Below are 112,344 nucleotides of genomic sequence, written 5' to 3' on the forward strand. Positions count from 1 at the left end.
ATGAGAATAGCTGATCAGGGAGAGAGTCAAAGTAAATTGGCTTCAAACTGATGGGGAATAATACGTCCTTATCTTTCCCTCCCAGATTATCAGCCTTTCAACTTGCTCGCCTTTTTTTTTGGTTGGAACCGATAATTCATCGCATCTAAACGCATCAACGCCCAATTTGATGCGAATTTTTGATAGACCAGAAGCAGGTAAAACATTTTTTTTTACCATTTTCCATCACCCACTTTTTTTTTTATTTTTAAACTATGATATATTTTTTAAACGTGTTAAATCCTCCCCCCAGCCACCAAAAAATAAAGATCAGCCCAATATTTTTCAAGTCGATCAACGACACACATATTTCTTCTTCCACTCATTAAACGTTAAATATCGAAACTAAATTGGAAATTAAATTGCTTAAAGAGGGGGTTGGGGGGGAAGGCTGTGAAGTGAGTTTTATTTTGCTTTCTTGGTGATAAAATGGAGTTCATTGTAACCTGTTAATCTCATCTGAGTTCAGATTCGTGTAGTTTTTTTAAAAAAAAATTCAGGGAATTATTTTTCTTGAATTGTTTTTCATTTTGTTCTTTACTGGATTCGAAGAGCAACTTATGTGGATAACAGATTTTAAAAAAAGATACTTCTGGGACTGATGGGGTGAGTGAGTGAGTGAGTGACAGTTTTGAGGTGACACAATCACAGACACTTTTGTAAGTGGTCACGTCAGGAGTTTGGATAAACGTCTGAACATCACAAACATTTACTACCGACTCCCGGACTCACGGACACGTTTGCAAAGGGCTTTCAAGACAGGGAATAAATAGCGTTATTTAATATAAAAGTAGTTTCTTTGAAGGCTCCTTTGAATTTAACAACGAATTTTACTTTTAAAACTCGAAAGTCTCTTTCTCTCTGTATACAGAATTCTGCCCTAATCTACAGATGAATCAAAATAAAAGTATATCTTATCGAAGCATAGATAGATAGATAGATAGATAGATAGATAGATAGATAGATAGATAGATAGATAGATAGATAGATAGATAGATAGATAGATAGATAGATAGATAGATAGATAGATAGATAGATAGATAGATAGATAGATAGATAGATAGATAGATAGATAGATAGATAGATAGATAGATAGATAGATAGATAGCCAGAAACCTATATTAGATAAAGATTACATCATTCAGATAAATTAATCCTCACACTATTTACATTTTGAGAATCACTTGGATTTGAGGGGGAAAAAAAGGAAAATAATTTGGGTATTTTTCTTTCAGTTCAGTTACCATCGGTGGTGGGGGGAAAAAAATAGGATCTTTATTATTTTGTTCTTCAGGAAGGAAGGATCGTTAACAGTTGCGAGATCCCCGAGATTATAAATGTTGCCTGGAGTTGGATGGTTCAGTGAAACAAGTGAGTTCGATCCACGGGCAATCCTGACAGCTATTTAAACCTCCCCCATGTAAGTACAGCACAGTCCTGCATATCGAGTGATTATAAAGTATCAGATCACAGTGGCACACATGTAGGTTTCAACAATGTCAGCCCACAAAATCCATTTCAAGATATTTACACTGGCAGAAACATCTGTGAATTTAACTTGAAACACACACACACACATATATCTCTCTCTCTATATATATATATATAAAAGAGAAGTAATAGCTCTTCAAATGACTGCAATCATAAGTGTCAAAGACACATGCACAAGTGACAGGGGGGGGGACTATTATTTTTTTTTCCCTTGCAATATAGCCTCACTCACACTTTTAATAAAGCAACAATCCCAGCTCTGCTGCAGGAGATGGTATCCTTGGAAACTCTGATAAAAAGCTCGCCATTTGCAGGGCTGTGTGAAGTGCATTATCCCGAAGGTTTAGTCCTCCTGCTATAAAGGTCAAGGCAAAGTCGTATGGAACACACGATCCGGCTGCAACCCGCAAACCCCACCCCCCACAAGAAAAATATTCTCCTTAATTTCATCTCAATCCATTGATGAGCATTTCCCCTGTTAATTTACTCTGTTGTAGGGGTTGTTGTTGTTGTTGTTTTTTTTTGGGGGTGAGATGCAAAAAAAAAAGCAAGCAAGCAAGCACAGGACGGTTATATTGAAATCAACCGCCGTGTGTGTAAAGGGGAGATGTGTAAATTATTTCAAATTAAAATTGATGGCTCTGTGTGAGTGTGTTTTTATTGCTGTGGATTTGGCTGCAAAGCTGCTGCTGATTTGCGGATGGCGAGCGCCATCTAGCGGGGGCGCTGTGCCACCGCAGGCGCAAAGTCCACGGGCTCCCGTTTCACGGTGAGTGAACTCGAGCAGAGAGGGGAGAGAGGCTTTTTGTCGATGGTTAATTAGTTCGTTTCAGGCCCATTTCTCTTTGCAAACGGTGCGTACAGAAAGCGTTTAGATGATCGTATTGCAGCCCCAGTGATGGAGAGAGTCTCTCAGGGGCGAGAGATGGTACCAGACTACTGCTGCTCTCTCTCTCTCTCTCTCTCTCCCCCCTCTCTCTCTCTCTCTGTTTCATTCAAATGCTGTCAGACAACAAGGACTGTGTCAATGCAGAACAGGACAAATATATGCATATATATATATATATGTGTGTGTATATATATTTTTTTTAAGTTCAGGGTGAATTTGTAGCTTAACCTGTTTGTAAAAGGACACCCAATGGCTTTGTTTGGCCAAAGCCACGCGTTTAAAACGCTGCTCATTCCGACACTCGCTGTCAAACACAGCACATTGGATGGGAAATAGAATACAGTATAACATTATTCCCTAACAAATAGACAAGCTGATCAATAGGCATAATATTATAATATAATATAATAATATATAATAATATATAATATATAATAATATATAATAATATAATATAATATAATATAATATAATATAATATAATATAATATAATAATATAATATAATATAATATAATATAATATAATATAATATAACATAATATAACATAATATAATATATATAATATATAATATAATATAATAATATATATTATATTATTATTATATTATATATGTGTGTGTGGCGTGTACAGATTGGAGGCGTAATGTGTTGCAGGGAACCTTATTAATGTAGATTATACCTTATTAGCTTTGATGCCATCATAACGATGGTGTTATGGGTTTATTGATACAGGTTCACCGTTAACGCAAACATCCCATCTCTAACCGGAATCTTGTTACATGTTAGAGGTCTGAGCAGACACAACAATTTGGTTTAACCAGACTCTCTCTCTCTCTCTCTCTCTCTCTCTCTCTCTCTCTACTGCAAAAGGCACTGTAGTTTATATGGACACTTCCAAAAATGTATTTAATATTGCATTCATATAGTCGTTTTATGGGATGGGCTCATTGTGAAAAGAGCAAGAAATGGAAACTGCAGTTTTTTTTCCGTCGTCTTCTGATGGAAACACAACCACCAGAAGACTGACAGCTCTCCATTGATTTCTTTTAAAAATATATAGACAGCTAAATAATTAGAAAACCAATCTTTCAAAACTCTGAAGTGACCCACAAAGGCGGAAAGAAAACATTTTAGCGGATCAATTCAGCTTTAAAAAAAGACACATGGTTTGTTTAATGTGGACAGTCACTACACTGTCGATGCAAATTCGACGCCTGTATTTAAAAATATATTGTATATCTAATGGAAATTCCTCGCTCGTCCTCCTCTCTTTCGCTTTTTTTTATATAAAAAGAGGAAAATAAGTTGAATGCAAATGACTAATATTAGCATTGCTGACCTTTCTCCCACTGAAGTCACATCAGCTGTCTGTAGAATTTAAAATTATTGTTCAATCCGACTTTATAGTCACCGCTGGAAATCTTCGAGAGACTGAATCCACCCAAAAGTTACCCAAATTTCGCTGTGATCGGGAGAGAAAGGAATTGTCATTCTTTGCGACCATTTACGTGCAACTTGTGTCTGAGTTCTGAGGAGCGCAGAGTACAGATTTCAAACGGGAATAAAAATAATAAAAATAATAATAATAATAATGATGATATAATCAATCTCGATTTTACACCTATTTCTCGTCCCTCAAACCCTGGAGTTAGTCAGTCACTCCATCCCTCAGTCAACCAGCGACACACTACGAAATGCTGCAGTTTATTTTATTTCAAAAAACACATAGAAATAAAAGCATATTTTGCTAACTTATTGCTAAAAATCTGCCTCTGTGAGATGCTATGACTTTTAAGTAATAAATACATGGCTTAAGCCATCGATACTCACTTTGCAAGTGAATGGTAAAGCAACTTCATGTTCATAACCCCAGAAATAGAGTGATTTTCTTACCTCTCTCTCTCTTACTCTCTCTCTCTCTCTCTCTCTCTGGCTCCTCGATTTTCCAATCAATAATTAATTGTTATCGTATTATTAAACATATATATATATATGTATGTGTGTGTGCATATTTATCTTTAATGGTCAGACTTTTACTCCATGCAAATTCACAGAGATGTGGTGGAACAAATCCTCACCATTCCCCAAAAAAGCCTGGCACAAAAATTGTCCAATAACTTTTATTTAACTTGACCAACTTTACAGAAGGACTGAGTTTCCCACACTGGGTTGAGAAGCGCCGACAGGGGGGGTGCCTTTCCTGTGTCACATCAGGAAAATACTTTAAACTGAGACACACACAGTCACAAGTTACAATGATCAAAATAACTTTACCAATTGTAATCATTGCATCCTTTTACCTTTTCAATGTGATTCCTTTTTTTTGTGTGTGTGTGTGTGTATTCATCTGTAGCCACACCTGACACCTGGCTCCCAGTCACTGCTGGATTGGGAATGACTGGGGGTGGGTGAGGGTGGGTGGGTCCAGTTGCTCTCTAGTTGCTCTCCAGACAACTAGACCTGTGATGCCAGTTGCTTTAGTCACTTTTTTTTGAGAGATTGACTGACTCTGACTGACTGTCCTCCTTTATGGGATACAACAACACGCACAGGTCGTTGGAAAACAGTGAAGCTTTTTACTAGAAAAGCCTTTTAATGAATGCATCACGTTTATTGCAATAATCCTTGCATTTGATGAGCGCGGTTCGCATTGAAAGGAATAAACCAGTCGCCTTTATTCTCCTCCTGTTCATTTCCTGTGGAAAGTTTGGATTGCAACTGAAGTGACAGGTGAAGTCGGGCAGTCTGGATTTATTCCACGCTTTTATTTCCACAAAAGTGCAATAATAATATTATAATAATAACAATCCTTGCATTTGATATAGTGCCTTATCATGTCGTCGAGATGTGTCAAACCGGTTCACAGTATTTTGTGAATCTTAATATTCTCCCCCACCCACCCCACCCCCGAGGTGCAGTGTGAGTGTTTCACAAGGCCAGTGTGTTAGCAGAATGGTCAAACCTGCTCTCAAGGAATAACCTCTGGTAGCATTGCTTTGATTCTCAACATCGCACATTACACATTAGTGAGACATCCCAAAGCTTGACCGAATGTATTGTAAAGTGGAGTAACTGTATATTTTGTGGGCAACACACGCTATACAAACTCTCCATGCAAGCACCTTCTAGCACTGGATAATGTCAGGAGCAGGAAACTCTGTCTGATTTTTCTCTCTCTCTCTCTCTCTCTCTCTCTAACCCACGCACTGAATTTGTTTCTTGTGCTCCTGAGCTCAGGGTTGCAGCACCACCTGGGCATTGAACCTGGGACCTTCCTTGTCTGTGTGTGTCTCAGGGTTACACTCACTCAGCCACAGGTGGATAAAATGCGTGCGGGTGTGGAGGATATTCCAAGAAAAGAGAAATACAGAATTTTACGATATATATCTTTAGTATAAAATATATACTAGATTTAAAAAGAAACCTTGGTTCTCAGTTACTCGTTATTTATTCCCGTACAAACAAACAGTCACTACACTTTGCAGCAATTTCTTGCAAAGAGGATTTTGAGACGTTTCCACATTGTAGGTCCGTATCACTATTACGCTTACTATTTCGTGGAATACAAATGGATTTTTGTTTAAAGGACAGGATTGGGAAGTAAGAGTATTTTGTAGGCTTTTGCAGTCCCTACACCTTACATCCTGTGAAGTGCTTTGAGACATCTTCCTGGAGTGAAAGGTGCTGTATCAAATGCAAGGATTGTTATTATTATTATTAAGGAGAATTAATTTGGGTGTAGGAGGGAGACAGATATATAATTGGGAAAGTAAGGGAATAAAAATGGGGTTAAAAGATATGCCGTGATCTAATAAACTAGCAAAACCATACCTCCTACAGTTCCTAACATTTCAAACACTGACTACATTCACTGTACCTCACAGTATAGCCCATCTCAACGACGTGATAAGGTTATATATCAAATGCAAGGATTATTATTATTATATTACATTATACAAAGCAAGTGAAACAGGCACTTTGTGGGGAGGGGGAGAGGGGGGAGAGAATTAATGCTTTGCTCCTCTTGATGAGTGATATTAGTGAATGGGGTTGGGAAGAGAGAGAGAGAGAGAGAGCAGTCATTCACTTTGTGTCTGCAATAACATTGCCAGAGAGAGCTGGTATAATGCTGGTTAGATGCACAGTAAAGCTCTCTGCGTTTCTTAAATTGTGAAGAGCGCCCTCTGGTCGCTTAAGTGTAGCATTTCATAAGTCTTCACCAGCTCTGGACATCCTGTGCTCTCTGATCCAGAATGCCATTTGTTTATCTAAATTATGGGCTTTAATCCCTAAGGACAGGGTTGAGGCATGACTAGTACTGAGCACAGGTTGTCCAGTAATTTAAGACTGGTCCCAGGAATAGGTACCAATAAATCTAGACATATTGGCTCTCGCAATCTCTGCCATTTAAGAGTAGGAAGTTCTCCAGGAAGTCTGTCTAAGGTGGCAGGAAGTAATGATATAGAGCAAAGGAGCAGAGGTGATAAGTGTGTGATGTTTGGACAGGGCAGGACATGCCAGAGGTTTCCTGTGAGATCCTTAAAAGGGCTTAATGTTTTTTACTGAAATCTGCAGCTTGACCTTTTCGAACATTAAGTGAACTTGGAGGGCAGGAGCAGGGCTGGCAACCTGAATACTCCGACGCTTTAGGTTCATCGTAAGAGACAAGGTGTACATTGTGAGAGCCTGATACCCACTACCCTCCTCTCTCCCTTTAACAATCTTATTTAGTGTCTTGTACAGAGTGTCCACAAAGTCATGTTACCTCCCTGCCCCCACCCCCAGGTTGTCTTTTCTACATTGCGCTGATCAACAACTGAAACATGCGGAAGAACAATGATAATTGTGTTTAGAAGTACTTAATTGTGTTTGGTACAAGTGCTTAACTGTATTCAGACGTCCAGAGGATTGGTGTGTGTGAGCGGCATCATTTTTGAGGTAGATTTTTTGATCTGTCGCCCTGTTTGGTGCAACATCTTTCGTAATATGGATGGAATGCCAAGGCAAAATACATTTCAGCTCCTCCATAGTCTCATATTGTGATTTTGTAACAGGGGGTAAAGAGGACTTTGTGGAGACCCTGTACTTACAAAATTAGATGATTGGACAACTAATTGTCCAGTCTCCTCTCATCTGTGAGTTTAAGTACTTGCAGACGTCTAATTTGCAGTATTTCTCAACAAGAAATTAATAATTTCCAAACTATTGAATGTGCTCGAGAATGTATTATAACCCAATATCCCATTGACGTCACTATTGTCGTCCCTCTCCATTGGTTGGTGTCCAACCCCGGCCCCTAAAGCCCTCTGAGATGTTACCCTCGTGAAGGCCACTATGCAAATGCAAATTGTTGTTGAATTAGAGTTCATCTCTTGTAACTCCGGAGCTCCTCATATCACCCACTTCCTGCTCGCCACATCCTTGCTGTATTGAAATCAAATGCATCACATAAGGATCTTTTTTTAACTCAGTCTTACCTGGGACCTCAAGACAGGATAAGCCCTCCCCTCCCTCAGTCTCCTTTCCCTCAGTCTCCCCTACCTAACCAGCCTTTAAGAACCAAGCCTGGCCAACGTTTCCTGATCTCACCATCTCTCCACCGCTCTGCCGGTGCCCGGGACATGGACCTTGACCTTTCACCTCATGTCTCATTTGAACAAAATAAATGGGGTTAGTTTTGCATTATTCCTTAATTATGAAATATCCCAGAATATGACATTTATTGACATTTATTGGTCAGTGTCCCCCAAAACTGAAGCTATGACACAAATTATTTCTATCTAAATTTCTTTGGAACTGGACAAACACCCTCAGATCCCAAGTCTGACACTCAATTCATTGAGTTGTTCAGGAAGCTCAGATACGATCGAATAATTCAGCAGAGTCCGTGAAAGGAATGTGGGATTTTCCTTATCGCAAAGGTTAATCACTGCATTGCACTGTCCATTTACCCACAGGATACCTGTTAATCGATGGCGGACTGCTTTCCAGGGCGTAATAATCCCCCCGAAAAAATATGTGGTCCCTCAATCCGCAACTGTTTGTGGGACACTGCTGTGCACGATTGGTTGCCACATTTCGCCCATAAAATACACGGTCAATCCACTTCACAAGATATTCTGTGAAGCTCTTTGATACGTCTCAACTATGTGATAAGGCTCTATATCAAATACAAGCAATATTATTATTATATCCAGTTCACCATAAGATTAAAGCAGAAGTTCCACAATGTGTGTGTGTGTATGTGTGTGTCTGTGTGTGTGTGTGTGCGCTTGTGAGGGGCGTACATGTGTTAAATTGAAACAAAACTCAAGACCAGCAGGAGTTAGGCTAATTATGTCAAAATCTATTTATGACTTTGTTAATCTCTTTTTTCCAAACGCTATTATAGTCACACAATAAATTCCATTGAACTCTTAGGTCACTGTTGGAATTAGTTCAACACCTCCCATCTCGCACTCAGATGGAAACTAAGGGAAATCAACCCCACTCACGTGATGTTAATCTCCGGTTCATTTCATTCTCATTCCACGTAATAATAATCCTTGCATTTGATATAACCCCTTATCGTTGAGACACCTCAAAGCCCTTCACAGAATATATTGTAAAGTGGATTGATTGTGTATTTTGTGGGCAAAAATGCGGCAGCCAATTGCGCACAGCAGTGTCCAAATACATTACAAATACAAATACAGTTGAGAATTAAGTGTTCAGATTTTACCCCCGGAAAGTGATCCGCCAATCGACAAACAGCTGGTTCCTACTTAGTGCGAGGTAAACAGAGGTGCGTGGAGAAAGGAAACTTACCTAAGGTTTCGTCTCGGCCAGGAATCGAACCCGGGTTGTCTCGCTTGTGAGCTGTGCATGCAAACCATTATTCTACTGAACTCCAGTTCCATTAACCTGTAACCTCTGTCCACAAGTGTATGTGTGAATCTCAGGCTAGACATTCAACCAAAGCCTTGTCTGCCTGTTCAGGTAGACGTTAAGGATCTGTCGGCACTGTTCGTAAAAGAGATGGGAATTTCTCCTGTTGTCCTGGCTGATAATCTTCCAAATAAAATTGGTCAGTAACTCCATGGCTAACCCGCATTCGCCTACAAAATGCACAGTCGCAACACTCCTCTGCAGTAAAATCCTGTGAAGTGCATTGAGTTGACCTCTTGACGTGAAAGGCACCACATCAACTTTAAGAATTAATAATGTTATTATAAGGCAAGAACCAGGCTGCCTGCAATCAAACAGCATTGCCCAGGCTCACCCATAAAACACAGGCACTTGGGTGAAGTGTGTGTGTGTGTGTGTCATTATTATTTATTATATATTATATATTATATTATATGTGTGTTGGCGTCAGGGCATCATTCTGTGGTTTTGAAATTGACACCATCTTCCCAACCCTGAGAGTGAAGTCTCAGGACTAAACGAAAGGTTTAACACTACATTAAATGAGGGCATGGGAGCAAATTAACATTGCATTAAACAAAGGCCTAGAGGGACATTAAAGGGTATTTGATCAAACTCGGTATTGGATGTTAATCTGGGGTTGGATATTAAGATATTAAGAGTTTAAGATTAAGCTGGGTGACAGCTCTGAGTGAAAACTGAATGAATGAGGGTTTTCAGAAGGAACTTAGGTTACATTGAAAAGGTCTCGAGGTTAAATTGGACTCAATTTTCAGCGATCTACAGGCCACCTCATCAGAGAGAAGACCAGCGAGGAGAAATTAACACTTGGAAACAGGATTCACGGAGGGAATCACAGATTGCAGTTTGTTGGTAACCCGAGAGGGATCGACCAACAATTTTACTCATTTCCAGTCAGCTGGAGTGGGAGCCCAGCTGCAGCAGAGCGAGCGAGAGAGAGGAGCGAAAAACAAACAATGAAACTGCCTCACACCAAGTGGCCAGCAGGAAACATTCCCAACAGCACCTGCTTCCTCAACGCTCCATTTATTTGATCCCCTGACACCATCTGTGTGGTGCCCTCTCTGTCGTGACAGAACCCAAAGAGAAGGAAAACAATTCGAGACGTGACTAATTGTTCTTTGAAGCTACCAGGACTGACCCTGGTCCCTTTCAAGCCAGGCCTACCACTGCTCCCTGTTGCCTCGGAAGAAATAAAGTGCGTTGTGGGAGTCCGAAAAATGTGTGAGCGCGAATGTGTGTGTGTGTGTGTGTGTGTTCACCTCCTCTCTCACCCTGGCTTGGCATCAGGCTCCGCCACTGTTAAGCAATCCGAGATACTGCCTCGCGTGGAGGGTGCTGTATAAATACAATTTGTTGTTGGTATACACGCTGCAAATACGCGCACACATGCGTGCATGCGCACTCATACGTAAACGGATATAAAACAATGAATTAAAGTCTGCTCTTTATCCATTTCGTTTCATTTCATTTCGTGCTGTGTTTTGACAAAGAAAAGATAAAAATCGAGGACTGAGACAATTTTTTATCGTTCTCCAACCCCAAGATTTGTGGAAATCCTCTTGTGGGAATTTACAGTTATACACGGGTTTGTTTATTTTTCAACGTATTTTAATGAGGACTTTATGAGGTCACCCACATGAGGGGTTGGAGACTACATAATGTCCTTATTAAAATACTTTCAATGTAAAGGGCGACAAATTTGTCACATCATCAGACACTTAATAATAATGTTAATCTTGCATTCGATATATCGCCTTATCACGGCATTGAGACGTCTCAAAGCGCTTTACAAAATATATTGTAAAGTGAATTGACTTATTTTGTAGGCAGAATGCAACAGCCAATTGTTCCACAAGCAGTTGTGGATTGAGTGACCAATTTTTTGGAGCAATTATTACCCCTGGAAAGCCATCCGCCAATTAACTAACAACTGGGATCCTACTCACTGCCAGGGAAGCATTTCATTTCTTTCTGCCAACTTCCCAGTCAATTATTCACCACAATAGAAGCCTACATTATATCTCCCCTATGCTCAAACTTTATGACAATGGTTGGATGCGAAAGCTCATTGAGTCTTTGACCCCACATTTCAGAGCTAGTCGTGGATTGCTGTCTTAACCGAAATTTGTTTCACAGCTTAGAATGCTAAAGGTTAGAGAGATGTCTTGGAAGGTTACTTTGGGAGTTGGGAGAAGTTTTCCCTGGGAGATCGAAGGGTTGAGGGAAATCTATTGTCTGTCGGAATTGGGTTTGGAGAAGAAAACTCCACTTGAAGAGTGAACACCACCATAATAAAATCTACCCTGAACGGCTTCCATGGAATTTCTATCAATGGTCTGGATTGATTTTTCTCCTCTGGGCTCCATTGTGTTTGCTACAAATATTCTCTGGTGCATGAAAGGGAAAGCATTAATCCATTTCAGTGAGAGAGCAGATTATGGAGAGAGAGGGTGGGGTGGTGGGGGTGTGAGATTAATTAAGTAGGAATTATTTGATCGATGAGGAGAAGTTATATGTAAAATGACGGGGACAGAGGCAAAGGAAAGAGAGACAGGGAGCTGGGACATTTAAAAAGGAAAATGGTTAGACCAGACCTTTCCCTTTCAAAGCATATTAAAGGAGCAATATCTCTTTTAGAAACTGCTCAACGGGGAGGTAATCAAAGTCACCCGTCACAAGCCTAAAAAATCTGCAGTTAAACCAAAAAAAAAGGCAGCCCTGACCTGCAACTGTGTAATGGAGAGTGTGGAAGTTCCTCAGTCAATAGAGATTGCCCCCAAAATATAACAGTGTTAGAAACAAATTCCAGTCTCCCGAGATTGCAGGAAAAAGCCTGGAATGAACTTTTCCTAAACGTTCTGCTTTTGAAGGCTTCTCTTATCAGATGAGGACATTTCCTTCATCAGCATAAGTATCCTATCGGCAAACAATGAAGGTTTCCTATAATCATTGAATAACACATAGAAAACACTCCACTGTGTGAGCAGAGGATACCAAACACACCAGTGGGAAGCATCTGTCACAGTGAAATGGGCCATTATGTACAAATGGCACATATAAAGAGAGATACAATCTTCTTGTTGGCCTGGTTAGTGGCGTATTAAAAGGCCCATAGTTGAAAGGAATAATTATGCAGCTCTTTTGTTTAAAAGTGTTTCACCTCTCAGCTGCTGAAGACTGTACCAGCCTGGCTCATTTGGTCTCACTCTCTGAGTCAGAAAGTGGTGGCTTCTAAGCCCCACATCAGGACTTTGAACACTTACAGTCTAGGCTGACGCTCAGTAAAGTGCTAGAGGGAGCACTACCTCTCGGATGAGACATTGAACCGAGGTCCCATCTGACTGGATGGAGACACTACCTCTCGGATGAGAATTGAACCGAGGTCCCATCTGACTGTTCAGGTGGACGTTAAAGTTCGCACGACGCTATTTGAAAAGAGAAGGGAGTTTTCTCCCAGTGTCCCGGCCAACAAGCGAATTGGTTAATGCCTGTTTGAGGTTCATTGCTGTGTGCAATTGGCTGCCACTTTGCCTACAAAATGCACAGTCACTGCACTTTACAGCAGCTCCTGTGAAGCCCTTTGCGATACTTTCCTGACACGAGAGGCTGTGTATCAAATGTAAGGATTATTATTAATAATAAGACTCTAAGTGTCGCTGCTGAGGCAGTGTCACTTTGAGCCCTTGTTGTAGGATTAAAGCTTCACTTGTTGATCACCTCAACGCTTGCATTTCTCCTCCGTCTACAATATGCTGCCATCAGACTGACCATCAAACTGACCAGTCTCTTGGTACACCTTTACGTCTCTTCTCCTCCAATGTCAATACTGGTCTGAGCTCAGTTCCTGACGATAAGTTAAGCTTTTAAAGTATTATACGTTTCATCCGCAGTGGTTTCAGCCAAAGAAGAATGATACAAGCAACACAACGCAGATTTAAATACACTTTCTGGGTGTGTCCATTCAATGCCCGTCAATCCTTGCCCTGTTCTGTAAGATGAGGGGGTGGGGGAGGGAGGGAGAGGGGTGGGGGGGGGCTTTTGCGATGAAAGGCGGGAGGAGATGTGAAAGAGCTGGATAAGCTCCAAGCCCGGTACAAAAGGCAAGTCTGTGTTCACACCTGGGCAGGCACAGAGCAGTGACTGACAGACGACTGCGGAAAGAGAATAAGCCCAGCTGAAAGAAGGGTGTCAGTGGGTGACACTGCCATGAGGGACTTCAAACAGAGACAAGCAGAGCCTGTGACAGGGCGCATTCTTTCAATAACAGGTACCAAGGCTGAGGTAAAGACCACAGCCGCCTGGTTCAGAGGCAGAGAGGCTGCTGAATTGTTGCCTTCTCCATCCAATTCGCTGTGAAATCTTGCCCTCTAGTGGAAGTGACTCCCATTCCTCCGCCAACGTAGTTTCATCCACAGTGGGACAGATCTAATCCTGGCATTTGATACAGCTTCTTAATTGAGCTGCCGCGTTCGCCTACAAATACACGCTTCACTCCACTTCACAGCAAATCCCGTGAAGCGCTTTGGGACGTCCTCTCGACGTAAAAGGTGCTGTAGCAAATCCAACGAGTATTATTATTTTCACAAAGTTTAAATGTCTCAAATCGCTTCGTATGGTTTTAATAGTGATTGTATAAACAGTTAAATATTTCTGTACATCCCCCGCCCCCTCACCTCTCTCTCTCTCTCGCTCTCAACGCTATTCTCCAGCCTGTTCCAGACACTATTAATGAGGTTTTAGTTGCAAGCGCATTGTAAGGAAATATGTCGGTTCAGAGTTTGTGAGAGTTTCTGTGTATGTGCTTAATAACTTTAATTGAATTTAAACCTTTGGTTCGAACATGTTACAAAACAATCACCATATTTTAGAAAAGTCACAAATTGCTTCGCCGGTAACTGCGATCAAGTGCAGTGACTGTGGGCTGAGCACTGCGGTTGATTTGGCCACAGGAATATCTCACAGATAGCGGTGTGTCAAATGACCAATTTATCTGGGGGATTATCGGCCAGGAGACTGGGAGAAATTACCTTCTCTTTTCCAATGGTGTCCAGGAACTTTAACGTTCTCCTGACAGGCAGACGGGACCTCAGTTTAACATCTCATCTAAATAATGGCATCCCTGACAATGCAGAGCCTTATTATTATTCCCTTTTATTGTGTCAGCCTAACCCGGGAGCTTACAGTCCCAGTAAAGTATCTAACTTGTGCCGTACCTGGGCAAGCTGGATGGACAGTATAGAGAGCGAAAGAGAGAGAGAGTTTTACTTTATCTCTAACCTGTACTGTCACTGACCTGGGAGTGACTCTGGGAGCCTACAAAGGTGAAAGTATTTATTTTCCAGCATCATTCTTGAAAAAATAAACAAATGAATAAAGCACCTTTCATTTCTACCTTTTATCACCGCATTAGGAAAGGCTGGGTTAGGGCACGGATCCAGGCACTGTTGGTTTGCTAGTGAGCAGAGCTGTAAATTAGGGCCATTTTCAAACTCTTAAATGTCCAATAAGTGCCATAAAGGAAGTGTTGAGGTTGAGCCAAAAGTAGAATTCTGGCTCTCAATCTCTCACCGGTGGGCAGAGAGAGACAGTGATTGCAGTTCACACCCACTCGTAACCTCAGATATTTGCTTGAAGCTGTTTAGGGTTTGAGCATTTATTGTTTTTCACCTTTAAAGAGTCTTCAGTGAATGATTTTAATATCGGTCCTGTGTGTGGGTGTGTGTGTTGGAATTGTATGTTTGTGAGTCATTGTATGTGTGTGGGTGTCATTGTGTCAGAGTGTTACCATGTCAGAGTGTGTATTTCAATGCCTCGAGACATCCTCCCGACGTGAAAGAATAAGATAAATGTAAGTTATGGTGGTTGTATCACTGTGTGTAAAAGTGAGTGTGTCAGTGTCAGGTATGTATTTGTCAGTGTGTAAGTGTATCGCTCTGTGTCTGTGTGTGTGTGTCACTGTGTCAGATATGAATAAAGCAATGTTTGTTGTGTGTGCACACGTGTGTGTCTTTGTGTGAGCCTATTACGTGCGTGTTCATGTGAACAAACTCAACTATTATAGACATTCCAGCGCTGAGTTGTCATCTCTAAGCGCATGTTTGCTTTCACATCCTCAGTCGACCTCACAGAGTGCAAGTGAGCAGGACAAACCTCTCACGCATCCCCAAAAAAACTTTCTTTTGAGACAATATTTTGAACAGTTTCACAATTGCCTGACTCTGGCTAAATAAAGCTCTGCCTGACCGCAACCATCCATTGACTCAGCACCGAGATGAGAACCACCTTCTGATCCAGAGATCCTGGGTTCCACCGTAAAGAGTTCCCGAATCCAGGAAGAATTGGTGAACTGACTGACTTCTTATTTAACCCCACTCTTCCTCCCCACTTTACAACCCTTCTCTCCTGAAGACGCCGCATCACATTGGGATACAGTGAGTTGAGGGAAGTGGGTTGATTCGGACACAATGTCCAGGAAAATGTAAAAGTGGTCGGGAACATTCCTTGCTGTCTCAGTCACAGACTCCAGTTTACTGATATCCTTGTCCTCACGGTCATGTTCCTCATTACCTCTGCAACCTCTAAACATCATACCAACCAGTCCACTCCCTCCACTCCACCTCAATGCCATATATATATAGCAAAATCGGTGCCATTATAATGGGAATCATTGGTCATTTCCATTTGAATCTTAGCACTTTGAACAGCAACAGAGCAGAAGATACGGTGACGATTCAGTTAGATACCAGTGTGAAAGCTTGCCTCTAATTCCCAGTGACAAATCAACAACGGAAATCTCAGGCACCAGTCTCTAACTGAATCATCACCATATCTCCTGCTCTGTTGCTGTTCAAAGTGCTTTGATTCATCCTCCCAACGTCAATTGGGCTGTATGAATGCAAATAGCATTGTATCTGACCTTGGGATGAGACGTTAAACCGAGGTCCCAACTGCCTGTTCAGGTGGACATTAAAGATCATTTGGCACTGTTCGAAAAGAAAAGGGAGTTCTCCCTCTTTTATTTGGGGGCTCTGGCCAACAATCACCCCAAATAGAATTGCTCACTCGCTCCAAGGCTGTCTGTGGGACACTGCTGCACTCAACTAGCTGCCACATTTTGCCCACAATTCACTTTACAGCGCAGGGTATCCTGTGAAGCGCTTTGAGACAGCTCAACAATGCAATAAGGCACTATATCAAACGCAAGGATTATTATTAATGTTGCCCCTATGATGAGACTGACTGCCCCTCCCTCCCTCCCCCCCACCCACCCAATGAGCACCCACAGGGGTGCAGTCAGTCTAGAACCAGGTCAAGCAAAGCACTGAAGTGTGAACGGGGTTCACTGAGTGCTTTTCGAAACCTTCATTATCGCTACCATGCTGCCGTCCGTTAAATGCCAAGCCCCAACACTTTATTGATGTGTTCTGCACCGTACTAATAATACCGAGGCCTGCGGTTGACCAGCGGTTGGGAGGATTCAGTTCAGAACGGAATTCAGGCTGGCTGTGGATATTGATGTGGTAACAATGCTTGCACGGAGGGAGGGTGTGCTGCTGTCAGAGGAGAGCAATAATATCCAGCCAGGCCCCGCTGGTTAGCATCAGGCTCCTCCGGAAAGCAGTGTATGACATGAAGGGAACTGTGATAAAAATGAACTTGACTAGGATGTGAGAGCAGAGAGATTAATGATGAAACTGTCAAAATAAGTTAATAAGCCTGTGGCCTGGAAACAAAAGGATTTCTTCTGAACAGTCCACGAATCTTCACCCCCACCCCAGCAGGAAAATGTCCGTATCGCTATATCTTTCTGATAACTTTCTCATAACTTTCTGGGGAGTAAGAGGCGCCGATACGTGTATGTAAAATAATGATAAGCAATAATAATCCTTGCATTTGATATAGCGCCTTATCACATCTTCGAGACGTCTCAAAGCACTTCACAGAATATACTGTAAAGTGAATTGACTGTATTTTGTGGGCAAAACGCGGCAGCCAATTGCGCACAGCAGCGTCCCACAAACTGTGGTGGATCGCTTTTCCCATGGGTAATAATCCCTTCAAAAACCCACCACTGTTTGTGAGACACTGCTGTGCGCTATTGGCTGCTGAGTTTGGTCCACACAATATACAGTCAACTCACTTTACATTATATTCTGTGAAGTGCTTTGATTTGTCTCGAACACGTGATAAGGCACTGTATCAAATGCAAGGATTATTATATTATTATATATATAGCAATCCGGCCCTAATAGAGCAATTGGATACTTACAAGTCACCGGGTAGAAACATATTGTACTTTACAGATCTTGAAAGTCCTGCTGATTAATGACGCGATTTGGTTCAATTAAAGAGTATTAACCTTGAGACCGGCTTTCTTCTTTCACAAAAGTTATTAGAGTAAATTGAAGGAACTCGACTTTTGTGGAAATAGGGCAATTTACCATTATTTTCTAACTAAAAAAAAAGCCTCAGCACAAAAAAAATCAAAGCAACGCCATTAAAATCTAAACTGTTTGTGCGTCCTTAAGCTTAATTTTTCTTTGATTGCGATCTCAGCCTCATAACTGCAGGCCGCAGAGTGTGGCCCCAGGGGCTCGAGCGACCCTTTGATATTTTCGTTAGACCTTCTTTCCCCTCCCTCAGAGCTGCTGTTCTTCACTGCTAATGACTCCGCGACAAGGGTGGCTCCTGGCGCCCACCTCGAAGCTGACCGAGGTCACAGGCATCTCCTGCCTCCGCACTGGCCTCTCGGTATCTGCTGATAACGGGAACACTTTGCAAGCTATTCTATGTACGTTCCGGTAACAATAATAATAATAATAATCCTTGTATTTGATACAGCGCCTCATCACGTCTTCAAGACGTCTCAAAGCGCTTCACAGAATATGCTGGAAAGCAAATTGACCAAAGGATTATTACCCACAGAAAAGCGATCTGCCAATCGACAACCGGGTTCTTACTTACTGCTAGGTAAACAGAAACTTGCGGAGTAAGGAAACTTGCCTAAGGTTTCACCCTGCCCGGGAATCAAATCCTGGTCCTCTCCATTGCAAGGCAAGTGCTCTGCTCTGACTAACCTACTGGACTCTACATAGTCACAGGGAGGCATTCAGGAATAGATTTGGCCTTCACAATATAATAGTGTTTATACATACATACAGCACCTTTCACAATGGGAGCTCATCTCAAAGCGCTTTACACAGCTACCTGAGCTAGTTGGGCTGGGTGGGGGGGGAAAGGATGACCAAATGCGCTGTCAAAGAGGTTGATTTAAAAGGTGAGGAGGGAGGGAGCAAGTCGGAGGGACTCCAAGATGGAGTTCCAGGGAACTTTCCTCTCTTGTTTATCTCAAGCTCCAAATGTCCTGCTGTGTACACTCTGCCTCCTCCCTGCTTCCTCACTGTGTTTGAGATCCAGGCTCATCGCGCTGTCTCCATTCTTTCCCTCCCAGCACCTCAAGACTCCTTCTCTTCCTTAGTTATCCCTCTTTCTCTTACAACCCACAGAGGGGGTTAAACCCCAAACCTTCAAAACACAGCTTCTTGATTTGCCTCCTTGTATCTCCTAACTCTTGATATTCACTATATTAACTTTCTAAAAGAGAATAGATAGATAAATAATAATAATAATAATAATCCTTGCATTTGATATAGCGCCCCATCATGTTGTTGAGACGTATTTTGTGAGAATAATAGATATCTAAAAATAAATAAACCACAGAGGAAAGGTCAGGTAAATGGGTTTGAAAGGATTGCTCTTTATAAAAGCCGGCACAGACACAATGGGCCAAGTGGCCTTCTTCTGTGTTGTAATTTTTTTTGGTTCTATGTATGATTCAGCTTTGATTGTGTTCCTCACTATTGCACTTATTCTGGGTTTCTCAATTTTTTAAAAAAATCCTATTTTTCCCCCATTTTTCCTAAGCGGTTTCCCTTACTTATAGCAACGTAGCTTTTTCCGTGTTTCTCTCGCCATTCCTTCTTTTCCCTGTTAATCGCTGTTTTGGTGGAAGGATGGCGCTGGGTTCTTTTCCTGACTTTTATTGGGCTGAATGATTTAGAACCAGTCAAACTGAATTCACCAACCAACCAGGGAGAATTACTTAACCTTCTGAACTGCAGCTTCCCTCAAGGCATTTTGACATTATTTTTTTACAAGAAACACAACATGGCCAACAAATAATTGTAGCACTCAGCACCCGCCCACCTTACAGTCTATAAACTTGGAATTGGAAAAAGAAAAGGCTTTGAAGTTAAATGCCGCAGCCTTGAGCATCGGTTTGGTCTTGAGCTGAGTTATAGAGGGAACATTTCCTTTCAATTAGACTCCTGTCTTGCATACAAAGGCCACTGTCCTAGTCTTGATCTCCCAGTGCTGGGGGGAGTGTTGCTTTTTCGGAGGTGACGTCCTTCAGATGAGACGTTGTACTGAACTAAAGGTTCCCTAGCAATAATTGAAGAGAAAATGGAGTTTCTCCTGGAGTCCTGGCCAACAATTCTATTGATAAAATTGGTGATTGATTTCATGGGGTGTTTGTGAGACAATGATGTGAGCAAATTATTTGCTACAAAACACAGTCAGTACACTGTATAGAAAACTCTGCGCGTGCTTTATCTGACTTTACAGCCGCTGCATCAAGTGCAAGGTTTATTATAATAATTCATTGCAGAGAGCGTGTTTCAGAGATTTTTTAAAATTCATTTCACTGTGACTCAGTCTAGCTGGAGTTTCTTTTTGAGACTGAAGGTATTTTTCTCCCAGTTTCCCATTGGCTCCGTTGCAAGATGTTCTGCCGTGCTGGGATACCTGGTGCCCTTCAGTAACCCCTCCCAAGAGGCTATTTTGTGAGGGTCAGCCGAGCCTCTGAAACATGCGGAAACACATTACATGCTTAAGAGTATCCAAAGCAGACTGAGAATTCCATACATCCCACCTACACATGGAAATCCCAGAGATACATTGTTGGGATGGAATGCGCACTCTTCTCCCTGGAGGGACACATCCTGCTTACCTAATTCCGGAAAGTATTAGGCACAGGTTGGCCAGAGCCAAGACTTGGTGGCCCCAGAGTGTGCATTGGGGTAACTGCTGAAATCTAACCATATAAAACCGCATAGCTTGCCATTGATAACGCAAGCTCATTCTTCACCTGCAAGCCTAGACAGAGAGTGTTGCTCTTCAAAAGAGTTGTCACAAACACAATGAGCTAAATGGCCTTCTTCTGCGCTTCGATTCCAGGGATATTTGACCCAGGACATTACAGAAAAGTCTGACCCCGTCCTCGCCCAGCATCGTCAACACCCAGTTTACGGTGGGGAGGGGGAGCGATCATTTAATCCCCCATGTGTTTCCCCAGAACTTTTTAGATGCCAACATGTATGGAGGTTGGAACTGAGATCAGAGTTTGAGCGGAGTGGCAAAGGGTGGATGTCAGCCGCCAACACACAGGGATTTGCTAGTTATTAAAATCCTTTTGCAATCTGCCAGTTCTGTCTGCAATGGCGTTGCTTATTCTTGTGTGGAGTGTGACACCTAGTGGCTTATAGGTTGTTGACAGTTGTTTGCCCGCAACCTCCCCCCCCCCCCTCCGCCCACCCCACCCCATCACTTGCCATTTGTAACGGTTGACATACCCAGTCTAAAGCTGTTCCATTGACCCTTGCTTGTTAAACAGGTTGTGTCTTTCACTGACTCGCACACAGTCCTAAACATACAACAGCCCAAATACCTGTATATTATCGTGAATGTCCAGCACCTTCTGTTTGTCATATCCACAGGATTTCCTTGTGGATTTTGAGTCTAAGGTAGGAAGAAAGGTGTGTTTGTGAGGGGAGAAGGTGTGGGTATAAGGGGAGGTGTATGGGGGCGGGGGAAGGACGTGGGCAGATTGTAGTTTGTTGTGATGGAAGGATTATTATTATTACCCGATGGCTCGGTGGGTGAGGGTAAACCCAGGCCAACACTGGAGTCCAAAAAAAGACCAGAAACTTACACTCAATGCTGGTCTGTGCTGAGTATAAAGTCAGATTTGGATGAGGAGGAATGTTTTCCAGGACACAAGAGACGTCACTACAATTCTTTGAAGTCTTGTTCTGGTGCCTTTCACCTCCCCATGAGAATCAGTCAGGACCTCAGTTGAACTCTCACCCCCAAACAATGCAGTGCTTCTCCGGCAGTGATCTGAAGAGTTAGCTTACATTATGGGCTCAAGTCCTTATGTGGGGCTCGAACCTACAAACAACTTGCATTTATATAGTGCCTTTCACCCAGGGCAGCGTCTCAGAGCGCTTAACAGTGGCGGAGTTTGACGCCGAGTCTGGGGGGAGGCAGGAGGTGACCGTAAGCACGGTTGAAAAGGAAGATCTTCAGTGATGATCTAAAAAAGGGGAAGGATGGGGTTAAGGCAGAAGGACTGGTCCAAAGCTTCATGGCGTAGTGGCTGAAAGCATGGCCGTTGATGGGGACGAGGGATAAGCAGGAGGCCAGAACTGGCTGAGCGGGTTGTGGAGTGGGAGAAAGCGAGTAGGAGAGGTAGGGAGGTGCCAGGGGGTGAAGGAATATTTGGACGAGTGAAAGAATCATGAAATCGATCCGTTCTGTGATAGGGAGCCAGTGGAGCCTGGCGAGGACTGGTGTGACAGTGACGGTGTTTAATGTGGGTGTGTATACGGACCGCAGAGTTCTGAATTGTGGGAAGTGGAGCTGGGGAGACCGGTGAGGAGGGCATTGAGGAGCGAATAGTCAAGGCAGGAGGTGATGCAGGCGTGGTCGAGGGTTTCGGCTTTGAGACCCTTCTCACCTGGCATCCAGTGCTGCCAATCCGGCTCTGTGAATGTATGAAAACAAGTCTCGGCTGGGCTTAGGTTTCAGGCAGATATTTCATCAACACTCTGCTGTTAACATTAACCGCCACTCACTGTTCAGGAAATGTATCTTTCACTTGAGACTCTTAAACAGAGAATTAGTATGACCCTTTGTTTTGGCTTTGCCACAATGACAGATTCCACGCCGGCCCCCCACCACCCCCCCCGGCCCCCACCACCCCCATTCCCCTCCCTTCCCGTAACAGGTTATGTGTAAAAATAGCAATTTGTCGTTTAGGCAGGGAACAGAGAAAATAAAGCGACTGAGTCACTTACAACCACAAAACCAAGTGTGTGAAGGTCCTCAGAATGGAATAGGGGAGAGAACACTGCACCTGGAGTTGTTGTGGTTCATTTGGATGAAATATACAACCTGTAACCATTGGCGGGTGGGCCTTCAGCCAACTCTGCCTCCACCCTCTGGAACTCCATCATGCAATCCGTCCACCTCGCCCCCTCTCTAGCCTCCTCCAAGTTCCGTCTCAAGACCCTCCTCTACGAACATGCCTTCGATCATCTACTTCTGGTTTCAGATGGAAGGTGATCGAACCTGCCCTCCGCCCTACGCGATCCCAACCCCCAGCTCGGGTCCGAAACACTGATTATCCAGCGCCTTGGGCCGTCCTCCCAATGTGAAAGGCACTATACAAATGTAATTTTGTTATTGGTGTAACCCCCAGCTATTCTGGCTCATTCAGGACATTACAATATGTCTCCCTCGTAGGCCTAGGAAATGAACTGTAAACCATGTTACAATGGAGCAGACGCCCCCAAATCTAACAGTGAAACTCAATACCGAGAGAAACCCAATAACTGGAGTCCCATGGCATAGTGGTTAGAGTGCTTGCCTCGCAAGCGAGAGGACCTGGGTTCGATTCCTAAGTGGGACAAAATCTTAGGCAAGTTTCCTTACTCCACACGCCTCTGTTTACCTAGCAGTAAGTAGGAACCCAGTTGTTAGTCGATTAGCGGATCGCTTTCTGAGGGTCAAAATCAGTCCCTCCAAAAACAAATGTTGCCACTCAGTCCACGACTATTTGTAGGACATCACTGTACACAATTACCCAAGTTTTGCCCACAGAATGCATAGTGAATCTATTTTACAGTATATTTTGTGAAATGCTTTGAGATGTCTCAATGATAATAATAATAATAATAATAATCCTTGCATTTGATATAGCACTTTTCACGTCGGGAGGACGTCCCAAAGCGCTTCACAGAACACACTGTAAAGTGAATTGACTGTATATTTGTGGGCGAACGCGGCAGCCAATTGCGCACAGCAATGTCCCATAGACAGTCATAGATTGAAAATGACCAAATTATTATTGTTTTTAGTTTTGGAGTGATAAGGCACTACTATTATTATATTATTATATCAATTCAAGGTTATAACTACACGATTGCTGGCTAATCACTGGAAATGAGGATGACACTGATCTCCTACCGGGTGCCAGGAACCCGCTTCGGCTACTTTCCAGCTTGACATCGTACAGTTCCAAGTCATTTACCGAGGGGTCTATGGGGTAAGGAGAGGAACATAAGAACCTTAAATGTAGAAGTTATCAGAGATGGTGAAGCAACGAGAGAACAAACATCCTCGTGAGCTGTGAGCAAAGAGGCTTGATAAGCCACATGGTCGTTTCCTGTCTCTATTCGTTTCCACTTGATGCATAAATTTTGGCCACCAAGCCACAAATGAAATTGTCATACTTGAGACAGATAAGAGATTCACCTTACCAAAGCTGGTGGCCAAAGTGCATTTGAACAATGCCCAAGGTTTGCCTGTTAGGCCTGGAGACATACAAAGAGCGAGCATTGCTCTGAACACACCCTGAATGATGTTATTGCTGAGCCAAATAGATACTAATCTATTACAACTACTGCTTGGGATATTGGTGGTGATCAAGGGTTACAATCTCCACTAATGCTCCTCTGTAGTCAGCTCCCGACTGGAAGCCAGGGAATTACCCACGGAGCAAGAAGTAAATATCATAGGAACAATTTGCCTCCTTATAGCATTTCCTTGTTCCTTGCTGGAAAAGCGCTATATCCAGCTTGTTCCTTGCTGGAAAACAAGGAATAGTACTGCATACTACCTTGGAATTCCAAGTCCCAAACATTTGGAGCTTAAGATCTCCTGAGGGAGTCGTATGAAAAGAAAGAGCTGTACTGTACAAAAATGCCGTTGCCTTTTGCCTTTGGTTGTCTATGGAATTAGGGATTGAACGTGTGGGGAATGCCACTTTGTGACAAAGAGTTTTGGTTAGGCTGAAATCAATGTTCAATACTATATCTCTGGTGTAAGTAGCTAACGGTGTGACAGCCAGGAGCAATGGAGCAAGCCTGCTCCAGGATGCTTGCACCTCATCATGAGAAGCAGGGACATGACTTGCCTCAAACAGGGCAGAGTAGAGTGAGGTACACTCTGCGTCATTCATTGAAACATTGGCTCATGGATAATGCAATCGGGGTCACCCTGTGAGAGTAGACATAAGGAAGCTCTGTCGAAAGGCATCTGACCTAATGAGTCTCCTTTCTGCCTCTGAAAGCAACTTCTCTGTAACTGCTGAATATGGACGCGCTCAGCCGCTTAATCCTCAGCGAGTTGCCCAGTCATCTCCTCCTCCTCCCCCATCTGCTCCTGCACAAACAACATGAGGAGAACTCCACACAAGGCTTCCTGTCTGAGATTCCGGTGGAAGGTCGGGTTGCCAATCCTCGGTTTCCGGTTAATAACTCGGCCGCTGCCAAGTTTGGGTTTTCAGCGCTATCAGTGAGGTGCCAGGTGCCACTCAGGATACTGTGGTAAAACTGTGGAGAAAAGAGCCATCAGTTGGGGTTTTCTTGGATGTCAACTTTAAGACAAATTAGACTTCTGACATGCAACCATGACAGTTCAGATTGCATGAGCTTGGTTGTTGCATCACTCCTCATGGCTTTAGTCAACACGTTCCTATCATTTCAAGGGTACTGTATTGCTAGTTGTTCAGCATCATGGAATTAAGAAGTCACAGGACCAAATGCCCCATCCAACAAGGCAAAAGGGTTGATATTGTGGTCATAGCTACCGTAGGCTTCTTCAGGCCAATGCTGGAGCTCAGTTGGGCAATATCATGTATATACATATAAGCTGAGAAGTCCAAGTGGCCAAATGAGGTGGGCAAAGCTGAAGACCGCCAAGGAAGAGGAGAATAGGACAGAAGGTAGATAGGTTGAGAAGCAGTGGTTAGATTATGTCAAGCTTGTAGGAGGAAGGTGTAGAGTTCCTCAGATGATAGGATGATTTGGGGAAAGGTAAACGGGATGAATGTTAGTTTCTATACCTGAAGACATGGGTGGGGTGGGGGAGAGAAGGTGGGTACAATGCTGACAACATAAGATGCTGTTGTATCAGGATACATTTCCTCACATAGAGACTGGTGAAGATGTGCAACTCCCCAGAAATCTGCAGAGGATGTTTGAAAGAGAGATAGGCCCATGGGTAGTAGAGGTACGAAGGGATATAGCGAAAAAAAGTGTTTGGATTAAGAGATCTGGTCAGATCCTAGTAACTTAGTGGAACCGGCTTAGATGGCTGGATAGCCTCCTACTATTCCTGTTTATTTACTTTCCCCATCAGTGAGACATATTAAACTGATCGATTACATTGCGCTATTTGCCCAATGCTTTCGATCAAAGAAAACTGAAACCAGTCTACATTTTTTACCTTTAATGGCCATCTGAGTGACAAGATCTTCCTCCATCTGCCTGGCTGGGATTGTGATTCCACTTTCTTTGCCAAAGATCCTTTTCCTGTAGCGTTCTAACAGACTTCAAATGCAGGATTCGTGGCATTTTTATTGAGGAATCTTGGTGAAGAGCCAGGAGCTATTGTGTATAACAGCACTATAGCTGAAAAGAGTAGAAGAGAAGACAAAATGACAAATTGGAATCGGTGGCACCAAGCTTTGGGTTTGAAAGCTTCATGTGATGGGTCCAATATTAGAGGAGGAAGGCAAAGAAAAATAATAATCCAACCATGTTGAGGACTACATCTGCATCTGGAATACCTTTTATGTCTGGACTAACCAGACACTTTAAAAATTGACAGCTGATCTGTAAGGAGTACTTGTTCATCAGAACTGTTTTAACAATAGGAAATGATATGTAGTTAAAGTTATAGGGAAGAGGATCAGAGGAACTCAATCGGTCATTAAATTTAATTAATCTTGGTTGAAGCACACTTATAATGCTGTGCCAGAAGGTTCATTAACCTTACCAACCAGTGAGTTTCAATCCTTAGATCTCACAATGGATTAGTGCCATATGGTTTCATCTCCAAACCTACTCAGCCCAGTAGAGTGAATCCCTTTTCTGTTTGTTGGACTTAAAAGTCCTAAGTGGCAAAAGTCCACTATTGGATGTCAGCCTGCCTCAGTTCATAGCACTCTCGCCTCTGGATCAAAAGGTTCTGGTTTCAAGTCCTGTGCCAGGGACTTTAAGATCATAGTCTAGGCTCGTGGTGGCACCCTGTTTAGTTGGCCAACAAAATAAATGGTTCTTGATTAAATATTTCTTGATTTATGGCATAAATATATGCTATGTTATTATTTCTACGATTATTTTGTTGGCCAAACAAAAAAGGTTGGCCACCATTGGTCTTGGCTGACACGCCAGTGTAGTATTGGGGTGTGCTGCAATGTCAGAGCTATTGTCTTCCAGGTGATAAACTGGGGTCCCACCTGCCAGATCGGGTGGAGGTTAAACATCCCATGGTGCTATTTGAAAAGAAAAATGAGTTTCTCCAGGTGTCCTGGCCAACAATCTTCCAGATAAAACCGGTCACTCACCTCTTCGCTGAGTGTGGGATATTGCCTTGTGCAAAATGGCTGCTGTGTTTGCCTACAAATACAGTCCCTACACTTAACAGTAATTGCTGTGAAGCGTTTTGAGATATTTCAATGCGATAAAGCTCTGAATCAAATACAAGTATTACTATTATTTGCCACTGTTGATGTTTTGGCAAATCAGTGGTCCTCAGTGTGTACTGCAAGCGTTAGTGGGACTGTTTGTCTTTGTGTCCACTGGGTTGCGCTATAAGATGGTTCAGCATCCCAGTGAACACCAGAGGGGAAAGGGGAAGAAAGAATGAATCGTTTATCGTTAAAGCTACTTGAAACTCATTTCACTTAAACCTCACGTTCCGTAAAAGAGGAGAGGCTTTCACCCCATCAGCCAGCAATTAAATCAAACCCAGATGCAAGGATCTCGCCCACAAAATACATAGTCAATCCACTTTGCGGTATTTTCTGTGAAGCGTTTTGAGATTCTCAACGACGTGATAAGGTGCTATATCAAATGGATAAGGATTATTATTATTATGCCCAGATTCACAGAGGGCAGATTGGGAAGGTGTTTTTAAGATGCGTACACCTGAATCTGTGTGCCCACGTTCTATGTATCTGTACAACTATTTGTGTGTGTGTGTGCTCGTAGACCTGGACCGTGCTGAGTTTCACCTGGGGTAGTGGTAGGAGACACAAAATAATAATAACAATAATCCATAATAATCCTTGCTGATAAACCGATAAAAAAAAAGATGAAATCTTGCAATAATGATTGCGGATCGCTTTCTGGGGTAATAATTCCTTCAATAATTTGGTCACTGTTTGTGGAACACTGCTGAGCGCAATTAGCTGTCGCGTTTCACCCACAAATTTAGTCAATCACTCTGCGAAACGCTTTGAGACATCTCAACGATTTGATAAGGCCACATATCAACTCAAGGATTATGATTATTATTCGATACACCACCTTGTCAGGTTGTCGAAATGTTCCACAGCGCTTCACAAGACTTGTTGTAAAGTGTAATGACTGTGTGTTTTCTAGACAAACGTAGCAGCCAACTTGGGCACAGCAACATCCCACAAACAGCCGTCGAATCAGCAACCAATTTTATTTGGGGGATTGTTGGCTGGAACACTCGGACAAACTCCCTTCTCTTTTCAAATAGTGCCATGAGTTCTTTAACATCCACCTGAACAGGCAGACAGGACCTCGTTTTAATATCTAATGAAGGACGGCACCTCCGATAATGCAACACCCCTCAGCAGTGCATTGGACTCAGCTCAAAAGGTCTAATGGGGGGCTTCAATTAGTCTAAAGGCACTTGGGTTTGGGAAGGGAAAATCAGGCATGATTTGCTCTCTTGCAGCCTGAGATTTGGCACAGCCACAGACTTTAGTTTTAAGAATACACTAAATTCTAAAATATTCTTAAATTCAATCTTAATACAGTGAAAGTAAAAGGGCTGGCAACCGCTCCCTGTTATAAGGTGGGTTGGCATTGGGGCTTGTCTGTATTTGTATTTGTGAGGGTCTCTGCTTGCTCTGCTCTGGACATGCAGAGGATGATGTCTTATGTGTTTCCAGTGGGCTCCTTTGGCCACTCCAATAGGTTGTTCTCACGGGATTTTGCCGAGATCCAGAAGCAAGGGATCCAGGAAAACGGGATTTACACCAACCTTCAGCATCAGCATTTGAGGTAGGTTACAAGAGGTCTCAATCAGCATTAGAACTCAACATCCAGAAAAATTTCCCAACTCAGTAACTCAAACCAAACCATCCATTCTAATTGATCGTGTCAGGCTGGTGTTAGTACTATTGCCTCTGAGTCAGAAGATCGTGAGTTCAAGCCCCATGTCCAGACTTGGAATCACATAGTCTAAGCTGACGTTCCAATGTTGTGCAGGGGCATGTTGCATTGTTAGAGGAGCTGTCCTTCGCTGAGATGTTAAACCAAGGTCCTGACTGCTTGTTCAGGTGGACTTTAAAGATCCCATTGTACTATTCGAAAAGAGAAGGGAGTTTCCCACAATGTCCTGGTCAACAATCCCCCAAATAAAATCAGTCATTCACTCCATGGCTCTTTGTAAGTCATTGTAGCTCAGTGGTTAGAGTATTCGTCTCACTGGGTTCTATTCCCAGGACAAAATGTTGGGCAAGTTTCCTTACTCCACACGCCTCTGTTTACCTTGCAGTCAGTAGGAACCCAGTTGTTGCTTGATTGGCAGATTGTTTTTCCGGGGTAATAATCCCTAAAGAAAATAATAATAATAATTTGTTCACTCAATCCGGGACTGTTTGTGGGACCCTGCTGTGCGCAATTGGTTGCTGCGTTTCGTCCACAAAATGCACAGTCAATTCACTTTACAGCATATCTTCTGAAGAGCTTTGAGATGTCTCGACAACGTGATGAGGCGCTGTATCAATGCAAGGATTATTATTATTACTATTGTTTGGTCAGGCTTATTGTGACATGGTGACCGATGGCGGGGGATGGACCGTCTTCCAGCGTCAGGAGGACGGCTCGGTGGATTTCAACCGGTACTTGGGAGGAGTACAAGCGAGGGGTCTGCAGCCTGGAGAGGGAGCACTGGCTGGTGAACGAGGCTGTGCACGGGCTGACAGGTGGCGGTGGGGGGGGGAGGCAACACGCGCTACGGATGGCGCTGGAGGACTGGCACGGGGTGCAGAGTCACACCGTATACAGGAGGTTCAGGCTGGCCGGGGAGCAGGGCAACTACAGGCTGACGGTCAGGGAGTACCGGGTCAACGCAGGCAACAGGCTGAGCTACAACCATGTCCGCAAGCCCTTCAGCATGGACGACCAACAACAACTACGCTGGCGGCAACTGTGGCTCCTATTACGGGGCCTGTCTCCTGTCAGCCTATCTCGAGGCCAATCTGAACGGCCGCTATTACACAGGCAAGTACAGCAGCCTGACTGACGGTATCTACTGGGGAGCCTGGTACGTCCTGACAGATAGGCGGACTCAGCAGAAATACTCCTTCAAACGGTTGGAAATGAAGACGAGACTGCTTGGCTTTTAACCCAGAGCTCGGGAATGGGGAGGGGGGTGGGGAGGGTGGGGGGGGAGTTTTTTTCCCCAATTCTGATGGGATTTTTTTCTGTGCGTTTGTCTTCTTTGTCTCGAAAGGGATTTTCTTTTATTGTTAAAACTAAAGGCTGTCTTGATGGTCCGGGGGTAAATGTTGGTGTGATGCCGATTTAGGCAGACTCAGCACTTAGCCTCTCAAACCACTTGTCTCTGGGTTGGGGAGAGGAATTTCAGCAAGTGTTGCTCACTCTTGCTCTAACGACCCCCCCCACCCCATTTCTCCCACACGCATGCACATTTCCTTCACTGAGGAGATATATGTGTGTGGATGTCATGTGAGAACTCGATTGGGCCTCTAAACCACTGGCAAGCCTCACACACAAAGAACAACCACTATTGGAGAGAGTCCAAGGAAAAGGACCCTGGCAGTCACTGGGGGCAGGGAATCCTCTCATTCAGCTCCTGTTCCCCCTGCAAGCCAGTTGGCTGGTCCTAGCTGGACAAGCAGCAGGAAGGCTTGCCAGACACTGCTCTCAATGGCAAGCTATGCATTTGTTGCTGGTTAGACTCCAGCAGTTACCCCAAGATACACTCTGGGGTCCCCAAGACTTGGCTCTTGCCGACGTGCGACTAATACTTTCCAGAACTAGGTAAGCAGGATGCATCCCTCCAGGGAGAATGCGCATTCCATTCCAACAATCTCTCTCTGGAACTCATAACTCTCATAAGTCTCAATTGAAAGCCGTTTTTTTTTCGCAGTTTCTAAAAAAGAAAGAAACTGGCTTCCAAACTCAGACTGGAGTTAAGAATTCTCCACAATTCTGCACCAAAAACAATGTAATGATTCAACAGGCGGTGGCAAGAGTATAGAGTTTATTGCATAAGATGAAGGTTTAACAATCTGTAATCAAATTAAATTACATATAACACAATAACAATACGACACATTATATAACATGTAACACAATAAAAATACAACACATCTTTGTGAGCAAAACATTTACCAAAGAGCACGGACGCCATTTGTATCGCGCCTTTCACATCGGGAGGATGTCCCAAGGCGCTGGACAGTCAGGGATTTCCACCTCAGTGTTGAGACTTAATGACCCCCCTGCTGTAAAATCTACACATGTGAGAAAGGTGAAGAAGAACGGGATGGAGTTCTGTGATACCTCTCTTCTGCCCACAGTCTGACATCTGGCTTTGTCATATCATTAAAGGACATCTCAAACCGATCTGTGTTACTGTGCGTCAATTACTGCATTTATAACATGTAACACTCCATCGCCCAGCGATAATAACGACACTTTCTATCACTGAAACTCACACTGCCGAGGCGGCCAGAGGCAGAAACCCACCAGTGTGGTACCTAATAATAATAATAATAATAATAATAATAATAATAAACCTTGCATTTGATATAGCACCTTATCACGTCTTAGAGATGTCTCAAAGCAGAAAATACTGCAAAGTGAATTGACTGTATATTTTGTGGGCAACATGCAGCAGCCAATTGCACACAGCAGCGTCCCATAAACAGTCGTGGATTGAGTGACCAAATTATTAGTATTATTTCGGGTGGACGTTAAAGGTCACATGGCACTGTTCAAAAAAGAAAAGGAGTCTCTCTCTCTCTCTCTCTCTCCTGGTGTCCTGACCAACAATCCCCCCAAATAAAAAAATTGATCACTCATGCATAAACTAGCTGCCAAGTTTTACCCACAAAATGCACAATCAATCCACGTTACAGTATATTCTGTGAAGTGCTTTGAGACATCTCAACGACGTGATAAGGCGCTATGCCAAATGCAAGGATTATTATTATTATGATGTTTTAGTTGGGTCTTTATAATGGATTATCCATTCCAAAATGTGCATTTTCCAGGAAGAATGTCGACTCAGTGATTAGCAGCAGCGACCAGGGCTGATATCCTACCCACACCACCCCTACCCACCCAGTTGCTTCAACCAACTGGATTGTCTCTGCAGCCTTGCTTCCCAGCTGAGATGGGCTACCTCAGCACAAACCAAGGATCAAGCCCGAGATGTGACGTGCGTGTGGGGATCAGTACAGTACCGCACTGAACAGTGTCTCCCCCACCTGAGCCCGGAGAGCACGGGCAAGAGAACAGGAGGGTAAGTTATCTTAGCCAAGCTCCTGCGATGGGCGAGATCTCTCTCGGCTGAGCTGCTGACGGCCATACAGGAGGTCACGTGACAGCTTCCAGGTGTTGCTCCTCCAGCTGTCACTTCCAGTATCTTTTCCTTTCCGCATCCGAGACACTTTCCTTTGATCTTGTTGGCATGAAAAGCCCCCTGGCTGGAGGACAGCCAGCGACTGACAAATCCTTTCCAACCCCTGTCATCTTCAACTGCGCCGAACAGCCAGCAAGGCTTTCAGGCTTTTGAAGAATCCCTTATCTTGTTATAAAGGAGGCATTTTTGATTATAGTAATCCACTGCAATCTGCGTATGTTTTAAGAGTATTCGTTCTGCTTCTCCCCGCCCCCCCTTCCCCCCACAACCGGTCGGCTATAGGGAAGGAAAACCGTTCAACTTGGTCTTGATCAGTATAGGTGTGTCAGTGTGGCTCAGTTGGTAGCACTCTCACCCCCGAGTCAGAAGTTTGTGGGTTCAAGCCCCACGCTAGCACTTTGAGCTCACTTTACACTTTACACTTCAATACTGCATTATCAGAAGAAAAAAATCATAATCCTTGGATATGATAAACGGTCTCATGATGTCTCAAAAGGCTTCATAGGATTTTACTGTAAAGTGTAGTGACTGTGTATATTTGTAGGTGAATGCGAGTGATAATATGCACACAGCAATGTCCCCAAAACAGACATGAAGTGAATGAGGTGCTATATTAAATGCAAGGATTTTTGTTTAAAATGTAATTTTTTTTGTTTAACAAAATCGAAATAACTTCAGAAGCAAAAACACAGTTCTTTTATTCAACTTTTCATTTTATGAAACGTCTTGAGATATTCTCACGACACAAAAGGAGCTGCATAATAATAATCATCTTTGCATTTTGATACAGAGCTTTTCACGTCTTCTCGACATCTCACAGAATATGCTGTAAAGTGAATTGACTGTATATTTGTGGGCGATACGCAGCAGCCAATTGCGCACAGCGGCGTCCCACAAACAGTGGTGGATTGAAAATGACCAATTTATTATTGTTTTATTTTGGAGGGATTATTATTAGGTGTGTGGTGTAAGGAAACTTGCCCAAAGTTTCGCCCCCTACCTGGAGCTGAACCCAGGTGTCTCACTTGCAAGGCGAGTGCTCTAACCACTGATCTACAGGACTCCACAAATGTAAATAGAACTGTAATTTTAAACCTATCTCATTATTTGCTTCTAAAACATCCCAGATCAGGTGTGGGGAGGTAAAGAGAAAATTATCTATTATTGCCACCTCAAGTATTGGTTCTGTGCTATTTGTAACATACCCTTGTGATTTGAAGACCGAACCGACACACAGGACCCCTCCAATATCAGTAGCTTTTAAAGCATGAATCTGTCACAGCTTGACCAATTAATTCAGTCACTGGTTAATGCTATATAAAGGGTCAGTAAAACAGTGCATTCCAGCAGTTATTTTTTCCCCCCTGAAATCTTATTGCGCCTGATTTAAGACCAGTTCATTTTGTTACTGGCAACAGTACCCTCTTGTGACAACTGAAGAAACCGCAGTTTAAAAAAAACTCACCAACTTAAAGTTATAAATAATAATCCTTGCATTTGACATAGTGCCAGGAACACGTCGGCAAGATATCACAAAGCTTTTCACAGGATATAATGTAAAGGGTAGTAACTGTTTATTTTACAGGCAAACCCAGAAGCCAGTTTGCGCACAGCAACAGCCCACAAAAAGGCATGAAGTGACCTGACTTTGGGGATTGTTGACCAGGACATCGGAAGAAATTTCTTTCTCTTTTCAAAAAGTAAACCCGCATGCAGGATGCTATATAACTGCAAGTTGTTGTTGGCCTAGACTTTAAGCTAAAACCCTTAACGCAGATCTTGAACACACAACAAGAATTTGCATTTACATAGCGCTCTTCACATCTCGGAGAGCTGTACCTTCTTACTCAGAGATGAAAGTGCTACCAACTGAGATAGTTTAGCACAACTTGCAGATGTATGCTGAAAACAGACAGTAAGCTTTTTTGTGAACTGCGGGTGAATGTCAGAGATGGTTCGGCAGAATTAGACTTATGAGATTTGCACTGATGTTCATACAGAGGCTGAAGGCAACTATTTGACCTGACTTTTAAATATTTCTTTCCTAGCGATGTGTTCTGTACATAGGCATTTGTGCTGTGTATATGGAAGTTGCTCTGTGAAATGGAGCTGTGTATATTATAAGTGTGCGCCCTGTGTATATTGAAGCTGTGTGTATGTAGGTAGTGTCTATAAGTTTAAGCTCACAGTCTAGGCTGACACTCCGGTGTTTGCTGGGGGAGCGCTGCATTGTCGGAAGTGCCCTGTGTGTATATTGGAGTTATTATTATTATGTGTACAAAAGTAGGTGCCATGTGTATATTGGAACTGTATGTGCACAGGTATTTGCCTGTACAAATTCAAGCTATGAGTAGACAGGTAGGTGTCTCCTGTGTGTGCAGAGGTACATGTCATGTCATACATAAAATACACGGACATGAGGGCGGGTGGGGGGGGAGGAGGGAGTTGTAGGTCTTTGTACACAGGTACAAAGTGATGGTTGGGGGGGGTGGTAGGGGGGCTGTATGTGCATCTGTGCACAGGTATGTGTGGGTTGGGGAATTATGAGCTTCTCTGTATTAATACAATAACAATAATCCTTGCATTTGATATAGTGCCTAAACGTTTCAAAGGTACTTCACAGAAGATACTGTATAGTGACTGTGTATTTTGTAGGCGGGCGAAACGCAGCAACCAATTGCACACAGCGGTGCCCCACAAAACAGGTATGTGTGGCTTGGGGGGAGTGTGTGGTTCTCTCTCTCTGTAAAGAGTCACTGCTGTGTGTTTGTGTCTCTGTCTGTACAGTCAGTGCTGTGTGTGTATGTCTGTCTGTACACAGTCAGTGCTGTGTGTGTATGTGTCTCTGTCTGTACAGTCAGTGCTGTGTGTGTCTGTCTGTCTGTACACAGTCAGTGCTGTGTGTGTGTATGTGTGTGTCTTTGTCTGTACATGCCATCGGGCAGCCCCCCTTCCCCTCTCCTCCCCCGACCCCAATTCGGGTCTGAAATGCTGTACAATGTCCAGCGCCTTGGGACGTCCTCCCGACGTAAAAGGCGCTGCACAAATGTAATCTTGTTGCTGTTGTTGTTCTGCATGTGTGTGTGTGTGTCTATACACAGTCAGTGCTGTGTATGTGTCTCTGTCTATACAGTCAGTGCTGTGTGTGTGTCTATACACAGTCAGTGCTGTGTGTATATGTGTCTATACAGTCAGTGCTGTGTGTATATGTCTATACAGTCAGTGCTGTGTGTGTGTTTGTGTCTATACACAGTCAGTGCTGTGTGTGTGTACAGTCAGTGCTGTGTGTGTGTGTACACAGTCAGTGCTGTGTGTGTGTGTACAGTCAGTGCTGTGTGTGTCTGTAGTCAGTGCTGTGTGTGTGTACACAGTCAGTGCTGTGTGTGTGTACACAGTCAGTGCTGTGTGTGTGTACACAGTCAGTGCTGTGTGTGTGTCTGTACAGTCAGTGCTGTGTGTGTGTCTGTACAGTCAGTGCTGTGTGTGTGTACAGTCAGTGCTGTGTGTGTACAATCAGTGCTGTGTGTGTCTGTAGTCAGTGCTGTGTGTGTGTGTACACAGTCAGTGCTGTCTGTGGGGGGAGTGACGTCACGACGATCAGCTATTTATACAGACCGGAGAGTGCCATAACCCTCCGAGGTGCCCAATAATAATCCTGACTGGAAAAAATGGACCCCTTTTCATTTTCAGATTTTCGTTACAATTCATATCAAACACCGGGAGGAACTGGGAAAAAAAACCCCGAAAGGATCGGAGAATTAATTGCCGTTCACTTCTTATTGTCGTCGTTGTCGTCGGCAAACAGGCAGCGCGCGGGGCACCCGCAGTGGCTGGGAGGGAGGTCCTGGGCGACAGGGGCGCCATTGGGGGGAAGAAGACGCTGACGGCCGCCCGGACCCGACCCTGGTATCCGCGGCCATCCGCCATATCCGCGCGATGACGGGCCTCCTCGGCGCCCTCTGCCTCCTGTGCGGGTTCTTGGCTGCCGTGCGGTCGGCGGATGGCAGTTCGCTGGTCAACGATGACGTGAGGCGGACCATAGATTTGGGGACGCACTTGGCCAAGATCAGCACCGACGTCACCCTGTCCAACAGCGGCCACTCGGCAGCCGCCTCCTTCCTGCTCGCCGTGCAGCCCGGCCTGGAGAGCCACCTGGCCTACCTGGGAGTCACCGTAAGCCGCTGTGGTTGATTTGACACCGTTTGCCCCCTGACTCGTCTCGCCCCCCCACTCCCCACTGCACCCCCCCCACCCCCCACTGCCCCCCCACTCCCCACTGCCCCCCCCACTCCCCACTGCCCCCCACTCCCCACTACTCCCCACTGCCCCCCCACTCCCCACTGCCCCCCCACTCCCCACTACTCCCCACTGCTCCCCACTCCCACTGCCCCCACTCCCACCCCCACTGCCCCCCACTTCCCACTGCACCCCCACTGCCCCCCCACTCCCCACTGCCCCCCACTCCCCACTGCCCCCCCACTCCCCACTGCCCCCCCACTCCCCACTGCCCCCACTCCCCACCCCACTTCCCACTGCCCCCCACTCCCCACTGCCCCCCCTCCCCACTGCCCCCTCCCACTTCCCCCCACTGCCCCCCACTCCCACTGCACCCCCCACTCCCCCCCCCCCCACTGCCCCCCCACTCCCACTGCCCCCCACTCCCCCCCCACTCCCCACTGCCCCCCACTCCCCACTGTCCCCCACTCCCCACCCCCACTGCCCCCCACTTCCCACTGCACCCCCACTTCCCACTGCACCCCCCACTTCCCACTGCACCCCCCATTCCCCACTGCGCCCCCACTCCCCACTGCGCCCCACTCCCCACTGTCCCCACTCCCACTGTCCCCCCCCCCCCTCCCCCCACTCTCCCCTCCTCTCCCCTCCTCTCCCCCCCCCCCCGGGCTCGGGCTCAGCTCGTTGCACAAAACCGCAGAAACTTGATATCATTTATTTATATTTATTTATTTGTTTGTTTCAATGTTCAGGGCGGTGTTGCAAAGGTCTTTCGCGGTGCATTTGACCGGTGTGGGGAGGGGGGGGCGGGGGTGTTGTTGTTTTTTGCATTGAAACGATCCCGTTTTATTCTGGTTTCTATCCGGAGTGAGTGAGTGAGTGACTTGAGGGGAATGAATGAGTTGCAAACACTTACACTTCCGCGTAGCTCCCAGTCGGCCGCGGTGTGACACGTATACAGTGCAGCTCCTGCTCTCTCCTCCCATTTGTTTGCAATTCCTGTACTTTTTTTTTTAACACTACGATTTGCAAAACTTTTACTTTCACACAAAATACCCCCCCCCCCACACACACACAGACACACACACACACGAACTCCTCCCGCCAGTTGTTATCTGGGACTCTTGGCTTTTTTTTTAAAACATGTATTGCCACTTGTTTTATTTTTTGGGGGCCTCTTCTCCTCAAGGTGTGTGTAATAAATAATAATCCTTGCACCTGGGACGGGGAGAGTGCCTTTCGCGTCAGGAAGACGTCGCAAAGCGCTTCACACGGTACACTGTGCCTTTTGGGTGAACGTGACAATTAACTGGCGCGCAGCGATGTGCTACAAACAGCCGTTAAGTGAATGTCCCAAAATATTCGGGGGATTGTTAGCCACGACACTGAGAGAAACTACACTTTTCAAAGAGTGCAATGGGAGATATTTACCTTCCACCTGAACAGGCAGTTCAGACCTCAGTTTAACATCTCATCTGAAGGATGGCACCCCCGACAATTAATGCATTATAATAATAATAAGCCTTGCATTTGATATAGCGCTTTTCACGTCTTCTCGACGTCTCAAAGCGCTTCATAGAATAGACTGTAAAGTGAATTGGCCGTATATTTGTGGGCGAAACGCGGCAGCCGATTGCGCACAGCAGTGTCCCACAAACAGTCGTGGATTGAAAATGACCAATTTATTATTGTTTTATTTTAGAGGGATTATTATTGGAGTGTCAGCTTTGGCTTTACATAGATTTACATAGAATATGAAAATTCTGATGTGGGGTTTGAACCTGCAACATCTGACTCGGAAGTGAGAGTCCTATCAATCTGAGAATGGTTGAGACCTAAACAAGGTCACATCAACAATAAATTAAATTTGTATAGCACTTTTAACATTGGGAGAACTTCCCAAAACGCTGGACAGTCAGGAATTTGGACATAAGCAGGGAGCTGTGACCAGGAGGTGTTGAGAGCACAAATAAAGAATGGTCATTTAGATGAGGTACCCTGGACTACCAACATGGCTCAGTGCTGCCAGGGGGGAAAAACGACAAAACAAAAATACATTATTTAATAAAAAGCATTTAATTTGTTTGTTGTGTTGAAATATCACTTGCTTGTGATGTTAGCAGTATTTGTTCAGTCCAAAGCCTGAAATTTCAACCAATCTTTGCTCATGAGGTCATTAAATTCAATCTTAATTCAGAGCTGTTTTCTTTTAAAGAATTACGTAAAACTCGCTTCCAAATTAAGACTGAATGGAAGAATTTTCCACAATCCACCTTTCAGTCTTTAGGATCAGACAGCTGGAATTACAGACCTTCAGTTTGTAAAACTACATTTTAAGGATGTAATATTTTTGCACTGTGACTCATGTAAAATGTCTATCCCTTCCAATGTTCTCAGCACCTTTTATGACAATGACCAGACTAGGTTTTATCCAGCTGAGACTGCAGTACTTCGGGAGTACTGTATTATGTTGTTAGAGATGTCTTCCTTCAGATGAGATGTCAAACCAAAGGCTCAGCATACTTGTTCTTGTGGTTTTGGTGGATATTAAAGATTCCATGGAACTACACCAAAAAGCGAAGTGTTCTGGTACCCTCACCCAATTTCACCAAATTACAGATTAATTGTCTGTTTTGTTGCCACTTGTGGGGTGTTTCTGGATGCCTCTGCCATCTAAATAGTCACTGAACATCCAAGTGGCCTCTTGTGTGACATGCTTTGAGATATTTCAATATGAGGTGCCATTAGCAAATGGCAGGATTGTTGCTGCTGTGTGGGAGAGTTTTGCAATGAGATCTTAATGTAGCTCAAGTTTAAAATTAATAGATACAACTTTTACTTGTGTAATGTACACAAGGAGATGTGGGATGCAGTTTGCACATCATTTGCATTGCTAAGTGAGAGGTGAGATGGTTGCTGAGGCAGTGTTATTGTAGGTTATAAATTGAATTTGCAGTGTTAATGCCAGGATTTTAGTAAAACCTAACAGCAGTACCATGACATTGGGGAAGGGATCTTCTATTTCACTACCTCCTCTCTTTGGGTAAGAATATACACTCCACATCTGACCAGTGTTGTGTTTGACATGCATCTAAACTGTACCTGTCTATGAGACAGGTTAATGTTGACATTAGGTTGAGTCAAGTCAGGAAATAATTAATTTCCTACAATTACCATCCCTTATTAATTGAACATGACATTTGCAAGGAAAAGGAGATAGAATGTCTGGACAGCCATGTGTTGTACAAATTGATACCGTGTGAGGTTTGACCCTTGTGTCCCGTTTCCCTAGTACACTGTATACTTACCGATGTAGTAATCTCATCTCTCCCTTCCTTCATCTTGCAGTAGGATGACATGTCGGGGGTACGTTTGAGGGTCTAACTCCAGATAATTTCCTTTTTAATGTAGTCCCTTTAGCCTTCCCTCTGTTCTCATTTGGTGCATGCATCATTGCTTGTGTCCCTGAAATAGCAGGTAGCCTGCTACCCCTTAGTCAGTCGCCAGGGATTTGATGACAGCAACAGCTCCTAGACTGAGCTCGTAATAATAATGATAATAATAATCCTTGCATTTGATAAAGTGCTTTTTATGTCTTCTAGACGTCTCAAAGCGCTTTACAGAATATACTGTAAAGTGAATTGACTGTATATTTGTGGGCAAAACGCGGCAGCCAATTGCGCACAGCAGCGTCCCCCAAACAGTTGTGGGTTGAGTGACCAAATTATTATTGGTTTTTTTCTTGAGGGAATATTATCAGGAGTGTGGCATAAGCAAACTTGCCCAAGGATTTGCCCTGCCGGGAATTGAACCCAGGTCTCTCACTTGCAAGGCAAGTGCTCTAACCACTGAGCTCCAGGACTCCACCGGACTAAGAATTTACAATAGAAGCTAAAAGTACTAGGATTATCTGTCGCTTTGCACACTTGACTATTCTGGCTGATTCCATCCGGTCCACTTAATCGGGCTGAGATTGACAGCTCAGCGCAGGGGCAGATAAAAGTGCGACAATTAAAAGGAATGGAGCGAGAGAGAGAGACACTGATTTAGAGATTCGATCATTTGACACTTTTTTTGTGTTTGATTCAGTTGAAGAGTGAGGATGATGAAGAAGCCATGTTGGTTCTGGAAGAAACGTCCATCCGGGGAAAGAGGTCTGTGGTTTCTTTGTTTCAGTATCTCAGCGTTTGACCAGCGTTATACATTAGCAATGTGTATTCTGACTATTTCTGTTGTTTACAGCGGCAAATTCTTTACCGCGCGGTTTGGGTCCCCGCTGGGGGCCGGCGCCAAGATCAAGCTGACGCTCGAGATGACGTTTACCCATGTCCTGCAACCTTTCCCGACCCACATCACCCAGGCCGAGAAACAGTTTGTGGTGTTCGAGGACAACCATTACTTCTACTCGCCCTACCCCACCCAGAGCCAGACCACTCGGGTCAGACTAGCCTCCAAGAACGTGGAGAGCTACACCAAGCTGGGCAGCCCCAGCAAGTCTGAAGATTCTATTGAATATGGACCTTATAAGGATGTGGCTCCCTACAGCCAGGTAAAAGCAGAGATCTACTTTATGTGTCTATCTGAGACCCAAGTGTACTTTGGTAATCCTGCAGGGTGTCTGACGCATGCAGAAATCTATCACCATGTTTAAGAGTATCTAAACGAGATCAGGATTTCCACCCATTTCCACATGGAAATGTTCCCTATGTCTGGAATACAATGGAATGTGCCCCCTCTCCCTGGAGAGATACACTCTAATTCCGGAGAATAGTAGGTACAGCTTGGCAAGATCCAAGGCTTGGGGACCCCAGAGTGTGCTTACAGTGTGGAGTGAGAAAAGCCACTGTGTGTGTCTGTGACCGAATGCAATTTACTTGTAGGTTTTACTAAATTATCAGCGCAAATGAGAGTGCGAGTCTTGAACCTGGATTTACCACCGTTCTCTATATAATCGTTTTCCTTTGCCTCTTATTCTATGCTCTGTTCAATCTGCACGTCACAGGATATGTTGAGAGTCCACTTTGAGAACAATAGCCCTTTCCTAAGCATCGTCAGCATGACCCGGCTCATCGAGGTCTCGCACTGGGGCAACATCGCTGTGGAGGAAACCATCGATCTCAAGCACTCGGGAGCCGTTCTCAAAGGGCCGTTCTCCCGATACGATTACCAAAGACAGCCTGACAGTGGTATCTCCTCTGTTAAATCTTTCAAGGTACTTAATTTCTCCTTCCTCCCCCACCCCCAAACTGTTCTCCTGTGTGAATGGTTTCCATTCAGTGATGCAGTGTTTTGAAGGAAACTTCCAACAGCAGAGACTTGGCCTGTGGGGCTTTGGCTTGGGAGTTCAGGAAATGTCTCGTTGTTGAGCCTGACAGGCTGGTGAATGATCATCGGTGGCTCGGATTCAAGCATACTTGGCTCTGTTGTGTATGTCCTTGTGGAGCCAGTTCATCTCTGGAGAGACCTGTGTACCTCCTCTCCTTGCCCCAGGGATTCAAACCTGGGACAGTCTCAGTTCCACAAGGCTCTGTCCTGCCTTAGCCATTCTCAACCGAGCCAGTGATGAAGGGCGGTGGGGTGGGGCATTTCCTGAACGGGTTTCAAAGTTGACGTGAATCCCTGTTGTGTCTCTAACAGACCATCTTGCCAGCGGCAGCCCAGGACGTTTACTATCGGGATGAAATTGGGAACATCTCCACCAGCCACTTGGTTGTCTTGGACGACTCAGTGGAGATGGAAGTCCGTCCTCGCTTCCCGCTCTTCGGTGGATGGAAAACTCACTATGTTGTTGGATACAACTTGCCGAGCTATGAATACCTGTACAACCTGGGTGGGTAAACGATAGAGAGAGGGAGAGAATTCTGTAAGGCTGAACTTGGGTTGCCTGTGAACATTACAGGTGGCATCAGGAACAAGCTCTGTACTGACTGCTCCAAATCCAGACAGTTTTTTGGGGTCTTAACCCCTAAGCAACCATTACTGTGACCCGTTGCTACTGGGTTTATTTAGCTTCATGCTGAGGTCCATTCAATCCGGAATTAGCGTTCAAGTTCTTGTCCTTTTACTGAGTACCAGGAACTCTCTAGTAACTTGATCAAGTCCTGTACTTTCTGTGGATTAACAGTGAGGATCAGCAGGTTATTCCACTGCAGAGGATGTCTCAGCTGAACCAGATCCTATCTCAACTGATGTCTACATGTTGCACTTCCAGCAGAGGGCGACTGGATAGTGATTGGGAGAGGGATGTCGGACTGTTTTTTCCCCATTCTCTTCCATTCCCTGCCCCTCACCCAGGGTCGCTTAGACCATTTGTAACTCAACACACACTGGGGTTGAGCTTTCGCACACTGTGAAGCTCAGCTTATTGCTGTCAAGCGTCAGTGAAAGAAAGTCTTGATATGGGAAAAGCTTATAAACCAACTGTAATCTCAGTTTTGTATGTTTGTTTAGTGTATTGTTCATCCCCTGAATTCCTACACTGCTACTGCTCCAACCAGCCTTCAGCATCTCTTTCCTGTGTGACTAACTCCATCCTCCGTTTTTCAGGTGACCAGTACGCTCTGAAGATGAGATTTGTGGATCACGTGTTTGATGATCAAGTGATTGATTCCCTCACTGTGAAGCTCATTTTACCAGAAGGAGCAAAGTAAGTGAAGACAGTCTCTGGAGGGAATCATAAAACAGCCAGTGTCAGATGAGCCTGTGCAGGACTAGCCCGAGGAATGCAAGAGATGGTTGATAACTTGCATGAATTCTCACAAATATCACAAGGAGAAGAAGAGAATTCAATGCTGTGCCTTGTTAATGGTGTCTATCGCATGGCTGTCAATATTATATGCTGTTAGTGCAGCGCACATAAATTCAATGGCAGATACACAGGCAATTCCCTGGGAAGCACTTTGAGACAATTTGACATTAGAGTGCTTTTATGTAATTGAAGGATTAATAATAACTAACTGACTACTCTATCCCAATTCCCTCCAAAAGGTGTTCCCTTTGGGAGGGGGTGTGGGGGGTGGTCAGTGAAGATCTGTTAATTCCCCACTTCAAGGATTGCATTGCTTTCCCATGTCTCCTAACAATCTGCTTCAGAGGGTGACAGACTAGGCCTGGAGGTGGGATGGTCGGAGGGGAATTGAAAAAGAAATGGACAGACAGCATTGTGCTGGTGCTTATTTTCTTTGTCTCTTGCAGGAATATTCACGTGGACACCCCATACGACATAGACAGGAAGCCCAACGAGCTGCATTACACCTATCTGGACACGTTTGGGCGGCCGGTCATCATTGCTCACAAGTCCAACCTGGTGGAGCAGCACATTCAGGACGTTGTGGTGAGTCTTCTTCCTGCACTGAGGCAGCTCAGGTCCACCCTGAAATCCTGATCAAGTTGTATCACATGTAATTGCTGCGATCAAAGTGCACTCGTTAGTCCAGGGGGGAGTAGGGATCATTCCCAGAGTATGGAGGATGGGCTTCCGGGGTGTGGGGGGAGTGTATTCCCTGGATTCTTGGTCTGGGCTGCTCGTCTGGGTAACTTGTAGTGTATTGGTTAGAGCTCTCACCTCACAAGCGAGAGGACCTGGGTCAGGAACCAGGTTGTCAGTTGATTCGCAAATTGATTTCCGGGTGTAATAACCGCTTGAAAAAAAATTAAATGAACAATAATGTGGTCACTCATTCCACAACTGTTTGTGGGGACACTGCTGGGTGCAATTGGTTGCCACGTTTAACCCACGAAATACCCAGTCACTACACTTTACAGTATATTCTGTGAAGCGCTTTGAGATATCTCAATGGCGTGATAAGACGCTATACTCAAATGCAAGGATTATTATTTTTGGTAATCCTGGTTTTAAACGCTGTATCATACATGCGATAGATTTAATGTCACAACTTTCCATCTGGTTTCAGGTTCACTATAATTTTAACAAGATACTGATGCTGCAGGAGCCTCTGCTAGTGGTCGCAGCCTTTTATATTCTCTTTTTCACAGTCATCATGTACGTGCGTCTGGACTTCTCCATTACCAAGGTAAGCAGCTATGGGCAACGATGTGGGAGTGAGGAGAAAACTGTGCTGGAAATACAGTGCAGCAGGTCGATCAGCACCTGGTGGAGAACCCATGGCTCTGCTCTTTCTCTCCCGCATTAAGCAAACTCCAGTGAAACTTGCACAAGTCTGGTCTGTATATGTCGTATAATTGCCTAAGTTGAACATCTTCCCAAGTCCTTTTGAATTTCCTATAACTTATGTAAGTTTCACCTAACTTATACTTTGCATAAGTCATATTAAATGTATGGTCCAAACTGGTATGACTTATGTGAGGTTTAACTGTTTTGACATTTGTTTAAAAACACTGATCCTTTTTTTGTGTGTGTCATTTAAAAGCATTATCATATTTAATCTTGCTCTGCGGCTCTCCTCCCTTTATGTTGTCCTTCAGTTGGTAAAGTGGGTTGGGGACTGGCGAGGGTAGAGCAGGACAGCTCAGCTTTTCGATGTGTAAGTGGGCTGTCTCCAGGGGAGAAGAGGGTAAGCTGTGAACAGGAACTTGGTACTTAGTGTGAGTGGGAGCTCACTTCTGGACGCTGATTGAAAATGATTTTTTTCCTCTCTTCCTGAATTCCACCTTGTGACCTCATACCAAATCCTGAGGCATTGTGGAACATCTATCAATGTTTCCTGATGTTGCTGACTCGCTGCCAGGGATAGTTTCTCAAGTACCTCACCCAAGAGCTCCTCCATGTGTGCTGGCAGGTCATTTGACTTGAGAGATTAGGCGAGTCTGCGCTCACCCATATAACGGTATAAAATTACAGCACAGGAGGAGGATCCCAGCCAGCCCATCGTTCTCAACAGAGTCAGCTCTCAGGAAGAGCTCACATCCACTTTCTGGCAGCGGGGAGTGGGGGAAATAACTCGATCTCTAGATAGCCACCTGAAGCAGCTTATCATCTTCCTTTACACTTTACACACAGAATACACAAAAAAAGTTTTGCCCACAAAACGCACGTTACAGTATGTGAACCGATTTGATACTTTTCAATGATGTGACAAGGTGCTATATCAAATACAAAGATTATTATAACACACTCCCCTTCCCCTCCCTCTTCTCTACAGGACCCAGCGGCTGAAGCCCGGATGAAGGTGGCGTCCATCACGGAACAGGTGCTGACTCTGGTGAACAAGCGACTGGGGCTGTATCGGCACTTTGAAGAGGCTGTGAACAAATACAAGCAATCACGGGATGTGGGCACATTAAACAGCGGCCGCAAGACGCTGGACACTGAGCACAGGAGCCTCTCGGGTGACATTGCTGCTTTACAGTCCAAACTGAAGGCGGAGGGATCAGACCTCGCTGAAAAGGTAGGGGTGTGTGGGAGGCTGCGGTAGCAATTGGTGACTGTTTCTCTTTGTGTCCCTGGGGGTGATCCCAGAGGCAGTGAGGAAGGAGGCCCTTCCCGTGGGATAGGTTATGGAGAGGAGTATCCATCCATTTATCATTCATTTCTCTGGCACAGGTTAGCGAGATCCAGAAACTCGACGGACAAGTCAAGGATTTGGCCCAGAAGTCATCTCAGGAGGCAGAGAGGTTGGTGGCTGGTAAAGTCAAGAAAGACACGTACATCGAGAACGAACGGCAGCTCGCTAGCAAACGCCAGGATCTCATCTCCAAAATCGACAACATCTTAGATACTTTGTAATAACTGCACCGAGTCGGCCTGTACAACGAATGAAAGTTTCTAAAATAATAAACCAAATTCCATAAGTTTTGCGTTGAATGTGAGTCGAATGCATTTATCGGAGGTGCATCTCCTTCGCGTCTAAAGGGTGTCGAAATTTGATCTTTAATTTTAAAATCTTTGATCTCATAAAGAGTCCCACCTAAATATTTGACCTGATTTTTTCTTTGAGGCTGAGCGACCTACTGTGCATCCAGTGTTCTCCAATTTTATTCCCAGGTCGATTCTGTAGTCACTTAGCCTTGTTGCTGGCTTTTTCAATACCAGAGATACACTCTGGTAGCAGTTTCAATGCACTATAAACTTGCCCCATACACTTTGGGTTGTGCCCTTAAGAGATTGAGTGGAAATTATCCTTCCCTGTTAATTTGTTCTTCAGGCATTTTTTTTATATAAACAAAAGTTTTCTACTGTGAAACGTTGAGTAGCAACAGTTGGGATCAGTTTCAGGACTTTGATTCAATCGAATTTTGTTCGGGTGTTTGTGTTGCCTTGCGGGAAGGGGTGGTTCTTATCAAGTTCAAGTCACCAGATTTTCATGGCTTTTGAATTTCTTGAAAATGGATGGCCGAAAGATAAATAAAGTACCACTGAATCTATCCGTGTGCTTGACCAGTGTTTTGTGCTAACTGTGTACTGCTTAGGAACGTTGATGCTACAATGTTGTGATTTTATATAAAACTGCCATCTCCTACGCTATACCTGCAGGGTTTAGAAACCTATCCGACTGGAAAATCACCGCCTAGAAAAAACCTGAAACAATCTATGCTTCTGTTTTTCTTGCAATTCCTCCTCCCCATACCTTGCTGGCATTGCTAAGATCCAGTCAGTATTGGCAGATTATTATAATAACAATACTTCCATTTGGTGAATTACCTTTCACGTTAGGAGGTCTTGGGCTTAGAATTTACTGTGGTCACTCTTTTGTGGGCACTGTGGCAGCCACTTTGTGTACGGCAATGTCCCACAAATAGCCATGAAATGAGTGACCAATTCTATTCGGTGGATTATTGGCTAGGACACTGGGGAAAAAAATCTTTAATGTCCTCCTGAACAGGCAAAAGGTCGTCAGTTTAATGTCTCTTTCAAGGAGTGGCACCGCCAACAATGCAGCACACCCTCAGCACAGCTGGGGCTATTCAACAGCAGGGCACTACACCAGTGTATTTGTGGGGTGAGGTGTGTTGTTCCCATCTTGACTGCTGTCAAGTGCAAAAAACCATTGATGAATTTCAACACCAATCTAACCCTAAATATCTTAATAACCCATTCTATATGTTAAATGCTGCTCTATGTGTTGCAATAACCCTCTATGCCACAAGGTGACACCATTCAACCTCAAATCAAAAGATTTAATAGTTTAATGAACACAAGTACTTGGATAATCAGATAGAAATGTTATTTTCGTATAACTTCAGTTCAGTGAAGAGTATCACTACTGTTTTTGTGATATATTGTCCCTAGTGTCTCCCTTTTTACATCATCCTGCCTTGTCACTCAGACTTATACACCCTGTTGCACCTTTAGACTATCAGTTATGGTTTAACTCTGTGTTGAAACACTAATTAATGTTCTGGCTTGTCTGCCAATCAAATGCCCCAGTAATTTACTGTTGTCATCTGTGGCAGTTCAGCATTCTGTATATTTGGAATGGAGCTTGGAGTTTGATGGAACTATATCCCACCAGCTGCTGCCTTTTGTCAAGCAGAAAGCCAGACTGACATTGTGTTTGTGAATTGATTCTTTTTGGTATAAAAAAATCACAAAAACATTACAATAAATGCCTCACTCACCATCTGAGCAGGTCCCATTTTAGCTTCCCACTCGGCTCCTGTCAACTCTGCAAGCCAAAGCCCTGAACTCCTGATAGGGCTGTCCTAACTGGGCAACCTTACCAGACAGTGCTCTTAATAATAATCCTTGCATTTGATATAGCACCTTATCACATCTTTGAAACATCTTAAAGCGCTTCACAGAATGTACAGTAAAATGATAAGACTTTTTTTTGTGGGCGAAACGCAACAGCCAATTGCATACAGCAGTGACCCACAAACAACCGTGGATTGAAGTGACTTTTTTTTAAAAAAAGGAATTATTACACCCGGAAAAGGTATTGACTAATAACCGGGTTCCTACTTACTGCTAGGTAAACAGGCGTGTGGAGTAAGAAAACTTTGCCCTGTCCGGGAAACAAACACAGGTCTCTCGCTTGTGAGGCTACATAGGATTTAGCAGCAAGCAAGCTATGTGGTTTCAGCCAGTTAAACACCAGTAGTTACACCCCCCCCCCCCCCCCCCAATGCAGGCTCTGGGGTCCCAAAGCCTTGGTTCTCTCCAACCTGCTTTAAAGTCCCACAAACTCTTACATTCTGTTACACTCCCCGCGCACACTGCCCCCCCAACCCCCACGGCCGGGAGAGGAGGCAGACGAATGTCTGCCTGAAACATGTCCACGGTAGAGAGGACCCCTCCCCCAGGCTTTAAAATGTGCGTCACAGCAACAAAAGTCACTTCAAAACGCTACGCCTATTTGTTCATTGAAAAAAATTAAAAGACTTGGCAGACGTCAGAAATCCTCTTCCCCCCCCCCAGATGCAAATTTGAATTAATAAAGTGCAAAGCATTTTATCTGAAGCGGGTGGGGGTCCTTTCCTTCCTCTGGCCCAGACCCTATTGATGGAAGGATCCAGAGTTGACTCACATGCCTGTTGAGCGGTTTCTCGCTGACAAATTCCCGCCCCTGTGAATTGAATTTGCAAGGTCCCCCCACGTGGGTTCATTGACTTTTCAATCGTTTCTCAGCTCGGCTCCAACCCTCACTGGGCGAGATTCTCAGCCGGGCTCTGCTCACCGCTGAGTGATGGCAAAACCCCCAGGAAGGGAGTTTATTCCTTTAACGATCCTTGCATTTGGTATAGCACCTTATCGCGTTTAAAAGCACTTCACAAAATAATAATAATAATAATAATCCTTGCATTTGATATAGCGCTTTTCACGTCGGGAGGACGTCCCAAAGCGCTTCACAGAATATACTGTAAAGTGAATTGACCGTATATTTTCGGGGCAAACGTTGCGCACAGCACTGTCCCGCAAGCAACCGTGGATATAAGTGACCGAATCATTATTATCTCTTTTAAAAAAGAGGAGTTATTTATTCATTGCCCTCGGAAAAGCGATCCGCCGATCGACTTGACAACCAGGTTCCTACTTACTGCTGGGCAAAGCAGGAGCGTGCGGCGTAAGGGAAACCTGCCCAAACATTTTGGCTCGCTGGGAATCGAGCCCAGGTCCTCGCCCTCGCTCGCCCGCCCTCGCTCGCCCTCCCTCGCCCGCCCGGCGAGCGCTCTAACCACTGAGCTGCCGGACTCCACAACTCCTTCCTCAGCTCTCAGCTCAGCTCCGACCTTCGCTGTGGGCGAGATTCTCAGCCGGACTCTGCTCCTTGTTGGAGTGATGGGAGAACCCTCTCCCACCCCCATCATCATCATCATCACCACCACCACCACCATCATCATCATCACCATCCCCCTCCCTCCCTGGAAACCTTATTTATTTATTTATTTATTTATTCATCGACGTATTTCTTTATGCGTTTGCTTTAAGCGACAGCTTCGACTCTTACATTAAAAATGTTCTGCTCACGGGGTGAAGACAGGGCTCAGGGTCTCCGGCGGCCTCTCTCTGTGTGTGTGTGTGTGTGCGCGCCCTCTCTCTCTCCCCCTCTCCCCCCCCCCCGGACATCCCGGGGCTTTCTCTCCGTCCGCGCCTTTTTTTTTCATTTTCATAGGTGTCCAAAGAGAAAGTTCGCGGCGTCCATTAACACGACGGGGAAACCCCCCCCAAAAAAAACCTCATCTGAACCGTGGTAGAAAATTATCGGACGACGCGGGGAAATTTTTTTTTTTTCTCTCTCGACGGACGAGACGAAAGAGAGCCTCGAACAGGGAGACGAGTCGTTTCTTCTTTTGTGTGTGTGTACGGATTTCCGCAGGCGTTTTGGGGGGGCAGAGGCAGCCGGTGAAAAGGAGGGCCTGACTCGACGTGAGAGGGGGGGAGGGGTCCTCGCTCCGCACTGTGTTTACAACATCCGGGTCTCGTTCTTCTTGATGACACGAAGGTGTTTGTGGGAAAGCGGCGCCAAGATGGCGGCTCCCATACTGAAATGGAAGCGCGTAACGAACTGCAGCGGGCCGGTCCCGAGGCCTCGCCACGGACACCGCGCCGTCTCCATCAAGGAGCTGATGGTCGTGTTCGGAGGCGGTAACGAGGGCATCGTGGACGAGCTGCACGTTTACAATTCAGGTGCGAGAGAGAGAGAGTGTGAGTGAGGCGAGCGAGGAGGGACAGTTCAGTTCCTCTCCGTCCGGGTTTTTTTTTTTTGGCGGCGGCGCGTGTGTTTGGGAAGATGGAGGGGGGAAAAAAAAAGTGTCCGCCGGTTGTGCGGCGCCGCCCGCCCTCCCCTCCCCCACACCCCCCCCCCGGTTCCGGCCATCTCCAAAGATGGCGGCCGCTGTTGACTGCAGCCTGACAACCCCGGGCGGCTTTGGCGCCAAATACTTGGCGTGCCATTGGGACAACACAAGCCGCCGATTCCCGAGCTTTGTATTTTTTTAATTTTATTCGACTGATAATAAAAGAGTCGGAAACGCGCCGTGTCCGGTGCAAAAACCGCGGGGGCCCGGGAATCGCGTTTGTAATATCTAATATACACACATATATTTATATGTATATATATATATATAGACGCGCTTTTATTTTCATTCGGGAGAGCCGAGCGGGAGGACGGACGGCGCACTCTCGCTCTGACCCCCCCCCAGCCCCCCGCCCGTTTGCTTCCCGCCCTGCTGCTGCTGCTGCTTTGTGAATAAAATAAAAACTTTAAACGACCGGGTTTTTTAAAAAAAATTTAAAAAAATTTTTATATATATATATCTCTCGCCGCCGAACGCTTTAATTTCTTAATTCCTTTCGATTCAAAACGCTGAACTTAAAAAAAAAATTGTACAAAAATAATATAAAATAACTCGGCCGCGAACAGAGAAGCTTCTGGTCACGGGAGAGGATAGGAGAAGCCAACATGGCGGCGCCCGGCGGCTCACTTGCCGCCGCTGCTGTTCTGGCGTTTATTCCCCCCCCCCAGGAGAGAAAAAAAAAGCCGTTTGACGCCGCCGTTTCGAGGGCTGATTGATTGAGATGGCGGCCACCCCACCCCCGGTGGGGGCGGGAGGGGTGGGGGGGTGTTGCCTGGCCGCCACCACCGCTCTTTTCTGCGCGTTGCCGCAAGTCGGGACGGGGAAGTGGGGTGGAGGAGGGGGGGAGGGGGTTGTTTTGTTTTAAATCGCCCGAGTCGCGGCGCCATCTTTGTCGGTTGTTAGGGGAAGGGCTGAGCCCAACGCCCTCATCCTGTGAGCAGCCAGAGGGAGGGAGGGAGGGGAGGGAGGACTGGAGGCTGTCGCTCGCTCGCACAGCGCTGCGCTGTACCGGAGACGTTTAATATTGCAACACACCATCACAGCAATGCATTATTGCAATCAATAATGCTTCTTGGCCATTGTTTTGTTTCGCTTTCATTTATTTCCCCTCCCCACCCCCAACCCCCCCCCCCAAAAAAACTTTTTTTTCGAATGAATTTGTCATGTTTATATCTCTTCCCAACCCCCCCCCCCCTCCCTTTCCCCGCCACAAAAGTAGTTTTTTTTTAAATCAGGAAGGATCGACTTGTTGAGCAAATATTTATTACTTAAATAAATAAAAATACCTGAAATCTCAACGCGCTGCTGTTCACTCGGCGGCGGTGAGTCCCAAGATTTTTAAGAAAAAAAACATGATTTGTGGGTTGCTTTGAACTTTGAACCCCGATAATATTTTGCTTTTTGATAACCAGTTTGTTCCTTCTCGTCCATATGGAAAAGCAAAGGCATTTCTGAGATTGTTTTAACACAAATTGCAAACCGAAGCTCAGGTAGTAACACATTGGCATCAGTTATAAGATGCCGACCCCACATTGGGAATTGGAGCTCAAGTCTAGGCTGATACTTTTAATTCCTGTGGCAGCATACTGCATTGTTGGAGGTGCTGTCCTTCCGATGAGATGTTAACCTAAGGATGACTTTGTCTGTTCAGATCCCATGGCACTATTTGAAAAGAGAAACAAGTTATTCCCATTGTCCTCCACACGATAAAATTCATCATTCACTTTGTGGTTGCTTGCGGGACATTGCTGTGTGCAAATACTTGCATTTGGAAGACATCTCCCAAGTGTCCTTTGCAGGCGAAGTCGCTAGCCAATTGACACACAGCAGCGACCCACAAACAGCCCTGAAGTAAATTTTATTTGGGAAGTTGGTATAAGGTAATATTCTTGTCTTTGAAAGCTTGCTGGTGTGATTGAAATTGGAACAAACAACTTTCTGATACTGTGACCTACACCCATGATCCTGGATGTAGGGTTCATACTCTTGGATCATGGGATCTTATTCTTAACTGACATGTACTCGGTCACAATTCATGTTGGTGTGTTGTATGATGTCCATCAGAAGATAGAACTGTTTTGAGGTTTTTTTTTCCCTCTTCTCCCTCCTCCTCTCTAGCCTGGGGTTACTGAAGCCAATTATAATACTAACTAAGATTCAAGAATCAAATGCAACACATTCCTGCTGCTTGTCTCAGTGCCACGTTGATTTACTCTTCTATTGTTGATTGTATTCCATAAACACTGCGTGTACACCTCAATCAAAACTGTCATACATGTGTGATGAGCTTGTTTAGGTCATAGTTCATCAATGATCTTCTACCACCACCTCTAAATATGCCCATGACCTGCAAGACTTTTCCAATGGGGTATAAATCATGTAACTACGTCGATCGGTTATCGCATTCTTGGTGGACAGATATTTTGTCTTTATTAGTATAGATAAATATATTAGACCATATCTACATTTATGACTTTTCGAATAAATTTATAAACGCATTGATTTTCCCAATGCTTTACAAAACTAGGGTAAATGCGGTCAAAAATAATTTACTTTTACCTATATAACAATCTTTGTGCTTGCTTTTGTTTTTCTAACTTTATCTAATAATCCGGGATCCCACTTCCTGAATAAATCTCGTTTTCCTGCATTTTCCAAATTCACAAACCTCTTTTATGTTTGGGTTTTTAAATGTGATCATCTTGGTCAATATTTTGAAATGCCAAGAAATTCTATGGATGATCTCTCCAGGCTCTAAGGTACTGGGAATGAATGTGAATATTGTACCTTGAAATTTAACTTGTAAGTAGATCTGTGTATCTACTTACATGTTAACTAAAACTAAAACACTAAAACGTGTAAGTAAGTCAAATAGGAAAACTGGAGAGAGAATGGTTTTATTTGTGCTGGGTTTTAATTTCAGAAAATGTTTGTACTGTGCATTTATCCAGCCGAGCTGTGCAGAAGGGAATAGAACCGAAAACATCTCTGCTTGGATAAAGGATTAGGCCCAAGTTCTTCCTGCTCTGCATGGCTTAGTATTATACTGTAGTATGTTTACTTATTGAGCCATTGGTGAGCTCAAATATCTATAACATCTGTTTTCCATCACACTGCCCCTTTTTTGGGGGGGGTCTGTTTGCTAATGCTTTACACTAGATGTGGCAGGAGCCAGAATTGCCTCAACAAAGAGAGAATGTAATTGGAGAGAGTCGCTTGCACGTTTCATTATAGACGCACAAAATGGGGGGGTTGGCTTTCCAGCTCATTCCACAGACTGCTTGCAATTAGTTTCCCAGTTACATAATCTGTAGAGGGAAGTGGTTTAACCCCTGCCAAAATTGTATGATTCTGTGAAATTTCCCTCTGATCATTGAAGGTAATCTCTTGCAGAAAACCCGGGCTATGAATCTAATGCAAAGTCTTTCGTCCCTAACCAGTTGTATTCCAGAGATGTGTCTTAGTCCCAACAATTTAAGAGTATTTGATTGTCTTGTAGATTTTTTTTGTGTGCTGGGTAAGGAAGGGGATATGTAATGTGTAGTAAAAATCTAGTGGAATAATTTGCTAAAACAGCTGCAGGCAGTCGGCCTCTGCTATGCTGATATGGCTAAGAGAGCGGTTAAAGCAGGTTATAGGGTCAACTAGATAAGCTTTGAGTTGCTATAGGCCCTTCCACACCCCTTCCCTCCCTCCAACCCCCCCCCCCCCACCACCACCCACAAATGTGCTCACTCAACTGCCTTTGAGAATTGGAAGGAATTTTCCATAGTGACTTTCTTCTGAATTGTCTTTTTTGTTTTCTGATCAGTTTCTACTTCGGGGGGAGTGCGGAGGAGGAATAGAGTAACTGACAACAGGAGAGGAGTGTTAGATTTGGTTGAGAGGTACAAGAGCAAAGTTATCCTGAGAATGAACTCAGTGACCCTTTTCCTTCTTTCTGTGACAAATTTCTTCAGCTAAGGTGAAGTTTTATTTTCAGGATCTCTAAAGAATTTGCTAAATATTTGCAAACACATAGTGGGGGGGATGGTAAAGATAATACATTGTAAATAGTGTAAACATAAGATTGTAAAACTCGTTATCCAGTGTTTCTTACACATTCACTCGCTTATACTGTCATGTCAGCTGTTGTTGAGATCACAGCTGTTTGTATTGCTGTTGTCTTGTGGAGGAAGTAGTTCCAATCAGATTATCTCAAGGGTGGAAGGAATTTTATATTTCTGTGCAGCTGAATCATTTATCATCTGGGTGTTACTTGCCCAAATAATTCTTAGTTTTTTGCTGAATATTTTTGGTCTGCAGTAGCAAATCATTGAAAAACACTCCCCACTTCTTTATTTGTTTACCATGAGCTTTTTTTTAAAATGCTCTGAGTGTGGTGAACCTAATGGGAGCTTTTTCTCCTCTCCTTGCCTTTTCTCAATTTTCAGATTCAAATGATACTGCAGCAGAAGTAGTGGGAAATAAAGCATTTCTATTGCGGATGCAGCCACTGTCAGATTACAATCCAAGAATATTCCCTCATTTAGGAAGGTTGATTTTCATTGTGGTTAAGGTAGTCTGCCATCAGTCCAACTGCTCTGTCAGCGTCTGCGCTTTCTCTGAGTCGCTGTTACATCTGTCTCTCTGCAATCTGTTACCTTGGAAACCGGTTAAAATTACAGCTGAGCTGGAACAATGTGCAGTTAAAATAATCCTGGTCCATTCTCTTCACCTCCACCACATGAAAATAACCAGCTTGGGAATAACAAAACCGTGTTTAGCTTTCATAATCATAACAATATAACTGATATGCTGCTTGAATTCAATTAACATCATTATAGCCTAATATTGAAACCCTAATATTTCCTGTTTTACTTGCAGTCTTTTAAGTGTCATTTTTATGACACAAGTTTAGTGGCATTGCTTTTGCAGTTTCTCGTATTCCATGACATTGAATGTTTGTTATTGAACCAGGACTCTTGCCTTGAAGTCTTATTTTTAAAAAAGATACCAGATGTAGAATCAAATCTTAAGTTGAACTAATGTAACAGAAACAAACAATCCTCCAAATAAAATTGGTCACTTACTCCATGGCTGTTTGTAAGACAATGCTGTGAGCAAAATTGGCTGTTGGGTTTGCCAACAAAATTCAGTCACTATCCTGAGAAGCGCTTGAAGACGTATCAACAGTGTGATTAGGGCACTCACTGTACATCAAATACAAGGATTATTATGTTTGTCTGTTTTCTGGCCAGTTTACCTGGTGGTTCCCTTTCCTGGTGGTGATGATATCTAATTGCTAGAATAACAGCACTCAAAGAAATAGTTCATCCGAGACTTGTGTGTCAGTCACCATGTAACTTTCTGAACAGCTAGCCAAGCCTGATTCCTCCATGCCTAATGTTCACACAAGTTCACTGTCTCACTCACATAGTGATCAAGAACAAGAAACCTCAGCTAAATCATCATAGATGGGAGATTAAACACTTTACTTTCTAATCTGTGTTCTTCAGGTGGTGGTGCTCATTGTCCACTTTGCCAGCAGAGAAAAAGTGATTTTGAGTGAACTACTGTGCTCAGGAGGTGTTGGGTTACAGTTGAATCATTCTTAAATTATTCAGCTATGACACTAAGTGGAAAACTGCTCAGTTTTCTACTATCCTTCACCTTAACGAGGCACAAGAATATGACCTCCAGGAAATTTCTCTTTGGTGGGGTCAGTGTTCATATGATTGGAATGAAGTTAATACTGTCATTTGCTCTTGCCCTCAGCAACCAACCAGTGGTTCATTCCAGCAGTGAGGGGGGACATTCCAGCTGGATGTGCAGCATATGGATTTGTTTGTGATGGAACGCGATTGCTGGTTTTTGGTGGGATGGTGGAATATGGAAAGTACAGCAATGAGTTGTATGAGCTACAGGTAAGTGGCGAATCATCTGAAGAACATGAAGCCATTGACTACAATGACAATTTTACATTTGTATTGCGCCTTTCACATAGGGAGGGTGTTTCAAGGTGCTTCACAGAGGTGACTGGGTGGTTGGGAGTGCTGAGGAAGGTGGACAGAAAACTGTCATCAAAAGGAAAGAAAAACCCAGCTTTAAAGGGAAGGGAGGTGGAGGGACTCTGGGACCGAATTCTAGAGAGTGGAAGCAGAATTGTTGAAAGCTTGACCACTGATGAGGGATGGATTGGGTGGGTCCCACACTTGTTTTTCTCAATTAAACCTGATATTGGTATTATTTGCCCTTTACATTTTGAATGTTCTATGATATTCTGACGTACGGTGATTATTGTGTTTCCGAACACACCAGCTAATTTATACTAGGAATGTCCTGCAAACAGCAATGAGTTTGATCAAATGTAGTCCTTTTGGTCAATTGAACAATAATGATTAAGACACCAGGAGAATGCCCTTCTCAGTAAAATAGTCCTGTGCATTCGGGTGAGACATTAAACCGAAGTCCCATCTGCCTGTTCAGGTAGATGTTAGGCATCCCGTGCCACTATTTTAAAAAAGAAGGGAGTTTCTCCTGGTGTCTTGGCCAACAATCCTCCACCCCCAATAATAATAATTTTAAAATGGTCATTTGTTTTGTAGCTGTTTGTGGGATAATTGTGTGGATTGTGCTGTCACATTTGCTTACAAATGCAGTGTAACTCCATCTCACAGTAAATCCTGTGTTGCGCTTTGAGACATCCCTCCTGCATGGTAAGGCTCTATACAAAATGCAAATATTAACTATTATTATTGAATTAAAATTATTGATTCAGGATCAACTCAATCACCACAACAGGCAGACAGGATGCACCACCCAAGGATACGTGGACCTCAGAAGGTTCTAAGTTTGGTTCTCAAACAAAGTTCAGTTAGCTAATCTAAAGTGGGGTGTTGGTTAGTAAGGACTAGATATGGCTTCTTTTTATGTTTTTTTTTATATCTCGATGGTCCATTGGATGTGTAGAAGATTCAGTGTCTTGACTATTTTTAGGGTCAAAAAGAGATTTCATACTGTTCCTGTAACTATTGACTAATATGTAATGCAAAGTTGTTCAATTGTAGAGGCTCAATTGACACTTCAAAATGTTACATTTTGTGCTAAATTAATATATTCATAAATGTTTACTTGAAAACTTAAATGAACTTATAAAACTCTATTCCAACATGTCAGTGAATTATGCTGAAAATAGGGAGAGTGCCATTAGAAGTTTTTTTTCAACATGTTCTAAACAATTGTTTAGAAACAGAATTGTTGCTATTGTGGAAATTTAGGGAGCCCCCTAAATTGTGGCTTAACGAAGACCTGTCCAAATTTTTGCAGTCTGTTGTGTAGTGGACTGTAAATAGACAAGCCATGATAATGAATTGTGCGGTGAAACAACAAGGCTGCAATTAAATCTTTCCCTTGCATTTCTAATGTTGTCAAAGTTGTGGAACTGTGCATGTGGGTGGATAATGATAATATAAAATCTTTGCATTTCATGTAGTACCTTATCACGTCATTGAGTCTCTAAAGTGCTTCACAGAATGTACTCTAAAGTATACTCTGTTTTGTGGGCATAATATACAAGGACTGATGTTAGAAACCTATGCTGTTGTTTTCAGGCCAGCAGATGGGAATGGAAGAAACTGAAGGCCAGAGCACCTAAAAATGGTCCCCCACCTTGTGCGCGTCTCGGACATAGCTTCTCAGCAGTGGACAACAAATGTTACTTATTTGGAGGATTAGCCAACGACAGTGAAGATCCGAAAAACAATATCCCGAGGTATGGATGCTCTCGGTTGTTTTTTTTCCTAAAAGGTGCTTACATTTCCTTTCTAAACTTGACCAACTCCGAAATACAACCAAACTCAGCAGCGGATGAATTTGAAATGAAGATGACAGAAAGAGGCAGGTTTTGTGGGTGGTCTGGGCTAGGATTGAAGAGGCTCGACTAGCTTCTAATGAGTCAATAGGGAAATTCAGTTGGATTACATTACAAGGACAATTGTTGGGTGGAAGAATAGGCCGTCTACTGAGGTGTTTCCAAACTATCGCCTATAACAATGTGATTTCCTGTTACTGTTCAGAAGTGTGACATTGTGTGTATATATATTTTTGCATTTAAGATGTGCTTGTCACAAAGTCCTCTACATTAGTTAGCTCTCAAGACCAGGATGGTGGAAATGAACCTGCACTTAATTTGGCTATTGTATCTGAATTATTTTTAGGTATTTAAATGACCTTTACATATTGGAGCTGAAGCCAGGATCAGGAGTTGTAGGATGGGACATACCTGTGACCTATGGAACTCCGCCACCACCCAGAGAGTCGCACACAGCTGTCATGCACTGCAACAAAGTCAAGAAACCCAAACTTGTCATCTATGGTGGAATGAGTGGCTGCCGGCTTGGAGACCTGTGGTTGCTGGATATCGGTAAAGTAACTGCCCTTTTCCAGCAAATAGATTTTGATGTTTAAGTTGCAGGTGGTCAAAATGTTTCTGACGGTGACCTGCTTAAGAATATAGCAGTTGTATAGGTCAGAGAGGTAGGAGGGAGCAAGGCCGTGAATGGCCTTGTAGGTGAGGATGAGGATCTTAAATTCGATCCTCTGGGGATGGGGAGCCAGTGGAGGCGATTGAGGGTGGGAGTGATGTGGTCCCGAAGCCTGGTGCGGGACAGTACACGAGCTGCAGAGTTCTGAATGACCTGCAGTGTGGAGGGAGGTGCCGGGAAGGCCGGCGAGGAGAGAGTTCCCATAGTCCAGCCTTGAGGTGATAAAGGCGTGGACCAGTGTTTCAGCCGCGTGAGGGGTGAGGTAGTGCCGTAGTCTGGCGATGTTCCGGAGGTGATGGAAGGCGGTGCCAGATGTGGTGAAGAAAGGACAGCTCGGGGTCGAATAGAACACTGAGGTTTCTGATTGGCTTTGAGCGGAGGAGAGTGCAGCTGATGCTGTCAGCGCCTGAGGTGCGGAGGCGCTGACGCGAGCCAATCAGGAGGGCCTCGATTTTGCGTACGTTGAGCTGAAGAAAGTTGTCTCTCATCTGGACTAGATGTCAGACAGACAGGCGGTGGTCGTGGAGTTGGGAGTAGAAGAGGAAAGGTAGAGTTGGGTGTCATCTGCATCCTCACCCCTACAATTTTTTCATTTTTTTTGCAGAGACTTTGACTTGGAGCAAACCAGATGTTGCTGGGATCCCACCACTGCCTCGAAGCCTGCACTCTGCCACAATGATTGGGAGCAAGTGAGAATCTCTTCTTGTTGCAAGACAGATTTCTTTGGAAACTGTTACCAAATTCTGACGGAGTTATTTGCATCCAGTAACACAGTGTGTGCCCTCCTTTCAGAATGTACGTCTTTGGTGGCTGGGTCCCCCTGGTGCTGGAAGATGTCAAAGCTCCCACGCATGAAAAAGAATGGAAATGCACGAATACGCTGGCCTGTTTAGATCTGGGTAGGGTACAGTCCGTTTCTTAATCATTTTGAGGGATGTTCTTACAGATGTGCTGTTACCTTTGTGAGGTGTGGAAAAGAATGGTTGAGGTTAAGAATGCAAACGGTTTTTGGTTAGTGGAGTAGTGGGTAGTGGAGTAATCCTCTTTAGAGGAGGTTTAATAATCTTATTAAAAATCATAGATTAATGCTCAAATGTTTAATAACAGACATCTGGAACCGGAAGAGTGTGATACTGCCTTGAAACCAATCCAAGATATTTATTTTCCGCCAATGGTCTCCAAGAGGAAGTGGGAGTGGTCTTGTGAAAAGTATTGGCCGCTCCAGGGTGGTTAGCAGTGAGTTTGAGACTAGAATGGATGAGCCTAAGAAAGGGAAAAAAATAGTTTGACCAGACTCATTTACAAAGTGCGTGTGTATGTGGGAGGAGACACCCTCTTTGTTTTTTCCTCCAATTCTTTCCCTTGTTGGGTCTCCCAGTCCACGGACTGAGCTTGAATGGTTATCATAGATGTGGTGCTGAAATCTGACCTCCTTTTGGGATGTGATGCTGGATGGTGCCAAGCTTTCACTTTCTCAAGTTAAATAAGAAGGGCCAATGCCCTTTGTGCCGGACATGACCAACATTGAAAGGGGAAGAGAGAGAGGGTGATGAACATAGCAGTGGTGTTTAGATAACACTGTGCTTGGATTTTAAACAGCTGTAGCAGGAAGGAAGGCTGAGGGAGGTGAGGAGGCGCACAGCCTTGAGGTCTGGGAACAAATATGTTGGAGTAAGATAATGAGCATGTGATGAGTTTGCAATTTCTGCAGCTCTCATTACATGATTTGAGTGATAGGTTTTCTGCCTTGTCTAATTACTCAAATGAAATATCCAAGTTTGTTGTCTATAGTCCAGCTCTTTTTAAATCAAATCAGAATAAAATAGTTCAGTCTGATATTTAAAAGATGTTGATTTCCCTCTCCCCAATTAATATGCGCTAAAATTGATGATAATGACTCCTTCCCTGTGGGTAGCCATTGGGCTAGTGGCTCTGCAAGTTGATGCATGTTTTTGGGGGAGTGGGCTTCTACAGATGAGAAATGTTTATCCCACTTAGGCTTTTTGAATGTGTGAAGTATGTATTTATTATGGCAGGAGCAGAGGTATATTAACATTGTATTGCTCTGCTGTACTAGAAACTAATACTTGGACACAGATCTGCACCGATTCATTCGAAGACAGCATCCCTCGTGCCAGAGCAGGTCACTGTTCAGTTGCTATAAGCACACGACTTTATGTTTGGAGTGGGCGAGATGGCTACAGAAAGGCTTGGAACAATCAAGTCTGTTGTAAGGACTTGTGGTATCTCGAAACAGGCAAGTGCAATCCAGTGAGGATACAATTGAGCATATTGTACTTACAGTTTTCTGTTAAGATAAAGGCCAGTATGACTCTGACCTAGGAAAGGGAATTGGATTAGTATTTATAAATTTCATGAAATACCATGCCAAAATGTAAAGTGCATGTTAAAACAGTAATCATTGTTGCTGCTTTGAACACTTACATATTTGTCAGCTCTATAGTGGTCAAGTCCTAACCGATTTTGCCTTGTGTAGGTGAAACCATTGCATAATCTTTATTGTAACAACCATATCAAAAAGATCACGCAAACTTGTGTGAAAAGATTACAGGCTAATCGCCATATTTGTCGGACTTTGCACAGCGTTGATTGTTTCGAAAGGTTCATAAATTTATCAGCAACAGTGTTAACTGTTGTGATGTCGCATGCATTTTTTTGGGTGCCTAATCTGGACGGGGAATGGGAGGGAGTATTGGTTTTACTTGAAAGCTGACCATTTTTTCCCCTCCACCACCCAATAGAAAAGCCCCCTGCTCCTGGCAAAGTCCAGCTGGTTAGAGCAAGCACCAATTCCCTCGAGGTCAGTTGGGGATCTCTACCTACTGCTGACGTGTATTTGCTGCAGCTTCAGAAGTATGACGTCCCAACAGCCACAGCTGCCATGACACCCTTGTCCAACTCGGCCACTTCTGCGAGTTTCAGGCCGTCTGTCAGTCCTGCTCCCGCAGCGTCTGCTCCTCCTTCGCCCTCACCAGTCCAGCCGGGAATCCGCTTTGTTACACAGACGGCAGCCACTCTGGCAGCGCAGGCAGCGTCTCTGACTCCTGGGGGAGTTACATCACCAGCCATAGTGAGGATTCCTGCAGTGGCTTCGCCAAGAATACCTGGTAAGACAATTGCTTTCTCGGGAAGAAAGAAAATCTTTATGGAAAGGGCTCGGATTTAAACGATGCAGCCAGATATCTATATAGTGATTGTTGGGCATGGATGGTACCATTATAACCATATAATTCACTTAATAAAATATCTTCCAGCATATTATTGCCAAGTGATGGATACCATCCTTGGAAACACTTTATGGTGAATGTTACAAATGTGTATAATTTTCATTTAAACACTGAGGCAGCAACATGGACTGAGTCATGTCTCCACTGGGTAATAGAAAGTGGTTCTACCATAGGCTTGGGCAACTTCCAAATGGCTACATATAGACAAGATTCCACACCAACTTGTATTTATATAACACCCCTCATGCAGGGTAGCATCCCAGAGCATTCGATAGGGGCTGAGCATGATGCCAAGCCTGGGGGGAGGTGACCATAGGCACAGTTTGCTTTTGCAGATCCCTTTCCAAAATGTGCAGTTTTCAAAATATCTTTATTTAATCGGTGGATAGCCAGTAAAACTAGTGATGTACAGATGTGGCACAAATGTGGGTTTAAAGTGCAAGTTTCTTGAGACTTCTGATCGCTTGAACAATGGCCAAAGGGAAGATGACCAGTTAATAGCTGGTCTGGATTCAGACCAAGGCTTTGGAGGCTGCGCTGACCTATTGCACATTCTGAAGACGCTGCTTTATGCTGCTGGTCTGTTTTAACGTGATGGTGAATCAGGCTTTCAGTGAAGATAAGTTTTCCCCCATTATAACTATGGGGTATTCCAATGTTCTAGAATTCTTGATTCAAGAAAAGGGTTTACTGCTAGTCATTGACTGCATTTTAACTTGAGAAAGCACTGTGAAGGAAAAGATTAGAATACAGCTGATATTGTCTAATCAAATTATATCTATTTGCTTCTTTCCATTTTCCCCCCATCAGGCGGGGCAGTGATAAGAGGCACCACAGGACTACCAGCAACACCTGCAGCATCAGCCACTTCCCTCATTGCTATGCAGCGCCAAGCTCTGTCTCAGGGGAAAGCACCCATCACTGTAGCAACACTTCCCTCAGGTGTCCGTATGGTGGTGCCAGCGCAGACCACAGCCATGACTGTAAGTTACGCAAGTGCTTTTATGTGGTTTCTGAGGAACTGAGTACAGTGTATTCCTTTCCAGGTGCAAAACTCTGGGTCACTATTGTATCAGAACCCCTTGTGCATGTGCTTTTTTTTAAAACCCACTCCCTCCTGCCATTTTTGCTGCTGAATTTGTTTTTGAAGATCACGACCGCTCTGAAAGAGGAAGGAAAAAGCTGAATATTGCAAAAAAAAAACTATCTAGTGCAGTATGCATTGTACGTCATGAAGTTCACATATGCACCAACCGCTCCGTTTGCAAAGGAGACATTCTGCACTCTTGTAATTCTGACTTAACCATTAATTAGTAACTGGTCAGAAAATTGGTCAGCAGTGCCGAATATTAAAGTAAACAATAGCACGTCAAAGGTTATTACCTGTTGTTGGCAAATGTTAATTCTGAATACTGATAACTGACTGAATTTTTGGTGCAAATGTGATGGCTTCCAGTTTACAGTCAACTCAGTTTTTTTTTAATTTGAGACTTTTCTAGTCTGTAATTTTGCCTTTTTGAAGAGGATACGGTTGTAATCCATTCATTGTAATATGTGGCATATTATAAAATCTAACCCCTATTTACAGCAGGGATGAGATCAGGAATTCATTTGTTTTTTTTCAAGCTGTTTGAAGGGTATTTACATGCTTGGCCATGCATTCAAAGTGTATAATGTTGCACTAGATTCTTGGGATTTATTGGTCCATAAAATAATCTCAGTGTACAGTTTGGGCCACGACATATCAAGCGATGGCCAGGGTGGTGGAAGTCGAAGTAGATGGACCTTAGTCTTTTTGCCGATCAAATTCTTACGTTCTTATATTGGTATAAGAATGACTTCTCTTCTCCATCTCTAGCCACTCACTTCCAGCCCTCAGATGAGTGGGATGGCGGCTCTGGCAGCAGCAGCAGCGGCTACACAGAAGATTCCATCCAGCACAGCAGTGACCTCAGTGGGGCTTCCTCCTGGTGCAACCCTTGTGAAAACTATGGCAGTCACCACTGGTACCAATACCATGCCAGCCACTGTCAAGGTAGCCTCATCGCCAGTCATGGTACGTCCTTAATGTCCGACAAGGTATTGTGACGTTTTCTCCAACTAGTGAGTGAGAAAAGACTCGGGTGTTAGCACCAAGTCAAGCTGATCAATAGATTTTCTCCCTTACCTGCCTCCCACACAAAATAACCGATCCTGTAATAAGCAGTTCAATTCAGAGTATTTTCTCATCTAAGTTTTGAGCAAGTATCTATTTTTAAAGTCAGACTGTTTTAGGATTCTAGTTAGTTTTTTTCTCTCCGTCATTGTCTCTTTATTTTTGAATCCTTCTGTTCAGACAGTGGGACATGGTGATTTTTTTTTTACAGGAAGCGGAGTGCAAGCTGAATTGAAACACCAATTTCAAATTCAAAGTTTTCCTGGAAAAAAGGATACTTTTTTTGATTGAGGTTTGAATCTAGGACAAACACTTTAAAGGGTATTGCCTGTGTGATTGTCCATTGTGGGCTTGGAGTTATCCTAGACCTAATGGTACACTGAAGAATGAAGAGTCCAAAGATGTATATAGTGTAAGATTTCAGTGTAGGACAACAAAAAGAGGTAGGAAAGGTGTAGGACAACAAAAAGAGGTCTTCTCACGCCTTGCCTATAATACCTTGAATCTGCTTTGCAGGTTAATACACCAGCGACCTCAATGCTGAAGACTGCTGCTGCCCAGGTAGTGACTCCCTCTAACGCTGCCATCTCTACCACTCCTGCTAGACCTATCATCACTGTGCACAAATCAGGGACAGTCACTGTGGCTCAGCAAACACAGGTGGTCACCACAATGGTAGGCGGAGTGACAAAAACCATCACACTGGTTAAAAGTCCTATCTCCATGCCGGGAGGAAGCACTTTGGTAAGCATTTTAGTATACTTGCTGGTGTGTGGCTGCTGTTTTTATTAGTTCTCCTTTTTATCCGCAGCTATTGGGGAACGTATTTTAGAAAATATTCTTGATTTTTGTTGAAATATAAAATTGTATATTGGCATAGTGGGCATTTCATTCCTTTTCATTAGCCAAGCACCCTGTTACAAAAATTTTCTTATTTCATCATTCAGTAAGTTATCTTTTAGTAAAGCAGAAGGAAACAAAACCCACTAAATTAACTGATCCCAGGCAGCACACCTGTGAGATCCTACAATTGATCTTGAGTGCATTAGCCTGGATATGGGCAATGTGAGAGGGGTAGGAATAAGAAAATCTGTCAGGATTCCAACTTATAATTGCTATTCAGTGCCTCCTTATACTGGCAAGTGCACATTGTGCATGGACATTGGCTGAGGATGGGATCTAGCTTGTCTGATTTTTCGACCCACCATCACGGCTGATGTTTTGCTCTGGATTTCCACCCTTCAATTACTCCCTCGATTTAATATGTGGCGCATGTCAGAGTATGATCCCTCCATTGTTGAATAGCTAGTTGACACTTGTCTAGGAATGGCTACTAAGGCACGGTACTAGAGGGCGCACAGTACTGTGGCATTTTCCTCAAAAGGAAGTGAGAGGAGGAGGGACGCTGTGCATTGCTCGTTGCTTCTGCACCACACTAGATTGATCAAATATTAATGTTTTCATCTCTGTTGAGCGGATGTGTGCTTTGTGTTGGTTGTCACCTGTCTGTAGGACTAAGTGCTTTGGGTTAATTGATTCAAGAGGTGACTAGGTGGGGGGGAAATGCATCCTATCTGAAGGTAAAGTAACTGCTTGATTATTGAGTGTATTGATGTTTTGTGTGGGGGGGAAGCAATAATTCAAACTATTTTGCCTAGTGTTTACTTATTTTTTCAATATTCCAATCTTATCCTAGATTTCCAATCTGGGCAAAGTGCTAACGTTACAGGCTAAACCTGGGCAACAGGCCACCCTCTCAGGCCCGGGCTCCTCGGGGCCACTTAAACAGATCTTCCAGGTTGGCAAATTGCACTGCATTGTGAAACTTACCACTGTTATTTTTCAGGATGTCCAAATAGTTTTTTTTTAATTTAAAAACAAAACTTCAGCCATCAGAAAGCAAGGTTAATGGATGCCATTTTGTTCAAAACTCTTAAATAATTGATGTGTTGATGCTGAGGGAGAAAGCAGCTCAAAACTCCCTGAAATGAGAGTAATGCCCAGCTAACCTGGAGAGTGGGGAGTGTTTGGGTTCACGGTATATTAGATGTTCCCATTTAGAAAACCCCTTTTAGACTTGAATGGTGTCTTCTCCATGAATGATGGCATCAGAGTAGGATTTAGATTTGTATTCTAAGATTATTCCATAGAACTGGAGAAAGCATGGATGCAAGGCAACTGCCATTATATCAGCTGGTTCATCTTCTCAGAGAGAGAGAAAAGGAGGGAGAACCGAGAGAGAGCCCTAATGGAAGTCCATGATCCTAAATTCTATTAATTTCAATAGTGGTTTGATGTTTCATTCCCGTCTGATAGTTTGTTTGTATCAGATATGAAACAATTATCCCATAAGTTAAAACGTGTTACCAAATCAGTTAGAGATGTATAGTTTTGTATTCAAAAAAATATTTTTTCTCTCCTATGACTGAAATAAGTCATCTATTTAATCTAGTAATCAGCAAATATTAACTATAAAGTTATGAAAGTTGTGGATTGAGTTGAACAATGAGTTGTCTTAGCTGCAGATAGCTAAAAGAAATAGAAGGGAAAATCGGATGCTAAGACATTTTCCTCTTGCAAATAACCTAGTTGCAACCCATAATTGTTAAATTATGTTAAATATTTAGTTTTACAGTTTTTGCTGCGATTCTTCTGTTTTGTTACAATATATATGCATATGTACGCTTTATAAAAGTGCACGATTGTAAGTATCTGGACAGCTTTCTTGGGAGACGGAAGTTAAAGGCTTGTCACTACTTTAACATACGTTTATATTAGATTATTTCTACTATCAGTTGACATATGGTCTCTTTCCTCCCAACCAATACCTTCATTCTGTAGACCAAGGGTCAGCTGCCTCCAGGAGCCACCATTCTGAAGCTTGTTACATCAGCCGACGGGAAGCCAGCTACCATCATCACCACCTCCCAGGCAGGAAACGTCGGTCTTAAGCAGACCTTCGTAAGCCTTGGAAATGTGTCGGCTGCATCTTCTAAACCGTCAGGCACCACCATTCTCAAAACCATCCCTATGTCTGCTCTCATTTCACAGCCGGGAGCTGCAGGTAAGAAGTGAAATGACAGAGCTGTGTGTCAAGCACTTCATCACTTAGTGCCAATTTTTATAACTCCGATTAGTTGAGGAGAGTTACAAGAAATGATTCTTACATACAAATTAGGTGGGAAAGGCTAAGCAGTGAGTTTGACTGTTCTTAAAGTACTATTCTGGAGTCCTGTAGCTCAGCGGTTAGAAAACTCGCCTTGCAATTCCCGGCAGGGCGAAACCTTAGTCAAGTTTCCTTATTCCACACTCCTGACGATAATCCCTCAAGAAAAAAAACAATAAATTGGTCACTTCAGTCCACGACAGTTTGTGGGACGCTGCTGTGCACAATTGGTTGCCGCATTTCGCCCACAAATATACAGTCAGTTGACTTTATAGTATATTCTGTGAAGCGCTTTGAGACGTCTAGAAGATGTGAAAAGCACTATATCAAATGCAAGGATTATTATTATTATTTTTCCTGAAAGCTGCACTGGACAGATACATTATTAAGTGCTTTGTAATGTTATTTTTCCTGAAAGACAAAACAAATGCAAGTTGTTGGTGCATTTGTCACATGGTCGCGAAGATGATGCCGAATTTTGGTTTCTGGATGTTTCAGGTATCGCAGGAAGTGGTTTGAAATCCCCCATTACCATCATCACCACAAAAGTGATGACGTCAGGAACCGGAACACCAACAAAATTTATCACTGCTGTTCCTAAACTGCAGACTGGGCAACAAGGACTCACCCAGGTCAGTAACCCTGCTGCCGATTGAGGCTTGTGCGTTTTCCCCCTAATAATCCAAATAGGTAACTAATAGTGCCACATAGGCACGTTGTGGATCTAACATTATGTTGATACTGCACTGAATTATAGTGTGTGGGGAAAATGTAACTGGGAAGATTGAAGGACACTTGCTGGCAGAGCGCAGGAATGAATGGAGATTGTATATGCTGTACAGAGGATTCTTTGGGAATCTTACATGCAATATCTGTTTTTGCCATTTTGTCCACATCTTTCTGGAGATTTGCCACTGTGAAATTCTATACAGGGTTTTGGACATAGGGTAAAATGAGTCACCTGGCCTCATTCTTTTTTTCCCAGAATTCTTATTTAACATACATCTAGACAGATTTTTTTATTAGCCCTCCAAGATCCTGTCTGGCGTGAAGGGCGCTATATAAATACTTGTTGTTTATTTGATGTGCAGAGGATAGAACTGTGGAATCGGACCAAATTGAGCAATGTCACCATATTTCTTTGCAAGAGGATGTGTACATGTTAAAAAGCTTCACCCTTTACAAAAACGTCAAAAAAATCCTTTCTTAAATATTCACTCTTTAAAAATTCTTCAGGATAATTGTAAACTTTTAACATTGCAGTAAACTCCAACTCTATCCTGCCCAAGTTGTAAAAGAGACCTTGTGTTTGTGAAGTACTTGAACAAACACCATTTTCATTGTGTTCACATTGCACTTACTGCTTTGAGGTGTGGCTATATGCTGTTGCTTTTGGTTATGCTGCTGATCTGTTCTGCGAAAATATATAAATGTATTTGTATAAAATAACTGACTGTTAGCAATTTGAAAAAAGCGATGAAGGTAAGAATGATTCACATTCATTCTTCTCATCTGGGTGAGGTTTTGTAACTGTCAGGATTGTCTGATTTGCAGGTGTTGCTGAAGGGAGCAGCTGGACAACCAGGAACTATCCTGCGAACAATCTCTGGGACGCCTGTGAGTGGAGTCCGACTGATCACCCCAGTGACGGTGTCTGCCAGCAAACCAGCGCTTACAACTTTGGTAGTGAAAGGGACCACAGGTACTGGATGGGAGTGCGAGTTTTTCTTCCCTGTGGATCAGTGGGTAAATGTGCCCCTTGTATTACTGAACTGTACAAGGAGGAGAAAATGCAACCTCAAATACTTCTTCCAATATTATTATTAACTAAAGTTAATCAAAGGGGAGGGGGGGGCGCTGAAACCCATGGGGAATTTGAAAAAGTGGCCAACAGGTGATAGTGAAATTCGTGTGACTAATTCTTTAATCTTTTGACCACAGAGAACACCAAAAGTGTCTCATTTGATTTACCTTGTAGTAATTGAGGATGTCCAGATGCCTTTGATTCCAGATTTCCCATTTTCAGTGAACAGTACTGAAAGGTAACTAAAGGCTAGTTAGGCTCCACCACTGTTGAGCGCACTGAGACGCTACTCTGTGTGGAGGGTGCTACTATACGTGCAGGTTGTTGCAAAGTATATCGACATAAGTGATGAAGAGAATGCAGCATAGATTTACTTGGGTGTTAAGATTCATGGATGGTTCTGATGAAAGGCTATAAGAACTACTTTAACTGGAGCAGATTGATAGGATCTAATAGATATGTTCAATATTCATTAAAAGGGTTTGAGAAGTTAACCAGTGATAAGTTATGTCCACTGGTTTGTAATTCATCACCAAGTGGCCATAATTATTAGAAAGTAAAACAAGAGGTTCAAAAAAATTATGGCTAACCAAAAGAATATTGGAGCTTGTGAATTCATTTTCAATTGAAATTGAGTTAATTACACCATTTTAAAGGGAATTAAACACTTGAAGAAGAATAAAGATGTAAAAGCAATGGGAGAAGAGCAGGGATTGGAGTAGACAGCACCAGCTGGGAGCTGGCGTGCTACATTCACAATGAGCCAGGTAACTGTCTGCTGTGATGAAATTTATTGATTCTACACCTAAATATTGAGTAAATTACCTGGATCAAATTCATCTGTAATACACCTACATTTAAGTAGGAACCTCGATATGTCCACAGTGGGGAGATCTGGTGAGATTTCCTCCTTAAAATGGGTCTCTTTATTAATATTGTCTAAAATATTATTTATTTTGCCTTGGGTTAAAGTTTAATTTGCGTGACATTGAGTGTTGTCTCTTGTTAGGTGCAAGCACGTTGGGGACAATATCTGGTGGAATGAGCACAGCACTTGCGGGATTGTCCACTGTTTCACCGACATTCAGCACGTCCATCGCCAATCTTGCTGGTCAGGTCATCAGTGCAGCGCCAAACGCTACACTTACTACTCAGAAACTGACCACTGTCCCGGGAAACATTTCCACGGCTCCCATCATCACTGTCCAGGTAGGCACTGAATTATTGGGGTGGGGGGGGGTGGGGCTCAAGTTTTTACACTCCATGCTACAGAAGGGCAAACGACTTGATGAATCTTGTTTTGAGATGAGCCATCCTTCTTCACCTGATGTATTCAAATTATCATGCTGTCAAGAACTCTAATGTACATCTCTTTGAGTTGTTCTGCGAACAAAGTCTGGTTTATTTTATTAACGTAGATTTCTTAGCAATTGTCGCACACTATATGCAATTCCAATAACCTGGTTTATTGGAGGTAATGTGAGGACTTCACTGACTGACACTTTTAATAGACACTGCACGTTGAGGGTCCAAGCAATGCTGTAGGAACACTCCAAAAAAGAATATTGATGCCCCTAGGCACAGTGTCTGCATTTATTACATTCAAGATATTATAGCAGTGTATTGCCAGATTATCCTTCTGCCTCTGCTTTTTAAATTGTTTACACCGAGATAATTAAGAACGGGATACCAGGAAGTATGGTTGAGGCTGAAATGGTGGATTCATTAAGAAACCACTTGATGTTGTGAGAGGAGGGTGGCATTCTGAAAGGATGAAATCAATTGGTCCGAAGGGTCTTGTCATGTGGAACACCCTTGTGATACACTTCATCATCAGAGAAGCGCTGACTTCTTTTCGCTCATACCTAATTCATATAAACATTCAGTTGTTTATGGAAGTGGCTTAAGATACAGCGCACTCTTGAATCGTGACTCATGTGTATTTCTATGAATCCTTTTCTAGCCTGTGTCTGAGACTAGCCGAGTTACAATCGTAGCTTCCCCCAGTGGAGTGGTGACGCAGCAAGCACAGCTGACCGACGCAGCATCTGCTCTAGTTGCAGCTCAGGTTCAGCAGCTGACGTGTGATGCTCAGACCCAGGCCCTCGAGCTCCCTGAGCTGCCAGTGAAATGTTCAAACCCACCTCATGAGACTTCAGAAACCAATACAACCAACACCTCCACAACCACCACAGCCAATATTGGAGCAAACCAAGGTAAGTCTGCTAAGGCAACAAGCATCTGGTAAATGACTTCTCAATAGGTTAGTAGTTTTTTTTTATATGCAGCTGTGCAAAGTGGTGAACTTTTACATGTGTAAATCACTTTGCAATCTGTTTTTGTAAGTCATTACAGTGCACTCTTGTGTGTATTATCACCCTAATCTTTAGCCTGTTTCCTGTTTTTATTTCTCTTCCAATGCTGAGCCATATTTCATATGAGCCTTGGTAGAAAGTTTCAGCAGGCTTTTTGATTTTTTTTTGGTTGGAATGATCCAGTCTTCATTCAACATCCAGACACTTGCAGCTCTGGCAATAAATGAGAACCTTGGCTGACTTTCTCACTGAGGAGTGGAGGCTAATTTTACTTAACATGGTTGAGGGCATCTAACTCAGCTTTGACTTGGGATTCAATGTGAGACTCACTGGGTCAGTATGGCCTGCTGTCGCTCAAGTTTTCCTTCTGGAAAGCCCAAATCCTGCAGTAGCGTTTATTAGACTTCCACTGCATCAGACAACATTTTTACAATGGAAGACCAGTTTGTTTTCTTCAGATTTTAGAGCCTCTCACTCATGGTGAAAAAAAACCATTTGTAACCAGTGACGATATTAGTTGCCTACTTGCTGCTGTCCTCATTTGTGTTCACTATTCAGCAGCCGCAGGTATCCACAAAGTGAGAAGCAACTTGTGAACCTACAACAACAAATTGCATTGTTATAGCGCCTTTCACGTAGGGAGGACGTGCCAAGGCCCTGGACAGTCGAGGGTTTGCACCCTCAGTTGAGGGTTCGTTACCTCTAATGGAGGTAGAGGTAACCAAACAACATGCATCAGAAAAATAATTTCCTCAACTCAAACTGGATCCAATGTTAGAAACACAGTTCAGGACCTGTTGTAGGAGTTTAGTTCTGGGAAAAAATATACTTGTGAATTTCCACTTTGTACAGTATTGAAAGTCTGTACATGTGCATGTATAAAACCCAAATTACAAGGTGTTGGAGTAGTTCCGCCCTGAACTGAATGCAGCTCAAATACATCCAGTCTCACTGCTAGTTAATGTTTACTGACCTAACTTTTTTTTTAAAAAAAACCTTACAGTCCAACCTCCACCGACGAATCCTCAAGGCATCCCTGAGAGTGTGCACGGCGAAACCGCAACAGCAGGAACTACCAACACTGCCACAACATCATCCACTGCTCAGAGCGGTGCCGTTACCATGGTAACACAGTCCACTCCCGCACCCGGGCCATCAACGCATGCCGTACAGGTAAGTGGTCGAAAGCAGACGAGCACTTAATCTTGGGGGAAGCACCTGCCTTTTGATCATATCGTTCAAGGGGGGGATATTTCTGAGTGCTGTAGATATTTTTCCCATCGTGCTTGGTTTTTATTTATATATTTCTGAGAAATCCTGGGATCTAGTTACCAGAAAAAAAAAATTTAGTGACTGTAAAAGTAAACTGAAACGTTTTCGCTTGCTTCATTTGTATATAAGGGGAAAAACTTGTATGAGCTTGCTGCATCAGTGCTTGAACCACTTGTCCTTGAGTACCCTGTGGCACTCCCTCAGTATTGGGTGTTTTTTTTGTATTCATTAAAGTGAGAGATGCTGTTTCTGGGAAATGGGAGCACATTTCCACTTAGAATGCCTTGTGTCAGCATCAAGTGTTCACAGTTTAAAACATAGCATGGGGTGAGCAATAAGGTGCCCTAATCTTAATCCTCAAAACACAAACCCTGACCACCAAAGTGATTTTTTTTATTATTTCCTGCATCCACCATCCTTGTAGTCTTTGAGAATGTAGATTTATTGCCGAATCTCATGCACGTTTCTGCTCTGGGAAATGAATAGACAATTTTGGATAATATTTTGTGTTGATCTCTGACAACTAGCAGACATTAATCATTCCATCACACCATGATCTCGGGTATAAAAGGACAGTGTACTATGCCACCCAGTATGTCGCCTCCCCCAGTTCATCTTGTGTCCTATTTAAATGATGACGGCTTTATTTTAAATCTGGAAATTGTTCCTTATTCTGAGAGCTTTCTTGAAGCACTTCATTTGGTTATAGCTTACGTCCTACTGCTAACTGTTCTGTTTGTTGGTTGTCTCACAATTGCGGTTTCCTTAACTGCTAAACTTCTAATGTTTGTGTTGTGCAACAATACGATTTGTGCCAGCTTGCTTCTGTTCCACACAAAGCTCACTACAGATCACCCGGGCAAGTGGCTGAAATCCAAAGTAACTTTTCGTTGCGTAGCTGGGCAGCAATTTCAAGTAGATTCTATCTATTTATATTTCTGCTTTTCTGTGTTGTGAGTTTTGGAACTTCACAATGAAGCACAACTGAAGATAACCCTTTGGCCCATTTAATCTCATCCTTCCAGAATCCCCTCCCAAAGGTCTTTCCCATTACAGCATCAATTAGTTTTTTTTAGGTTTATAACTTTACGAATCCTCCGAGGTACCTTCGAGACAGAAGGAGGAGCAATTAGGAACCATTTGTTAAGCCACAACTCTTTAATCACCAGGAAGTGTCTTAACAACAACTTGCATTTATATAGTGCCCTTCATGTGGGGTAGTGTCCTGGAGCTCTCTTCTGCAATATGTTAACTGTATGGTGACATTCTGCTGGCTAATGCTCATAATGTGGACACAGAGACATCATTAAAGCCTTATAATAAAAAGAGAATACTAAAAATTCAGAGTAAACTAATCTGAATTGTATGAGAAAAATAAGTTAATATTTCAGATCTTCATCTGATCTGAAAGCAAGTTTTGATATTTAGAGCATCTGCAGCTTTTTAAATTTCATTAATGACCGGAATTAATTTCTCTCACCTCAGGTTGTCCCAACAACAGAAGCAGGTGCACAACCTGCTAATGGCGGAGAAGCTTCCACATCCACAGCAGAACAGAGCGATGGGCAGACTCTTCCTACCAGCTCCTCAGGTGCTGTGGCTGAAGCCATGTTGGCTGCTCCAGTGACTGTAGAACCCAGCCAGGACGCGAGTTGTCCCAACGCAAGCCAGGAAACGCTGCCGCCTCAGCCCAGTGTTGTCCTACAGCAAGAGCAGCTCCTGCCCCCGCGGGAGCTTCTGGCAGACAGCAGGCCTGAGAACCTGGCTGAGATGGGGCTGTCTCCCGAGGAGCTGGCTGTCGCCGCGGCTGCTGAGGAGGCTGCTCGATCGGCAGCTCTGGAGGAAGAGGCGAAGGCAGTGGCTGCAACCACAGCTGCTGTTCAGGCAGCCTTGGAAGCCAAGGAGCCTCCGGTTACAGGTAGGTTTACAATAACAACTTGTATTTGTTTCGCACCTTTCATGTTTACAGCATGTCTATTAAACTAGTGCAATACCGGACTTCCAACACCTTACACAAACAGCTCTCTGAAACACAAAATAGCAAGCTTAAAAGAATCTCAAACGTTTCCCTTGCCTTTTATACAAGCAGCCAATCTGCCTGCAATTTCCAAGACTGTGTTGTGCTTTACAACAATCTGCCAGCTTGTGGGAAGCTGGGATGTAAGTCAATGAAAGATGGGGGAGGTGGGGGTGGAAACAGAGGCTAAATGTTAATTACAATGCAAGGCTTCCAAGACAGACAACGAATGTAATTTGCACGCTTTGTTGAACCCAAGTCCCAATGGATGGACTCTGTAGGAGTTAGTGGTACTAAACTGTAGTAATTGATTTTTTTTTCTTTACGCCACGCTAAATACCAGCAGGTGCAGTGCGAGAAAGCTGAGTATGGTCCCAGTCTGCCCTTCCAATCTCAGTAAAACTGACATTGTATTTATTGAATGTTTTTGATAGCAATTTTTCCTAAATCATAGAATATTACGGCAAAAGAAGGAGGCCATTCGGCCCATCGTGCCTATGCCAGCTCTTTGCAAGAAGTATCCAATCAGTCCCACTCCCCCGTTCTCTCCCCATATCCTTGCAATTTTTTCCTTTTCAAGCACCTATCTAATTCCCTTTTGAAAGACGTTATTGAATCTGTTAAAGAAATACATTTCTGGTTCTACCCAAGTTTTATTGCTGTAAAATCTGCTTTTAAAACTCCAGTTCCATTCTAACTTCTTCTCCCGCCTTTAACGTCTAGCAGGAGAAGAGCCAATGGATACATCAGCAGCTGATCTAGCGACTATACAGCCAGTGCAGCTCTCCCAACAGGCTTTGCAGACGCTCGTTGCCCTGCACCCTATTGTACCGTTGGCTGAACTTGCCCAGCAGGACATTGAAAGAGCCAATCAGCAGCAGGTTGCTGACAGTAGCCAGCCATCACGGCCACCAGAGGCATTGGCACCAGCGGACAGTCTCAACGATTCCATCTCGGAGACGAACGGGCCCCATGAGCTGGCCAGCACAGTCCCGACTGTCCAGGTTCCTGTTTCAAAGAGCACAACAGAAGGTACGCTTTTGCGGAAACTAACTGGAGGATAGAAGCTCGTGTCGAGAACTCCTGATCAGAATAGAAACAAAACCAAGATATTAATCCTGTCGATTTAATTTCTCCTTTCTCCCACTTCACCCCCAAACCACAGCAAAACTCTGCTGTAACTGCACTGAGGTTGATCAACAATCTACCCATTACTGTTTGGAGAACTGAACAGTCTAGAAGTTTTTCTGTTCTATATGGTTAGCATTCTTCTGTGCATTACCCATAAGGTATTGGAAGCCCATGGTTGGTTTCACCCCCACCTCCCCCTCCCCCCAGCAGCATGACCAAGATCCTTATCCCATGCTCCCACCACTTTATATGAGCAGAAAGTGAAATGAGGATTATAAATAATCCTTGCACTTCATGTCAGGAGGATGTCTCAAAACGCTTCACAGGACCGCAGTGAAGATGAATTTTGTAGGTGATTATAGAGGAATTTACCTGCATTTATTTTTCTTTATTTTTATATATATATATATGTGTGTGTGTGTGTGTGTGTGTGTATATATATATATATATCCTTCCAACTCACTTACAGTTTGAAATGAAATGCCTTTGCAAAACGGTTGTGTATATAATCTCTTGGGATTGATACATTTTGATTATAGCATGCTAATCATGTGGAGCAAAGGAATCTTGCAATATGTAGGCTGCTTTATCTACAGTGATGTAATACATAAACTTTAACATTAACCTTATACAGTGCAAGGGGCTACTGAGGGGAGGTGTAATTCACAAACTTTTGTGTGTTTTAAATGTAGGTTTGTACACTGCTCTGTTGACTCCCTCGACCACCCCAGTCTCCAGTCCTATGAAACTGCAGGCGGCCACCACTTTAGCCCAAGTAGCAAATGGAATTGGCGCTCCTCTCATGGTACGTATTTGTGTGATTAGGTTTGATCTTGTTCCTAATGTGTAGAGTGTGTATTGATCATACAAATGATGTTGCAGATTTCTAAATCGAAGCACAGATTTTTCATCCTTTGTATGAGGATATATCTTAAAGACTATTTCTGCACTGTTGGTTCTTAATTTAAATTTTGCTTTAGATTAATTGAAAGGTTGGGCTATTTTCATGTTTCTGTTTTTTTTAAAAAAAAATACAACTTTGCCCAAGAGCTGCTTATGGCCTGGATAAAAAGATCTTAATATATGGTTCACTTCATCCAGGCTGTCTGATTTATAACTAAATAAACAAGTGAACCTGGAGTTGTGGGCTTCCAAACCTAGTGTGATAATTAGTTTAAGTAGATTTGTCTTTAGTTTGAGTGGGATCACTTATTGTTTAATACAATGTAAAAATGCAAGACCATTTGTAATGTTGACAAAAAAGCATTATTGATTGCCTGTCATTTGAGTTGGAGAAAGCTTCTTTGTATGGAATAGACGCTTTATGGAAGCTGGACAGATGCTGATCAATTGTTCATTTTCAACAAGTGTCTAGTGACCAGGCTATCTCTATCATAGAGTTTGTCCTCATCTGATTTATAGCTGATTATGTAGTTCCTTGGGGAAATTATGAAGAGAATTAAAGTGAAATAATGTTTGATAATCTGCACAAGAAGAGAATTCCCAAGAGACAGCACCAGCTTGGATTATGTGATACTATAAAACAAAATGCTGAGTTTTTACTACTGGGAGCTTGGGAGATTGTCTACCTTGAAGCTTATATCCTCAGTTTGTGAAAATCGCAGCATTGAACGATACTTCACCTAGTTTTCGATTCCCTCCTAGAAACGTTGAAACAGTAGTATTCAGACCCTTAAACCTGTTCCGCCATTCTGTAGGATCGTGGCTGATCTGTACCTCAACTCCAATGACCCGCCCTTGCCCCATATCCCTTAATACCCTGACCTAACAAATATCTCTCAACCTCCTAGAACTGAGGTCACGAAAGATTGCTTTACATAAAGTGGTGTGAAGATGTGGAATAGTCTCACAAAAAGCTGCAGACGTGCAGGGATGCTTAAACAAGAGAAACCGATTTTAATGTAGTTCTTAAAAAAAATTGCAAAATTAGGGCTGCATTTAAGAATTTGTCAAATTTTGGATGCCCTGAAATTAGAGTGAATCTTGACCCAAATGACGTCTCTATCCAAGTATTACAAAAGTGGGATGACAATATTATCAAAACAGCACTGGAGAAACGGCAATCTCTTGGTTCTTAATCTCATCCCCACTTTGTGTTACTTACCTACATTGATGTGTAGCTTAGTCGTGTTTTTTTTTCCCCTTTGCGTACATTGTGTTTTCCACAAAACTTATTTGTAAAATATTTACTATTTAGAAGCCGGAGGCATCCAGTACACAGCCAAAGCCACTAGTGAAGAAGGAGATCAATCAGTGGTATGATGTTGGTGTGTTTAAAACAACAAGCACTGTAGTGCTGTCCTACTTTCTGCCTTCCGAGGGCTCCCAAGGAGAAGAGGTGAGATAATAAATGGTGTAGAATCCGATTGTGTTGCTAATGTGAAATGTGTTGATCATCATAAATCGTACGCACCTGATATAATGCCTAAAACCTCAATTGTTCATTGCTTCAAGGGTGTACTTAATTGGAATGCCTGTATTTTTGTAGAAAGCGGCCAGCCAATTTGCATACAAACATTGAAGGAAGTGAATGACCAATTTATTAAAGTGATTGTTGGCCAAGATACTTGGAGATACTCTCTCTCTATCGAACAGTGTCTTTATTGTCCACCTGAACTAGCAGAATAGCAGCTTGCATTTTTAAAGTAATAGAAGAGTGCTGGTGCCAGTATAACATTATACAATCTGTCTTCATTGGAGATGGATTTACGAATCCATTTTCTGACTTCATCTCAACTTTATGAATATTACAAATTGACAGTGAACTTGTTGCCTTTGGTTGGTTCTGTTCCTGTAACACACTATTAATGTATTCAATAGTAGTGGTATTTACAGTACCTGGAATTGGCTGATATATTTTGTTTCCCTCCTCTTGCTTGGCAGGACGTCAGTAAGGATGGCATTCCTGACCACAGTAACCTGAAGAGCGTGAAGCTGCAGCCAGGCACTGCCTATAAATTCCGAGTGGCCGGTATAAATGCTTGTGGTCGGGGTCCTTACAGTGATATCTCGGCCTTTAAAACCTGTATGCCTGGCTTCCCGGGAGCACCATCTGCCATCAAAATCAGCAAGGCAAGTGACTGGGTTTACCCGTGGCAAGGCTGAGCTATAAACCTGAATTTAAAACAGTTGTTGAGTAACATTAAATTCTTCTTTCATTTGCCGTTGATATAAATGCAACCCAGTGGGAGTTAGCAGCAAATTCAGTAGAGAATGAGGGAACCAGTTGGTTGTTATTGATTATGAGGGGTATGAATAGGTCAGGATGTTTTCTTAAAACTTTCAAACCAGTTGGGTGGGCTGTAAGGATCATTTTCAGTCCCATGTGTTCCTTTCACTAAGAGTAGGAAATTTGAGTTTGTACTGATTTTTTTTAAAAAGCAGTAATTTGAAGCGCTCTGAGACACCGTCTGGTGTGGAGGGCGCTATATAAATCCAAGTTGTTGTTGTGATTTGCTGTCTAAAGAATTCATGGAAGCAACCTTGAAATAAAATGAATCTTATTACTGGACATTTACAACCAAATGTTAGTACTCTTGTCGGCTGCTTTTTAAAGACTCTTTAAAACATTCATTATTTGTCCCGCTTTAGAGGTGAAAAACATTTTCTAGGTGAATGTGGTGATGGTGTGTTTGCAGAAGATTTATATCCACTTATCTATCTCGTAGGTTCCTGAAGGTGCTCAACTCTCCTGGGAGCCTCCGGCTGTGACATCCGGAACTATTACCGAGTACTCGGTATATTTGGCCCTTCCAGGGTCTCAGGTAGCAGATGCCAAACCCGTGGGGACGTCCCATCTGCTTTTTGTACGTGTTTACTGTGGACCAGTTCCGAGCTGCCTGGTGTCTTCAACCAACCTAGCAAATGCACATATCGATACCACCACAAAGCCTGCAATAATCTTCAGGATAGCGGCCAAGAACGAAAAGGGCTACGGGCCAGCCACCCAGGTCAGGTGGCTGCAAGGTAAGACAGCATATCTAATATTGCTATTCTCTCTCTATAAATGTACAATGACGCTTGAGTATTGTGTAGAGTCTTGTATGATGAATTGCTTTGAGGTACAGTGACTCACAGCAACTACTGTAATCTATGGCTAGCATTATCCCCGAAACAACTATCTGCAGTTTTATTAGGGGAATGAAATTTGGATGAGGGGGTATACTGACCTGCAACCATGGAGAACTTACCTTTGAGGTGATATTGTGGAATTGTTGACTTACCGGGACAGCAGATAGCTTTAATATTTAATCTGAAGGGGCGCAGTTTAGTCAAATCTAGCATTTGTGTCAGTCTAGATTGAGCTCCAGTTGTTTAGAGCCATATTTTGAGATATCATCCACAGATATATTGCCCTTTGTAAAGTTGTAGTCCAAGAATGCAAGGGAGCTAAAGTTTTGTCCACAATATCGGTTAATATTCTCTGTGTGAATTCAGCGTCTCACACCTCGTCAGACTCAATGACTCAGTCACAGTTTGACACCAGGCTTTGTGGCGGTTTAAAGAAGAAACATTTCAGCAGAGAAGTTAGAAGTCATTGTACATTAAGATTTTTGCATTTTCAATACCTGACGAAAGTTTTAGGCATTGCCTCCTGCTTTCTCAGATTAAATTGCATTTATCTGAACATTTTAGTTAATGATATAAGTAATATGTTTTGCTAATTAATTCTTCTCATTTTTAGTCCAATTCATTGGCCTTAATTCCCTAGCTCGTATCCTGTAAGATTATAGAAGGTTTAACTGCACGTTTCTTTGTCCAACGTTAAATGTTCTTTTGTTTGGCTTTTTATAAATTATTCAGTGCTGTGGGTGACCTCTAGGGGAAGAGAGTGTGATTACACGGCTGACAGTGTTTTTGGTGCTGAATGTAAAGGGGAATGAGCTGATCTTTTGACTTGCTTTACCTTCCCTTTTTAGATGGAGCGAAGCCTGCCACTAAGCGACCGGTTGCCTCCCCTGATGAGTAAGTATTCAAGTTAGATTGTGAAACCAGCACAATAGGATCCTCGTTCCTGAGACAAGTTCATTGGGGCCGCCAGGTGGAACGCCAGAGAGTGGCAGGACATGATCTTAAGTCTACCCCACTTACCAGTTGTGCTTCATAGGGAGGAAGCCAACGTAAGCCAGATGCCTCGCTCTGCAGAAGGTAGAGGTGGAAATGTCTTCACCCATATATCTCGAGCCGGCCACAAGTGGCATTGCTGGTAACCTGGTGTGCAAATGTTTGTCACATTCAAAATGTTACCGTTTTTATTCTGCCAGTGTTAAATCAATAAATCTTTTTTTTAAACCAAAAAAGTTCCACATTTTGAATGTCATTCCTGGGGAATTTCCACATTTACCAGTGTCCACATTTACCAGTGTCGGCATCAAGACTTCCCACTTTAATGATGAGCGCGATGCAGCTCCCTTTGCTTTTTCCCAAAACAAAATGTGTTATTAATAGCTAATAATAATCCGACAACACAAGCTCAGAGTTCCCAACACAGGACTTTAATTCAAACCTTTTGACCCCAAAGGGAAGAGTGCTACCAACTGAACCAAACTGACACCTAATCTCAGACGAGACCTCCACAATATCATTATCCACCTCACATACTTCGCACCCTCTGAACAAGATTTGATTCATGTCATAGTGGGGAGTATTGCAATTGCATGGTTAAGAACTTGCGGTGTCTTGTAGCTCAGTGGTTAGAACACTTGGCTCGCAAGCGAGAGCACCTGGGTTCGATTCCCGACCAGGGCAAATCTTTGAGCAAGTTTCCTTAACTCCGCACGCCTCTGTTTATGCAGCAGTAAGTAGGAGCCCGGTTGTTAGTCAATTGGCGGATTGCATTTCCGGGGGTAATAATCCCTTTTTTAAAAAAAAACACTTGGTGACTCAATCCATGACTGTTTGTGGGACACTGCTGTACCAGTTGGCTGCTGCGTTTTGCCCACAAAATATACAGTCACTACACTTTATAGTATATTCTGTGAAGTGCTTTGAGACGTCTTGAAGACGTCTCAAAGCTGTATCAAATGCAAGAATTATTATTATTACTTTGGCTGGATTCATACTTGGGTCCCAGAGGATTAAGGACCGTGTTTAAATCATTAGCTTCCTTGGTAACGTTAAGCAAAATAAAAATGTATTTTTTTTAAAAAAGTTTCACGAGATTAACAGGTTTTCTTTTTCTCATTGTGAACAGAAAATTAAGTGTGAACAAGAAGCCCAAGGCAGATGGATCCTAATTCCTGAGTGCATTGTGAACAATCCCACGTGCATTGTGAACAATCGCCTTTTCTAGGAGCAGTGAGAAGAGTGAACTAAACCTGGTTTAGAATGCACCTTTGTACACTGATGTACCAGAGCGGCATTCTGCATTTTAAACTACTCAAGCTCGCAACGAAAAAAACACTTTACTCAAATGATTTTTCCATTCGTGTACAAAAAGGAAAAAAAAACGACTGAGGATTTTAATTAGAAGAATCCTGCCCTTTTTTTATTACTGCTTAAGGGGACAGAATTTCAATTGGATGTACCTGCAGTGAACTGATGGTATTATTGAAGGAAATGCCCTCTCATTTTGAAGTGCATTTTTTTTTTGCCAAATGGTCGCAACAGCCACACAAAGAATTTTACACCTGTGTTGCAAAAAGAGTAGGGATTTTTTTTTCCTCTTAATCCTAGACAAGCCCCTATTTGAGAGTAGAGATGGAAGATGATCTGGGAGTGCATTTACGCAATTGTGGCTTTTCTTGCTGGGATAGTACGCTTTGACCGACCAGAAGATGGGACCTTGTGATCAAACGCGGTCTGTGAAAAGTACTTTGAGCGCCTGGGTTTTTTCTTCTTGCTTCTTGGGACGGTGAAAATTATTGCAGACGACTTGCTTTTGATATTATAGGAAAAAAGCTTGGGGTGGCATTTCACTTTTTCCTTTTTTTCTTTTCCCATTTCTCAATGAGTAGGAGAAATTCTGCCCTAGAATACTTAGCGGAAAGCTATCAGAGACTATCCCTATATATTAAGCACTTGTTTCTGTTTTCTTATCTTGTTTGGTAAGAGACTAGTTTAAACAACAGTTTATTTTTCCCCTCGTAGTTTTGTAGAGGAACTCGTATATGTCCTGTTGCATATTCATGCTCGCTATGAATAATTGTGAATACTATTTAAGGTTCTAGACTGGGAGACTTTGTGTAAACTTGTTCTGTGCCATTTCATCACCGTTTTACATGTGTGAAACGTCCAGTGTTTGCCTGTGTGCTTGTATGCAGCAGGGATGGTGCTCGACTATGTTTTAGAGAGAGAGAAGTTTGGGTTTTTTATTAGAATGGTGGTAGGTCATGGAGCTCATTGACAACATTGGGGGATGTTCTGTTGGGTCAGGTGGGGAAATAGTTCAATGGGAAGCAGAGCTGATGTTTTTGTAAGGGGAAGGGGGGATGGTGGGATAAAGTGATAAACCTTTTAATACAGTTTGTAAAGTTTTTGTAGAATGTTGAATTGCCCAGGTTTGCCGATGTGATGACATATGTCGGGAGAAGAGAGCAAGTCAGACTTGCACAACTCCCCCTCCCACCCCCCATCATCCATCCCTCACCTTGAGTTCCGAGGCAAACTAAGTGGCAATGAATCTTTGACTGAGGAAAGGTTAGAATATACCGCAGTTCTCTTACCAAACTTTTTACTTCACGTAAGATGTCTCCCTCCCCAATTAATAACCCTTGTTTGAATTCTTGGTTTGATGGTTATTAACCTTTGACGATGAGTGTTGACAGGCTGTTCATCCTTGAGCACATCATAGCTGAGCCTGACTTTGCACAGTGAATGTACGTGTACTTTCCAGCAAAAGCCATTGGATAGTGTTCAGCGGGCAACTAGAACCTCTGCTCTGCCCCACCTGAGATCAGGTAACTCAGAACAGACCTGAAACTGCAACTTTCCTGGTAATGGCTCAGTACTGTCTGGGACAGTGCCTTTACCAAGAGCTTTGGGGGGAGCTGTCGGAAAGTTGTTAATGAAAACTATTTTATCTTTCTATCTCCAGCTCTTTCTTTTTCTCCTTTTGCCCTCTCCCCAATTTCCACATGTGGTTGGATATTTTATGTTCGTAGATGTTTCTACGTAGAATGTCGATGTTTGTCACTGGTCCTTGAACCTGCACAGTATGTTTTTCTAATAAATAAATATTAATTTTTGTCAAACATCCAGAGGCAAAAATAACCCATGATCTAAACTCAAGCTGGTTGAATTAGCTTTTAACGATGAACTTGGGGGGGCTTATCCATACATGTTACCAGTGCTGTTTTTTAAAAAAAATGAGTGCAATCTGCACTGTAGCAGATCTGAGCAATCACAGCCACAAAGTTGTGGCCATTTTGCTTTGGGTTCTTGGTCTCTTTGGAGCAGCCTGTCATCCAGTGAGTAGACTGGATCCCAGCACATAATGGAGGAGCTTAGTGCAACCCATTCCTTATGGAAGGTTTCCTGTAGTGAAACCAGTTCTATTTGCACACTGGGGCACAGCAAACATCATCAGTCACTAACTCATTGGGATAGACGCAGGGAGTTCCAGAGGTTGGCATAATGCCCTATTCCTAAGGATGGTTGGTATTTTACTGTTAGTTTTAATTCTTTTGTGGACAGAGCAGATCTTGATTTTATTCTTGAATCTGAATTAAACTTGAGTGTAATTTGCTTTGAAACAGGCAAAATTAGTGGTAAGTATTTAGCTCTCTTTTCCCTCCCTCTCTTACCCTACCCCACTCCCCCTTCACTTTTTCCAATGATTTAAAGATTTGCAAGCCTTTTATTCAAAACTGCTTTCTCAGCTTCCAGCCTCTCTCCAGATAGGACATCTCAATGGGCAGAGCAACGCCTGCCTGGTATTTTAGTCAGTGCATGAAGAACTATACATGCACTGGTCCTTTAAAAGTCAGCGACCTGCAGTTTTTCCCTTGAAAGAAATTGCTTCCCATGTAAGCATTATATGGGGAGGAGACAAAATGAGTTAGGAAATATTTCACAATTTTTTTTCTCAAAAGATTTATATGTGGGATGTCGATCTGATTTCATAACTTCAAATTTGTACATACACAGAATTTTTTTTATTCTGGATCCAATGTATTTAACGTCTCGGAGTTTGAAGGTCATTCTCTGGGTCGTACACCGAAAGGCCTAGGTTACGTTTTAACCAATAAGACATGCGTTACCTTTTTTTAAAAATGGACAACCAGTCTTTTGGGAAAATTTTTGACAACTGTTGGACTGTGTACGGATGTCCTAAATTAAGCAAAGGCCTGAAATTTGGCTAGTTATTTTGTAAAATTGTGTACAGCTTGAATAGAAGTGTGCTAATGTTCTAAAAAAAAGTTTTTTGTATAGTTTCTACATGTTAAAAAAAAAAGCGCTTAGTTTAGAATTTACTCTCTAGAATTTAGACTTTTCTTCCACCCTTCGTAGATCTGAATTGTGTATTTAACGATGTTCTCCCAGTGTAATGTTAGTACCATTTATATGTCCATCTGCTGCTTTGAACAGTTGTAATGAATTTATATTTTTTGGATTTCAAAACAAAACATTGTCCATTGTAGAAAAGTCAAACTATAAAATCATTTTGCTACCTTTATGTGCTTTTTTTTGAATAAAATCTTTTTTGAATAAATGTTTTTTTATTTTAAACCATTACCCCTTTATGTCTCTTCCATCTAATCTCTTCGTTCGCGTGAATGGATTTCAGAAATTTACTCTAAGCTCAAAACAGCTGCAAAGCAAATGGAGATTTCAAAGCAGCTACTGATATCCCAGGTTATGTATGTCTCCTGCATTCACTGATCTTGGTTGTGCAGCTACAGTTGATTGTATTTAGTTGAGAGAGGGAAAAAATCAGCCAGGATTCCTTCTGCTCATCATCCAGTAACCTTTGCTGGAAAGCGCATGGGTGTGGATGGCATACGAATAATGCTGTGTTTAGCTCCACACTCACATAATCTTATTAGCTTAATAATCCTTGCATTTGGTGTAGCGTCTTTCACGGCCAGAGGACAAACTTTCCTCTTCTTAACATTCATTGACAATTTGGATGGGGTGCCAGAGTGTAGCAGTTTCCTATGAAACCGTCTCCCAGCAACCGTTGGTGCTTTTAGGGGAGAAAAATGGACAGTGTACAAAAACATGAAAGTATTTAAATCAGTATGAGACTCTTGTATGTGGCTACTTTATAAGAAGTGACAAATCGTGCAGCTCAAGCGAAGTAAGGGCTCACCACCTTCTCTGAAGGTCGATGCAAGTGATGTTTATAAGCAAAAACTCACTCCACCGAAGTCAATGTTACTGAAATGGATGAAATTTGCTCTTGCTTCTTGATAGGAACAATTTCCGATTTGATCTGCTGTGCGCAAAGACCCTGAGAAAGAATTCTTGCATCTCCTGCCAGAGATTGTATTGAGCAAGTAATCATTCGATGTTTGAGCCCAAGCTGACAATTCCACTCTTAACAGGATATGTTTTTAGCACTCAATAGCAATCGAGGACTAACCGATTCAAATAAACCCAACGACCGCAAATCATGGTACACAGTACTTCAACTCGGTTACCTAGTCTTTTGGGGGAAATCTGTTAAGGTGAGTGATTTGAGTGCTGGGAAGAGTGCAGTTACCAAAAATGGATCACTTAGAGTCGAGTTGGCTGCAAGGTAAACTTCTCCATTGCCTTCCCCAACATGCAACATTGCACCTCACAGATGCTGCATCAATGTCAAATTTTCTTAACACGTAGTCTTGGTGAGATTGCCTTGTGTTATTGTGACCCTATGTAAAAGGAACTAGGTTTAGGAAGCTTTCAGCCATTTTGATTAGCATTCTTAGTCTCTTGAGAGCAGACTGCCATCCAATGAGTCTGGATACAAGCCCAATACACACAATGGAGCAGTCTAGTGGAACCCATTGCTTATTGAAGGTTTCTTGTCATGAAACCACTTCTATTCACACATTGGGGCATAACATACAGCAGCGATCAGTGACTCAGTGGGATAGAAGCAGGGAATTCCAGAAGTCTCGTGCCATCATCTGGGTGAGGCACTTAAATCTAAATGGGTGGATTTAAGAAATTCATCTTGTTTGTACATGACAGTCTGCCAACTCAACCGAATGTTTTTAAAGTGAAAAAGTATTTGTGAAAATATGACTCGACTACAGTTCACGATCCTGGTCCTCGCCTTCAAAACCTTCCATGGTCTTGCTTCCCCTTATCTCTGTGACCTCCTAACCCCCTACCAATCTGCCCGCTCCCTCTGCTCAGCAGGCTCCAGCCTGCTTCACGTCCCCTGCCTCGCCCGCCCCACCATTGGCGGGTGAGCCTTCAGCCACTCTACCCCCACCCTCTGGAACTCCATCATGTAGTCCCTTCCTTCAAGACCCTCCTCTTCGAACGTGCTTTTGAGTTCAAAAAGTCCTGGTATGGGGCTTGATCTTAGGTGATAATGCTACCAATTGAGTCAAGATTATTGCATCAAAATACAAAGTAACCTAAATATAGCAAATGGTATACAGGCAAATCCACAAACAACAATGAGAGAATTGACCAGTTAAATTGGGGGAGGGGTGGGGGGGGGGAGAGAAAATATTATTCAGGCAACCAACTTGGATTGACATCTCTGAACAATGCAGCTCTCTTAATATCTGACGTTGCAGTGTTAGCCTAAACTATAATTTCTGATCTAGAGAAGGGGCTTCAAACCCCACAATTTTCAGACCCAGCGGTTTGAATATTAACAACTGAGCCAAATGTAATGCAGCTGCAGTCCCCATTACTATAATAGCATTTAACCTACCGGTTAGGACTTTTTTTCAATAGAGAAGAGACATTTAAGGGGGAGACCTAATAGAAGTGTTTACAATTAGAAAGGGGTTTAATAAGGTTGTTGATAAAGTTTAGAATAAATAAAAAAAAATTAAAAAATCCTTGCATTTGATATAGCGCTTTTCACGTCAGGAGGATGTCCCAAAGCGCTTCACAGAACACACTGTGAAGTGAATTGACTGTATATTTGTGGGCGAACGCGGCAGCCAATTGCGCACAGCAATGTCCCACAAACAGTCGTAGATAGGATATTTCCACTGGTTAGGGAGTCTGCAACAACAGCAACTCGGGGATCTAAAAGAGAATTTAGGAGGAACTACTTCACACAAACGGTAGTGAGATTGTGGAATTCGCAATCTGATGTGGTGGTTGAATCAGACAGTATAGGTATGTTCAAGAGGAAGCTGGACCTTCACAGGAGGGAGAGGGGACTAGAAGGGTATGGGAAGGAGTAAGAAATGGGTGAAGACTTGTGTGTTAATATTAGCACAGACCGGTTAGGGTGAGTGGCCTGTTTCCATGGTATATCTTTGTTATAACCACAATAATAGATTGTTTGCAGACATGAGTTTCTATGACTCATGTTTAGCACATGATTCATTCACCTCAAAAAATGACCATCTGACTGCAACAAGACAAAAACAAAGGAACACTCGGAGGAAGAGCACAACACTGGGAAACACATTGCTGTGAGTCTTACATTTCTTTTAAAAAAAGGGAACTGAATGTTTCTGCGTTTAAATACAGTGAGTGCACGGCGTTCAAGTTTGCTGAGTTAGCTATGACAGCAGTAAAGTCTTAAAATTAGCCTCATCTCTCCAAGGGCAAAAGATCACCAAGTCCCTAATTGCTATCCAGTGATCCCTGTTGTAAAGTGTTCGGGTGTGGATGCCAGGTCATAAACAGGATCATATTAATAACAATCCTTATATTTGATACAGCATCAGGACATCTCAAAGTGCTTCACATGATATGCTGTAAAGCGTAGTGACTATGTATTGTGTAGGAAACCACGGCAGCCAATTTTGCACACAGCAGAGTCCCACAAACAGCCAATTTTATTTGGAGGGTTGTTAAGCCAGGACACGGGGAGAAATTCCCTTCTCTTTTGAAACAGTGTCATGAGATCTTTAACATTTACCTCAACAAGTAGACGGGACCTTGGTTTAATGTCTCATCTGCAGAAAAGCGTCTCTAATAATGAAGCACTGTATTGCAGTGTGAGTCTCCACATGGGGCTTGAACCCACAACCTTCTGACTCAGAAGTGAGAATGCTATCAAGTGAGTCAAGCTGAACCCCAGCGTCTTTGAGCGAAGACATTAGAAGATAGCAAGCATGGATATAGCAAAATGTGAAAAATGATCATTCAGCCTATAAACCCCACACCTTCTACCAAAACCCTACAATCCTCATTGTCACCACTTATTTGATGTGAGGCAGTAGACTGGTCACAGGGAGAAGACAGGAAAAATATATCAACAGATTGTAAAAGATTGTGGGACAATTTGTTTATTAAAATAAGGATTTAAAAATCAGTAAGCAATCAATCATTTGATTGTTAATTTTGAAGTTATTGATCAAAGAAGGGAAAGGGAATGCAAAAATTATTTCGCCTAAGAAATAGATCGTATGGCTTTACTTATTTCTGGCAATTAAACTGTTTGCTTTTCCTTTCTGATTTGATATCCTACCAATTTCCTGTTGATCCATGCACAAATATCTTGTGTAATCACCAAGTAATTCCCTCCCTTGAAGGCAGTAACTTCCTGTTGATGTTGACAGGCTTAAGCTGTTTCATTCTGTCGTACTTCATCCCAAGTGTCCATTCTTCATGTGTGAGCCAAGCAAACTAACTCTGAAGTGCCGTACTCACCCAACGTCTAAGCATGAAATTATTCCAGTGACAGCAGACGATAATTATCGTGACTAGAATGTTTTAGAGGAATGACCACTGCTGATAGCCAACAGCTGACCAAGGTTGAGCATTCACTTTGTAGCTCCTCTTTTCATTGTTGGGGGATCTGATGTTCATTACACCATATTATAGCTGATTGTAACATTTTTACAATGTCCTATTTCTGGTCAAGGCATTAGATCATTTCCCTCACTGCTGCCTCCAAAATATTTGGACGTTTCATCTGAAGGACAACATCTCTCACAATGCAGCACTCGCACCGTATTGTATATAGCGCCAGATAGACTGTGAGAGTGGTGTACATGTGCGCGGGACACTTAAGTCTGGTTTGGATACTCTTCGTGCAGGGTGATGTATCGTGCACCCAAGCTGATCCTTCTGTGTGTGTGTGTGTAAAAAAAAGCACCTGAGAGTGGTTGACAATTGGGCCAAGAATAAGTGAGTCAGTTCAATGACTCAGCTTTTATCCAGCGAGAGCAGCTGAGAGGCTGGAGTAACGTAGCCAGATTGGGCGGCTTCACGGGAGACTGGGTGCGCTTTTGTGTTGTCAGTTAAAAACATCGTTTGGGTGCCTTTTTAATTAAAAAAAATGAAACCTGCACAACATGTCTTCTCCCCCCCGCGCCCCCCACCCCACGCGCCCTGAAGACCTTTTCTTGCAACGGTTTCCGAAGCGCTAAATCGAAATGGGTCATTCTGCGTCTACCCATAGGAGGCGACGAACAATAATAATAATAATAATAATCCTCGCATTTGATAGAGCGCTTTTCACGTCGGGCGGACGTCCCAAAGCGCTTCACAGAACACACTGTAAAGTGAACTGACTGTATATTTGTGGGCGAACGCGGCAGCCAATTGCGCACAGCAATGTCCCACAAACAGTCGTGGATTGAAAATGACCAATTTCTTATTGTTTTGGTTTTTTTTGGAGGGATTATTATAGGCTCTGTGTGGAGTAAGGAAACTTGCCCGAGGTTTCGCCCTCTGCCTGGAATTGAACTCAGGCCTCTCGCTTGAATGAACGTGGGGCGGCCTTTGGGCTAGTAATTGTAGTGCTTGGGCTACCGAAATATTTCAATTTCTGAGGTCTGCACAGAAACCCCACACTGTGACATTGGCCCCAGGTTTCCAGCTGTGACACCGGGAGGGGGGCGGGACCAGGGGGGAGGGGCAGGGGGCGGGGCTGGAGATTCGACGTCAGCGCGTCAGGGGTGGGTGGGTGACGTCGCCGCCCGTTGTGTGACGCAAGCACGCAGCGGCCGGGTGATAAGCGGCGGCTGAGAAGCGGTGGCAGAACGGGACCTGCGCAGGTGAGAGGAGGAGGAGAGACCGAACCGGGACAGACCGACCGTGATGTCGAGGTCCTGAGGGGAGGGGGAGAGAGAGAGAGAGAGAGAGGCGGTTAGGATCCCGGTGGGAGAGAGTGTGTGTGTGCGCGCGCGGTGAGGCGAGGCCTGGGCCGGTGGCGACCGAGCGACCGAGTGAGTGAGTGAGTGAGGCCGTTGTTCGGGGCCTCGGTGTTGTTTGTGCCGCTCCCCCCCCTCTCCCCCCCCCTCCCGGGCCCTGAGGCGCCGAGTCTCCGTCGCCGAGGCCTGGTTTTGCGGGGTTGGATTTGCGTTGAGAGGCCGCCCGTTGGTGGCTGTCTACCGGCCCGGGGTGGGGTGGGGTGGGGGTGCGGTGGGGGTGGGGATGGCTCCTCTCGTCTCCGTCTCTCTCACTCCCCCCTCCCCCCCCATTTTTTCCCCCCCCTTTCCCCTTCCCCCCCCACCCGCACCCCGCTCTGGCCTGACCCGCCCTCCCCTCTCTCTCTCCCTCCCCTCTCTCTCCCCTCCCCCTCCTCTCCCCCCCCACCCCCTCCCGCTTTCCTGCCCCTCCCCCCCCCCTGATGGTAAATTTATTATTTTTATTATTTTATTTTATTATTTTTTTTAGAAAAAAATATTGTCTTTTGCCTTCGCTTTTATTATTCTGGAGCGCCTTTCACGTCGGGGGAGGGTCGCATCCTCGGGATTGGAGGAGTCGCTGTGAAGTGCAGGACTTCCCTTTTTTTTCTCTCTCTCTCTGTCTCTGTCTCTCGATAAAAAAGTGTGGGGGGGGGGGAGTGGTGTGCGGGTGTGGTGGTGTGTGGGGGGGGGTGTGGGTGGGGGTGTAGTGGTGCGGGGTGGGGGGGTGTAGTGGTGGGGGGTGGGTGTGTGGTGGGGTGTAGTGGTGGGGGTGTGGTGGTGTGTGGGGGGGTGTGGTGGTGTGTGGGGGGGGTGTGGTGGTGTGTGGGGGGGGTGTGGTGGTGTGTGGGGGGTGTGATGGTGTGGGGGGTGTGTGTAGGGGTGGGGGTTGTGGTGGGGTGGGTGGTGGGGGGTGTGCAGTGGTGCGGTGTGGGGGGGGTGTAGTGGGGTGGGGGTTGTGGTGGTGTGGGGGGGTGTGTGTGTGGTGTGGGGGGGGGGTGTGTGTAGTGGTGCAGGGTGGGGGTTGTGATGGTGGGGGGGTGGCACTTGAGGAAATTGGTGCCTTCAACGTGCCTCAAATCCAGTGGAGACGGGGCAGGTTTTGTTTTGGAGTGGCAAAAAAAAATTCCTTGGGGTGTGTGTGTTTTTTATATATATATATATGTATATATATATATATGTGTGTGTGTTCACAACAACTTAATAGTGTAGATGCTATGTGTCAGTTGTTTAGTCACTCATCCTTGAGTCTCCTCCAGCTGGGTGAAGCCACTCACTCACTCATTGGCATTATTGTGTAGGATCGCACTTATGCTGCCAAATATTATTGCTGTACTTCTTGGTGGGTTTTCTTTCAGTGCTTTCACTTTAAGACGTGGAGATGGAAGAGAGGAATATGGACTTGTTTCTCGTAAATTGCCTCGGGCTGAAGGGTGTTGACCGTACAAGTGAAAGTGAAAATATATATATTTTTGTTTAACATTTTAATGAAACTGAATGAGAATTGGAACAACAGCTTATCTTGTCAACCTGGTCATTTGTTATAAGTTGCGCTTGTGTCACGGGGTGTCTTTCTTGTCAGTTTTTTTTTCTTCGAGGGTGAGGCAACTTCTTGGGCACCTCCAACTCAATTGGTTGAAATCCAAACATTTCATGAACTGTTGCTTCACCAGTGGACTGTGATGTGACAGTCAGTCACGCAATACTCTTGCTGAATGATGGACAACTAAATTAGCCAACTGGAAGCTGGCTTGTGGTTAATGGCAATTCCACACTCAATTCATGCCTTCCTCCTTCCCATTAAGACTGGGATGAGGTGGGACTTCCAGACTTGTGTGTAAATAGGATTACACGGTGTTTCCTGACCGATTGCAAACTAACTTGCGCCTCGTGATTCTTGCAGCTGATAAAACGCATGACTTGTCATTAGTCTATGAATAACTAGGTTTGTATGCTGAATGTACGAGCTGATCATTGCAGTTTCACATTGAAGGAGGATGTTTCCTTTGGGAAATATTCTGCTTGTTGCCTCTGAAGAGATTATAACAACAAAAACACTGTAAATTACTGTTCTGGAATTTTAGTTTTTAATGAGTCTTTCTTGCCCATTGTTGTATGCTGTAGAATACAGAATTGAGGATTGAAGTTTTCTGTCTACACTTAACCAAAAAAAATTGTTTAACTTTTTAATTGTGTGATGTGGGATATGCTGCATTTGCCTGTAAATCAGGAAAGAATTGCAGCTCTTGTAATGCAGTTTTTAAAAAAAACTAGTATCATTTTATAGCCCAGGATTGATCGTGGTTTCAGACTGCAGGTCTCCTGCAGCTGTTCATTTAGGGCCTGATCTCCCCGTGGAGGTGTCAACAGGCAGGCTGATTGGCTTGAGTACTTACACTGGCGATGCTGAATTAATTTCTGAGCACTGACATCCCATCCTCCACTGCCCAGGGTAGCTGCCTGACAAAGATGTGAAACCCAGCCCAGTGGGCATTGACATCCTGAAGTGATGTTTGACATTCCCCATGTTCTGTGCCATTGCTATCAAAAGCTATCCTGGCTCTCCAAACTCAATCTTAAATGGTCCTTCTAGGTAACTTGGCTGTAAATGCTTGGCTATTCCTTTCTAATGTAGGTGATTTTTCCAGTTTTAAACTGAAGTGTTCTACATTTCTCTCCGAACTTCTTGGCAATGTGGAGTGTAGATTGAAGGTTATTTAGCTAACTCCAGTATTGCTAACCCTCAATAGTACTAATGTGGTTTGGCTTGTACAGAGAACCTAGGATGTGAGCCATGGGGAATACTGTTTGGTGCAGTGGAAAATGTTATTTCTGAGGTTGAGCTGCAGAGCAGAGTTTTATCTATTCTGTGCTGTAACTGATCTAGGAGTAAATATTGCTGTCTCCACTAATGGTGATATCAGTTGCAAAAATCTAAATGTAAAAACTTATGGGATGACAATTGTGAAGAATTGGCACCAACATTGCAAATCGTGTAATCTCACTGCATCGTTTGTTTTGTCAATGTCCATTTGATATTGACAATTGTTGTGCATCTTTAATGTTAAATCTCAGTGTACAGGAATGTCTGCATCTCGGTTATGGGCAGGTCCATCCTTGGTGTGGTACCATGTTTGGCAGTACAACAACTTGCATTTATGTAGCGCCATTCATGCGGGATAGTGTTCACAGTGACTGAGTCTGACAATGAGAAAAGCAACCGTAGTCTTCCAATACTTCATTTCAGTGGCTGTTTTCACCCTAGTCTTGAAGGTATTATGGGCTCTGCGAATGGGACCATTTGTTCCTGACCCTGTCGTGGTTAGTGTGGGCACCTGAGCTTTGGGACCTGCCTCCCAGGTAAATGGAACAGGCTCCTCCACATCACTGTATGGGCCAGCATTAGCACCAATTCCATTTAAACTGTTCAGTAATCAAAGGGCCGTCACATGGCACTTCTCTGAACCATGCTCTGCATCTTTTTACTGTTGATTGATTTTTAAGTGAGGCATACTGACATCACTGTCCATTGTCTAAAGGATCTGATAAAAATTCACCAATTGCCAAGCATTTGTGCATTTTTTATTAATTCCCGGATTATTACAGTACTAGATTTCCTGTTGTTAGGTCGTCTACATTATCTGGGAGCATATTCCTACATTCATAGAGGGGAAAGAAAACTAAATTTATTCTGTCAGGATAATTTCTTCCTGCCTACAATCCATTACATGGTCCAACATGGGCACTTGACGGGAGGGGTGAGGAAGCAGGTTCAAGAAATCTTAAGGAAGGCTTTAAAAGTATGGGGGGGTTGGGTGAATTGAAGGGACTCCAGGATGAAGGACGGACCGGCTGAAACTAACCTGCTCATGGTGGGGTGTGTGGTGTCGAGGACACAAAGCAGACTCGTGTGTTTGCTGAGTGGAGGTTGTGGCCAGCTCAGTTGGTTTGAAGAGGTTGTAAAGGTGGGGTGAAGTTGTGGAGGGATTTGAATATGAAGATGAGAATCTTGAATTTGGTCTGCTAGCAAACTGATTACTACTGACCTGTTGAGAATATTTGCGAGTATGTTTGTTTGGTCTCTTAACATTACTCTGTAGCTTCAGACTAAGGCACTTATGTAAAACTAGGTTTGAGAGGTGAAAGGCATCGCTTGGAGCTTGTAGTTCCTACGTTATTTGCGAGGCTGGGCAATTGTACAGATTGGGCAATTGGGTAAAGTGAGCTGCTACGACTTGACACTTGCTTCACATTAAACTTGAGCATGTCATTCAAAAGAACGTGTGGTTCAATGAGGACCATTTTCATTGAAGGGGGGATTCTGCTGATTCTCAAATGGGGTATCGTAAGCTGCTTATTTTCTCTCTGAAGGTGTTTCACTTGCTGAGATCCAGTTCTGTGGGCTCATGGAGTTTTTTTTAGAGGTTTTCACCTGTGAAACGGGTGATAGATTTCACCTGAATGTGATTGTTTTTTTTCCCCGAGTGGTGTTGTGTGCATGCACAGGGTTGCTAATGATTACAATTGTGCTTTATTATTTATATATTGGCTCACATACTGCCCTAATGCAACCTTTTCTAGTGGTCTCAAACATTGAGAATATTTAATCTCACCCCAAATACAATAGGTAAAAGTAACCTTCTTTCCCTAACTTCTTCCACTAATCTGCATCTGTAACTTGGTAATGCAAATTTGAAGCATTGCAAATATGGATTGTTTCGGAGGTGCTATAAATTAGAACTATAGTTTACAGCACAGATGACCATTTAGCCCATTTCATCTCTGCCAGGCTCCCTCAAAGGTAATCCTTTCAGTCCCAGTAACCTGACTTTTTCCCTCTATCCCTGTAGCTGACTTTTTAAGGTATTGTGTGATCCCTTTTGAAGGCTAATATGGATTTTGTCTTAATCACCATTCCCAGCAGGGTATTCCATATCTTAACTCTGCATGAAAACAATTTTTCCTTGCCTCCAATTTGCTCATTCACTAACTCTTAAATTGATGGCCTCTCGTTACAACAACAAGATTACATTTGTACAACCGCTGCTGGTGGAAATGATTTCTCCCTATTGACTCTATTAAAACCCTTCAGAATTTTAAAGACCCATCGGAGCACTCCTCGACCATTGTTCTAGTGGAAAATGTCACAGTTCTACAGTCTGCTCATAGGCCAAACCACTCATCCCTAGTATCATCCAAGTAAACCTCCTCTGCACCTTCTCTATCATTTTGGTGTCGTTCCTAAATGGCGACCAATACTGGACACAATATTCCAACCCTGGTGTAATGATTTCGGTAAAGTTAGCATTATGTTTCACCCACAAAATATACAGTCAATTCACTTTACAGTATATTCTATGAGGTGCTTTGAGACCTCTTGACAATGCGATGAGGCACTATCAAAAATGCAAAGATTATTACCTCTTATTTTTATATTGTATACCCCCGTTTATAAACCTTTAGCTTTGACAGCTGTCCATCTGCCTCCCACCTTCAATGGTTTGTACATTAACCCCCTCCCCAGTCCCTTTGCTCTTCCACTCCTTTTCATTTTTTACTCCTAAAATGTATAACTTTTCATTTTTACCAATTCTCTGACCAATCAATTTGGGAAAGAAGGTTACATTTAACTGCTATATTTGGGGCATTAAATATTTATAAACAATAACTTGCTTACAATCTTCAGTGTTAGCTACACGCCTTATTTTTGTCATCTGCAAACTTAGAAATTGTGCCCCTTATACCGGAATCCCAATTATTTATATAAATGGAGAAAAGCAGTGGTCCTAACTCCGACCCCTGGGGGACACTACTATTTATGTCTCTCCATTGCGCACAGCAACTGTTGTTGCAAAAATCTGTCCAAAACCTCAGGCTTTGTAACAGTGAACTTGTGCTCATGCTAGAAGAGGAAAGAAATAACAATCTTTGCAATTGATATGGCATTTTATTGTGTAGCAATGTCTCAAATCATCACAGGATGTTACTGTCACATGTGGTGATTATTTGTAGGTGTACTTCCACAATATTTTGAACAAAACTAATTTGTATTAGCACTAACTACTGTACCTTTGGGCTTGTCTGTCTTGTCGGTGTGCATGCTGGAGTGGGAATCTTTCTATTCATTAGGAGCCCGCTCAGGTGTTGGGAAGCCTTTTGATCTTATTTAGATTTTCGGAAATCCCTTCATTGGCTTAATTTTTCTTGTCTTGTTTCACTCGCTGCTGTACTGAATTGCACTCCCCTGACTGTGTGAAGAAGCCATTGGAAGGAAGCCAAAAACATTAGGGAAACCTAGTGGTGTTTGTAGTCGGGTGACCTGGAAATCCCCAGCAGTACCAATCCTTTTCAAAGCACCACTAAAGTGGTGGTGAACAGTCAGTCTGAACTTAAGTGTATGCTAATGTATGCAATTCCAAGCCTTGACAATGTAATTGCCTGTTGTCATGACCACTAAATCTCTACCAATGCAGCTTCCATTGACACCGGCAACTTTAAAAGGCCTATCTACTACATCGGTCATCGGTTGTAAAAGCTGCTTGGTGGTTAATGCAAGCAATTAACTAGCACTTATGGGGAGTGCAGCTGTCTGTCTCTTTACCTAACAGTGCAATAATGCAGTGACGATCCGCACCTATGGATTCAGACAATTATTTTTCACTCATCCAGTAATAATAATCCTTGCATTTGATATAAGCGCCTTATCACGTCTTCTAGACATCTCAAAACGCTTCACAAAATATACTATAAAGTGAATTGACATGTTTTGTGGTAGAAACAGGGCAGTGTATTGTGCACAGCAATAACCCACAAAGTCGTAGATTTAGTGACCAATTTTTTTTAAATAGGTTTAATACCCCCAGAAACATCATTTGCCAATGACTAACTACTAGATTCCTACTTATTATCCAGTATTTCTTATTCCAGTATGGAACAATGCTCCTACAATCTTTCACCAAATAGTTCAGCAAGTTATTTTGGACAGTCTAGATAACTGATTGTCAAACTCGCCCTTGGGTGGTTGGTACACACTGATATTTCATTCAAATCAACCACAAGATTACACTTGTATAGCACCTTTCGCGTCGGGAGGACATCCCAAGGCACTGGAAATATCTGTTCCTGCATCTACCATTTGAATAGTTTTCTTTTCCTCTCTTCCCTTCTCCCCCCCCCATTGTTTTCAATGCAAAACAGCGATTTTTTGCATTGAAATCACTGTTTGAGCTGTGCGTTACTTGTGGTATGTGGCTACAACTTCAAATAATGTGGTTGTCAGAAATGGCATAGATTAGCATGTGCTTCAGACTGTTTGTTTACCCTCACCGTTCGGTATGTTGAGCAGCTTAAAATAACAGCACATATGATTTATGACCAATACCGTTTGTACTGAAGTACTTGGTCTGCTTCATGTCCCCTGTCCTGCCCACCCCAACATCTGCAATTGGGTTTTCAGCCAATCTGCCCTCACTCTCCAGAACTCCATCCCTCAACCCCTTCAGGGTTCATCTCGAGACCCTCCTCTTCGACCATGCCTTCAATATCTTTCAAACCCTCAGCTTGGGTGCAAAACATTGACTATCCAACACCATGGCGTGTCCTACTGATGTTAAAAGTGCTATATAAATGTAAGGTGTTGATGTGGTGAGCTGTAATTAATCAGCATACCCAGGGATAGGCTTTTGATTTGCAGATTGTTCATCTTCACTGAGCCTCTGACGTGTCTGTGTGTGACGTGAATGATAGTGCCATTAAAAAAAAGTGCTTCCATTTCAAACTGGCTGTACAAATTATACAACAGGGATTTTAAAGGCCTCCAAGTACTTTAAATCTATATTCTAGGAACTATAATACTGCTTCTGTGTTGGAGTTGTGATTAAGCTGGAGACTAATTTTAAAGTGTTCCAGTAACTAGTTATGAAATGCTAGTGATTGAATTATATAATTCACATGAGCATTGCATTTTGGCAGGGTGTGTACTGCCGGTTGTATATATTGGGAGTAAAAATCTGTTACCAGTGTTAAGATTTAGTAAAAAGTGGTGAGTCAAAGCTTTATTTATATTCCACACAATGGGAGGACTAAAATGCTGCCTGCTTCAGAGCACAATGTTATCTTAAATACTTCAGTGCAATACGTATTGGTCACAAATCACTTGTGTGGTTCAATATGTGTCACTTTTGATCTTAATCCTAAAATGTATTGTTTGGTCTGGCCATCTATAAAGGTATGCAAGCTGGATTGGGTTATAGATCAAATTTATGATGGGTAATTGGAGCACAGATAATGATTCCATCATGTTCTCCTGAACCACTTGAGAGCATTTTGAGCTCAGGTGAAGTGGGAGCAACGTGGTGGTGATTGAGTATTACAGGAAAGGATTGATGATCTAACTAATCAGGCTTTTTTCTTCCATTAGCTTTTAGGCGCCCATATACCTGGAGATTAATTAGTAACTGCTACTCAACATATTGACTTGGTGGTGGTCTTGTTTTCTGAGCGTTGAATTGCATAGTTACAGAATCTTAAACATCCGCTCTTGTCTCTGGTATCTTCGCTTTAAATTCTACATATTGTTCAATATATTATAACCCAGAATAGCTGTCTGTCTTAGTTTTTATGCATCAGTATTTGAGGCCGTCTAGAACTGAAACTGGAATAACAGGCTTCAATGACCTATTTAAGTTGCTTGGATACTAGGATGTTGCCTTTAGATGCCAAGAGGGAAGTGGAACCTAGTGGAATGCATTGACAATGAAGTTCTGCACAATAAGCAGTCAAGCTACAACAACTTATAAAACATCTGACTCCTACATGCCTTTTAAAAACATTTGGAGTTATTCAATGCTTTTATGCATTGAAGCAGTAAGCTTAATACATTTTTTATCTGTATTGCAAAGGGCCCTGACTGTGGAGACCTGCCCTGTCATCAGTAAAGGCATGGGAGCAATATTAGTTTTAATAAAGGGAAATGATCTTGCGTTGCAACTGACTCCACCTTAATGACTGCGTACAGTGTGCCTGAGGCGATCAATGTAAAAGTTTAGAAATTCAACCTAGGCCTTGCAAATGGCTGTCCTTTGTTCCAAATCGAAAATGCATGCATAATCCATGCTCATTTACATTCAGCAAACTGAAAATCTACATAGATTCTGTAAATGAGTCCTTTATAAAGATTGTCAAGTCAAACCCAGGCCTTATACAAAAGCAAAATTTGCTCCCCTCACTGTACCTAATATGTTGACACTTGCTGTCTGGTTGAATGTATAATTTGCAATTTGTCAGTCTCTAATGAAACCAGTTCATCTTTCTGGGTGGTTATATACTGGTGCTCAGGTTTAGACAGTAGGATGCAGGTTCTTTTCTCTATGTGGTTGTGTTGCTATTACTTGTGCTACTCTTAAATGCTTGCGTAAGGATGAAAATGGCTGCATTTTCCAGTGTTGATCCCTTTAAATATCTTCTCCGGGATGCAAGAGGATTGATTGAATTTGCCTCAGTTTCCAATAGAATGCTTTAACTTCATAAAATGTGAACTAACCCAACGTTCATTTCTTTCCAGCAGTTTTGAAAGATGACTTCTAGGAAGAAAGTGCTGTTGAAAGTCATTATTTTGGGAGATTCAGGGTAAGTATCCAAGTTCATTTTATTCTCATACAAATTTAACTGCTAGCTCCTGGACAGCATTGGTGCTCATTACACATTGCAGAGCTCCAGTGTTGTGCCATGACAACTTGCATTTATGTAGTGCCCCTCATGCAGGTCAGTGTCATGCAGAGCGCTTGATAGTAGCGGAGCACAATGCTGGGGAAGGGGGAGGTGATGGAAGGCATGGTTGAAAAGGAAGGTTTTCAGATGGGGATGGAAGGTGCAAGGTGGAGTGATAGAGGAAGAGTATTCCAGAGTTTTGGGGTGCAGTGACTGAACCAGTTGAGCAGAGACATTATTTGGGGAGATTCAGAGTAAGTATCCAAGTTCATTGTATTCTCATGCAAATTTAACTGCTAAATTTGGGGGTTGAGCAGAGCAAAGCTAGATTTTTCTTAATTTAATCTAGACTTCCAAAATTGTTAAATGTAAGTTAAGAAATGTTATTTTCCTTTTTTAAGTCCTGGCTAGAGGACTATTATGCTTTTACTGCACCAGGCAGGGATTGTAAAGGACACCATTTTGATGGTACAGTGGAATCCATTATAACACTGGCTCATTAATTTGTCACTTGACATTTCCTGCCTTAAAATTGCAAATCCTGACATCACACCACCCCGATCACTTACTGACATTAAAATCATGTTGCTCCTCAAACTGATCTTTCTGTGCTTCAGAATGGCTGTTTCATGTCATCCATTCACTGCTGACCTCACTTCTTGCATGTTTCACATGCACAGAGTGAAGGATAACACAAACTCGCTGTTGGATTATATCCGTTGTTCAAGTCCTGTGGCCAATGTGAGTGAGTGCACAACTGAGCCTGTGTTTGAAGCTAATAGATGGAACGATTCTAAGATCTGTTAGCTTCCAATGAATTTGGTCCTGACCAGTCTCAAGCCTGGAGTTGATGGGTATGCACACTATTCTGAACCTAGGAACAAAATGGACTGTATAATGCCTGTAGTCCTATCTACAATACACATTTATGTTTCTATGACACCTTTCACAACATGCCCAAGTTATCTGGATTGATGCTCGCCTTTTTACCTAAATGTTTCTTTTCTATCCACTCAGTTAAATGTAGACTTTATTTTGACCATTGTGGTGGATTCCTCTCATGGGGTATTGGTATTATAACAAACACTTATCAGTCAGCACCTTACTGTTCAATCAAATTTCACCTCAAATAGTAAGGCAAGTAATCTTTAACCCCATCCCCTGATTTTGCCCCTCAAATCCTCTTGTCCCTTGATTTTGGGGTGCAGTACGCTAACATTTACATTTTCATGCAAATTTATGTTATGTTCATGCATTCTCAAAACTGAAAATGAATCTTTTTACAGGAGATCTTCAGAGACTGAGTTTTTTTAAAAATAGGACAAGTCAAACTCAAACTGTTCTTCTAATCAGAGCTGTTGGTTGCAGAAATTCTGCCAAATGAGAGCTTGTTGTGAGCACAGTAAGCCTGCTGCCTGGCGTGGGTGTTCGAGCTACTAAAGCAGTGCTCTGCCCACTTGCTTGGCTGACTCACCAGCACACGTATTCAATTCTCACTACTGCATTTAGCCCAGCTGTCTGAAATGTCATTAGAATGGGGTAGATCTGATCAATTACCATCTTAAAGTGTTGCAGGGGCCATAGAATTGAGCTTCAATCCTTAGGCTTGTTTAGTGGCCCAGATTACTGCCTTCTTTGACTATTGGCTTTGTTCCTGAGCTGGGAGGAGATCAAATTAGGCATGGTTTCATGCTCCTGATTCACATTTATTAAGGTGTACTAATCTTTGCTGGGTCTTGTATGTGTGAGAGAGCGGGGCAGGATCTGGCTGGTTGCAATGCTTTCCTAAGGAATAGTCACAACTATGGTTTTGAGGCCGCTTTGGAATTCTGTTCACGTGTGATTATTGACTTGTCAAACCCTTGCTTTTCTAGGGTGGGGAAGACCTCGCTGATGAACCAGTATGTCAACAAAAAGTTCAGTAACCAGTATAAGGCGACGATAGGGGCAGACTTTCTAACAAAGGAGGTGATGGTTGATGATCGATTGGTGACTATGCAGGTATCTTAAATCTAGTCTTGATTGTAAACTGCTCTCTTCCTGTTTGTTTAAATCTACTCAAAGTTTTGGGGTAACAAATTCCAAACTGAACTGACCTTGCCTCTTTACACATTAAATATTTCTTTTTCCTTGCCTTGTTTAAGGGCAGGGGAGTTTACAGTTTAGTGGGAGACAGGACTTTACTAAGTGGGCATTCATGCATGTATCACTAGCTGTTTATGGAGCCATTGGCCCTGAGTCCAATTTACTGCACAGAATAACTGCACTGAGGGATCTGAACCCTAACCTGAACCAAATGAGGCTGATTCCAACACTGCAAAATCTTGAGATCAACTCTACACATGCTGGGTGTTTGAGCTGCTACATCTGGTTTGCTCTGTGCTCCACTAGGAAGGAGGCTTCACTTGCAATTTTAATTAGTGAACTTTTATCTGCCTCAGCCTTTTATTTGTGGCAGTTTTAGTCTTAAGGTGGTATGACGATTATCAAATGCATCTTACATAAAGTTCTTTTCAAATGCCCATTGATGCCACAAAGCAGCCTGGCTGAAAGTTTATTAGTCTGCCTCCATTTTCATTGCTTAAAATGATTTTCTGCAGTATAATTATGGCCAAGCAAAGAGAGGGAAGCCTCTGTTAGTGTCTTTGTGCAGTTGGCCTTTTGTTGCCTTACTGCCAATAAATTATCCCTGAGTCAGAGGCCCATATGATCCATCTGGTGAATCGGGTCACTGTTTGGCTGGTCAGAATTTTAGAATCACTGCAGCAGATTAATTGTTCCTCTCGCTGCACTTTGTGGGATGTTGCTGAATGTTATATGTTGAGCTATGCTTATGATTTTCCCATTGATGGAATTGGTAACTGAAAACATCACCAGAAGAGGAGGTTGGGGATTTTTGATGTTGGTTCAAATGTGGAACACCCTGTAATGGTGGCTGAAACTGAGCTGTAGCAACATAAGAGGGAATTAAAAGATGCTGCAGAAAAATGAAGATTGGATTAAAGCCAGTGACTAACACAAGTCTTAGTTTCATGTGAAAAGCTTTGTGTTGTGATAAGGTACTGTAAGTTGATTTGACTTGCTACAATTCCTGAACCTTGTATTCTCAGTCTGTCCTTGAACTAACTCCTTGGCAATGATCCTAGTCTCCTTGTTCCAGGGGTTAATTTCACTGAGTTTAATGTGCTACATAAAGATGAGTCCAATCGGGTGTTAATTGTTCATCTCCAAGTTTTTTTTGTGCTTAAAACATTTTTTTTTCTTGCTTCAGATTTGGGATACAGCAGGGCAAGAGAGGTTCCAGTCGCTGGGAGTGGCGTTCTACAGAGGAGCTGACTGCTGTGTGTTGGTCTTTGATGTGACCGCTCCCAACACGTTCAAAACTCTCGATAGCTGGAGGGACGAGTTTCTCATTCAAGCCAGTCCACGAGATCCTGAAAACTTCCCCTTTGTTGTCCTTGGAAACAAGATAGACTTAGAAAATAGACAAGTATATTATTTCTCTTACCTTCCTCCTCCCTCCCCCACCACCAACCACCACCATGGAGTGCCAACATGGACTTGCTACTCAGTAGCTGTAATGAATGCCATTAGATACTACTTATTTGGAAGCCATTTTACATTAGCTAGAATGTGCCTTACAGTGTAATGGTTCCTACATGTTGCTAATATCCTGGAGAGACTAACACTTTGGTCCTGCCATTATGCTAGTTTCTTTAAATAGCTGCACTGTAGTTGAGGAAAGTACTTTTTGCCTGAATGATTGGAATCCTTCAACTCTAGGGAATTTCTGTTCCTAGGAGTCATTCTGTTGTCTAGATGGGTTGCTTCCTTGTTAGTGCCTGATGAGTAGTGAGGCATATGTGCCTCTTATTTTGCAGGATTATCTTGTAGGTTTCCTGTCAGAAACTGATGAAAGCCAGTGTGCAAGCTGTGGTGAGGAATGTTTAGAGTATCTTAACTGGGGTTTCACTGCCTCTGGGTTGTTGGATGTGAAACTTAGGCTGATTGGAGCTGACGACCGCTGCTTAGTAACATTTCCCCTCTAGCTGGAGTTGAAATACAAGTGGAACATGTGAATTATACATTTGCATCACTGGCAACACCATTGCTCTGTCTGATTGTGGTTTGCTCTTTATAAATCACTCCAGAGGAGTTCTCGAGCACAATTCCGTAACTGAAGTGAATAACAGTCAGAGGTAATGATCAGCCTTGAGATAGATACCTTTTCTCCCTGATAACTAGGTGGGATGGCCTCACTATTTAGTAGCTGCTCCCAACTCTATTCTGGCAGTAATGTGATTGTGATTAGGAACTGGGCAGGAATACATCCTGATCCCTCTGGTTGTGGCTTCATTGCTCTTGGCTGCTCTGCTGCTAAAATTTCTCCTCTTCTGGCTTTCAACTCTTATATTTGATATGAATCTCTTTCTTTCTCAGGTCACCACAAAAAGGGCACAAGCATGGTGTCAGAGTAAAAATAACATCCCCTACTTTGAAACCAGCGCAAAGGAAGCAATAAATGTGGAACAGGCTTTTCAAACCATTGCAAGGAATGCACTTAAACAGGTACGTGGATCTGGTTCCGTCTTCATAGGGAGAAAGGAGGAAAGTCACAACTCTGACCAATTTCATTGCACACACGCTTTCCAGCCTTGGGAGGGAAAGATTGTAAAACAACAAAATTGCATTTTATATATGCGCTACCTTTCATGTTGGGAGGATGTCCCAAGGTCCTGGACAGTTGTAGGTTTGCATTTGGGCTGGATTTGGGAGGGGTGGTAGCCAGGGGTGGGGAAAGATGACTGAAGTTTTCAGTTACTGTACAGTGTCCAGGAGGAGTGAGGGTGATTGTACATAAAAACATAATTGCTAGACAAAGGTCCATCCAGTTCGCTTTCCACCAACCTGGCTGTTTTGTGCAAAACTATGTCCCTTGCTGTGTATATTGTAATATCACCCAAAGGCAGGTGGTCTATTGAGTTTTGCACCCCAGCTGCAAAGGGGTATTGCTGTAATGTGGAGGCAGAAATGTTGATCGGTCCCACTCTGTTCACTAGGAAACTGAAGTGGAACTCTACAACGAATTCCCAGAGCCAATCAAACTAGACAAGAACGACCGAGCGAAGACTTCAGCAGAGAGTTGCAGCTGCTGAACGGAGTCAGCATTGGCAGCGACTCCACGAACCAGGCCTTCAACACCAGTCTGTTCCCCCTTCTCAGCCACAAGCCAAGAACTTCATTGCGCACCTTACATCGCGCGCCCACAAACCCGCACACAGGAACCACGCTGCATCAGACTTGCAGAATTCTTATCAGTAGTTTTCATCAAAAAAGAAACTTAATGTACACTGAATTTATTATCAGTCAAACTTTTACAGAGCAGTAATTAATTAATTTTCCAACTTTTTAAAAAGTTTTTTTGTGCGCGTCTGAAGACTGGGGAAATTGGCTACGGTTTTCCTGTGATCCTCTTGCAACTTCCTGTGTTGAACCGATTTCTTCACCAGGTGTAAAGCCATCCAAACGCTGACGTTTCCCCCCCCTCCCCCACCACACACTTATCCAGTCACTTAGTCTAGCGTAATGCCTCCCAGCTCCAGAGGGGGAAGTGTTTTATCATGAATTGTACTTTGAACAGATTCGAGTGTAAATGTTAATCTTTAAAAAAAGGTTTCTGTACAAATGGGTAACAGCTGTTGGAATTGCATGACCAGTATACAAACAGAATTCCGATTTATTGGCAGTTTAAACTGATTTGGGGGATTAAAAAGTAACTTTAGCCCAGTATCCTGTAACCAAGGCTCCTCCAGCCTGCTTAATCTGTGCATCTGACAGGGGGTGGGTGTCCTTCAATTTAAGTGTTCTTAAATTATCAAATGATTTACTTATCTAGCTTTGATGTGCTGTATTAGCAGAAATCAGTATTTTATAAACTTGGGTAGAAGTTTTTTTTGTCCCATGAATTAGATCCGTTGCAGTAACCAGTTTTTTCCAAACAAACTGTCAATTCATGTCCGGCACTAGTGACAAAATTGCCAAAGTTACTGGTCTTGCTTGTAGCTTGCATAATTACAGCACTTCAGTGTATTTTTTGAAAGGTTTACATTCTAGTAAGTAGGACGCGTTCTTATGTAATCATGCGGTAAATTACAATAAATAGTTCAGAACAAAAAGGTGGTGTGGTGTATTATTGAATAAGGTATGTGTTTGTGCAGTGCTAGTGGTGGGGGTAGCCAAACTGGAAATAAACACCTGAGCAGTCTCCTGATATTCTGCTGCCTCTGTTACAGTCACTGTAGGAGCAGAGATTGTGGAAATATTTTAATGGTCTTGATGTTTGAACAAGTCTTGAAATCGCTGCTACTTGTGAGAAGTTATAATGTCATGAACAATTGCCTCCAGATTTGGTACCTTTGGAGCTGCTGTATTAAAATGGCAGTAACTTATTTTTTTAAACTTCCTATTTTAGTTACATGGTTGAAATAATTTGACCCAATGCTTTTTTTCCCTCTCTTTCCCCTGGACCAATTTTCTCACATGCCAGCTGAGCTCCCTACCCAAATAGCGCTTCTTGCAAGTTGGCACTAAATGTAAATGTGCTGGAGTTCTTGTTCTCACTTAAACATTTTTCTTTTCTGCCTCCTCACCCTAATTGGTCAATCATTAGGAAGCAGGAAACCCTAATCCAGTTGCACTCTGCCTGGTTCTGCCAGAAATGTATCTTTCTGGCCAAAATTCCACTTAGTGGTTCCTGTCGCCCATGAAAGCATTGGGGGGGCACACACGGAAGAGGTCTCATCTGGTCATCTTGAATGTTCACCTATAAACTTACTAATAATAATGCCTGCATATTGTCTGAAAGCACTTCACAGGAATGTGAAATGGAGTGATTGTGTATTTGTAGGTAAATGCGGCAGCACAGTTGCGCACAGCAATGTTCCATAAACAACACAACAAGATTATATTTGTATGACCAGCCATGAAACGAATGACCAATCTTATTTGGGTGGTAATATTTGCCAGAACACAGAGAGAAACTCCTCATTTCAAATAGTGCCATGGCATCTTTAACATCCACCTGACCAGACAGACAGGACTTTGGTTTAACGTCTCATCCCAAGGATGGCACCTCTGACAATATAACCCCCTCCCAATGCTACACTGGAGTCTAGCAGTTTAAGCGCTCTGTGTAGGGCGCTATATAAATGGATGTTGTTATTGTGAGTGTCAGCTTAGACTATGAGTTTAAGTCCTGCTATGGGATTTGAACCCACAACCTTCTAACTCAGGTGAGTATGCACCATCAAACCAGCACTGAGCTTTTACTAATGTTAGAGCTTGCAGAAAATAGTTGTTCATTTGGGGGGTGGGTTTGAGGGAGTGCAAAGAATGAAAGCATTGGTGAATTGATGGTTAAAGCTCCATGACTGCAATGGTTGAGTGCCTGAATTCTTCCTGGTACTGTTGGCATGTAGTGTATGTACACTGGCATCTCTGCAGCATAATCATGTCAATGTGCATTGTGCATCTAATTGCATTAGTCATGGTCAAACATGCTGGCAGGCAGTGCTCTGCTGCCCCTTAAAGCAAGAGACTCTTCTGTATTTGGAAAACATGTTCATTGGGAGTATAAAGTGAGCCCTGAAGACATTTGCACATAAATATCTTAATTCTTGTAGCTTCTGTTCAAGAGCTACACATTTGCCCTGAGCATCTCTGATATTGATATCGGCCTGAAGAGATGGGTGGCAACTTGTTCCAATGAAAGTTCACTACTGAAATCTTCCAATGATTCTTGCTTTAAAATGGTGCTGTGAAGTTATGTAATTTTACAGGCAGTTTGCATTTTATTTTGACAGATTACTTGCTTACTTTCCAGCGGCAGACTGTTCACAGTGGCTAAGCTAAGCGCTGATGTGAATCTTTGTGGCCAAATCATGTGATGCTATGGGTCGTTTGTGTCGGTTGGTGCAAGACTGGAAATATTGGCCTGCTGTTGAAGGGAGGGACGGATAGGTAGGGTCGCAGTCAGAAAGGATAGTTTGTGATCCATGTTAATGGTGAATAGTTTTATTCAATGCATTGCATGTCTTTTATTTACCGAAATAGCTACTTACCGTGAGCGAAATTCTGATTAACTTGTGTGCTTATTCTGTGTGACTGATGGAAAGATATCAGTGTCTTAGTGCTCTGAGATGTTATCTTATGTGAAGGATGTTACATATAAATGCAACTTGAAGAACAGAACNTTTTTTTTATCCAATTCAGGCACACAAGGAAGATGTCCTTGCGCTTTGGGACATCCTCCCGACGTGAAAGGCGCTATACAAATGTAATTTTGTTGTTGTAGTTCTAGTGTTGAAGAACTTGTATTGCTTTCATTCTAGCCTCATACCAACTCAAGAGACAGACCCCCTCCCACCCTCCATTGCAACTTTCAATTTTCCGCAATAACCTTGTGGCTTTGGTTAGTTAATAATAATAATAATAATAATAATAATCCTTGCATTTGATATAGCGCTTTTCACGTCGGGAGGACGTCCCAAAGCGCTTCACAGAACACACTGTAAAGTGAATTGACTGTATATTTGTGGGTGAACGCGGCAGCCAATTGCGCACAGCAATGTCCCACAAACAGTCGTAGATTGAAAATGACCAATTTAATTATTGTTTTTGGTTTTGGAGGGATTATTATTAGGCTCTGTGTGGAGTAAGGAAACTTGCCCGAGGTTTCGCCCTCTGCCTGGAATTGAACTCAGGTCTCTCACTTGCAAAGCGAGTGCTCTAACCACTGAGCTACAGGACTCCACGCTAGTTATTTGGGATTGAACTCATTTTCATTTCCAGACTTGACATCTTGTAAGCAAAGGAGATTTTCATCCCATAAATTCAACTTTGATTTGAACCTGGACACTTTCCGCAATGAGATTCATTGCCTGTTGTCAGAGGCACAAGGAATCAGTGAATGAATGACTCACTGGGAGGAGCTGCTGCTGGGAGAATGGTAACTGCCACACATTGGAGTGGGAGATGAGAGTAACATCTGATTGAGGCTACAGTACAAGACGACACTTCCTGACTTTATCTGAATAAGCTGAAGCAGCCTTTGTACTGCAGGTACTCCTCCTCCCAGTGCAGAAATGCTACCCTGAAGCCCAAGCCTGATTATTCCAAACATTTTAGTTAATGGATGAAGATCAACTGAACCAATTTGAGAGCCTGCAAGAGTGGCGGAGGAGAGGACACATCAGCTGAGCCCGAGCCAGTCTTCAGTCATTTCACATGTTTTCCAGAAGAAATAGACTGTAATTGGAATAATAATCTTTGCATTTGGTATAGCGCCTTATCACATTGGAAGATTGTTTCAAACATATTTGCTATGAAGGGAGTGACTGTAGGCAAATGCAGTAGCACAATTGCACACAGTAATATCCCACAAACAGGCATGGAGTGAATGAACAATTGTTTTAATTTGGGGAATTGTTGGCTAGGACATTGGGAGAAACTCCCTTCTCTTTTCGAACGGTGCCTGGGGAACTTTAAGGTCCAAATGAACAGGCAGACGTACCCTTGGTTTATCGTCTCATCCTAAGATTGGAAGCAGGAACTTGTCATTTTTATCTGCCCTAACCTACGACACTGAGACTTAATTTTGATGATTCTAATGCTGTCCTTCTCAAATGTGTCTGCCTCACTGAGATAGCTTCATGTATTCTCAACCACTTCATTATCCTGAGCACTTCAGTGGTTCCAACACTGAATGAAGAGGACCAAACAGTTGTTCCTCACTTAGCCTTTTTTGGGGGGGGGAGGGCAGGGGTGGGATTTCCCAGGAAACTGAGCAAACACACCTTAGCAAGGCCAGACAGATGTGGTCATCAAGGTTCTTGTTAAGGATTGACCAGCCTGTCTCAAACTGTCAATCTAACTGTTCGGCAGGCAGTAGAGGGCGTTGCAGTTGACGATGATGTATCTCCCTAAGTAGGAGAGGGTGAAACAATCCAGATTACTTTCCTTCACCTCCACCATATTTCCGGCCCCCCAGCCCCCCACCCTTCTCTCACTCCAAACGCTGCTGAAAGTCCTTATCTGCACTTTTGCTTCCTCCGGCGCTTTGGGACGTCCTCCCGACGTGAAAGGCGCTCTATAAATGTAATTTTGTTGTTGTCCTGTCCTGACTTCTTAAATTCACTTCTCACTGCACCATCCATCGACTCAACATATCCACCAACGGGGATCGGGCTTTCAGCCTACCTGTCGCCCACACTCTACAACTCCATCCAAGAGTCCTTGCGACCCGTCCTCTCCCTCGTTTCTTTCAAGGAACTGTCTCGAAGACCTTCCTCTTTGACAGCACCTCTCCCAACGCTAAGCTGCAGTGAGCGTCAGTCAAGCCTTCACCACAAATTCAAAGTCCCAACTTGGGGCTTGAACCCACAACCTTCCGACGGAGAGGCGAAGGTGCTCCCAATCTGAGCCAAACCGACACCACAATGAGCGAACTGTGTCAAATAAACCTCTGCTGCGGAATGAACGATACATCGATTTGGACTTTAATCACATTTGAATAAGGGAAAACAAATTAAAAAGGGGAAAGGCTCACGTCCATTTTGTGGCATGCCACGAAGAGTCCCTCCCCGCCCCTCCCTCCCATCTTAATTTCTTAATTAATTTTATTTTTATATATATATGAAGTATATATATATATAATAAATATATTCCGGCGATTCTCACCATTGCAATGATGCTCTGCGATGGGAGAAAAATGTCTTTCCGCTTGTTGAACATCTGCTTGATCAGATTTATTTATACCTAATTTTTTTCGACCCCCCCCCCCCCTGAAAAAAAAAGATAAGAGAGATGAGAGAGAGAAAAAAAATACTACATGAGAGTGTAATGAGATGGGTGAGGGCTCTGATGGTCTGAGTAGCCACAGATCGATAGATAACGTCGACAAAAAAGATTTGGTC

General features: G+C 43.2%; 4 protein-coding genes across 8 annotated transcripts; all 4 read left to right on the forward strand.

Moving 5' to 3' along the window:
- Nucleotides 1–28,597: 28,597 nt before the first annotated feature.
- Nucleotides 28,598–30,089, forward strand: si:ch211-157b11.8 (fibroleukin). The gene is given in 5 exon segments (XM_007890561.2): nucleotides 28,598–28,715; nucleotides 28,718–28,740; nucleotides 29,503–29,583; nucleotides 29,585–29,865; nucleotides 29,867–30,089. Coding segments are annotated over 5 exon segments (726 nt in total).
- Nucleotides 30,090–36,173: 6,084 nt separating this feature from the next.
- On the forward strand, nucleotides 36,174–46,357 carry rpn1 (ribophorin I). The gene is made up of 10 exons (XM_007890350.2): nucleotides 36,174–36,526; nucleotides 40,676–40,740; nucleotides 40,829–41,135; nucleotides 41,589–41,798; nucleotides 42,224–42,416; nucleotides 43,133–43,232; nucleotides 43,781–43,919; nucleotides 44,500–44,619; nucleotides 45,709–45,954; nucleotides 46,110–46,357. The coding sequence occupies exons 1-10, from the start codon at nucleotides 36,290–36,292 to the stop codon at nucleotides 46,290–46,292; spliced, it is 1,800 nt and encodes a 599-aa protein (XP_007888541.1). The 5' UTR covers nucleotides 36,174–36,289; the 3' UTR covers nucleotides 46,293–46,357.
- A 4,084-nt stretch (nucleotides 46,358–50,441) lies between these two features.
- On the forward strand, nucleotides 50,442–83,477 carry LOC103176800 (host cell factor 1-like). Of its 2 annotated transcripts, none has more exons than XM_042339552.1 (26): nucleotides 50,442–50,633; nucleotides 56,561–56,709; nucleotides 58,396–58,556; nucleotides 59,002–59,207; nucleotides 59,933–60,017; nucleotides 60,121–60,227; nucleotides 61,406–61,585; nucleotides 62,091–62,456; nucleotides 63,387–63,559; nucleotides 64,435–64,632; nucleotides 65,248–65,475; nucleotides 66,428–66,529; nucleotides 67,573–67,795; nucleotides 68,396–68,529; nucleotides 69,452–69,599; nucleotides 70,711–70,910; nucleotides 71,665–71,917; nucleotides 73,020–73,189; nucleotides 74,774–75,206; nucleotides 76,029–76,337; nucleotides 77,129–77,241; nucleotides 78,655–78,795; nucleotides 79,341–79,529; nucleotides 80,126–80,423; nucleotides 81,377–81,422; nucleotides 82,651–83,477. In XM_042339552.1, the coding sequence occupies exons 1-26, from the start codon at nucleotides 50,474–50,476 to the stop codon at nucleotides 82,691–82,693; spliced, it is 4,815 nt and encodes a 1,604-aa protein (XP_042195486.1). In that variant the 5' UTR covers nucleotides 50,442–50,473; the 3' UTR covers nucleotides 82,694–83,477. The 2 variants fall into 2 exon arrangements, with proteins under 2 accessions (XP_042195486.1, XP_042195487.1); XM_042339553.1 differs by having other exon boundaries at nucleotides 76,032–76,337.
- Nucleotides 83,478–88,946: 5,469 nt separating this feature from the next.
- rab7a (RAB7a, member RAS oncogene family) lies at nucleotides 88,947–107,547 on the forward strand. Of its 4 annotated transcripts, none has more exons than XM_042339669.1 (6): nucleotides 88,947–88,993; nucleotides 101,229–101,290; nucleotides 103,246–103,372; nucleotides 104,643–104,861; nucleotides 105,812–105,940; nucleotides 106,432–107,547. In XM_042339669.1, the coding sequence occupies exons 2-6, from the start codon at nucleotides 101,238–101,240 to the stop codon at nucleotides 106,525–106,527; spliced, it is 624 nt and encodes a 207-aa protein (XP_042195603.1). In that variant the 5' UTR covers nucleotides 88,947–88,993; nucleotides 101,229–101,237; the 3' UTR covers nucleotides 106,528–107,547. The 4 variants fall into 4 exon arrangements, with proteins under 4 accessions (XP_042195603.1, XP_042195602.1, XP_042195601.1 ...); XM_042339668.1 differs by lacking the exon at nucleotides 88,947–88,993 and adding an exon at nucleotides 91,436–91,531 and having other exon boundaries at nucleotides 101,226–101,290; XM_042339667.1 differs by lacking the exon at nucleotides 88,947–88,993 and adding an exon at nucleotides 91,436–91,531.
- Nucleotides 107,548–112,344: the final 4,797 nt, after the last annotated feature.

The sequence above is a fragment of the Callorhinchus milii genome, unplaced genomic scaffold, assembly GCF_018977255.1.
Source record: "Callorhinchus milii isolate IMCB2004 unplaced genomic scaffold, IMCB_Cmil_1.0 Scaffold12, whole genome shotgun sequence".
NCBI classification, from domain to species: domain Eukaryota; kingdom Metazoa; phylum Chordata; class Chondrichthyes; order Chimaeriformes; family Callorhinchidae; genus Callorhinchus; species Callorhinchus milii.

What these genes read in the sequence shown, in the direction of transcription:
- LOC103176800 (XM_042339552.1), top strand. Translation starts at nt 50,474, where the DNA reads ATGGCGGCTCCCATACTGAAATGGAAGCGCGTAACGAACTGCAGCGGG. An exon ending in CCTGTGGTTGCTGGATATCG is followed by an intron (nt 59,208 to 59,932) that starts GTAAAGTAACTG and finishes TTTTTTTTGCAG; the next exon opens with AGACTTTGACTTGGAGCAAA. An exon ending in TTCACAGCCGGGAGCTGCAG is followed by an intron (nt 67,796 to 68,395) that starts GTAAGAAGTGAA and finishes TGGATGTTTCAG; the next exon opens with GTATCGCAGGAAGTGGTTTG.
- rab7a (XM_042339669.1), top strand. Translation starts at nt 101,238, where the DNA reads ATGACTTCTAGGAAGAAAGTGCTGTTGAAAGTCATTATTTTGGGAGAT. An exon ending in ATCGATTGGTGACTATGCAG is followed by an intron (nt 103,373 to 104,642) that starts GTATCTTAAATC and finishes TTCTTGCTTCAG; the next exon opens with ATTTGGGATACAGCAGGGCA. An exon ending in CAAGGAATGCACTTAAACAG is followed by an intron (nt 105,941 to 106,431) that starts GTACGTGGATCT and finishes TCTGTTCACTAG; the next exon opens with GAAACTGAAGTGGAACTCTA.
- rpn1 (XM_007890350.2), top strand. Translation starts at nt 36,290, where the DNA reads ATGACGGGCCTCCTCGGCGCCCTCTGCCTCCTGTGCGGGTTCTTGGCT. An exon ending in CCTCTGTTAAATCTTTCAAG is followed by an intron (nt 41,799 to 42,223) that starts GTACTTAATTTC and finishes TGTCTCTAACAG; the next exon opens with ACCATCTTGCCAGCGGCAGC. An exon ending in AGCACATTCAGGACGTTGTG is followed by an intron (nt 43,920 to 44,499) that starts GTGAGTCTTCTT and finishes ATCTGGTTTCAG; the next exon opens with GTTCACTATAATTTTAACAA.